Source organism: Coturnix japonica, unplaced genomic scaffold, assembly GCF_054131305.1.
Source record: "Coturnix japonica strain WE unplaced genomic scaffold, WE-NBRP24 Scf049, whole genome shotgun sequence".
In the NCBI taxonomy this organism is placed as follows: domain Eukaryota; kingdom Metazoa; phylum Chordata; class Aves; order Galliformes; family Phasianidae; genus Coturnix; species Coturnix japonica.
In genome coordinates this window covers 25,681-161,289 of record NW_028188952.1, presented here as the reverse complement: position 1 = coordinate 161,289, position 135,609 = coordinate 25,681, and the positions used below count along the sequence as shown (strand labels likewise).

The following is a 135,609-nucleotide window of genomic DNA, read 5'->3' as shown; positions in this document are numbered from 1 at the left end:
TTGGTGGGCACTGTGAGATGGGACATGGTTGGTGGGCACTATGAGATGGGACGAGGTTGGTGGGCACCATGGGGTGGGTTGGGGTTGGATCTGGGGTCTATTCCAACCTTTAGGTTTTATGTGGTTCCATGAGTGGGCACCTTGATGATGGGCTGTTGGATAGACTTGGTAGGGCCCAGCCTGGGAGGGAGATGTGTTTGTTCTATGGTTGATAGCTCCTTTCGGCCCCATTGAAGCTCAGTTTCCACACATGCTCCATGCAATTTTTTCCCAGCCCCAGCACCGTTCTGGGCAAGGATTGCTGGCATCTGTGTGGTAGCAGAGATGGCATTCCTAAAACCCCAAAGCCTGGGGCAGGTTTCCTGTGCCTCCGTTCCTGGCAGGGAATGCAACGAGCTGCCAGCAAAACTCTGATAAAGACTTTGCTCAAAGGGGTTGTTCAATGAATAAATGAAAAGGAAACAGCAGAGGAGATGGGGAGGAGGTAAATTCTCTGCCCTTATCGCACCTTGATTAACTGAGACCTCAGCCAGAGAGGAGCATACAATGAAGCAATCACATGTGTTTATTAAGTTTATGCATATCGTTAGGGCGTTTTTCTTGGAGTCAAGTCATTCCTCTGACACATTCCCTGCAGGATATCAGGCACGGCATCTCTCCTCCCGGACCCCTTTGTTCATCCTGTCTGTTTTGACTGAGGAACTCTTTGGATGAGGGCTGTCTCCAGAGCCTTGGCAAGGTGTGCAGAGCACTTCTGAAGCAAGGGAAGGAGCTTTGAGCTGGAACAGCTTCTATCTTCCACCCAAAGGACTCTCAGAGCTTTTAAGCCCCCCAGCAGCTCAGTGTGGCAGATCCTGCCCCTGATTCCTGCAATGGGGAAACTGAGGCACAGAGCAGCACTGCGGGGCCGTATGCTGATCCTGTGGCTGAGCAGGGAATGCAGACGAGGTCTCTTGCCTGCTGGGCCCGTGCTTTAGCCACAACCCATCTCCCTGCCCAAGGCCCTTTCTGCGTTCAAAGTGTTCCACAAACAATTGAGGTCTTTGAACTCCTCCTCATCCTGGTTAGTTTGAAAGCAAAGCAGGGAAGGAAACACCTTCCCAAACTTAGCCCCCAGCCAGCCAATACTTGCGAGAGCTGCGTTTGATTAAGCCTGGGGAGCAGTAATTTGGGCTGAGGTTTGTACAAAATCCTTTCCTCCCCAGTTAGAAGGCTGCTCCCAAACCATGCAAGGAGCGGTGCCAAGCTTGCTCGTGGTTCCTCAGCTATTCATGCTTGCTCCATCGCAGCCCCTCCTGCACTCATGTTGGTTTTCTGCTCTCTCCTCTCAGCAGCAGACATGCACATGACTGGGACGAGCTCTGCTGCTGGTTATTATCAGCTGATGCCCCACTCTCATGTCTTCCCAATAGCAATAATGACTGGGATGTTCTGGAGGTGCCCTCGGGCCCCCGAGTGTGATTTCTCTTTTCATCTGCATTGACACAGAGCTCAGAACCATGGAATCTTTATTCTGAAATGGGATTTTGGACTCTGTGAGAGCAGTTGTAAATAACACCAGGTGATGGGGAGGGAAAGGCTGGGATACATAGGAGAGCTCCTGGTGCCTTTTTGTTAGTTTCAAAGCTGATAACGTTAAGGAATCTTCAGTTTTTTAGTGTACAAAGTCACAACAGACTCACAAAGATGCCTCCTTCCACCTGATCAGGCTGCTGCTATCCGGGTCACAGTGATGCCAATGGGACCAGAGGCAACGAACGCACCCCATCGTGCTATTGAAAACTTCATCACCCATCCAACTCCAGCTGCTGGGGATTTATTATTAGATGGACATATTTAGGGTCTGGCATCTTAGTATTTCTTGCCAATATCTTGCTGGGGTGGCTGTGATTCTTAGCATTGGATGTGTGTGTAAGAAAGGAAGACACGCGGTGCCTTGCTGCTATCCCAATGGACTCTGGATGCTGAGCCCCCTTCATAGCCCCCTCCCGTCTGTTCCCCACTGACCCTTCAGACGGTTTCGCTTCCACCTCCAGTGTCCCGGGGAAGGTTTTCCGATCCCATAGCGATGTCGGGACGCGGTTCACCGCCAGATGGCCCCGTCCCTCCGCTCTGAGAACCGGGACACGGCCGTGTTCAGCGGGGATGGATGGGGTGGGGGGGAAGGGGGTGGGGGATGGGATGAAGTGAGGCTGGGGGGAAAGGGGGATGAGGGGGGATAGGATGGGATGGGATACGGTTGGTTGCAATGGGGTGCAATGGGGCACAATGGGATGCAATGGAATGCAATGGGATGCAATGGAATGCAGTGGGATACAATGGGACACAACAGGATGCCATGGGGTGCGTAGGATGTAATGGGATGCAATGGGATACAGTAGGACACAGTGGAATGCAATGGAATGTAATGGGATACAGTGGGGTGCAATGGGATGCAGCAGGATGCAATGGGACAAAAGAAGCTTCATCCAGGTGAGGGAGATCTTGTTTGGTGTACATGGAATTAGGGTCAAAAACCTCAATAGCTTCCCAAAGATCTCTCCAGCCTCCTCCTCCTTCAGCTGCTGCTGAGCCTCATGATGGGCTGCAGCCTTCTCCAGTGCTGTGCACCCATTGGCACCAGCATGAGGTTCCTTCCAGAAGTCTCTCCCAAGGCCTCAGAACAATTGCTTTGCTGGAGGATCCCACTGCTCTGGGTACCTTTGCATCTCCTCCTGTGCCCAAGAGGCTGCAGAAGATCCCACCCAGCCTGAAATCATTCTTCAGGAGGGTCTCAGTGAGCAGCAATTTAGTGCTGTGATATTGGGGGCCCTGAGGTCTGAGGGTCCCTGTCCTATCCCCAAGGAGGTTACACTGCAGCAGGTGGCTCCATTGCCTGTAGTTCTGCAATCCCAGGGGCAAGAACCAGAACAGGGGATGGTGATGGCTGTCCATGAGCAAAACCAAACCTTTCTCATCAACACTGCAAGCCAAATAAAGCCATGAGCGTGGAGTTTTGGGTCAACCCCCTGGCAAAGCAGCGCCCACCCTTCGACTTTGCTGTGCAGCCCTAAAGCAACACCTGCAGCGTTCCCATTTGTCAGCACTGTACACAACACTCAGACCCCAGAGCTGCCCAAGGGACAGAGCCTGGCTGGGTGAAAAGGACACGGGGCATCCTGCCATGCTGCTGTGTCATCCGCCTGGCTCCAGCCGTGCTCATGTGGGTGGGTGGCAGAAGGAGGAGGCGTGCAGCTGGCAATGGGGGGGCCCAAGGGGAGCATCAGTTTGGATCTCACTAATTAAGTCCTTGGGGAACATGGAGAGCATAACGTTATCTGGCAGGAGGCAGAGGTGGGTTCGGCAGGTGCCACCCTGCTGGGAGTGCCTGTAAGTGAGGAAAGTGACTTTGGTTTTGCTGCTCCTCTCCCAGCAACCAGAGGGACCAGGTCCATGTCAGTTCTGTGCCCATTTATGAGCTGTGCGTCAAAGAATGTGACCAGAGTGATCCTGACGTGTGTGGATGGGATGTGGACGTGGGCCCTCATGTCTCAGGGTTTCTGGCCATCCTTGTTTCAGGAGAGGGCTGCAAGCAAACAGTGTTTGTTTCTGTTCTTTCACCTTGGCCTTGAGCCTCTCCATGGAGAAGAGCCATAGATAAATAAATACAGAACTGGAGATGATGGTCTTTGCAATCCTGGTTCGGATGCCTGCCCTTGCTTTGCAGCACTCAGATGGGGATGGGTGCTCAGAGAAGCTTTCTGGCTTAGAGGTTTTGCTGCCCATAAGGGCTGCATCCCATAGGAATGCTCATCCCAACCGCACTGACCTCCTCTGCAGGTTGCAGCTGTTGGGGTGGGGGATCTGTTTTGCTCTTTTTCCCCTTTCTCTGAGGGATGATTTCCTGCTTTCTCTTTGGGATAAGGGCTTGCACATCGTCCCCTTGCAGACTCTGCCTGAGCAGCTGTGTTCCTGTGACAGTACATGGAGATGGCAGTAAGAGGGGACACAGGGATGGTGAGCATCCCAGGACTGAACCCTTCTCAGACCTGTGACAGCTGAGCTGCTGCTGCCTGTCACTGCTGCATGGTGGAGATCCACGGACGCAAGAGCAATGTCAGAATTAACTTCTGTGGGTGGCTGTGAATACACACAGTGACATTTCTGCTTCATCCCTGAAGGCCCCAGGGCTGTGCCAGATGCTTTGGGAGGCTGTGGATGAGCCCAGGCTCCATAGTTCCCCTCTGGATGGAAGCTACCCAAGCTGACACTTTCCTATGCCCATCCGGAGCAGTATTTCTCTATTGATTACAAGGGAGCTCCAGTGTTTCTTCCCCCACGTGCCTCAGTTTCCCCTTGTGTTACAGACCCATTGGAGGGATATCCTTTAGGAACAGCACCTCCCAGCCTCTGAGACAAAAGGGATGCAGGCAGAGGATGCAGCTCTATTTGGAGCCACATTTCCATTCCTGCATGGTGGGAGAACCTCTATAGGTGGCCCCATTGGGGTGGAGCAGTGCTGGAGAGGTGCGAGGTGCTGAGAGCTCCCAGCAGCTGAGAGAGGCAGAGTGAGCAAACACTGCTGGGGAGAGGAGCCAGGGAAAACGCTCTGATCGCTGCGCATTAAAGCCGTGTGGTGCCGAAACCCTTATTAGCACATACAATCCTAATTGTGTTGTTTGCATGTGCTGTTCTGTACTTGCCTTTCTAACAACAAGGGAACTGACAGGAAAAGCAATAGGGATGCCCACGGCAGTCTGGGCTTGGATCAGCTGCAGAGATTTTGATTTCTGATAAAGTGGAGCCGGGTTGATTTATACCCCCTCCACTTCCTTCCTTGTGGGATGAAGACATCCCGGAGGAGCCCTCTTCTTCCCAGGACATTCTTGGGTGATCTCATCTCGCTCTGCCCGTGCCTGTGCCGGCACCAGCAGAACTGATGTGTGTGTGCTTTGCACGTGTGCCCAGCTCAGTGGTGGCAGGGAAACCATGAGGATGGGCACAAGGGATACCCAGGGTATATCCAAGGGACCCGAGCCACTGTGAGCTCCATGGAAGCCAAGCTTGGTGACTTCAGGTGGGATATTTGGGCAATCCTTCTGCTCCACATTGTGCAGCAGGAGGTGAAGGACCTCCCTTCAGTTTGTGGCATCCATTCAGCTCAGTGCGGTCACGACACTTGGGATCTGAGCACTTGGTTGGAGCCCTCCGTGACCCTGGGCACTTCCCTGCTCCTTTCTGCTCTGCTCCTCGAAGTGGGGGTGAAGGGGATAATAATATTCCCTTTGTGTAGCGAGGCTGGAAGCCCTGCAGGGCTGGGCTCTCTCCGAGCATGTCTGTGCAGTGCTGAGCACAGTGGGGCTTGGAGCTGGGTGAAGGCCCCCCAGGCACTACCCTCATATAAATAATAATGAAGCATGGCGAGAGATAAAGCTGAACCGAGAACACCGGGGTGAAAACAATGCAGAGGGCTCATTAAGAGGCAACAGAGCCCCGGAGAAGATGAGATTGAGAACAATCTTCTTGATTTCTGACTCATCTGAAAATAGAGAGGGCTTCTTCAGCTTCACAAAACACTGAGATCTCGGCTTCGCATCACTGCTTGAATGTTGTTCCTGGGGTATATCACTCCAACGTTGTCTTCCCATCTTTGCCAAATTCCTTCTAAGTGCTTCTCTGTTGGATGCGCCTCTGTCTGGAGATAGGCAGGATCAAAACCCGCCATCAAACTCCTCCAAAAGACCTTACATCATGTGTTTTCTTACAGATTTCAATCATCCCAACCTTACATCTGCACCACAGTTTGGGGATCTTGTGTTACACTGTCCCTATAAGAGCCACCCTGGTGCTCTAAACAACATTGGGACATTAGAGCACTGAAGGCATTCCCAATTGGACTTGGTGCCATAGTAACTTGGTATTGTGGTGTCATTGCATCCAGTGCATGGAATCAGCTGCTTTGCTGAGTTTATGTGGTCTTCTATCAATGTCAGCAGTGCTGAAGCAGCTAACAGAGCTTTGGGCTGGATGCAGGGATGCACGGCCTGTTATTTGCCATGGCTATCTGGCTGTAGGGCTCAATGGTCCCCACCAGCTCCTTGTGTCAGAGCAGGTTGTGCACAAGGAGATGCTGTTGGTAACACTGGGATCACTGGAACAGGCAGAGAGAACCAAACAGAGCCTTTGTGGTGAAAGCAAATGCACTCAAAATGAAGTTGCAGGGCACGATGGTCAAAAAAGAGACTCAAATTGCCCAAGGCTCCGAGCCTGCCAGCCACAAAGCCACCTCCATCCTAAAGCCTTGCAAGCTGGATAGCGTGATCTCAAGATGCAATAAATGCAACCAGGTAGGTTAACCTGGGTTTAGTCCTGCACTGACATCTCAAAGCACACGTGTCCTGCAACAAACCCTTCACGTCTCACATCCTTGGTGTATCCCAACCCTCTGTTGCTTTGGGAAGGGCTGTGCTTAGGGCTCCTCCACCGTGTCCCATGCTCCTCTCTCCTCCTCTCTCACATCCTCTCCTCTTTCCCAATCTCTGGGCCGGCTGTTCCATTCTCCTCACCCCAGCAATCCGTCCCCATGCTCCCATTCCGGCAGCCCCGACCTGTTCTTCCAACCCACATCTCTCTGGCACCTTTGGGATTTAGGAGTGGTCTGGCCCGAGGCCTTCCCACTTCACAGGGCATCTCATGCCCTGGAATGTGGCTCAGCTGGCTCTCAGCTCCCTGCGAGCTCAGGGCTGCACTCCCATCCCTGCTCAACTGCAGCGGCTGCAAGAGACACCGAGCCCCGAGCTGGGAGCCGGGGGCACCCAGTTGGTCTCCCCATCCCATTTACAGGGGGGTGATGCCCAGAGGTTGGGACTCAATGGGAGTCTCAGGCTCAGGCTGAGCACTGGGTGCTGCTCTAAGCCTGTCCTTGTTGTGCTGCCGTGCTCCTTTAGGGCTGGTTTGTGTGCAAGGGAAAGGCAGTTTCTGCATGACAACATCAGCAGAGCACCGGCAGTGCTTGTAGATAGAAAGGTCTGAGCTATGGGGTGGATCAGGTCAACATGTGGGGTTGATTTAATGCTCCCAGCAAGGTGCTGCAGAGAAATTCCCCGATGGTGATGCAAGGTCAGGTCATGGAAACCTGCAAGACTTTTCATCCTGCTGGAATGAAGAGCAGCGTGTCAGCTGCCCCAGGGCCAGGGTGGACACCAGGGACTGCGGACATGGGGTGCTGTGGGTATGGGGTGCTGTGGGTATGGGGTGATGTGGGCATGGGGTGATATGGGCATGGGCTTGGAGCAGGGTGAAGGCTTATGGAGGTCCCTACAAGGACATGGCGGTGGCACTGCTGGGATGGATGCTGAATGGCTATTGCAGTCTGGAGGGTGTTTTGGGTGGTTGAGGGCTGGAGGGCCTGAGGGCTGCTGTCCTGCAAAGCATCAGAGCAATGAATAATGGCACAGCCCAACCCTTACGTGTGGTTTCCATTGGGGAAACCAGGACACAATGAGGCACGGTGTTTCCGTCACGAACATCCACCTGCTAACAGAGGGATGTTGGCATGTTGGATGTGAGGAGGAAATTCTTTGCACTGAGAGCAGTGAGGTTGTGGCACTGCTGCCCAGAGCTGGGGGTGCCCATCCCTGGAGGTGCCCATGGCCATGGATGGGACCGTGGGCAGCCTGAGCTGCTGGGGGGCACCCAGCCCATGGCAGAGGGTTGGTGCTTGGTGATGTTTAAGGTCCCTTCCAACCCAGCCCTTCTGTGATTCTATGATCAGCACATTCAGCTGCAAATCCTGGCTGTCAGCAGTGACAGGGTCTGCAGGGATCAGACCAGTTTTTCCCTCTGCTCTCTCTCACCCTTCAGCACTTTGCCACCATATCAGCAGCAGGAACTGCCAGATCCTGGCTGATAAAGATCTCCTCTCCTAATTACTCAGCAGACCACAAATCCAGCCTCTGCTAAGCCCCTGAGAAGTACCCTGGGCTACTTCTTCTGCCTGCCCTCCATCCTCCTCCTCCTTGCCTGGGTGGGCAGATGGGGCTGAGCTCAGAGCTTTGGGTCAGTAACACCATGGTTCTACAATCTGTGAGTCTGGAGTGCAGCCAAGGGAAAACCTCCTTGTTCCTTATGGGCTGGACAGGGCAGAGATGCTTGGGAAGGAAGGTTTGGGCTCCTGAGGTGGAACATTGCATTCCTGGCTGGGGATTTGCATATACTGATATTAAAGGTGTGCAAAGCAGCGACACCAGTGGCTGCCATTCCCCTCCTGGGATTCCTTCTCTGCAGCCTGAAAGGGAAAGGTAATGTGAGGGCAATTAATGGCATTAACTGCTGAATGTGGAGCTGTTATTTGTGTGTGGGGTTAAGTACACACCAGCACAAAATCACCACGAATCTCTGTGCATAGAAAGCAGTTTGGTGCTGCTCCCGGGTTGGATGCGTGAAGGACTCAGCCCTGGCCTTTACTTTCCTGCTCTGATGGAGAAGGGATCCATAGGGGGGCTGAGGGGGTCCAGAGGGATCCAGGGGGTTAGGGGGGGTTCCCCACTCCATTGTTCCCATGCCTTGCTTGCACAGACTGGCTCTGTGAGTCACCCATTGGAACAAACCACAGCAGAGGTTCCTGCAGCAGGAATGGCCCTCGCGTGGCTCCCAGCTCAGCTGTGGGTCCTATGGGATGGGCCTTGGTTTTGAAAGGACTGCAGCACGCTGGGGAAACATCCCAAGAGAAGATTTTTCATCTTAGGTTTTCATCTTGTGCAAGGTCTGTTTGACACTGTCGACCCACCCTTGGTGCAGGGCTGATGTCCTTGCAGGTGACAGCAAAACCCATTGGTCCCATGGGCTGCAGCTTCCCCCAGGTCCTTTAGTTTTGCAGCCCACCATGATGTGCAACTGCAGAGGTGCAACCAGAGCTGGAAATGCAACATGGACATACCTGAGAGAGAGCAGCCCATGAGGGCTTGGTCCCCATCCATATAAAAACTCCCCATTGGTTTTGTTGGTGGACTCCAATTCCACCTTTGTTTCCTATCACAGGGTTTGCCTACCTGGGGACATTGGGGAAGGTTTCATCTGCCTTCACTTTGAAAGTGGATAAATTAAACCACATTAAACGCGCTTACGGGGAATTAAAACCGCTTTAATGTGGTTTCGTTTAATTTACTTTGAGAGCGCGCTGAACTAGATTAAATTAAAACCATTTTAATTCCGAAATCTGAATCATGAGTTTAACGGGCTTTAACTGATCGACTTCAAATTCATCCTTTTAATTAATTTGAGTTAATTTTCCCCGAGCGGCTCCAGGTCGCCAAGGCTGGATAGCAATGAGGAAACCACAAAGACACTGCTGGGCGCAATGGAACCGCAGTCCTTGTTGGAGAGGACTAATGGAGAAGCACCACTGGTGGTCTTCTACCACTTGCTTCCCATTTTCCCCATCATCATCTTGATCATGGAGACTTCTGGCTGAACCTGAGGTGGATTTTTTCCCCCATTTAGGCAGATTTCCATTGCTTGTTAGGCCGCCGTAAGCAGCTATCTATCTTCATGCGCTCTAATCCAAAGCAACGCATGAGAACCGCCTGCATCACCTGGAGGAGCATGAAGACAATGATTTGATGGCCACTGTAAGAATTAATTGATGCCTGATTGGTTCTTCGGGGTGATAAAACAACTGGATAACAATTAAGAATGATGATAACCCAGTTTGCCTTCATGTTGGTTATCTCTCTGTGCAGTTTCTCAGTGTTATGGTAGGATTTAACACTGGAACAAAGGGCAGAAAACCAAAGATTATTCTCTGCTCCTCTCAGTTTTTCCCACATGGATGGAAACCTCTGGGGTAGGAAAAGTGAGGCCGGGAAAACCCCTTACCCCTGGGAATTAGTCACAAGGGCCCTGTTTGTGTTGATGGCAGAGTTAACAAGGGCACATACATGTAGCATGGATTGCATTCCTGGGACTGGGAAGCAGCACGCAGAGGAGCAGGGCTGTTATATCCTAGTTTAGAAGAAGGGGACGTGGGTTCCACCAATATCAGTGTGAGACCAATGAGAGAACACAAAGAGGAAACTGACTCCTCCATTGCTCATACCCATTCCCTTCTTAGCACTGTTTGCTCTCATGTAACCTCATAACTTGTAATGAGGAGCTGCCCATATGAGGGTCCCCATCTTTGGAGGTGTTCCAGAACCACATGGCACTGAGGCATGGTGGTCAGTGGGATGGGTTGGGGTTGGACACAGGGATCTGAGGGGGCTTTTCCCAGCTTGAGGATTCATCCTCCTGCTTGGAGGTAATATCTCAACTCATGGCTCACAGTAACCTTTGTTTAGGTGCTCTAATCCTCCCCATCTGGGTCCTTTTGTCAATCTCCACATTCTCCTTCTGCCTAATTTGGATGACAAGGCCCTCCAGGCATGAACAGCATCCTCCTTAATCTCTCCAAAACAGCCAGCCACTAGTTACAATGCTAGATAAATATTTAATGATAATAATTGAACTCGGCAGGAACAATACTCAGCCACACTTGCGTTTTCTAAGCCCTTTCAGACACGGGCTAATTAATTAATTGCAAATTTACAAACAAGATAATTAGAGGATGCCCCGGCTGAGCAAGAAAACATGCTGAAAGCAGCACAGGGCTGTTGGAGGGATCACTATAAATCATGGAAGGGAACATTGCAAAGGGTGCACCCTGCTCCCAGAGCTGCAAGAAGAGGAGGTCTGAGGGTATTTGGTTCACAGAACAGAACCCAGTTCACCATCCTACCCCTCTCCTGCGTGTAATTGCATCACTCCTCCTCCCTCCCCTAAGGGAGAGTCAATTAAAATAGTTGGGTTTGATCTTCTCTTTTTTTCTTTCCATTTCCTTCTTTGAAAGGCGGTTCGTGCTCTTGATTTGACGTGAAAGTTGTACGATTTGGAACAGCAGAAATAAGCTCCTTTCATCAGAGCAGCTCCTGGAGCCGCATCCAGATCTGCCATGGAGGAGGATCATGTGGATGGTGGGGAGCAGCTACAACCCAGCCACAAATCTCATCTTCTCATTGCAATGCTTTTCCTTCTCCCATTCAATGCTTTCCTCCTTCTTTCTCAGACTTTTCCAATGGGAAAGCCTGGGTTGGATGCTCCCATATTAGATGGGAATCACTCTGCTTCGGGAGCAGCCATGCCCATCCCATTTCCACAGCTTCCCCAATAGAACTGTGTTGAAAATTCAGCCCCCAGCAATTGCTGCACCATTTAAACCAAACCCTCTCCGCCAATCTGTTAGCAAATAAAAGAAACAAAAGCAGCTCTGGCTGAGCTTTGGGATCATTGTGTTGTTGTTTCTCGGTCGGATTTGGATGTCGATCAGGTATTTATGCAGATGTTCATCATTCTGTGTCGTTTTACCCCTCATTTCAATGCTAGAGTCGGTTCATTTCAAAATGTATTTCTGGAAAGTAATGGGGGAAAGTGAGTTGCCCAGGGCCACGCTCAGAGTCAGCAGCAGAGCCAGGAACATATCGCTCCCTTCCTTCTCCTGTGTTTTAACCACAAGATAATCTCAATGAATAATAATAATTCATGTAAACATTCGTCCAGCTCCAAACCAGGAGCAATTGGCGTTGTATCAGCAGAGCCGGTGCGTTGACGCTCACCCCCCTCCTACACAAGAGGAAGGAGCTGAGTGTTTGTGGTGGATTTCCTCCTCTGTCCTCCTCCCTCTGTCCCAGTTCATGGGGATGAATGAGGGTGGATGGGACGGTGCTCCCAGCCAAGCCACTCCCACGTCAGCTGCTCTGAACCTGCTCTAATTATTATTTATCGTTTGTGTTGGGGCAGCACCAGGAAGGATCAGCCACAGAGCAGGGTCACGTTGCTCCCATCACCGTGTGGGTCTGGTGTGAGCATCCCAGAGAGATCCCAATGGGAGATGGAGGTGATGATGATGGGTGATGGGAGCACTGATGATGAGTGGGTGATGGGTGGTGGGAGCCAACCACATCTCTGTCCCCATGTCACCAAGTGCTACCAAAGGGGTGTTGGTATCGCCATCCCTGGAGGTGTTCCTGAACTGAGGAGATGTAGCATTGAGGGACATGGTTACTAGGCATGGATGGATTGGGGTTAGACCTGGGGGTCTGAGAGGGCTTTTCCCACCCTAAGGATTCTGTGATTCCATGGCACTGAGATGGTGCTCGAAGGAAGGTTTACTCAAATGATGCCTGTTGCAACTGCTCACTGAATTTAGTGGCCCAAGAGGTCCATTCTCATGTGCCCTCCCCCCCTGCAGCTCACTCATGGGACACTTGCCTCCACCCCCATAGGGGTGAATCTAAATTACAGATAACCAGGAAGGCAAGATTCACAATGGCACCAATGCGTGTGTCTCCCTCTCCTTATTAAAATCCTGGGGGACACACAGGAGGTTGAGCAGCCCTGCACCTGGTAAGGTTGTGTAAGCCTCTTGCAGAACACGTTTCCTGGCTCCTCCTTTGCCCACCCCAACACTCCAGTTCCCTCCCCATAGAACAGCTCTGCATCTCTGCAGTCACTGTGTTCACTGTGTTGGTGTTGGTGGCATCTCCAGGTTCCAACCCAGCTGTTCTACCGTGGTCTGCATGTAAACAGAAGCAAAGTTCAATGGAGAATGCCATTGCATAAGTGGGGAAATAGCCCCTGGGGGCCTCCGTGGTGGGCTGGTCCATGTACCAGCCATGGGGAGCTGCAGGACCGTGCTGTGCATGGCCGCACTGAGCTTCTCCCTTCAATCCACGCTTACACGTTGTGTGCTCACATGTGCTCCATGCAAGCAGCAAGAGATGCTATAGGGCTTCTCTGCTTTCCTCCAAGACCCATGCAACTCTAGGGCCATGTGCTTTTGCTAGAGGGCCCAGCACAATGGAGATGGGGTGGGAGCAGTGCCTGCCTGCAGCCTGCAAGCAGCACCAGGAGCCCTGCAAACCCTTTCCCACTGCAGCAATCAGGCACAAAGCCGGCTCTTCAGCTGTCTGTTTCATCCCAACCTCCTCTTACCTCTTTGCCATGCCTGGGTGAACACCTGGACTGCAGGATCCGGCCCTGGGGCAGCACAGCAGGTGCTTGGTGCAGCCCAGCCCAGAGCTGCTATCAGGGCACCAAGCTGGGATCCAAAGAGCTGCTCATGGGGTGGGACAGCCTCAGTGATGTTGTACAGGGCAGAGCTTTGCAGACCTAATGGAAAAAGCAGGGCAGTGTATGGGAGTCTTTCCATGAGCCTTGATGCACTCTGGGCCAGGCCTTTGATTCTGGAGCTAGCTCCAGACTTTTCCAGCTTTTTCAGGTGTTCGCAGCTGGTATTTGGTTTCAGCTCCACTTTCCAGCCTGATTCATTTGGGTAGACACCTCAGTGTGTGCAATGCTGAGTTCAGGCTTTCACCCTCTGCAGCAAGCACTCAGCACCTGCAGGGGATCAAGCAGCATCCCCTGCTTCCTCCATGGCCTTATTCATCCTGGGCTGTCCAGCACTGAGCATTTTTGAGTGAAAAAGGGAATTGCAGGCGTGTTGGGACACACATTTACGCATCAACTCGCCTCCTGAGGATGCGCATGAGCTGAGCGCTGCTGCTGAACAACAATGATTAAGGGCTCAGAGGAAAAGCTGAGTCACCCCAAGGGCATGCTGCTACTCCTTACCAGCCAGGGAGCTGCGTGGGGATTTTGCCTGGCACCAGTGCACAGAACACATGAACTTCCATCCTCATGTGACACCACATGGCAAGCAGTGCGCTGCTTCCTACATCCCTCGCCCAGACTAATGGAGATGGGAAGAGACCCTGAGATCCCCTCTGTCCAAACACTGTTGGATCCCCTGTGCACAGGTTGGAATGGACACCCACTTGCTGCATGGTGCCCAGCTGTGCTCCTCGTGATGGAGCTGAGGCTCCATCCTGGAAATGGGAATTGCAATGGCAGCTCCCTTAGTGTTGCATGCCCTGCTCCATTGCAGCACCACGAAGCAGCAAACAGAGGTGGAGAAAAGGGGGGCAGGGAGGCAGAATTTATGTAATTACCTGCAGGAACCTTTCTGCCTATGCACTGAATGGAGAAACCAGAACTCAGCCAAGGTTTCTGCAAGCTGGGCAAACATCCCGACCAGAGAAGGCTTTCTTGAAACTCCACTCTTCCAGGCGGTGCCTTTCTTGGCTGTTGCTTTGGCAGCACTCGGCCAGAATGTCTGGAGGCTGTTACAGGGCAGGACTGCTGCCTCCTCTGTTTTCTTATGAAATACACCCACAAAGCAACCTGCAGAGGCTCCAGTCTGCCAAATCAAAGGGATCGCAGTTGTCCCAGGGCTACACACTCAGCAGCATTCCAAGCAAAGCTACGTTTCTAAAACCTGGGCTGCAGAAATTAAAGGCACAGGCAGCCTTTCCTTCCCCCATCGCCACTGACTGCATCCTGTCCCACCTTCCCTTTGCTTTCCCCTTCCCCCCACATTGACAACTGATGAACTTTCCCAGCCTATATGGATGTCCTGGATCCTGAACCATGGTGGCTATCCATCCCTTGGCACCAGCTCCTTTCTGACTGAGCTCTCCCACACCATGTCATTTGTTCTGGCTCTTCTCCACTTCCAGGCTGATTAATGTGAATGTTCATTTATTTACACATTTATGCATCTCTCTCTTCCCCTTGAGGTTGTCCCATATTGCATCTGTTGGCCACGGGACACGAGGTTGTCTCCTCTGTCAACAAAGGGATTCCCAGCAGAGATGGGGATGTCCCTGAGTCCCACTGTAACACAGGAGGGGACCTTTCCCTGAGCCAAAGAGGCAGGAGAGAGCAGGGAAATACCCTTAAAGTGGGATCTGTGTGCAGGCTGGACTCATCGCCCTCTGCTTCTATTTGTGCATATGCACAATCTTCACTTCCCTTCACCTCTGCAACAACAGCACATTTCAGCCTGGCTGCCCAAGGCCAGCTGGCAGTTTCTGGCACGAGGACACATAGAAATCTTTCCTCGTACACCGTGCTCTCTTAATCCTCTTTGTTGTTTGTGTTGTCTTTTCAGCTTCACTTATACAGCCTCTTAAATTGCAGTGCCCAGAAGTGGAGGCAATGGGATTTAGGCGAGCATTCTCTATCTTTGAAATGAATATTTTCTCTTGAAATCGGAGTTTGTTGGGGAAAAAAGACCAATTTTGAAGGAAACAAACCATCTGGAGAGGCTTTACCAGTACAAAAAGATGACTTTTTGTTGCTTTAATATCTGACACAGTGAGAGATGTCTCCATGAGTTCCCCTGCACTACAATGGCTGTTGCGGAGTGACTGCAATGGTGCTGCAATGGGCAGACCTTAAGGTGCAGCAGATACAACCATGTTGAGAAGATCCGAGCTGGTAATGGCTTGAGTTTAATGCAGAGGGTGATACAGCAGCAGGAAGATCAGAGCATTGCCAAAAAGAGCCCAAAGGACGCGGGGTATTTGCCCTCTATTGACCCAGTGGCCATCAGTGCTGTTCCATCTCTCCTGTTTGGAGTGGCACTGGTGGAGTCTCCAACCATTTGATAGTTAAAAGAAAGTTTAACCAAGAAAAAAAGCCCAAGAGAGAAACCTTTCAGTGCCTTAAAGCAGCCACAAGTGCTGCATATCCCAGGAGAGCTGGGCTGTAATTCCTGCCTGCTTAGCATCAAAGGATGCTCCGAAACTTTACCTTCCTGGTGACGTCTCTTCTTCCCAATGAAAGATGACCCAGGTGACCTCTGATTGAATGTCTCGATAGTCCAGAAGGCAGGGAGCAAGATAATTAGAGCCACTGCTCTGATCACAGGAGGGAGGTGAAGCCCAGGTAGGGGCTGAACAAAGCTCCTTTCAATAGCGGGTGTGACGGCGGGGATGGTCACAGAGGGGCTGGGGAGGGGGCAGGAGAGGGCTTTAAAGGGGGGTTAAGGAGCTTATTTTTGAATAAAGGGTGCAGGAAGCTGGTTGTTATCTTCCCAGTGCCATTCAGGTTGCAGGTGTGACTTAATCTCCTGGCTGTGGGCGTCAGCATCATCCAGAGCGACTTGCAAAGGAGCGACCACGCTTCTCACACCACTATGGCAAAGCTATACGTCCTTTATTTCTCTCTTAAATGACAAGGTATTTTAAAAGTCCACATCTTTGGGGTTCTTTGTACCTTCACAGCATGAAGACATCACATCTCCAAGCTTTGGAGATCCTCCTCTCAATACGATGGCAAGAGATTCATGGCTCAATGTCAAGAGATAGCAGCAATCTGCCTTGCACATCACTGTCCCAGCTCAGGTTTCTCATAGACACCCTTGCACCCTTAAAGCTCATCGTCTTCTACCATAGCTCCTCTTACAGCTCCCACTTCTCCACCTCCTCTCATGGGCAGCACAGTGTATTTCCAGTGCTGGATCAAGGCTGCTATTAGCCCTCACCTGGACCCTCACTGTCTCATTCACTCATATCCAATCTTTTTAGATCCTTGTCTCGTTTCCCTCCCCCAGACAAGGAGCATTAAGGAAAATAATGGTGAAAAGCCACAGCCATGCAACTGAAAGCTCCCGCTTCCTCTTTGCTGCTTCTTTTCTGCCCATTTTTGCTGGAGCCCCAGGAAGCACCCACACAAGTGTAAAATTGTTTCCATGCTGGGCTCTGCTCACGTTAAAGCCCTATGACTGCTGGTGCACAAGTCCCTACACAGCTCTCCTACAAATTGGACCAATTTGGAGCGATTAGTGAAGAATTCACATATGGTGCCCAGCCAGCACCGTGGACTGATCGCCTCCTGCAGCCCATTAAGGGCCATTTATTGTGATGGGCCCATTTGTCTTTGTTGTTAGTTCTGGCATGGCTGGTGACAGCTCTTTGGCTGGCCACTGGGCCAACCTCTCCCTGACATCATCTCGGGGGTACGAGGGTAAAGCTGAGACACACATTGAGGCTGACGCTGGCTGATGGATGTCCCCAGGAGCCATGCCAGGCAGGAGCAGAGGGAGGAACTACCAGTTGGGGTTGTGCACTGGGTCCAGTGGCCATGCAGGGGTTGAAGCTGTGTCTACATATAGTGGTTGAGTTGAGATGGTACCAGTGAAGTGATGTGGATGGAGCACCGCCCTTCCCAATGCTTATGGGCTTCCAGTAGAAAGCTTGCATAGAATGCTTTACATCCTCCAACCATTGTTCAGCCAAAGCTGAAGCCCATGGGATTCAAAGGCCAAAGGGTGGATGCTGAAGGCCAACCAAAGCAGGCAGGAACACAGGAACACAGCTCCATGCTTCCTGCAGCTCCAGAAGGAATGAGAAAAGAAAGAAGCATCAAAGAACTCACTGAGGAGCGCCCTTGAAACACATCTTACCATGGCTGGAGTTGAGCAGTGCCCTTGAAATGTATTTCATCTTGGCTGGGGTTGAATTGTCGTCCAGGTGAATGTGAGTTTACTTCCAGTAGCAAAAAGATGCTTTCTGCTGCCATCGTTCTTCTGGCAAAGCAAGGTGAATAGGCTGAGGTCTGTTTACACCTGTGTAATGATAACCAGACTGGTGATTATGTGTACATGACTACAGAGCAAAAAAATTCATACCCAGTCACTGACACAGGTGTCACGGCTCAGAACTGTCAGCAGGGCTGGGGAGCACGTCCAGCTCCAGGTTAAACATGGGTGCATTTAAAGGTCTGGCTTTGGAGACATAGGATAAGTGATGTCCAACGTGGAGATGCTGCTCGTAATTAGAGCTTTGCAAATGAGTGGTATTTTGGTATTTCAGCTCTGTTTGAGGACTTGTTCCATTCAGGTTGACCCAAAGAGTAATTTTAGAGGGACTAAAATGGAAAGCAAATGGTGCCACGTGGTGCTTTTCTTCCGAAAATGAAGGTTTTGAGGAGCTCAGATTTTGGAATCTCTCTTAAAATCAATCCTTTCATGGCACGAGAGTCGAGATGGGAAGCAAACAACCAAAGGGCTTTAAGATCATAAATGAAATATTTCCATTCTTTGAACTATTGTATTGACCAAAGCGTTCACCCACAATTACCATCAAAGCCCTCAATTGAGCAGAATTTACAGTTATTGGTCAAAAAAAAAGGAGGGGGAAAGTAAAAACCCAATTTCAGAGCAATCTTTTTGCCTCCTTTTGGCCCAGCTCCTCTTTGAAATGGCATTTATGAAGGCTGACCTGTTTTTAACCTTCCTATAAAGGAAAAAACAGATCAACACAACCCCCCCCCTCCCCAGCAGTCAACTTTCTCTGGCAGAGCTGAGAGGTATTTTAACACCTTGGTCCCTTTGACAGCACCATCCTATGGGCTGCCATGCGCTGACAGCCCCCATTGTGTCAGTCCAGGGTAATTAAGAATTTGATCCAGAGCTTTTAAACCTCTTGGGTTGACGGATACTCTCTGAAGCAATGCAGTGTCACTCTTTGGGGTGCTAAAAGGTTTCTGTCCCAGGCCAAGGGGCACTGGGACACCTGGGTCCGTTTCAGAGCTATTTAGCCATCTCCTTGTCAACTGGGGCTATTTGGGGAATTGGGGTCAATTATAACCAGCCCTCACCTGTCTTGCTTCTATGGAGAACTGGAGCCAGATGGTAACACGTAGGGTTGGCCTCTCCTTTTGTGCAGTGCTCAACTCATCTCGTTCCCACCGGGAAGATGAACATGGAGCTGTAAACCACCCCACAGCATTGATTGAAGAATGGTGGAACAGAGTGGAATGGAGTGGAATGAATGGCAAAGGGATGTTCCTTCTGCTCTAAGTCCACCAGTCGGACAGTGATCTCATTGGAGACTGGGAGGCTGAAACCAAGCATCCTCAAATCCACTCTCCCCAACCCCAAAGTTGCCATTTTTTGCCATCCAGGCAGGAATTTCATGACCACTTTGAGATTAAATCTGCTGTAATTCCAGGCATGTCCAACCTGCAGCTTATCAAATGGATTTAGGAGCTTGGAGATGGGATTTAGCATCTGAAATAGCTTTTCTGCCTTCTCTGATCCGCCTGGAAGACTTCATCAATGCAGTTGTGTCTTGCCCACCAGATTTCCATGACGTGATGTCATCTTTTTCCTCGTTGTTACTCTGATTAATAATACTTTTTGCATTGCATGAGAGGGCACGATGAGACCCTTTCACTTCAGTCCCCTCTGTTTATTCATATGGTGTTCTTGGGTGATGTTTGCCCAGTATTACTGCACTAGAGGCTATTTTTGGTCAGAAAAGCCAACATTTCAACCACGTTTCTGTTTTTCTCCTGCCCTCTTGTGCTGTCTTTGCACTCTTTGCAAATCTCCTTAACCAGAGAAATGTTTGAAGCCTCCCGTCCACTTTTTCCCTGCTGCCAGGAGTGACGTGAGATGCAGAAGCCTTTGATGAATCCTCTGGGACTCATCATTTGCTGGGGTGATTCAGCAGCAGATCACAAACTCGTGGTGCCCTTCCAGAGTGATGCTCACAACAAATCAGCAAAGCAAGAGAAACCAGCCATGCAAATCAAGACGTGCTTCCAGATGAGGACCCGTCCTACTCTTCCATCATGAGCGTGCAATTCACCTTCCCCATGTCACCCAGCCCAGGCCCTCCAACAGCCATTCTCTGTTGCTCAAGAAGGGTGGAAGAGGTGAAATGAGTGTCTTCTTCCTCATTTGATGTCCCAGTTGCACTATTTGGACCCAGAGAAACTGCCTCTAATTTTTTGCTCCAAAAATTGCACAATTTTTGTCAGCTGATGGTTATAAATGTGTATAAAAACAGCTTTTCCATGCCCTTCAGTATATGGTTGCCCTTCTCCAGCCCTTCGGTAACCCCACATCTTGAAACACAATGTCCAGAATGACACATGGTACCCAAACACCAGCACACCAAGCTTCTATGGGGCACCACAGCAGCCCCTTCTGCGTTCTCCTTAGTGCCCTTTGTGGAGATATCCCATTCTGTTGGTTGCTTTGGCTGTCACCACACATCAAGACAATGACTTTATAAGATTGCAACGGCCCAGTATCATCCTCAAGCCCTCTGAACAAAGCACTGTGTTAAGCAAGCACCAGTTTGCCATTTTATTCCACGTTGTTATAAATTCTGAAGGTTTCTTGCAATCATTCCCTTTAGGAGGACTATTTATTTATCCTCCTTTTCTTTTGTATCTCTGGTTTGCATTAAACCAGGGGCAAAAACAAACCAACCCACCAAACCCATTGAGCGGTCGTGCTGTGCTCTCCTTATAACATCGGGTCTTGACATGATTCAACAGAACCAGATCTGGGGGTGAAGTTTTGTTTTGGAATGTTTCCATTTTTCTTGTCATGTCCACACTGATCAGGAATGGGTAATGGAGGCATAAAAGGGAAAGGCTCGTGCTCTTTGGGCTGCTTCCCAGCAAACGATGTAATTTATGAGCACAAAGGCCAGCCTTGCTCTCCTTGACAGTGTCCAGACCTCACCAGGAATCACAGGTGTAGTTAAAAAGTAATTGGATAAAACTACTCCCCTGAGAGCCCCTATGGCAAGGCTTTTTTTGCCTTGAATGTGAATGAACTGAGGTCTGAAAGGGGAAAGGAAGCCAAAGGGGGATACATGCCACGGGAACAGCCATCTGGGATGGGATCCCATTCGTCTGCCTGGGCTGTGGCACTGGGATGAATCTGGTTGGGACTGTTGTTGGATGGAGGGTCCCAGTGTTGGGGAAGGGCCAGAGTTCAACACCCCCACAGCCAGGACCAGATGGTTTCAACCACAACTGAACCAAATGCATCTAGAAAGCCCACTGATGGGCCCACGAGTGCACTAATTGGCCTTAATGACTCCAGGCAGCTGTGCATGGAGTCCCCACCCCTCTGCCCACAGGCCCAGAAGCTCCATTTAAGCTCAAGATCTTGGGCTGTGATCTACCTGCTCTTCTTCCCCAACATCTCCTTTGCAGTGAATAGCATTCAAGGAAGACATATGCTGCTACAGAGAGTGGAGCTGCATTGCCAGAAAGCCTGGACCCATCAGGTGAGAATAGTGACCTGGATGGATACCAGCAGGTGGGATGTCCATCACTCCCAGGGCTGATGGAAACCATTCAGGTGCTGTCTGTGGTTGCCCCAGAGCTGGTACCCACCATGTTCTTCTGATGCTCGCACCATCTGAGCTGCCTTCCTAACCATGGGATCATGAGCCCATGTCTGTGAGCTGCTCTGGGCTCCAGCAGCAGTGGTCCCTGCTGTCCTCTTGGACCCTGGCTTTTAACCTGGTCAAGTGGCATGAGAGCAGCGACTCTCCCACTTGGCTTCTCTTTACAAACAGCACCAGAAATGCTTTTGCTAAGCAAAAGTGAGGACTGATGTCATCCCAAGGCCCTGCAAGCCAGGGATCTGAGCAAAGGCCCTGGGTGCCTGTATCTTAATCCAGCTGCGGTTGTTCCTGCTTTCAAGCCCTTATTACCCTCCTAATTCTGAGCTAGGATATTGCTCAGACATCTAAAGAGATGCAAGCTGGCAATTTCAACGCGCTCCTAAACATCTCCAGCAAAACACCTGCTGGTGCCAAGCCCTCAATGGCTCCTCAGCCCATTTCTCCTAAGTAAGGAGATTTCCAGGGTGAGTCTGCCCTGGCCCTGCAGGAGGCACCTTTTTGCTGCCAGGGCTCTCCTGCTGTCGCTCAGGGTGCAGGAATGCAGGCGAGGCTGCCCTGTGGTTAGGAGGGCTCCACCCCATAGACAGAGGCAGGCGCCCAGGTACCAGCACGGAGACTTGGGGCTCATCCAGGGCTGCTGATGACAGGAGCTGATCTGTGCTTTAACTCTTTGTGTGCCTTTCTGGGTGCTGCTCCCACTTCCTTGGCTGTTGGGTGGGGGATTTGTGATGGAGAGCTGGTGGTAAGGAGGGATCCAACCTCTCTCATCTGTTTTCTTATGCTGGTCAAAGAGCAACAGCTGGAGGTTTATGTGAAGAGGAAGAAGTCCCTCTTCTGTCGTCCTCTTGGAAGGCTTCATGGTGGTCATGAGCTCCTTTTTTACTTGGGCTGTATATCACCTATGGTTGTCCTGCTGATGTCTCCTTGGAAGGCTGGAGCTGAGGCAGATGGTTATCCTTGGAGCGCAGCACTTTAGCACTTTATCATTCTCATATCAAACCCCACGTGTGCCTTCCTCCTCAATGAGAGTTCTGGCCAAGGAGTGTTGGTTAGTCTGACCATGTGAAGGCTTCTGTAGCTCAGTAATCTCAGCTGCACTGTTCTTATTAGGGCAGCATCCCACTGGTTCTTAGTCACTGTGACCCCACGCTGCTGTTTCTGAGTCTCAGCTCTCCATCTGCAATTGCTTCTGACTGCCCATGCAGTGCCAGGTACCAATTCTAATCTTCATCTAGGCCCTGGGGTTTCAGCTGCTATCTGTGTCCCACCAGTTGTGCTTTATCAATTTTGAAGCTTCTATATGAAGGACAGACTACATCTCTCTCCTCTCTATGAAGCAAAGCAGGTCAGGTTTCCAGCTTGGTTCTGCCCCTGAGTGCCAGCAGTTTTGCTGTTATTCTCTTTATGTGTTTGCTTAAGATACCTATACCTGCAAGACTGGAATCCTTGCAGGTGCCACTGAGGACCATTTCCTTGTGGTTGGTGTGGCTGGAGCAGTGTAAGATGAGGTTGGAGCTGGACTCGATGACCCTCAGGGGTCCCCTCCAACTCTATACTATGACTCTATGAGATGTGGCAGCAGTTCTCCTGCATCTCTTCCCTTCTGTTAGATTGCTGCCTTCTGGAGGGTTCCTCTATGCCCAGTGTGGTAAGAAGTGTGTTGTCAGCCTGTTTGTGTGTGAGGATCCATATTGCAAAGGAAAAGGAGGAAAGAAACCAACAGACAGACCACCAACACAACAGACTAAATCCTGGCCATTAGAAATAACAAAAGTCTCCGGGGAGGTTCCAGTCCATGGGAATGTTGTTAGGAGCTTTATCTTGGCTTTCTACTGCTACCTCCTGCTGTGTGTTGAGGAGGAACAAGAGTTATGGGCAAGAAGAGTCAACAGGCACGAGCCATTGGATGCAGGCTTTGGGCTGTAGGCATGAAGCTCCCCATGGAAGCAGTTTGTGTGGGGCAGGAGATGTTGGCTGCATTCAGATGGGTGCTGAGCCATCCTCCTCCTCCCACCACACACTGTCGTGGTGCTGACCTGTGCCCAGGGCTGCGTGGACCAGTTCTGGTGCCTACGTTGCAACTTCCATCCCTTACAGCATGACCTGCAACGTGGGTCTGGGTGATGCCATGGAGGCCGTTGCGATGTCGCCTCGTGCTGCAACACGCTTGTGCTGACACAGCCCGACGTCATGCGGGCACACAGGGATGAGTGCTCTGCCCTCAGCTGTGAGTGTGATGTCAGCCAGGCTCTGCTAATGCCATTGGGGCAGCAGAGCTGTGCTCGCTCCAGCAGCACCTTCCAGCACCATCCAGCTTGCTCTGTGCTGACACGCCGGTTTGAGAGCTGCCCTGTGGGTTGTGATGCTGCTGTTGGGGTTTCTGGTTCATCCTCAGTACATGGAACTGCTGTGAGGGGCTTAGTGTTGAGTTTGGCAAGGGGATGGAGCAAGGGCAGCTGAGTTTGGTACACAAACCTCTGGGCAGCATTGCTAGAGCATCACTGCCTCTGGGTAAAGGTTGTTCTCTTCACATCTGATCTAAATCTCCCCTCTTTTAGCTTAAAGCCATCCTCCCTTCTCCTGTCACTATCTGCTCATCACAGGCAATTATCTCCCAATAATTACTATGTTGAACAATTCCAGAAAGAGTTTATTTAACATAAACATTTAGGAAAGGAATTACTATGGATAAAATGCAGCCCAAGGGCTGAAGACTGCTGGGCTATATTACCAGCCTTGACATTAGTCTATGTAGCTATGGCATGGAACAGAGGTGGCTTCTGTAGCTTGACTTTAGGGGAAGGAACCTTGTTCTCTTCCATCAAATTAGCCAAAATTACATCCATAAATGAGCATGGTAAAGCACAACTGTAATTCACTTATTGCTTCAGAATCAGCCTGGTGGCACCTCTTCTCTTTCCAGCTCCAAGCAGAGTAATATCCAACCTGAGCTCTGGGAGCAGCAAAGCAAAACCCTGAATCCCATATCACAGAGACAAGCTGGGATGGGGTGTAGGAGCATGTAGGGCAGCAGGAGTGACAGCAGCACGAGTTGTCTCCATGTGTGATGCTACTTTGGCATCCTTGCACCCCAGCTCCTTTGCTCCATAAGAACACTAGATCCCATCACATCCATGAGCTGTTATGCAGCAAATCCTCTCTATTTGGGACCAAGGAGAGGAGCAGGCTCAGAGCAGAGCAGCTCCCTTGCAGTGGCCTCTGGGGTGGGGCAGGTTCCAGCAGCGTGCCAGGAGATGCTGCTGTCCTTGGGCACGTTGAGCTTCCCCTCTTTCTCAGCACTGAGAGCTCTTGAATCGCCCTTCAGCAGTTGGGCACAGAAGGAGAAAGATCATTAACATACAAAGGGCTCCTCTTTCAACACCAGCCTTGCAAACTTTCGTGATGTTTCTGCCTCATCGCATTCATTCTGTTTTGTGCTTTGGTTCTTTATATATATATATACACACACATGCATATTTAAAGTGTCAGTTCTTGGAATTGGGTGAGCACACCAAAATCTGGATTTGTTAGAGGTTCCTGGTGGCTGCAGAGGAAAACAAAGGCTTCTAAAGGCACCAGAAGCAGTGGACCAGCACAAGGGCTGCACCCTCTTTCTTTATTTCTGACTCTTGCAGTATTCAAACTGATTATTTTAAAGGGGAAGGAAGAGATCAGAGGAAAGTCTCACCTCTGGATGCTTGGCATAGGTACATGGAATGGTGCTGGGGCTGCTCTGATTGTTATAGAAGAGAATGCCCACCTCAGCAGCATGGGGGGGAATGGGAAGTGCTTCATCCCAAGGCCCAGTGGTTGGATATTGCTGTTGAAAGCACTGATTGGGGGCAGTTTGGGGAGCCACTGCCCCTCTTGGTTTGCACAGGGCAGATACTTGTGGGGTGTGTGATGATTCCCCTGCTCATATCCTGGTTTTGCAGGTGGGATCTGCTCGTTGCAGTGGCAAATGGTGGCAGTTTGAATCTCGTGCTGGAATTGAGGCAGTGAAGTTGAAGGTCCTGATGTGGGTCTGAGTCTTTCTGGATATGACCCACTTGCAATGGGGTGCGCTGTGGGTACAGCCAAAGCTATTCAGGTTAAAGACCTCTGTTGGTTCTCTGGGCTATTCTGACTATGGGCCTTGGGGGGAAATAGGTCAGGTGCTTTGTGATCTGTGTCACTGTGTTGGCTCCAAGCATTCCTCAGCGCCGTCTGCAAGGAGATGCCATAGCACTGACCCATGGGCTGCTGCTGCAGCCTTCTCCTTTGGGTTCTTTGTGTTCTTCCTCCCCAAGCAGAGCTGGAGCTCATCTACAGCACAGCAGCACCTCCCCCTTCTATTTCCCTTACATAAACTGTAGTTTTCATGGGGTGGGGTGAAGGGATGGTTGTCATGCTCTTCTCTTTAATGCCATCTCTGATACACTCCTTGCACCTCGAAATGCCTTTGGTTATCTACTGAAAATGGCACTTTCCTTCAAGACATGTGATTTCTGTTTGAAAATACACACTTAGCCAAAAGCATGTCTTCTGTTTTACCTGAACTCAAACATTTTAGCACTGATATTCATCTCTTTTCTCCTTCCTCCTGTGGTTACCCACCATCTTAGTGATAACCAGTCTAAAATACAACAGCAACAACTTGAAAATGGAGGGGTGAGAGTTCTGCTCTTTTCTGAGCAGAAATTGAGAGCAAATGTGCTCACATTCGGCTCTGCTCTTTTAACCTGGGGGCTGGAACCACAGGTTCCATGCAGGCAGGGAGCGCAGGTGAGTCCCATGGATCTCCTCCCACATGGACCTGCCTGGTGTGCTGCTCCCTGTCTCCACACAGGGTCTCCCTCTCCTTGGACAAGGCAGTGACTGGGAGATGTGAGTTAATGTCAGTTCAGACCTGGTGCTTTGGCTTTAGTGGGTGGGAATGGGATAGAACCACGCAGGAATCCAATGGTGTGTGGGCTTCATTCTATAGCAATGGAACTGAAGAATCATGAACTGGAATAGAATCACCAAAGTTGGGAAAGACCTCCAAGATCGCCCAGTCCAACCATCCACCCATCACCAATATTTCCCACTAAACCATAAACCTCAGCACACATTAGGGGGTCGCAGATGTCTCAGCCATCTTTAGGCTGGATGGGGCTGTGAGCATCTAGTGGAGCTGTGGGTGTCTCTATTCATTGCAGGGTGTTGGACCAGATGGCCTCTAAGGGTCCCTTCCAACTCGAACCATTCTATGATAAATCAGGAGACTGATGGGTGCTGCCAATGGGATCCTATAGGGTCCCTTGACCTCCCATGAGGTTCTATAGGGTCTGTACAGGAGCCTACCAACCCAGCTCTCCAGGAGTGCTTGGGATCCACATAGGAACAGCTCTCCAGGGGATATGGCCAAGGTGGGGATGTGAGTTGGAGCTGAGCTGACTCTGTGCTCATGGGGAGATGGGGAGGGAGATCAGGGAGAGCAATGGAGTTGCAAAGTCATTCCTGAAGGACTCTGCCATTCCTTCACTGGGAGGCATGAAGGAAACCAACTCTTATAGGGGATCAGTGCCACGTGTGCCTCTTGGGGAGTGGGAAACATGTGCTTCTCATTTTTCTTGTTAGTTCCAAAGGGATCTGTTTCCCATTGACTCCTGACCCATGAAAATTGGGGGGGAGACCAACAGAAATATCTGACCAACCTTGTCCATGGTGTAAGTCCCACCAGCTTCAATGTGACCATGGTCCAACCTAAAGAAAGAATGAATGAATTTTAAGCTAGAACATGAAAAATCCCATCTTCTTTTGGGGCACTGATGCTACTGGGAGTCATTGCTTCCCCAGTTAACGCAGCACTGGATCAGACCCATTGCTGTTAGGCAACGGGATAAACTCCTTTCTGAATAATGCTCCCGGATTTAAAAATAAATAAGTTAATTAATTAATGAAGATCTTTTGTCTGATGCAGGATAGGATTTACCTCCTTCAATGGGGTTTTCTGAGACATGGGTTGCAATCTGAACGCTGCTTCCATCTCCATACAGCCCCTCACATCTTTCCCTTGGCAGTGTTAATTTAGCATTGTCCTTACTGCTGTGAATTATAGACTTTTAATAGGAATAACCCCCAAATTTGGAACCTCTGCTCCTCCTCATGCTGTGATCCCCATCCTTCCCCCACCTCCTGAGCAGAATTTCCTCCCAGCAATGTGTAGAACTCTACTTATCCCCCAAACACTCCTTTGGGATGGCTGGGCAGGGTCATCCAAACCTCTCAAAGCCTTTTCCCTACTCATTTCATACCCTTTCCCATAAGGAAATCTGAGCTCCATCCCTTTAGAGCACACAATAGTGATGACCTGGGAAAGGAGACCTTCCCCAAATACCAACTGGGATGGCTGTATCCATAGCAGTCTCCTTCCCCCCATCACTCTGCTGGGTGAGTGGGTGCGTGCCGGTGTCGGACGGACCACGTGCTGCCCTATGCCTGGTTCTGCTGATGTGACTCAATGCCTCAAGGCTCGCGAGGCAGCCAGCGAGAATCTGATGAAAGAGCCCAGCAGAGAGAGGTGCGAGGGGAGAGAGAAGAGGAGAAACCTTGCGGGATGCGATGGAAGTGAGTCATCTGACAGGTACTGCCACCGGGCCAGCCTGTAATTAAATCCAACCTACCCCAGTGTCTCCACTGGAGCATATGCCAATCATTCCCCGTGGCATTTTCACACTTCTTATCTGTCAGACCCGAACTTACTTTTTTAGATCAACTTTGAAGGCTTAATTCTGGCAGGGAGACGCAGGGGGCCAGACAGTCTGTGCTGCCTCAGTGCACTGTGAGGGGGGGGGGGAAGCTGAGCTGCTTTGTGGGGACCAGATTTTCAGGAGATGGGAGCTGGTTTTTCAAGATGGGGCCAGGTTTTCCAAAGAGCTTCGGTCCTGGCAACTCCCAGCGTGTTTTTCAACATGTAGCTGATGGATTGCTGCTGCTGCTTCAGAAACTCAGCAGGAGACACTCGTGCTAAAAACACTGGGACCCTATGAGCGCATGGAAAGAAATAATGGCGAGCGCATGAGTGTTGGTGTTGAGTCTTCCAACCCAGTTAGATCTCGTGTTTCCTGGTAAGCCAAGCTCTGCAGATGGCTTTGCCCATTGGCACAGGGGTCACAACGTGTGCCATTGTGAACAAATGCAATCAGTGAGGCTTGGAATTGATCAGGAAAGAAATGGACGGGTTGGGTTCCTCTCCAAGGGATGCACCTTTGGCATTGGGAACCCTGGGGTGAGTTAGGGTTTAAACTGAGATTGTTATTACTCTGAAACTGGGACTAAGTGACCATCACCTACATCTCCAACACCCTCCTGGCTACAGTTAACTTTATGAAATGGGAGTTTTCTTTGATTTCCCAGAGGAACAACTTGAGCTGCTTGTAGGATCCGCCACATATTCTGGAACAGAGCAGGATGTGAGGTGTTCTTTTCCAGCTCATCCTGCAGTTTCCCCATCCACCACCTTGCAGGCAGGTGGGAGGGCACAGTGCATCCCACGGAGCTGCAGACAGCACACGCACACCCTGTGCTCGCTGCCATGTGCCCCACACCAACGTGTGGGGCTCTGCTCTGGCACCCAGCGCTCACCCACACGGAGTGCCCTCTTCCAGATCCTTACATGAGCCACCCATGACTCCATACCCAGGAATGCTGCTGCCGGCCGGCAGCCTGCTGGGGATTGCATCAAGCCCATAAACTCGTTCAGCACAGGATGGGGCGGCTTGGTGACACCTGCTTGTGTGCAATGTGGCACTTCTGGGGACGCCCGCTCACCGTGGGCTCAGGAAGAGGGAGGGGAGGGTTGGTGCATCATCCTGGCGCCAGGTGGCACAGGGTGCCCATGGCCCCAATGTGGCTTTCAGGACCTCTTCCGCTCCAATACAAGCTCCCCCAAGTCTCAATTTTGTGCTCAATTCTCCAAATCTGTCATTTTTCCAGCTCCCCAGCCAGGAAGAATACAGCTGGAAAGAAGGCAGTTCTGATGCATTAATGGCAACCTGCATCCTTCAGGTTTCTTGTCCTTACAACTCCAAGCCCTTATTTTTTGCCTTAAAAACCAATGGGAGCTCTCCCGGTTCTGCTCAGCATCACCAGGGCCGTGTTCCCACCTGGTTTGTGCCGCTGGCCTTTTCTCCCTAGAGGCAATGAATGGATAGGGCTGTGCCTCCCTCCCTGCTGTTCCCCTATCCTCCCTGGGATAGCAGGACTCACCTCTCCCTGCATGGCGCCTGCATTAGGCATTACTGGAGCCATCTCTGCCTGGACTGTAGACAGAGCCTCAGGTGCTCTGCTCTCAGATGCAGATGTCCTCGCTCTGAACATCTGAAGCTGGGTGAAACAAACACCTCCCTTGACGTTTCTCACATACATTAAAGGCTAAGTGGCTGATAAGGAACCTGCTGGTTTCTAGCCTAAATTTATTAATGTCCAATGTATACAAAATCATCCTCGTCGTCACATTGTCTGTCCTTCAAGTCCACGTTGCTTTTCCACCTCGTGAGTGTTTAGGCAGAGCCTCTCCTCCTGCACAACCATTCCCATCCACCTGTGAGAGCCTTGCTGCCTCCCCCAGGGCTCTCAGTTACCCTCGAGGTGCTGCTTTTTGATGGGAATAATGCACTGTATTCCAGGTGAGATTCCTCAAAGCCATAAACAAGGAAAATCCAATTTCTGCTGGAAACAGGAAAACGATCTCAGGATTGTATAACCCACACCTATGCATTCTGCTGCATCCCACTGGCAACTCGTGGTCATCCCAGGGCTCTGTAATGCACTCAGGTGCTTCTTTCTGCTGGAGGCAATTGCTTTCTGACCCAACCTGAAATGTTCAGTCATTCTGGCCCAAGCTGTGTGCCTGGGTAACTTCTCTCTTCAGGTGGAAAGACTTAACTCAAGAGTTACCCAACAAGGCAAGGGGAATTGATAGGATTCATCCAGTTCCAGGTCTTTCTTTAAGAACCTCATGATGCATTTGCACTAAGAAGCTGGAAATAAAGCTTTTGGGAAGAAATCATCCAAGAAAAGAAAATGGGACAGTGAACAAGGAGGCAGGCAGTGAATTGGGACCAACTTTGAACCAAAGTATTTGGACAGCCCTTGAGTTTCTGGGTTTCTGCTTGGGGTTGGGAGCGAAACCATTTCATCCAGCTTTCGGATGGTGGGAAACGTCAACATCATTTTTGTTTTGTTTGTTGTTTTCTTCCCTTTCTGAAAGAGCTGGAAATTTCAAAATCCTGAAACTCATCCCAAAATGAAACAGCTGGAGGTTGCTCAACGCTCTCCTTTCCTACCTCCGCCCTCCCGATGAGTTACACGGAGGGTGTGACAACTGGGATCACGCTGATCCCCAGGTGCTGGAAGGAGCCACTTCCAGCAGCTTCTCCCTAAGTAGGGCTCAGTCCCTGTCAGCTGCTAAACCCATCCCAGCCGTGGGGAACAGCCCATTCCCTTGGCTCACCTCTATCCCAGCACCACTCGGGGCAGCATCGCGGGATGCCACAGCTTCTCCTCATCCCACGTTGTTTGTCTCCGTGGGGAAATCCATTGCTTCTCGTTTAAATAAGAGCCGGATCGAGCTGTCAGCGTCTCACACTTCAAGCATCAGGGCTTTTCTCTGTATTCATGGCAAAGGTTGGGGTTATTACTGGAGAGGTGAAAATTAGATAATAGCGATGTCTCAGGGGTGCCAGCAGTCCTGGACCGGAGCGATTCTTTGTTTTGAGTGCATCATAATTCCCCAGTGACTGCTGGCTGGAGCCTGGTGCCTTACTTGCATTTATGGGCTGCGAGTGGATGATTATAGAAAATGCAAGTAATTAAAGAAGTACTTTGACTGAATAGGTTTGGCCTGGGAAAGAGTAAAATTAGACAAGGCAGCGTGAGCTGTTCCAAATCTTGAGCTCTGAATTCATTTCACTTTCTTTCCTTGTAATGTGTCCAGTAACGTGCAGGAGGAGGAGCTGTCACCCATGGAACTCTTTGGCTGGTGAATTAGAGCCAATAATCTCAAACACCCCCACGTTATCACAAGAGGTGGCATTCCCATCCTGCAAGGGGCAATACAAGGAAACCTGTGAGCTTCAGGTCAGTGGGAAAGTTGCAAGGAGAGCTCAGCTCTCCAGGTGCCATCAGTTGGGTGATGCTGCCTTTTCTGTTGCCTGATTTCTTGGCTAGGCATCTGCATGGGCTGGAGGGGGAAGGTGTTTTTGGGGCCCATTTGCTCATGATATTTTCATGATAGCATCTCTGGTGGAAGCTCACAGCTCTTCCCCCTGTGCTTTGCATTCAGCACTCCTCTCCAGCACAACAGAGCTGAGGCAGGGGTTGAACTGGCTCCAACCAGGCAGCAACCTACAATTAACCAAGCATCTCCGGGATGCCATCAACACAGGATTCCCTTTGATGAAGCGTCGTATCCAGGTAACCTGTTCCTAATCAAACAAGACACCTGGGTGCACAGGAAAGGGCACTGCCGGCCATTCCGGGAGCGCTGTGGGCAGAGCAAACAGGAAGCAAAGGGCCGGAGCATGGCAGGCACTCCACCTTGGCCCAGGGGTGTTGGGTAGGTGACGAGTCACATAGAGCTGGTCCCTCTCCTGCTCTGGGAGTGACGCATTGTTTTGAACTTGAAATTCCAGGAGCGTTGATAGTCCTTTTGCTTTAAGGATGGAAGCATAGCTTGAGGTTTTTGGGGTTAAATCCACAAAGGTGCTGACCTTCCTTGCACTCTCCAGAGCCCTGTGGGATCTGAGGACAGGGCTCAAGCGAAGAGCTTGGAGGTGACAAAGGAAGGATGGTCACCTCTTGAGGGTGAGTTTGGAGTGTTGGATGTGCCAAGGGGAGGATGGTCAACACTTGAGCAAATGGAGAGCCCAGCCATTGCAAGCCATAACTCACTGTGCTCCTCTCTGAAGCACGCTCCTTGGTGGAGGTCACCTATCTCTCTCTTCCCGCATCCTGCAGAGGGAGCTGGTGGTGCTTTGAACTGTTTGCCATAAAATCTGGTCCTGGTGCTTGCAAAAGAATGAGAAGCCAAAATACCTGCATGGCTTGGGCTGTTGGAGCCACCCATGGGGCCTTTGGCCTTTCTGTGCCTCTTGCAGCATCTCCTGGTGCTGAAGGTGGGGGTTGGATAAGGTAACTCAAAAAGGTGTTAAAGAGCATTTCCAGCATCTATTCAGACCCTCCCCTCCAGAGTTCCCTTCTCTCTTTGCATTTCCTTCCTCTTCTCCCTCACCAGAACAAAAGATGAACTCTTGACTGAACCTTTTGGAGAGCTGGATCTAAGGAGAATAGATATAGATCCTGTGAGTGGAAAGATGAATCCCATCACTGATATCTTGGTATCTGAATCCCATCACTGCAGGAGTGTGGCTAGATTCCCTTCAGACATATAGCCACTGAAACCACTCAGGTTGAAGGTTGATGTTGCAATCCTAGGAGCACTTCCAGCAGATCTCTTAGGACAACACTCAGGGAGCAAAGCTGGGGCTGCATGGGATGAGCTGAGCAGCCACGGCCACTTCTAGAGACTGATGTGCTCTGCAACACCAGCAGCCACCATGGTCTTCCATGGTCTCCTTGGGGAATGCTGCTCTGGGCCTCTCTCTCATCAATGCTTTGCTGTTCTCAGCGACTTGTGAGGGAAGGGCAGACATCAAAAGCTGGATGGGAGCATCCAAAAGTTCATCTGAAGCACGCAGACCTTTAGCATTTGTAACGGGAAGTTGGAGTGATTTCAAGCACTCTCATCCCACCTCCTGGCGCTTCTGTTTCTGGTTAGGGCCAGACATAACCACAAGAACAAGCTTTCTCACGGTGTTTCAGCACATTTCCTATTGGTCCTGGAGGAAAAACTGGAAGAACGTTTGAAATTAAGAGGACATCCAGCCTTTGTAGGACCACAGGCTGTTTTGGAAACAGGCACGGGCTCTGAGTGTTGATGGGTTGAGCAAATTCACTCTCTTGAACTGGTTTGCACCATCCCAGCTCATAAGTATCCCCCCAGACAAGGAGAGCTGACTTTTTTGCCTTGAGAAATGACTTATGGCTCTGCAGTGGGACCCCGGGGTACTCCAGGTATCTGGGAAGGACTGGTCCATCCCTTGGCCTCAACAGCCCATGGAGATTAGTTCCAATGGGAAGAGACCAAGAACTCACTGTGCCTTCCTGCCAGCATGGGAGATGAACCTTTGTCCATGTAGATATTCAGCCATACATTTCTGATTGCATTGAGTGCATGCTGTGCCATTAGGATTTAGCTGGGGATCGCAAAGAGTCTATAGCCATTTTCCATGTATTTTGCTTGGGATTTGAGTCCTCTAACAGTTTTCTATTTGTTTTGAAGATCCAAAAGCATCACACTGGGAAGAGGCAGCTGGCTGGAGAGTGATGGGGCACATTATGGGGCTGGAAACCACAGAGCTGCACCTGCGTATGGCATTGGCTCCCTGTGAAGTGCAGGTAGAGTTTACTTTCCCTGTTTTATCTTCGCTAAGCCTTAATCACGGAGTTGCTGCAACTCCTTCCACAAAGTTAACTCAGAGGAAATCCCCAGATCAGGTCATCCTCTGCACTCAGGCCCTGATCGTCCAACCTGAGGTCCCTCCGACCTTTTTAATCCATCATTCTGTGTTTTAATGTGGCTAAATCCAGAAATAAGTGCATTAGACCCAGTTATCTACCAAGACAGGGGGACAAGTGAACCGACCAAGACCACACAGCACCCTTGCTTGGAGCAAATCCGAAATCCCCTTTCCAAAGCTTCCTGGGACAACCCTTTCTTCTCATAGGCCCTTTTTTATTTTTCTTTAATTAAATTTTGGTAGCACCTTTATTCTATGATCCTTCCCCTGTTCCTCAGGCATCGCTCTGAGTCCATTGGGGCGCGTTTCACACCCGCTCCTCCCCTCTTCTCCTCGGCCACCCTACAGCTACGCTGCCGTCAACGTGCCTTGGTTTCATCCATCCCCCAAGCTGTACATCAAAGGCTGCATTTGCTTAGCTGCTCGCTTCCCTGGCAGGCTTCAGGGATTAATCACACCCAGCCCTGCGTGAAAAGCGTGACCGTGTCACAGTTGTTTGCGTCGGATGGGAGCTCTCCTGGTTTATCGTGCCGCCTTTGGCCTCCATGGATGCTCCATTTCTGTTGTTATTTCTTTAGGTGCTCAATGGAAGGTACCAGCACGTGTAGTTCATGGACAGGTTGGGTATTAGGAGCAGTTTCTTCTTAGAAAGTGTGATCAGACATTGACAAAGGGAGGTGGGGTGTCACCATCCCAGAACCACCCACCTGGGGACATGGCATGGTGGGATGGATTGGGGTTGGATCTGAGGGGTCTATTCCAGCCTTCAGGATTTGATAACATCCTTGATTTATTCAGCTTGCTGGTGCAGTCAGGAGTCCCTGGTGCACAGTTGCATCTTGCTATGGTAGGTGCTATGCAAGCAGCAATCGTTTCTGCCCCTAGAGCTTTGTAGTCTGGTAGAAAATGAGGAAAATTAGTGAATAACTCCTGGGGAGCCTGAAAAAAAAGAACCATGGGACAATGCCATGATTGCTGTCTGTCTCCATCCAGCCCCATTTGGGAGCTGCCAGCTTTGGAGGCCACAACAAGAAGGTTCAAAGCAGCCTCGGGAGGAGAGGACAGGCTCTGCTGGCACCCACAGTGGGCAATGGGGAATTGCTGGTGAGCTGGTGACAGCTCTGCATGGGCTGTGCTGGTACACTCAGAGAATGAGGGTTGGGAGCCAAATCTGAAGCTGGATGTGAGTGGGGATTGTTCATGGGCTTCAGCTGCTGCTTGGGTGTCCACCAAGCTCCAGGAGCTGGGCGTCCAGGGGTCTTTCACAGCTTAATGGGATAGAAGATGTGAAGTTATGGGGTGGGGAAAGCTCGGCTTCACCCAGCCATTAGGTCAGAGCTTTCCTGGAGATCGATTCCACACCAGCAGAAATACTCAAGGATCAGCAAAGGGATCCTGGCTGGAGTGGGATTGCAACCCAGATTCTGGAATTCTGGGCACTATCACCAGCAAAAGCATCAGCTCACAGTGGCAGAAAGAAGCCGCAGGAGAGAGCAGCGCTATTGAGAAACAGGCCCTGCCCCGAGGAGCTTGCAAAAAAAGCTGGGAGGGGAAGTAAACAGAGCAGGACAGGATTGCAGCACCCTGCCCTGGCTTTGTCCAGCAGCCTACATGCCCTGCGCTCTGCTGGCATCAAACCCAGCCCTGCTCTACTGCACTGCAGCCCAGGGATGCAGCGTGGGATGGGAAGAGATGCCACGATGCACTACAGTGAGCAGGGGGTCTGATGAACATGGGGGACACTTGGCACATTCATATGGAGAGCTGCAGGACACCCAGGGCTTGGGGAGGGTGCTGCTGGGGCAGAGCAGCTGCAGGGCCCCCAGGAGGGTCCCCATTCATGCAGGCAAGGGATATCTGCAGCAGATAATGCAATACCGAAGGCTGTGCAGGGATGATCTTGTTCTCCCACTAACTTTAAGATCTCAGCTTCAACCTTTTGCATTTGCCTTCCTCTTTCCCTTGGCAAGATAAGGATCCTGGGCAGTCAGGGGTGAACACCCTGCGTTGCATCCTCTTCCACAATCAGTGTCACCACCCGCTGTATGCTGAGGGAATGGGGAGCTGGCATGGGACAGGGGAGGAGGCTGCCTTCCTGTGGGTGTGTTTTCCAGAGCAGGAGAGAAACCCAGAGGATCCTACAGCAGCCAAACAAGGTGACTCCGTGATGAGGAATGCAGGCACAGGCTCCATGCATGTGAGATGCAGAGAGCAGATAGAAAGGCAGATGCAAAAGGCCTTTGCTTAGGAGCTTTTGCCAGCACAGCCACAATTGGCAGCTGGGGGAGGAAGGGTCGGTCCCAGCATCTCCATCCAGGGTGGAATGGTGTGGAAGTGATGCCCAGTTAATAGGCAAAGCTCATTGCTATGAGATTATTGCTGCTGGTGTCTTGGCAGGACCAAGAAAGCTCATAGAGAAGCACTGAGAGAGCGAGAGGTTTAACATAGGTAGTTTTAAAGTGATATAGGAGGTTAAATACAAAGAAAATTTTAATGCTAGTGAGTGTAAGAGGATGAAAGGACAGACAGGAGCTCAGTGCAGGGACAGGCCGTCCCCAGACCACTTCCTTTGGGGTTTACAGTGCAGGAAATGGAGGAATCCCAACCCTAAGCCCCCATGCCCGCAGTGAGCAGAGCTGGTAGGGTGGTGGTGGCCCTGCATAATGCAGAGCTTTCCTTCTGGGCACCAGGCAGGCCCTGCTTCTCCCCTCTCATACTTCTGAGATGGGGATGGCACGGGAAGAGCCATAGGTGATGCCATGTGGAGAGGTGATGGAAACAGGGGGTGGTTCTACCCTGACACTGTGGCTCCATGGGACACTGTGCTGGAAAAACAGGGAAGGATCTGTGCCCCTTTGGGATGAAGATGCTGGGAAAGCTCACTGTATGAACGCAGCACAGTGTGGGTATTTCTGCCCCTGTGCATGCTGCCACGCTCAGCCTCTGGCTGGGACTTGCTGGGACCCTCCTGCACTGACTTCCAACCCAACACAGGGCTGAGCTGCACATGTACTCAGCCTCATCTGCCTTTGATCTTAAGCCCTGTCAAGAAGGATGCTGCGCAGGAATCTCGCCCATCAGGTACCATCCAGAGGCAGCTGCTATGTCACTGCTGTGACCAATGCCTGACAGCTCCGGGAGCGCAGCCTCCACCTTCTGCCCTGGGGCTGGAGGCAGCATGTGAGAGCTCAGGGCTCCCTGCTCCATATCCATCAGCTGGCAGAGCAGCCCCAGATCCCCAGCTGCTTGTTGGAGCTGCTGTGTGTTCCATATTGATGGGCTGCTGCCCAGCAGGGAGGCTGGAGGTTGTCCATCGCATCCTATGGTGATGCCCAGGGTGTGGGTACCGCGGGGGTGTCTCTGGGTGCCACCCAGTGCCAGCACAGCTGCTTCTCCTCCTCCATCCTCCTCTGTCCGAATATCCGGAGTGCTTTCTCCCGGCTCAGGGTGGGGAAGCCACTAGATGGCAACGTTACCTGCCGCGTTGATGGGGACGGAGCCGCTGGGACCCCGGCGGGGTGCGAGAGAAGGCGGAGAGCTGCGGTATAAAGCAGCGGCATCATCACGATGCTTGAGAAGTGACGGCACACGGGCTCACACAGCAGCGCTCGTGTGCTCACGTTTGGTGGCCTGAGATGCTCTAAAAGGGTTTCTCAGGTGATGCCCGAAGTGACGCATCCTCGTGGTGCTGCTTCTTCCCGCAGCCCCCAGGGGTGGCTGAGACCCTTCTCTGCTCATCGCAGCTTTCTGCACATCTCCATCTGTGCTGCATCTCATTGAGGCCCCCCAACAGACCTGGAACACACTGGGAAACACACATGCCTTCATCTCAGCCTTTGGTTATCAATGCTGCCCATAACCCTGTAGCATGAAATGCTAAACCATATGCAGACCCCATGTGGTGATGTTGGCCCTAAAATAAGGAAGGGGATGCAGGAATATGGCAGGAGGCTTTACCAAGGCATGGAGGTGTCAATGGATTCACCATCACGCTGGGGACATGGTGTGCAAGGAAGTGAAGCTACAGCAGAGATGAGATGAGCTTGCAGCAATGCAACCAGTGAAAGAACAAAGAGAGGACAGTGCAGAGCCTGGGTTTGATGGACTGTGGTGGGGAGGTGCTGCCCTGCTGATGGCTCTGCCCTCAAATCCTCCCATCCCCGGTGCCTCCAGGTGCTCGGTGTTATTTTTCTTCCTGTTTTTAGGGCTTTTGTTCCTCCCCACCCACAGCCCTTTGAGCTCTGTAGAAGCTGTGTGCTCGGAAAGCAGCTTTTGTCCCCACACCACCCTCATGGTGCCGGCCACAAACTTCTGCTCTGCCTGCCCCAAAGCTGAAGGCACCCACAGGGGTCCCCAGGGTGGGATGGCAACACACTGAGTGATGCCACTGACACACTGCAGGCAGGGGGGGATCAGTGGGAAAGGCATAGAGACCAACAAGAGACCCTCCAGGAGGTGAGGGTGAGGCTGGAGACCCCAAGTCCCATCTCCCCCCTTCCTTGTGTCTCCTTAGTGGCACATGAACATGACAGCTCCAGGCCAAGGCATGCTGCCTGCCCTGGCAGTGGGGCTGCAGGTCTTTCCAGCCTTCCCACCTCCCTACATGACTAATGGGGCTGGCTGGCTCCCAGCCCTGTGAGGACGGGACCCTGAACCACAACGGGTGGCCAAGAGGAACCAGAGAGCCCAGCGTTGCCTTCCTCATCCTCCTCCTCCTTCTCCTCATTGCTTTCCAGGGCCAAGGATGGCCGTGGTGGCCCCGTCCCCGTTGGCCCGGACAGGACGGCCGCTCCCTATTACTCATGGGGATGATGTGGGGGGATGCAGGGGCGGAAAGTTGGAGCGAATGGAAAGTGGGCATTGGCCGTCAGCCTCGCTGTCCTATGGCTGCAGCTGGGCTGAGCTCAGCCCCACATCACGGCCACCCTGGATGTAGCTCTTTGCTTTGACATCCAGGACAGGCTGCTGGATAATTGTGCATGTCCTGTGTGTGCTCCTTTACCCCCCTGCCCAGGTGCTTTGCAGCCCAGTTCTCATCAGCTGGAGGAATTCACCCTCCCCACTCAAGGTTCCCTTTGGAGCACCCAGAGCTGACATTAATGTTCAATACTCCTTTCCCACAAGGCAGATTGCCCTACCCAACCCCAGGACTCCCACAGGGCCATCAATGCAGAGCATGGCTGGCTCCTTAGTGCTATATTTTCTATGGGTATTTCAAGAAAAACCTTCCAGCATGAAGGATCTGTGCTGGTTACAACCCTTAGAGCACACAGCATGTGAACCCTCACCCATTTCCAGACTCATTTTCTGCATCATCTCCATTCAAATCTCTCTCAACAACCCAACACCATCCACAGGGCCGCCCCTTCTCCCATGCCCCGCATCCATTCAGACCCGTGTCCTTCCCTCCCCACCACTCTGAGCTCATGGAAAGAAGGTGTGGGCGAGCACTGGGAGCTCTGGCACTGGACGATGCTTCCCCATCCCACGTGGCCATGAGGTCATCTCCATCAGCATTGGGATGCGGCCCATAGGGGCAATAGGGCAAGGATGGATGCAAAGCGAGGCCGCTGCTCCATCACCCTCCCAAATGAAGTTGGATGAGAAGCAAACCCCAAACTGATGGTTATTATGGGACGAATGGATGCATCTCTGTAATGTTTTAATGAGAAATTCAGCCCGGGTCAAAGTGAGAAAAGATGTTGCCAGTGAAAAAAAAAATAAATCATTCTTTCCAATGAATCAACATTTTCCTCTAAAATCAAAACCCACCACATTTCCAAAGCCTCCCTCGGTGCCTTTTATTGCTTAGTGTTGAGCAGCTCCGACCTGCCAGCACTTCTGGGCTCCCAAATGGGACTTTGGGAACATCCAACCAGAACCAGGTGGGATTTCCCAAACAAAGGCTCCTCTGGGAGCAGCGGACGGTGAGAGCTCAGCTGTGCTGTATGGGGTGATGCCTGGCTTTGTGTGGGGTGGGATTGGGTTACAGGGCTCAGGCTGGGAAAGCTCATCCGTGGGGCACAGGTGGATTAAGGAATTCCAGTCCCCATTCAGTGCCCAGTGAAGCACGACTAATGGGGTGATGCAAAGAGCTGGGGCGGCTCAGGATGGGAGGGTGGTGTGAGCGCTGTGGGGTTTCCCATCAGGACTGGCCTCAAACTGTGTGCTCCCACCTTTGGATTAGGGTCAAGTTGGTTTTATGGGGCAATGCAGGTACAGGCTGAGGGCAGGGGAATGTTGTGTGTCACCTCTGGAATGGGGACACTTCCATTGGGAGAGGAAATAATCCTCCTGGATTGCTGAGCTGGGTCAAAGCCTGAGGATGGGGATGGGATGGGATGGGATGGGATGGGATGGGATGGGATGGGATGGGATGGGATGGAAATGGGATGGGATGGGATGGGATGGGATGGGATGGGATGGGATATGGGATGGGATGGGATGGGATGGGATATGGGATGGCATATGGGATGGCATATGGGATGGCATATGGGATGGGATGGGATGGGATGGGATGGGATGGGATGCCATGCCATGCAATGCAATGCAATGCAATGCAATGCAATGGGATGGAACATGTGGGACAGTCCTCCCACACCAGAGCCCTGCTTGGGAGCACGCAGCATCACAGAGACCCCAGCAGTTCTACATTCCCCCTGGCTATTCCTGGGGACACTTTTGCACCTGAAAGCCATTGGGGTGGCAGTGATCCCGTCCACCCTGCTCCCTCAGAGACTCATAGGCGCCTCTTAATGGGACTTTAATTATACATCTACTGTCACCATTTTTTTCTTCTCCTTCTGTCTCCGTAGCTCAGCTCCCCAGTGATGTAAATACTCCATGTGTGCCGTGGGGACTGTCAGCTCCACTAATGACCACCTGTGAGGCTGCTGGTGGCGTGGGGACACGCGGGTGACACCACCCCGTCTGGCTCAGCAGTGTCCCCAAGCCTAAGGCAGCAGCTTTGCCTCCAGCCCCCAGGGAGATGCTGTCAGACGAGCAGAGCCCGTGTCCTGCATGAGGACCATGATGCTGGGCTGGTCCTGAGCAGCAGGATGATGACATGAAGTGGCTGGTAGCCTGAAGCACGCAGCAGCCATCCCCAATAGAGCATCACACATGCCCAAAGTGATGCCTGATGCACTGTTTAGCATCACTCCATCCACGAGTGCTGCAGGCACAGCTGGGGGGCAGCCCCCCACCCACTGCTGGGGATGACCCCAAGCAGACTAGAAGCAGCCATATGAGATAAACCATCCCCATGACCACTCATTTTCTCTCTGTTAATTAGGAAGGATACAGGGTCACCTATTGTAATGCCCCCAGTGCCTCCATCCGTCCTTGCATCCATGGGTCCATGTCCCCGTGTTCCTGTGTCATCCTGTCCCCATGTCTCAGTGTCCTTGTGCCCTTTGTCCCTATGTTGCCATGTCCCCATGTCCCTGTGTTACCCTATCAGAGTCACCATGTCCCCATGCCCCCATATCCCCATGCCCCCATGTCCCTGTGTTACTGTGTCCCCATGTCCCCATGTCTCTATATCCGTACTCCATCCCTGTGTCCCCGTGTCCCCATATCTCAGTGTCTTTGTGTCCTGTGTCCCTTTATTGTCCCCGTGTCCCCATATCTCAGTGTCCTTGTGTCCTGTGCTCCTATATCATCCCCATGTCCCTGTGTTACTGTGTCCCCATGTCTCTATGTCCATGTTACCCCATCCCTGTGTCCCCATGTCCCCATATCTCAATGTCCTTGTGTCCTGTGTCCCTATATTGTCCCCGTGTCCCTTTGTTACTGTGTCCCCATGTCTCTATGTCCGTGTTACCCCATCCCTGTGTCCCCATGTCCCCATATCTCAGTGTCCTTGTATCCTGTGTCCCTGTATTATCCCTTGTCCCTGTGTTTCCCCATCCCTGTGTCCCCCTGTCCCCACGTCCTCGTGTCCCCACGTCCCAGCCAGGTGTGACATCCCCAACACTGTGCATCCCCCCCCAGCAAACCCCACCATATCCCCACCCACCCCAACGACCACCAAACACCTCCCATCCCCATAAGCTTCCTATTACAACCCCCATATCCCCCCTCAAAGATAAAAACACCCAAATGAAGACCCGGGCCAAGCCGGGATCATCCCAGCGCTGCTTTCGGAGGGCTCAGGGCCGGAGGTTCATTAGCGCTGCGTTCGTTAACGAGGCGGCAGGGCAGCATGGAGTGTGGGAGGGCAGACGCCAGGCTGTCTGCTCCCACTCGGTTCGGAGTGTTATTAACTTCTCCCCGGGCTGCCGCTCACCCGCAGCTCCTGCGCTTGGCTTCGGGCTTTCCTCGCTCCGTTCCATCTGCAGCGCCGTAATTACAGCTGCTGGGATCTCCCTTTATCTCGGGCGATCTCAGAGGTTTGTTACCTGGCACATGCTCTTCCCCCCCCCCCCTCCCTTCCCTCCTTCCTTGCACTCCTCCCTCCCTGCACCCCTTTAATCCTTCCTGCTTTCATCAGCAGCCGGCAGCTACAAACCCCAACTCCGCTCTTCTCCTTTGCAGGATATTCTGGGTTGGGGGGGGGGGGGATTTATCCCCTTGTCCCCCATCCCGTGGGGCAGCAGAGCCGCTGGCAGAGCAATGGGGGCATCTATGTGCTCCCCACCAGCACCACGCGGGTCCTGACGTGTGTCAGCACTTCCCAACGCCGACACCGAGGTTTGGAATTGGCCCCGAGCGCGGCTGTGATTTATTTTCTTTAATTGAATCTGAGTTGATTTGATGTATTTGCCTTGGCACCGGCTGCTCCTAAAACCCCAAACCCCGCTCAGGAGGTTTGAGATGCACCTCGATGTCCCGGTACCGAAATTGGGGCCGCCCAATGTGCCCCCTGCAGGTGTCGGAACCATCGGGGATTGTGGGGGTTTGGGGACGTCGGTCTCCGCCCCCAGGGGGTTGGGGCAGGTAAGAAACCGAGCGAGGGAAAGTGGAGCAGAGTCCAATCCGGATGGACAGACAGACTGCAGGGTGCGGGGATGCTCCATTGCGCAGCTGTGGGTGCCCGACCCCAAATCCTGTTTGTGTGAGGGCAGGTCCTGCAGGGGAAGGGAGGGTGGTCTCATGCCCGCTGTCCCTTGGTGCTGCCCAATGGGAGACCCCCACCTGGGGGGACCCATCTGCTCTCCATAGGGTTCAGTTGGACCCTCATATGGCATCCCTGCCCAAGTGGGGACTTGGCTCTCCTTCCATCCTAAGCCATATAAAGTTCCAAAACAGAGATGCCAGCACCCAGCACAGGGTGCAGCAGTGCCAGGTTGATGGGGTGTGAGGCTCTTCTTGTCACCCAAGGGGTAAAAATGCCACCAAGGTCCCCTTGGCCCAACCTGGCCCTAAAACATCTGAGCAGAGAGGTGGGCACGGCCTATGGGTGTCCTTAATCCTTTGGAGCCCCCACCCACCCAAGGAGCCCACCCTGAGGGCTCAAGTATGGGCCTGGGCACTGGATCCAAGGCCAAACACTCCATATAGGGACCCCAGAACCTGTGCTAATGGGGCTGTTCTATGGGTCCAGCTGCATTAGGCACGATCCTGAGGTCAGGATGGGGGCGGATGGCAGAAGGCCATTGGGGAATGGGAGGGGAACAGGAGTTGTTTGGTTCAGAGCCTGGGGCAGCAGCGGGGTCCCAGCCTGGGGGTTAGTGAGGAGCTCAGCTATTTATATCGGAGCTGCCGGGTGACTCAGAGCCGTCGCGATGGCGAGATGGAAACATGTTTTGGAGATGGTCTAATGGGAGGGTGGGGATGGGGGACCCTCCCTGCCAGCATCCCCGGCCTCTGCCTGCCACCTCCTCCCAGGCAAAACCCTCGTGGGGCGGCTCTGAGACCGGTTGCACTCGTGGCTGATGTGAGCCATCCAGCCACAATGTCCCCAAACTCATCGCAGTGGGGCAGCTGGGTGTCCCCCTGAAACCAGAACTGAGGCATGAAGACTCATATCCAACCCTCCGTCCACCTCTGCACCATCTCCCATCCCTGCTGTGTCCCCATGTCCCCACACCAGTGACCCCAGCTGTTCTTTGTCCCTCCGTGCCCAAAGCCAATGGGCAGCATCCCCTCCCGTGCTGCCAATTCACCTTTTGTCCCCTCTAAGGAGGGGGTCCCCGTGCAAAGCAACGCCCTGCACTGAAGACAAGACCCCCACCCCGGGGAGGTCCAGGACCCAGAGGGAGATCGCGGTGTCCTCCCATCTCCCCTCCTGGCCGCAGCCGGCTTAGGGGACCCTGCATTGGGAGATGGCACAGAGGGGATACCCCCGAGGGGGGGGCTGCCCCTGGAGGGTGGGGGGTGGGAGTGACGTCCCGGGGCGGGGCTCAGGGTGCGGGGCGGGGCGGGCAGGGGATCCCCCGGGCTCGGGGCCGCGTTGCGGCAGCGCGGAGCCCGGCGGGGGGGGCTGCGGGGCCGCGGCGTTGCCGGCTCCGAGGGCTGCCCGGCCCGGCCCGGCCCGGTTCGGCCCGGCCATGACCATGAGCTCCGTCACCGAGAGTTTATTGGGCTCCGACCCATCCAAAACTTCTTTCCTGGAGCTCGGCCACCCCTCTCCTCCGCACTACCCGCTGCACGGCCTCCACCCCGCCGGTCACCCCCAGCACGACCCGTCGCCCTTCTCCTCCTACAGCCGGCCCGGTTCTTATCCTTACCCCGGCGGTCCCCCCCCGCCGCCCCACGGCAGCCCCTACCTGTCCTACCCGCCCCAGCATCCCCAGGCCGGGCTGGCCCACGGCGCCGGGCTGCAGGACGCAGGTAAGGCGGCAGCGGGGGTTCCGATCCCGGTTCTGATTCCGGATCCGATCTCGGTTCCGATTCCCATCCCGGTTCCTATCGCTGTCCCGTCCCTCCCCGTCGAGGCACCGCGGCGCTGCCGCTCCTCGCCCCGCAGCCGTCGGAAGCCGGGATCACCTGTGGGCAGCGCGGCCGGGCGGGGGGCTCGGACCTCTGCTGGGGGGGGGTTGTGCCCTATGGGGGGAAGACACAGCAATGGGTGGGTGTGGGGCTGCGGGGAGCCCACGGGGGGCTGCAGAGCCCCGGCTGCACCGATCCCGCAGCTCCTCCCCTCGGCCCTGCAGCACGCATCCCAATTGCCGTCTGTTTTCCCCCAAAGCTGAGAGGAAACCCCCACCCCAGGGCTCACAGCAGAGGGGTCCCACTCTTCCCCATGGCTGTAGAGTGGGGGGTGCACACTCCTGATTCCCAGCGTGTCTCTGAGAGCACAGACTGCGCTGTCATCACCACCTGCCCCCTGTGTGCCCCATGTACCCAAAAGACCCGCAGATACTCAGAGCCACCACCGGGGTACGAGGTGAACCCACAGAGCAGGGCTGCTCTCAGCCACCCCCCATCACCCTGTCCCCCCCCCATCCCCACCCCTTCACAGCGTGCGTGTCTATCACCTTCCTACAGCGGGGACTGAGCAGCACTGAATGAACGGCCCCAATTTCTTCATTCACTTCTATTCTGAATGAAGCAGAGAATCAGAGGCAAATCCCTTCACGGAGCAACCTCCACAGCAGAGCCCAGCACAGCCCCAGCGATGGGGCACCCATAGGGGCAATGCAGCCCCAGAGATGGGGCACCCATAGGGCAGTGCAGCCCCAGCGATGGGGCACAGCAGGGGCAGCACAGCCCCCATTAACAGAATGACCCCAAAGAACAACGCAGCCCCCAGTGATGGGGCAGGGCAGCCCCCAGGGACATCACAGCCCCTACAACAACAGCACAGCTCCCAACTATGGGGCAGCCCCTGCTGACAGCACAACCCTAAGTGACCACACGGCCCCTAAAGACAGCACAGCCCCCAGTGCCATTGCAGCCCCCAGTGGCAGCGCAGACCCCATTAACAGCTCAGCTCCCATTGACAACGCAGACCCCATTAACAGCTCAGCTCCCATTGACAACGCAGACCCCATTAACAGCTCAGCTCCCATTGACAGCGCAGCCCCCAGGGGCAGCGCATCCCCAGCGCTGCGGTTCCCATCCTGACTCTCCTCTCTTCTCCCTTCCTAAGAGCCCAACAAGGTTTTACCGGTGTCCAACGGGGAGCTGCGCCTCAATGGCAAAGGGAAGAAGCTGCGTAAACCACGCACCATCTACTCCAGCCTGCAGCTTCAGGCTCTCAACCAGCGCTTCCAACAGACCCAATACCTGGCACTGCCCGAGAGAGCCGAGCTGGCGGCACAGCTGGGGCTCACCCAGACCCAGGTAGGGCTGAACCCCCCGACCCCATCACCCACAGCCCCCCATAGGGTAAGTGTGTGGTTCATGCATGGCTTGAATCCGGATCGGGGCTCGTTGGATCCGTGCCTTACAACCGGCGCCATTGGGGCCCTGCGGGTGGGATTTGGGGTGCCCCTACTCGCACCTCCCAAAGGCACTGGGACTTTCCCAGCCCTGGAGCCTGGCTTCTGGCCCAGCCGTGCCCGGTGTTGGGCGGCCCAGAGCCGCGGGACGGGGTGAGTGGGTTTTTGAAGGCGATGGGGAGAGACAGGCAGGCGGCAGCGGTGCAGCCCGGAGCCAGGGGCGAAGCGAGCTCATAAAGACGGGGAAGAAAAGGAGACAAGTGGGAACCTGCCGGCAGAGCGGGGGGGACCGTGGGGAGGAATGAGTGGGGCCACCACCCCGAGCACAGCACTGAGCTGAGCCCCACCGCGCCCCGGCAGCGCTGCAGTGCCCAGGGTGGGCTGGAGGGGGCACAGATGGGGGGATATATGGGGACTCACAGAGCTGGAGGCTGTTGACTTGCTGTCTGCTCTCCCCTTATCTTCTTCTCCTCCAGCTCCCTGTAGTGGATTCTCTAGTGGCTTGTATAGGGTTGGGTTCATCTCATGGACCCTGGTGTACCAGCTGGGGGGTGGGATGCTGTCAACCTGTGCCACCCTCCCCACATCCCTTCTCACCCCCGCTCTCACCCGCAGGTCAAGATCTGGTTCCAGAACAAACGTTCCAAGTACAAGAAGATCATGAAGCAGGGCTCGAGTGCACCCGATGGGGAGCAGCACCTACACACCTCCTCCTCCTCGCTGTCCCCCTGCTCCCCCAGCATCCCCCCGCTCTGGGACATCCCTGTACCTGGTAAAGGGCCCCCGCTGCCCCCCAACAACTACATCAGCAGCTTTGGAGCCTGGTACCAGCCTCACCAGCAGGACTCCATGTCTCGTGGGCCCATGATGTGACACCGCTACGGCTGCAGCTCCAGGAGGGTCAGCAAGGGGGGGGGATGTGCCGCTGAGCCCTGAGGGGTGATGCCATGGGGGACCCCAAGGATGAAGAAGAGGAGGAGGAAGGTGACTGCTGTCTGCAGGGACCCCCGTTGAGGGTTGAAGTGAGATGCCCCCAGCACAGAGCCCTGGTACGGGCAGGACAGGACCAGCCGCAGCCCCCGGGCCATGGGCACAGAGGGGTTGGAGGGGTCCACAGACCCACAGCCCCCCGGACTTGGCTTTATTTATAAGCACTGTCTGTGAAGCTGTGTGCCCCCTGTTATAAACAGGCTGTACAATTGTAAAGTAAAGACTGCTCCTCGGTACCTGCTGCCATTTGCTGAGGGTCCCCATGGGCTGGGGTGGATGCTCTTGTGGGGTGGGGGCATCCAACAGGGGCCGGGTACCCCCAGACCCCCCCCAACCCAACATCTGCGCAGGACCCACCACTATTTTCAGACCCACTGCTCCCAAATGGAGGCACAATTACAGTAATTGTGGAGCCGGGCTCCTCAGTGAGGGGCTTCTCACCAGCTCCTCGGGGTAATTAGGGGCAATTTGTGGCTATTGAAGATGTCTTCCTTAATAAGGGTGGGATGGGGGTGGGTTGGGGACCCCTGGTCTCAGCAATGAGGGCACTTGGGGAGCAGGTTTCCCATCCATCACAGCCTTTGCTGCACAGCACCAATGCTCTGTGTGCCCCCACCTTCATGCAGACCAGCAGTGCTGCATTCCCTTTGCTGCAACGTGTTGTGCTCAGGTCGTGGTGCTGCACAGAAGGGATCCCCTTCCATCCCATATCCCAACCCAATGGCCAATGCCACCTCCACCCCACACCTGTGGGCTCAGCCCAGTGCCAGCCCTGTGCTGGGTGGGGGCAGCGGGTGATGCAACACGAGCGGCTGCAGCGGTGTGTTGCAATGGGGCAGGGAGCACCTGGGGGGGGGGTTTGGGGGGGCTGCATGCTGGGGCTTGTGAAGGGACATCAATGGATGCATGACAGCTTGTATCTGTGGGGGGTGGGAGTTGTGTTCCCACCCTACATGTGCCCCTGTGTGGGGTTGTGATGGGTGGAAGGGGGGAAAGCAGCCCACAGCCCCCCAACCCAGCCCCACAGGGCAGAGCAGTGGGGCAGGAGGGAGCACAGCAGCTCTGTGTGCACCCACCAGTCCAGGGAGGGGGGAGCAGGGATACAGCCAGCATTTCTATAACCTACACAGATCCCATCTTTCTTCTTACTTTCTTTTCTTCTCAATTCAACCAAACACCAACAAAACACCCCAAAGCACCCACAGCTCCCAGCACGCTGCTCCCTCCCCCCACAACCCCCCTCCTTGCCCCACTCCTGGCAGCCTCCCCCCCCCCTCCTTCCCCATCCCCCCCCTCCTCCCATTGCAGCTCTATGTCTCCAGCATGTCTGCCCGCTGCGGTGCACACACAGCCCCAACCCAACCCCAACCCCAACCCAACCCCAAGCGCTGGGGGCCGGGAGCTGGCAGCTCCCCTTAACCCTTGGGGTGCTGTTTGGGGATGGATGTGGGGCGGGGGGGGGGGGGTGTTTGGGGTGTCCCCATTGGCCCCATGTGTATCACTGGGACAGTGATGTGTGGTGGCCCACAGGCAGAGTAGTGCTGGGGTGTGGGTGTGGGGACCCCATTATGGGGAGGAGGGTCCCAGAATGTATTTGGGGTTTGTTCCCTAAAGCAGAATAGGGCACAGCTGGGTTGGAATGCACTCACACTGAGCAGCAATTCAATTCAACCCCCCCCCCCCCTCCTTCCCATATCCAGTCCCCTCCCCATAAACCAACACTGTCAGAGACATTTCCATCCCCATCCCCATCCCATCCCCATCCCATCCCATCCCATCCCATCCCCATCCCATCCCCATCCCATCCCATCCCCATCCCCATCCCCATCCCCATCCCATCCCCATCTCCATCCCATCCCATCCCATCTCCATCCCCATCCCCATCCCATCCCCATCTCCACCTCCATCCCATCCCATCCCATCCCATCTCATCCCATCCCCATCTCCATCCCATCCCCATCCCATCCCATCCCCATCCCATCCCATCCCATCCCATCCCATCCCATCCCATCCCATCCCATCCCATCCCATCCCATCCCCATCCCCATCCCCATCCCATCCCATCCCATCTCCATCCCCATCCCATCCCATCCCATCCCATCCCATCCCATCCCATCCCATCCCATCCCATCCCCATCCCCATCCCCATCCCCATCCCCATCCCATCCCATCTCCATCCCCATCCCCACCCCATAAAGCATCAGCAGACCCCATACCCACATGGAAGGAGCACAGCGGAGCACTTTGGGTTCGATCAGCTTTATACAAATGAACCTTATATACACTCTGACCCCCCCACCCCACCCCGCACACCCCTATATATATATAAGGCAACATAAATAAGGTCCTGGGGGCTGTACAACGCAGAGGGACACATCTTTAAAATGGCACTTTGTCCTACAAAAATAGCCTCGCTCTCTTAAAAAATAGTCAAAGTTTGGGGTTTTTTTAGGGATTTTGGGGGGTCTTTTTATGTGTGTTGAATGCCTGGTGGGGTTTAACCTATAAAACACCTTCGTCTTCACTGTTAGCTTCAATGACACCCGCTGGAGGCACAGACTATCTCCCAACAATAACTTAAGCTGTTCCCAAACTGGTTTTAAATATTAAAACTTTTTTTCCCGTTTTTTATCCCCCCTTTTTTATTCTCCTCCCCCCTCCCCCCCCCCCTTTTTTTTTTTTCATTTTTAATCATTATTTATTATTATTTTTTTAACTGTTAAATAACCACCTCGTCATCTGAGCGTCGTCCCCAGGGTTGGGGTCTCTGTGAGGCTGCCTGTGGCCCATTGGAGCATCCACAGCCCCATAGAGTTCCCACAGCCCCATAGAGCATCCACAGCCCCATAGAGCATCCACAGCCCCATAGAGTTCCCACAGCCCTGTGGAGAACCCATGGAGAGCCCATGATCCAATAGAGCTCCCATGGCCCCATGGAGAGCTCAAGACCCCATGGAGAACCCACAGCCCCATGAAGGACCCATGGAGAACCCATGGTCCAATGGAGTACCCACAGCTCCATGGAGAACCCACAGCCCCATGGACAACCCATGGCTCCATGGAGAATCTGTGGTCCCATGGAGCACCCACAGCCCCATTGAGAACCCACAGGGAGCCCACGGCCTCACAGAGACCCCATGGAAGACCCATGGTCCCATAGAGCTCCTACAGCCTCATGAAGAACCCATTGTACCATGGAAAAACCTATGGAAAACCCACAACCCCACGGAGAACCCATGGAGCACCCAAAGCCCCACAGAGGACCCACGGCACCATGGAATACCCACAGCCCTACGGCGCACCCACACCCCACAGAGAACCCACACCCCACAGAGCACCCATAGTCCACAGTCCCATATGGTCCCTGCATGGCACTGGATTTGATGTGCCATGAGGGTGAGGGGTGTCCCCTGCTCCAGGTGGGGATGGCACCCTGCTTTGGTCCTCATGTCTCCATCCCATACAGCGTCCCACAGGCTCCACAGGGACCCCGAGGTGGGGTGACAGTCACCCAAATGTCTCTCCTATGGGGACACAGCTGTTGTGGGGAGGGGGGGGATGCAGCTGTTGGGGGGCTGGTGGTGCCCCCTGGGTGTAGGCTCATAGTTCAACCCTTTGCAGTCCTGTTGTTCCTGAGATGAGCTGGGAGAGGATATAGAAGTGGATATATAGGGGTGTGTGTATCGGAAGACTTGAAAATAATAATAATAATAATCGATTTTAGGGGCAGGGAGGGGGGGGTAGAAAGGGAAGAGGAGAAGTCCTGCACTGTCTCTGCTGCCCCATATAGTTAGTAGACGGCACCCGGGTTGGGGGGCGGCCCCGGCGAGGTGTGATGCATAGTGGTGGGCGGCTGGTGGGGGGCAGTGAGGCTCTGCGGGTGGTACCAGGGGCTGTGCTCCTCCAGGAAGGCGGGTGAGGGGCTGTAGGGCAGTGGTTGTGGGATGGGGGTCCGTCCCGGCGCGCTGCCATGCGATGCACTGTCCCAAACAGCGGGTGATGGAGGGGAGTTGCAGGCCATGGAGTCGCTGTTGTTGGGGCTGTGCTCCAATGGCACCTCGCCGTTCTTGTAGAGCTTCTTGAACTTGGAACGGCGGTTCTGGAACCAGATCTTCACCTGGAGGGGGAGGAATAGGGTGAGGGGTGAGGGGATGGAGCAATGGGGGGGTGGGACGAAGGGATGGGGGATGGTGGGAACCCAGCACACAGCACTGGGGGTCACACACATTATGGGTGTCATGGGGGACCCCAAACACCGTATGAAGCCACCTTTGATGTGGGCACCATGTGGATCCTGGGTGTGCCATGTGCTGTAGGAAGGCACCTGTGATATGGGAGTCATGGGGACCCCAGACCCTATGGGAAGCCACCTATGATATGGGACTCATAGGGACCCCAGACCCTATGGGAAGACACCTATGATATGGGACTCATAGGGACCCCAGACCCTATGGGAAGACACCTATGATATGGGACTCATAGGGACCCCAGACCCTATGGGAAGCCACCTATGATGTGGGTGCCATGAGGACCCAGCTGACACCATGAACCATTAAGGAGGTCACTCCTGCTGTTTGTATCATGGGGACACATTGATGGAAGCCCCCCATGATCCGGGTGCAGTGAATGGGAATTCACATGGGAATTGTGTTTTGGACACCCCAAACACACCATACATGGTGTTGTAGGGACCCCAAAGGCACCAGGGAAGTCAACACAGAGGGGAATTCAGCTGTATAATGGGTATTTTGGGGATATACAATGCACTGCACGCTGGAGAGCCCACACTAAGGGTGTTATGGGGACCCTGGGTGCTATGGGGCCAGCACCGAATGTCAGCCACCCTATGTGTTCCATAGGGTGTTCCATGAAGCCACCACACCACGCATCACGGGACACCAACCCAGCACGTCGGGAGCGTCCCAATGTTGGGTGAGGCTGTTGAAGCCTTTGGGGCCGGGGCGCTGGGAGTGGCGGTGTCACCCAAACAGGATGTCCCTTCTGGGTGACGCGCTCCGTCAGCCCTTTGCAGAGCTGTCCCCGATTGCTTCATCGTTGCCCAAGGGAGGAGGAGGAAGGTGGTGGTGTTGTTGGGGAGCGCCAGCCAAGGGCGGCACAAGGGCGCCGGCGCCGGGCCTGCAGGCAGGGAGGGCACAGGGATGGGATGGGGCGGGTTGTGGGGCGGCTGTCACGCCAACGAGGTCGGGTTTGTCCCCGTGATAGGAAAGAACTGAAAGCAAAGGTTTGGGTCCTAAAAACTGGGAGGAAGAACTAGAAGCATGGGGAAGGAGAAAGGCATCTTTATGGAGACCGCGGCAGCCCCTCAATGAGATCCTGAATGTGCCTGATTTGTATTGCTGGGAATGGGAAACCCAGTGAGGGGAAATGGGGCTGGGGGAGATGGGGTGGGGGAGAGCACCATCCACAGCCCCCAGCCCACACACAGCACTCGGTCCATGTGGGTGCTGAGAGGGAGGGGGTAAAGCCCCGCATCCCCACACTGCTTAGGGGCACAGCCTGCCCCCTCCCTCAGCACAGGGTCCCCCTGCACTCTACAAGTGGGGGTCACCCACCCCAGGGCTCCCCTGAACTCTCCCATCTCCCACCCAAAGGACACACACCCCAAACTGAGCCGCGCTGACCCCAACATGGATTCAGGTCTCACAACGCAGCCCCAACCCCAACCCCGCTGCCCCCCAAGTGGGATCGGGGAGGGGGTTCAGCCCTACCTGGGTCTGGGTGAGCCCCAGTTGTGCCGCCAGCTCGGCTCTCTCGGGCAGTGCCAGGTATTGGGCTTTCTGGAAGCGGCGCTGCAGGGCGGCCAGTTGGTAACTGGAGTAGATGGTTCGGGGTTTGCGGATCTTCTTGGGTTTCCCATTGACCATCCGCACCTCGGGCTCCGGTTCTTCCTTCACTGACACTGAACACAGAGCAGGAGGGTGAGGATGGGGCCAACAAAGGGCCCCCACGCAGCCCCCAACCCCACAGCAGGTCGGGTCACCCCACTGAACAGCAACAAAGTGGGGCAGATTCGGCCCTAAACCCTTCCTGGGGAGAGATAGTTTGGGATCCCTATGGAAACACATTGGGATTTGCTACAGAAATACACTGGGATCCCTATGACAATACATTGGGGTTCCTATAGCAGTACATTGGGGTTTCTATAGCAATACATTGGGGTTTCCTATAGCAATGCATTGGGATTCCTAAAGGAATATATTGGGGTTTCCTATAGCAATACATTGGGATTCCTAAAGGAATATATTGGGGTTTCCTATAGCAATACATTGGGATTCCTAAAGGAATATATTGATGTTTCCTATAGCAATACATTGGGATTCCTAAAGGAATATATTGAGATTCCCTATGAGGATGCATTGGGAACCCTACAAAGATACACTGGGATCCGTATGAACACGTATTGGGATCCCTATGGAAATACACTGGGATCCCTATGGAAATACACTGAGATCCCTATGGAAATACACTGGGATCCCTATGGAAATACATTGGGATCCCTACAAAAACACATTGGGATCACCACAATACACTGAGAACCCTACAACGACAACAAGTTGGGATCTCTACCCTGTAAGAATACATTGGGATTCCCTACAGAAACATAGAGCAAGAAGTTAGGATCCCTATAGTAATACATTGGGATCCCTACGACAGCGAATCGGGGTCTCTATGATCCAATGAGCCCCCAACCACCATCCCTAAGTTCTTAAAGGGAATTTGAAGGGGGGGGGGTCCCAGCTTTCCCCCCCTGCATTGGGGACCCACCAGAGCCCCATACCTGCATCCTGCGCCGGGAGCTGCTGGTCCCTGAAGTGTCCATACTGCCGATAGGACGGGCTGTAGGAATAGTCGGATTTGGGGGAGTAAGTTCCTCCTGCACCGATGGCGTTGAGGTTGAATTGAGGGTACGGATAGTGAGCGACGGGCTGCCCGTAGGATTGACCGGGGTAATAGTCGTGTTGGCCGCTGTAATAACCCAAATCGGTGACGGATGATTCGGGCAACGTCGGGGAGTCCTTGGAGGAAGCATGGCAGCTTAAGGAGCCCGACAGGTCGGTGAGGATGCTGGTGAGCTTCTTGTCGAAGGAGCCGCTCATCGCTGCCGCTCGGGGGGGCTTCAGCCCACCCGGGACCCCCCGTTACCCACAACGTCCCTCGATCTGCTCCTGTTGAGAGGCGACTCAAGAGTGTGTGCCCAGAGCTGCGGGCGGCCTTGCTCCAAAGCCTTTAATTAGGGAGCGGGGCAGGGTGGGTGCGCATTCCTATTGGCTCCAGAAATATTGCCTGGGAGGCAAAACAGGCTCCTGCCTCCTGCTTTGGGGTTTGGCTTCTCTTCTTTTGCTGCTGCTTTTTTTTTTTTCCCCTCTCTGCCTTCCTTCCCTCCTTCCCTCCCTCAAGAAACAACAAAGAGTGGGTGAAGGGGAGACGGAAGGGATGGGAGCTGGAGGAGGGGGGTGGGGGGGGGGTTGCTGGGGCTCTTTGCACTGGGGTTGGGGGTCCCAAGGGTCACAGTGGGACAAGGGTTGGGGGCAGGGATGGGGTGTCCTCCCCCCCTCTCCCATTAGTTCCCAATGTTCTACACCATCCACAGAGCTCAGGGTGAACCCCCCCCCCATACTCCACAACTTGTCACCCCTCCCCTCAGCACTCCCAGCCCTGAACTCCTCACTGCCCTAAGACCCCCCCCCCCCCCTTATCCCAGGCCCCAACACAGCACTGAGATAGAGGAGGATATGGGGAGGGGGCTGTATTTTGGTGGGGAGGGGGGGGGTTCTCCCCCATGCTGGCAGGACCTTGACCCTGAGAGGTGCTGGGGGGGCTCGAGGGTGGGTGGGCAGATGTGTGAGCCGGGCTGCGGCTTTTTGGGGGTTAAAAGAAACATTGGCGTGTATGACCCCCCCCCGTGTCCCCCAACCCCCCACCCTGTCATCCCACCATAGGGCGGCGTGGTGCAATGGCGCCACCTGGTGGCCGTTGTAGGGTACTGCAAAGGTAGAGATACGAGGGTTCGAATCCCGGGATGGGATGGGATGGGATGGGATGGGATGGGATGGGATGGGATGGGGATGGGGATGGGGATGGGGATGGGGATGGGATGGGATGGGATGGGATGGGATGGGATGGGGATGGGGATGGGGATGAATGGGGATGGGATAGGACGGGGACGGGGATGGGGATGGAGATGGGGATGGGGATGGGATGGGATGGGATGGGATGGGATGGGATGGGATGGGATGGGATGGGGATGGGATGGGATGGGATGGGATGGGATGGGATGGGATGGGATGGGATGGGATGGGATGGGAAGGGGATGGGATGGGATGGGATGGGATGGGATGGGATGGGATGGGATGGGGTGGGATGGGATGGGATGGGATGGGATGGGATGGGGATGGGGATGGGGATGGGGATGGGATGGGATGGGATGGGATGGGATGGGATGGGATGGGATGGGATGGGATGGGATGGGATGGGATGGGATGGGATGGGGATGGGGATGGGGATGGGATGGGAGTCCCATGGCTCCGTTTCAGAGGGCACAGCCACCCATAGAGGTTACAGGTGTGACCCAGACACTGCACGAAGCCCGGGCTCATCTCCCCACACGGGCACTGCAATTGGAGCTGGGAGCATTAATTCAATGAGGACAGAGGTACCTGGGTGCGGCCCAGCCCCGCCGTCTGCCCTCCCCGGGGGGTTCCCAAGGACCTGAGGAGCCGCTGGGACACCCCCAGGTCCGGTCCTGTCCGTCGGTCCGGCCGGTGGGGCTGGGTGCTGGAAAAGCCGGTCCAGGTGCTGCGTGTATGTGCAGTGCTGAACCAGTTTGGGACTGGGACGTACTGGTGCTTGTGGACCGGGCTGAAGCCCCTTAGTGAGGATCCCAGGGGGGCGGGTCGTCCCCATCTAACCCTAACATCCCCCCCACCCCAAAACGGGAGCATCCTTTATCACATAGCGCCATCTAGTGGCCATTCAAGGAATTACATCCCCAAACACCCCCTACCCCAATTAACCCCCCCTGGAGGTGGGGGGCGATAATAGCAGCCCTGGGGGGTAACGCTCCCTTTAACCCGGCTGTTAAATCCCTTTCCCTGTGTTTGGGGGGGGGGGGGTGCATTTCCTGGGGTGCCCCCCCTTCATTTGGGGGTCCCAAGGGAATCAGGGGGGCTCCCCAACCCAGAGAGGGGGTGCGTTGTGCCGGGGAGGGGTGGGAGGGCTGAGGGTCCCTTTCACCCCCCCCCCCTTTCATGCAGATCCTTCCACGGGGTCTGTATCTGGTCACCCCGTCCCGTGCCCCCCCTATAGACCCCCCCCTCCATCACGCAGCCCCCACGCGGGGCTCTGGGAGGTTCCGAGCGACTCCCAGGGCTGGAATTTGGCTCCAGCAACACAAACAAACCTCGGGGCCTCGAGCAGCCTCTGTATGGGGGGGGGGGGCTACAGAGTGGGGGGTGGTACCAAGCAACCCAGGACCCCAATGGAAACAACGGGGATGGGGATATAGAGGGGAGTGGGGGTGGGGGTTGTACAGGGGGCTGCCCCCCCACACAGGTTGGGGGGTCTCCGGGGGGGGCCGCTGTCGGGCTGGGAGCCCATGGGATGGGATGGGAGCGGGCACAGAGCCGGCACATTCCCCACGTTCCGCCGTGGGAGGCCGGGGATTTTCTGCCCCCCCCCCCGCAGCGTCCGAGCTTCGCTTCCTCCTGCCTCAATGCCCCACAGCATGAGACCCCCCCACACTCATTGTGCCATATGGGGGGGTCCCGTTGATGGGGGAGGGGGGGGAATGGGCAACGCGGGTGGTCCTATCCCAGCCTGGATGGGTTATGGGGGGGGGGGGGGCTATAACCCTGGAGGGGTTATTGGGGGGGGGGGGCTGTGTGTCTGCCCGGGGGTCCCACTATGTGGGGGGGGGGGGCACGGCTGAGTCTGCGGCTCTTATCACTGCAGTGTGCACACACCTGGGCGTGTTGCACATGAGCGTGCACGCACAACTATGCAACCTATATACAAACCTTGTTACCCCCCCAGGTGCACACTCACCCCCCCCCCCCCCCCATCCACCCCCTACCCAAGCGCATGCGCGGACCGCCCCCTTCCACAGGTACGGGCGGGGGGGTGCGCGGCCCCTTTAAGGGGAGCGCCCGGAAGGGCGCGCTCCCCCCCTCTTGGCCACGCCCCCTTTCCATTCCACGCGCGCCCCGTGGAGGGGAGGGGGGTGGTCGGGGTTGGGGGGGGGGTTCGGTTCGGTTCGGTTCGGTTCGGTCATGGAGCGGCTGTTGTTGGTGCTGCTGTTGTATGCGGGGCTGGGCTGCTCTGCTGCCTTTAACCTGGACACCGCCTTCCCCGTGTTAAAGGAGGGCAGCGCGCAGGGGGGATTCTTCGGCTTCTCCGTAGCGCTGCATCGGCAGAGCGAGAGGGGGGAGCGGTACCTGTGAGTGGGGGGGGTACTGTATTGGGGGGGGTCCTTGGAGGGGGGGTTGGGGGTATGTCTATGGGGAGGGGGTGAAGGAGTGAGGTTTGGGGTGTATGGGGTGGGGGGGTGATGGTGGGGTGGGGGTCGTGGGGGGGTCCTTGGGATGGGGAGGTCGGGGGGGGTCGTGGGGTGGGATGTTGTATTGGGGGGGGTCCTTGGAGGGGAGGTGGGGGGTTATGTCTATGGGGGGAGGTCTGAAGGGGTGAGGTTTGGGGTGTATGGGAGGGGAGGGGGAGTGATGGGGGGGAGCGTGGGGTGGGATATTGTATTGGGGGGGGGTCCTTGGAGGGAGGGGGGGTGTTATGTCTATGGGGGGGGTCTGAAGGAGTGAGGTTTGGGGTGTATGGGGTGGGGGGAGGTGATGGGGAGGGGGTCATGGGGGGGGGGGATGGTGCGTGGGTCCTTGGGATGGGGGGGTCTTGAGGTGTGATATTGTATTGCGGGGGGGGTCTTTGGAGGGGGGGTGGGGGGTGTGCATATGGGGAGGGACTGAAAGAGTGAGGTTTGGGGTGTATGGAGTGGGAGGGGGATGGGGGGGGGGATGATGGGGGGGGTCCTTGGCATGGGGGGGCTGGGGGGTTATGTCTATGGGGAGGGGCTGAAGGGGTGAGGGGTTGGGGTGTGTGTGGGGGGGGGGGTCCTTGGGATGGGGGGGTTGGGGGGGTCTTGAAGTGTGATATTGTATTGTGGGGGGGTCCTTGGAGGGGGGGTGGGGGTTATGTCTGTGGGGGGGGGTCTGAAGGGGTGAGGTTTGGGGTGTATAGGGTGGGGGGGGTCCTGTGCCCCCCAGCTGTGTCCCAGCACAGTGTAGATATGGGGTGGTGGGTGTCCCCTCCTCGCTCTTCCCTATGGCTGCACCCCAGGACCCCCCCCCATCAATTCCCACCCCCTTTCCCCATTGTACCCTACAAATCATCCCCAAATCTGTTCTTTTTCTATCCTTGGGGGCACTGGGTGTCCCTATGGAGACACAGCAGCTCATACAGTGACAGCAGCTGTCACTGTGTCCCAATGGGCTCTGTTCTCTGCTGGGGGGGGGGGGGGTTGGCTTTGTGCTCTGCCACCTTTGGGATGTAAGGACCCCAGGACCCCCCCCACACCCCACCTGGGACCCCCCTCACTCTGCTCATCCCATTGGCTGCATGTCTATTCTTCCCTATGGTGTTTGTGTGGGGGCGGTGATGCTATGGGGCAGGATGGGGGGGGGGGGGGAGGAGGAAATGGGGCGAGTGCAGACAGGTTTGGGGAGGAATCCTTGATTTGAGCTGAATCCTCAAACACTGAGCACCTCCCCCACACTTATCCCCAATGGGGGGGGGGGGGCTTCCCCTCTGTCTCCCTGTAGGTACCCCCTCCTTCTTATGGGGGTGGGCATGTAGTGCAATGGGACCCCCGCATATACACCCAATGCTGCAGCCCCCATAGCAGGGATGGGGGGGGGGAAGGAAGGGGGGGGTCCATCCCTGCAGCCCCCATCTCTGAGCATCTCCGGGGTGTGGGTTCCTGTCCCGTGTGCCCTTTGCTCACTGCAAGGCTCCAAAGTGCAGGTGTAAAGGGTGGGGACAGCAAGGGAAAAGCTTCCTGCCCCCACCCTCCCCATTCAATGGGGTATTTCACTGCACCATCCCCCCCCCCACCACCAGGTGAGGGTACACAGAGCCCCCCCACCCCCACCCCACAACTCCCCATCCTTCCTATGGGGCTGCATCCCTATGGCCAGGTGTCCCTATGGGCTGTTCCCATTCCAGCTCTGTTTGCTCTGCGTTCCTTATCAGGGTTAGACAGGAGATTAAGGAGCTGCTTTGGCCAGACAGTGACGTGGGTGCCCCCCCCCATTTCCACCCCCCCCCCCCCCCCAGTTTCTCTGCCTCAGTTTCCCCTTTTTAAGTCCCATTTCACTCCAGTTCTGTGCTTCCTGTGCCCCCCCCCCCTTTACTCAGTGCCAGATGGTTCCTCTCATTTGGGAGCTGCTGTTGTTGGGGGGGGGGGGCATTGCTTGGCAGAGCTGCAATGCTTCTGGTGGGGGCTGTGCCCAGGGATGATGCTCTGGGAATGCCCCCCCCCCCTCCTCTTTTCATGCCTGCATCAGCACACTCAGCTGCTGGGGGCTGAATGGAGGGGGGGGGGTTAAGAGCTCATTGTGAGTTTGAAGTGCTATAGGGTTAAAGGGGGGGGTTGAAGCCAAACCTCCCCCCCCCCCACATTGACCCAGGCAGATTAGTTTGGGGCACAGCTCTTGCATTCCTTCCCTTTCCCAGCCTCCCCCTCCTTGGCCATCCCTGCTCCTTCAGCTGGAAAGGCTGAACACGAGGCCTTGGCTCAGCCCCATCGCAGCCCCCGCCTGCACTGAGACCCCCCCCCCCATCTCCCCATGGAGCAGAGCCACAACTGTCTGTGTGCCCCCCCCCCCCATACATCCCTTTGGGCAGCCCCCATCCCTCAGTGCCCCCTTCCCAAGTGGGGCTGCAGCCATAGAGGCAGCACAGTGGGGTGGGTGCTTTGTCCCCATTCCCCCCCCACCATCAGCTTCACAATGTGGGGGGGGGGGGGGAATATCAATGCCCCCCCCCTGCAGGACACAGCCATGGCAGCAGCTTCCTGCCCCCTGGAGTCACCACCCAACACACTGAGTCACTTCCGTGGAGGTGCCCTGTGCCCCCCCAAAATAACCTTCCCCATAGATCGGGGGGGGGGGGGTTGAAATTAGGTTCCCCCCCCCACCTGGATGCTGAGCATCCCCATGTGCCCTAAGGTGATGTAACCCCCCCCCCCCAGCCCCCAGCCCTCATTTGGGGGGTGTCCTGCTTTGCTTTCATATCCCCCCCCCCATTTCATATCCCCCCCCCCCAGCATCCTGCTGGCCTGCTGCCTGTCCCAGCACGCCGGGGCTGCCTGGGGCCCCACATTCCTCCTGTGTTTGGGCTTTGAGTCAGCACAGCCTGGGTGCGCCCGGGCTGCACTGCCAGGTTGGTTGGGGGGGGGGGGGGGGGGCAGCTTTATGTCCCCTCTGCTATCTCTATGGGACCCAATGGGGGCAGCTGAGGACGGCCCAACTCATTGCACCTGGGCGCTGCTGTCACCCCACACCATCCCCACCCATAGGGACTCCCATTTCCTGCCCTGGCACTACGTGGTTCTGTCTCCTCCTCACCCCATTGTCCTCTGCACTTCCCTACGGAAGGGCTGCCCTTCCGCACCCCCCCCCCCTACCCATACACACCCCCCCCCCCTTCCACCCCCTCCCCAATATTAGGGCCCACCCAACCCATCCTTACCTTGGTGTCGGGGGGGGGGGCTTTAGTTCTGCTTTATGGCACCTGGGGATGTGCATTGCATAGCAATGTGCCCCCCACCCCTGCATTGCATACCAATGTGCCCCCCCCCCAGTGTGGCACTGCTGTGACTCAGCTGTGATGCTTGTCAGCTGGGGGGGGGGTCTGACTCACCCCAAAGTGCCCTTCAGGAGCTGTCTATGGGGTGGGGGGGGGGTGGTATGGGTTATAGGATGAGGCAGAGCTGGGGCTGCTGCTCAGAGCTTTGTGGGGGGGGGTAGGTGGTGTGACCCCATCACCTGTTTGCTTTTGGGGGGGGGGAGGATTTATGTCAATGGGATCAGATCTCAGCACACCTAAAGCAAAGCAATGAGCATCAGGGTGAGATGAACCCCCCCCCCAAATCACATCCTTCTCTCTTTCTGCCCCCCCCATAAGGCTGCTGGTTGGAGCCCCCCAGGATGAGGAGCCCCAGAATGGCACAAGGACGGGGGCTGTCTATGCCTGTCCCCTCTCTGCCTCCAAAAGCGACTGTGAACGGCTGGACATCGAGCTGAGAAGTATGTGAGACCCCCCCCCAAACCCCCCCACCACCCACATCAACCTGCCCTGCCATGGGAGGGGGGAGATGGAGGTTTGGGGGGGTGGATGGGGGTCCCTCACCTTCACATCTTGTTCTTTCAGGTGAGCCCGACAAGTACATCATTGAGGACATGTGGCTGGGGGTGACAGTGGCCAGTCAACGGCAGCCAGCTGGGAGGGTGCTGGTGAGTGCCCCCCCCCCCATGGGGGGAAATGGGGTGTGAGATGGGGAGGATCTGACCCATTGCTGATGGGGGGAAAAAAGGGGGAGAGCTGTGAGCTGGGGGGGCTGGGGGTCCCTGGGCCTAAGGGTTGGGGGTTATTGTGCACCCCCACCCTGTTGCACTGAGGGGGATGGGGGGAGAAATGGGCTCAACCTACAACCCTCAGCCCCCAGGGCCGCCCCCTGCCTGCCCTATGGGGTCACCCCCTGTCTTCCCTATGGGATCGCCCTGTCTGCCCTATGGGGTCTCTTCCTGTCTGCTCTATGGGATCGCCCCCTGTCTGCCCTATGGGGTCGCCCCCTGTCTGCCCTATGGGGTCGCCCCCTGTCTGCCCTATGGGGTCACCCCCTGTCTGCCCTATGGGGTCACTCCCTGTCTGCCCTATGGGGTCTCTTCCTGTCTGCCCTATGGGGTCTCTTTCTGTCTGCCCTATGGGGCTGCCCCCTGTCTGCCCTATGGGGCTGCCCCCTGTCTGCCCTATGGGGCTGCCCCCTGTCTGCCCTATGGGGTCGCCCCCTGTCTTCCCTATGGCGTCACTCCCTGTCTTCCCTATGGGATCACCCTGTCTGCTCTATGGTATCACCCCATATCTGCCCTATGGGGTCTCTTCCTATCTGCCCTATGGGGTCACCCTGTATGAGGTTGAGGTTAGGGGTTCTCCCTTCACCCCAGGCTCATCCCTACAGGCCTGTGCTCACCGTTACACCAAAGTTCTGTGGTCGGGCACTGAGGACCAGCGGCGCATGGTGGGTCGCTGCTACGTGAGGGGCAACGACCTGAGCCTGGACCTGAGCGATGAATGGCAGACGTACCACAACGAGATGTGCAACTCCAACATGGACGCTGAGGAGACGGGCATGTGCCAGATGGGAGCCAGCGCTGGATTCACTGCTGATAGCATCTATTTTGGGGCACCCGGAGCTTACAATTGGCAGGGTATGTTTGTATGGGGGTCTGTGCATGCATGCAGGTTGGGCTGGTGCTGCAGTCATTGCATGGGTTGTGGTCAGGCATGCAGCTGTGCAAATGCATGTGCTTTGCTGCATGCATGTGCATGCTTGCACATTGCAAGTTGCTGGTCTCCATTGCAGGCACCAGTTACATGCTGCAGAGGGATTCGTGGGACCTGCACGACTTCTACTTCGGCAAAGGGGAGAGTGGAAACACATACATAGGTGGGGGCAGCCCTGGTTTTGAGGGGCACAAAGAGGGGCTGGGAGACCCCCAGGGCTGGAGGGTTCAATGTTGGGCTCTGGGGGATGTAGCAGCACTGCTTTGGCTGCAGGGTATGCAGCAGAGGTGGGCAGCGGGGTCCTGCAGAAGGAGGCGGTGACGGTGGTGGCCGGAGCCCCCCGATATCAACACATTGGGGCTGTGTATCTGCTGAGCGCCGGCCAGCAGCAGCCCCTGCAGAAGAGTGGGCTGCTGCGAGGCCACCAGGTGGGCTCCTACTTCGGCAGCGCTGTGGCCTTGGTGGATCTCAACAATGATGAGTAAGAGTGGGGTTGGGGGATGGTTTGGGGGGGGTGGCTTGGGGTACCCCCATAGTGAAAGGGAGTCTCTGTGGGTCACAGCATGGGGGGTTTGGGGAGTGGTTGTGGGGTATTCTGCAGTGGGAAGGGGCCTCTGTGGGTCTCAGTGTGGGGGGAGATCTATTGGCGTTGGTCCTGGGGTACCCTATAGTACAAAGGAGTCTCTGTGGGTCACAGCATGGGGGGTTGGTCCTGGGTCCCCCCCATGGTACAGAGTGGTCTCTGTGGGTCACAGTGTGGGGGTTTAGGGGGGTGGTTGTGGGGTATTCTGCAGTGGGAAGGGGTCTCTGTGGGTCACAGTGTGGGGGATGATCTGGGGGGGTTGGTCCTGGGGCATCCCATGGTACAGAGGGGTCTCTGTGGGTCACAGTGTGGGGGTTTAGGGGGGTGGTTATGGGGTATTCTGCAGTGGGAAGGGGTCTCTGTGGGTCACAGTGTGGGGGGAGATCTATTGGGGTTGGTCCTGGGGTACCCTGTAGTACAAAGGAGTCTCTGTGGGTCACAGCATGGGGGGTGATCTGGGGGGGTTGGTCCTGGGGCACCCCATAGTACAGAGGGGTTACTGTGGGTCACAGCATGGGGGTTTGATCCTGGGTCCCCCCCATGGTACAGAGTGGTCTCTGTGGGTCACAGTGTGGGGAGCTGGAGGGTTGGTCTTGGGGTATCCCACAGTGCAGAGGGGTCTCTGTAGGTTATAGTGTGGGGGTCAGTCCTGGGGAGCCCCCAGCTCAGTGGGGTCTCTATGAGCCATAGCTCTGGGGTTGATCTGGGTGGGTTGGTCCTGGGACACCCCATAGCACAGAGGGGTCTCTGTGGGTCACAGGGGGTTGTTGGGGGCCATCCTGGGGTACCCACAGCTCAGAGGGGTCACAGCATGGGGGGCTGTGCAGCTTTGGGCACTGGGGGTCTTCCATCCTGCTTTGTTTTGGGGGGGGGGGTGGGTCTTTTGATGGCTATGGGGAGGCTCTCAGCTCTTTTGGGGAGGGGTCCTCTTCCCATAGGGGTGCATGGGATGCCAACCTGTGTCACAGCCCTTTGTCCCTGCAGGTGGAAGGACCTGGTGGTGGGAGCCCCCTACTACTTCAAGAGGAAGCAGGAGGTGGGGGGGGCTGTGTATGTGTACATGAATGAGGCTGGGGGCTTCCAGCCCGAGCCCAGCCTGGAGCTCACCGGGCCCAGCTACTCTGGCTTTGGCTTTGCCATTGCCAGCATAGGGGACATCAACCAGGACGGCTTCCAGGGTGAGGGGGATGAGGGGCAGGGGGGGCTGAGATTGTGTTTGAATGGGGGGTGGGCAGTGCAGGGAGATGGGGGGCTGTGGAGAGGCTTGGGGGGTGCAGAAGGGTTGGGGGGGCACTGTGGATTGGGGGCAGCTCAGGTGGGGGTCAGCTGGGTCTGGGGGCACTTTGGGTTGGGGGTATAACTTGGGTTGGGGGGGTGGTTTGGTTTGGGGGGCACTGTGGTTGGGGGCACCTTGGTTGGGGTGTTGGGGGGGTATTTGAGGTGGGTCTGGGTGAAGATTGGATGGGGTGGGGGCTTTGGGGTTAGATGGGGCATTGTGTTGGGGTTAAGGAGGGGGTGAGGACATGGAACAGCCCCTCCCCATATCTGTGGGGCTGAACCCCCCCTGTATACCCATAGACATCGCCGTGGGGGCTCCCTTTGAGGGTCCAGGCAAAGTGTACATCTACCACAGCAGCGCCGAAGGACTGCGACGTACCCCCAGCCAGGTATGGAGCCCCCACCCCAATAACAAAGGGTATGGGGGGCTGCAGCCCCACTTCCACAGGGCTGACAGTGCCCCCCCACCCCTATAGGTGATCAGTGGGGCAGACCTGGGCCCTGCCAGCATGCAGACCTTTGGCTACGCACTCAGCGGAGGGCTGGACGTGGATGGCAACTCCTACCCTGACCTGCTGGTGGGCAGCCTGGCTGAGCGCGTGGTGCTGCTCCGGTATGGGGACACGGGGTGCTGCCACCCCATAGGGGCAGCTCTGCTGATATACAAAGCTCAGCACCCCCCTTAACACCCCCACCCCCCTTTTATCCTGCAGTGCTCGCCCCGTCATCAACATCCTGGACAAAACCTTCACCGTCACCCCCAGCAAAGTGGACCCTGCACGTTGCACACCCGACTCGTGGTGAGCATTGTGCATGGGGGGGTGTGGGGGGGTGTGTGTGGTGCTATGGGTCCGCTCAGTGCCCCCCACCACCCCATTATCCCCCCCCATAGCATCACAGTGACCGTCTGCTTCGCCTACAACCAGAGCGCTGGTGACCCCGCGTACAAGGAGAGGATCAGTGAGTGCACATGGGGGTGCATTGCATTAAGGGCACGTGTGCATTAATGCATGGATGGATAGGAGGGTTCTATGCTCGTGTAAGGGGTATGTGCATGCAGGGGGGCATACGAGCGTGCTGCAGCCCCATTGCTGTGCCCCCCCCCAGCCCTGGAGTACACCCTGGAGGCAGACAAGGAGCGCCACCCCCCCAGGGTGAGGTTCTTGGGGACACACTCGGCCACGTTCCGAGGCACCTTCCCCATGCCTGACAAACGCTGCGAGAGCAAAGAGCTGCTGCTGCTGGTGAGCGCACAAAGAGACATATAGGGTGGTTGTGCATCAATGCATTGGGGGGGGTTGGGGCTGCAGTTTATCCCTCCCTGTTGCAGGATAACATCCGTGACAAGCTGCACCCCATCGTGCTCTCCATGAACTACTCGCTGGTGGAGCAGCCCCGCAGCTTCCAGCTCGGCCCCCATTCACTCAATGCATTCCCTGTCCTCAACCAGGACCAGTCACATCAGAACGAGACCAAGGTGCTATAGGGGTGTATAGGGGAGGTAGGAAAAGGGGGGACGGGGATGTGACCAAGGTTGTCTCCATCCCAGGTGGAGTTCCAGAAGGAGTGCGGCTCTGACAACAAGTGCTACAGCAACCTGCAAATGCAGAGTGCATTCGTCAGCGAGCAGAACCAGCCCCTGCCCAGGTGCTGTGTGCTCTGCTCCCCCATCACATCCCACATCCCATATCTGTGTCCCCCCCATCCCATATCTGTGTCCCCCCATCCCTTATCTGTGTCCCCCCCATCCCTTATCTGTGTCCCCCCCCATCCCTTATCAGTGTCCCCCCCATCCCTTATCTGTGTCCCCCCCCCATCCCTTATCTGTGTCCCCCCATCCCTTATCTGTGACCCCCCCCATCCCTTATCTGTGACCCCCCCCATCCCTTATCTGTGTCCCCCCCATCCCTTATCTGTGTCCCCCCATCCCATATCTGTGTCCCCCCATCCCTTATCAGTGTCCCCCCATCCCTTATCTGTGTCCCCCCCCCCATCCCTTATCTGTGTCCCCCCCATCCCATATCTGTGTCCCCCCATCCCATATCTGTGTCCCCCCATCCCTTATCAGTGTCCCCCCCCATCCCATATCTGTGTCCCCCCATCCCATATCTGTGCCACCCTGTGCCTGCGCTACACTGTGAGTTGGGCTCAGGGGTCCCTAAGAGGGTCCTTTCCAACTTGGGTTGTTGTATGATTCCATGACGTTGGGGCCGTGCTGTGCCATCCCATACACACACTGTGCCATCCCATACCCATGCTGTGTCCCATACACATGCCCATGCTGTGCTGTACCATCCCACATCTGTGCCATCCCATCCCATATCTGTTCTGTGCCACCCTGTGCTGTGCCAGGAGCTGGTCCTTATAAGTCTATTCCAGCTTGGGGGATTTGAAGTTTATACAATGCCAAGCTTATGCTTTGCCACCCCATACCCGTACCTACACTGCCCTGTCCTATCTTCATCCCATACTGCATCCCACCCCATTCCCTGCTTCATCCACATCCCATCCCCTGCCCCATCCCATCCCAATCCTCATCCCACCCTACTGCCTTACCCCATCCCACCCCATTCCCCATCCCATCCTCTTTCCCTGCCCCATCCCACCCCATCCTTGCCCACCCTCTGCAGTTCTACCCCATACCCACACTGTACCACCTCATGGCTGCAGCATTCCAATCCTGACCCCCCTTTGGGTTCTCTATCCCCTAACGATGTCCCTGCAGCATTGGGTGTCCCCATGGGTGGGTGACCCTATAAGCCCCCACCCCCCTTGCTGAGCATCCCCCCCCCTTGCAGGCTGAATGGCACTCAGGTGCTGCACTACAGCCGGGACACACGCAAGCTTCATCTGAGCATCAATATCACCAACGCACCCACCTCTGCCTTCAATGGGGAGGACGCCCACGAGGCTCTGCTCAACATCACGGTGCCCAGCAGCCTCCTGCCCTCCTCTGTCCGCCCTGTGAGTGCCATCTGCCCACCCTGTTTAGGGGTAGGGGGTCCAGAGGGGGGGCATTGAGCCCAATTCCTCATGCCCCCCCCTCCCAACCTTTGCAGAGCGGTGCATGCACCTTTGCAGAGACAGTGCTGTGTGAGTTGGGCAACCCCTTCAAACGGAACCAGAGGGTGAGTGCTGCCCTGGTGTAAGGTGGGGGCTTTGGGGGGGTCCCACACTGCCCCACACCCATAGATGGGGGGGGATGTTGTTGTAGGCAGAGCTGATCATCACCTTTGAGGCCATCGGCATCACATTGGACACAAGGGAGGTGGCGGTGTGGCTGGACCTGTCCACGTGAGTGGCCCCATTTAGGGGTGTTGGGGGGGGAGAACATGGGGCAGATGGTGCTGGGGGGGACTTTGGGGGTCTCCTGTGCTTGGTGGGGGGTGTTGGTGTTGCATCCCTCTGTGCTGGTGCTCTGGGAGGGGCTGGAGGGGGGGGGTGTGGGCAGGATGGAGGGGCTCAGGGTGGGGGGCACTGCAGGGTGTCAGTGGGGATGGAGGGGAGGGATGTTGGCATCTCCTCTGCTTGAATGGGAATGCATCCAGCATGCACACAGCTGCATTGGTGCGCTGTAAAGGGTGGGGGGCACAATGCACACCAAGCAGACACTGACATGGTGCTGTGTGTGCAGGCAGAGCACACAGGACGACCTGCAGCCCACGCTGGCCCTGCTGCTGGTGGACTACACCCTTCAGTCCTCACTGAGCGTGTGAGTGCAGCCCCCAGCCCCAGCACTGCCCCCATCTCACAGCACTGCCTCACACCCCCCCCCCATATTGTCCCCAGGGCCCCTGCACACGTGCAGTCCCACTTCAGTGGGGCAGTGATGGGTGAGTCAGCCATGCGCAGTGAGCAGGACGTGGGCAGCCCACTCACCTTCGACTTCCAGGTGAGATTGGGGACATTGGGGTTGGGGGGGGGGACACAAGGGGGCTGCATCCCCTATTACCACCACTGTGCCCTATAGGTGACGACCAAAGGGGAGGCGCTGGGCACGCTGGGCAGCATCGTGCTGGGCTTTGAGTGGCCCTATGAGATCCCCAATGGTAAATGGCTGCTGTACCCCACTGAGATCCTAATCAACAGCAACGGTACCTGCAGCCCCCCCGGGGGGGTCATCAACCCCCTCAACCTCACGGTGAGTGGTTACCAGGTGGGGGGGTGCCCATGTTCTGTGCTGGCTTTGGGGTCTTATTTTGCTCACCCTGTGCTATGGGGCCTAATTGTATAACCCCCCCCCCCCCCCCCCCCCACCAGCTGCTGGAGGATGGGACCCCTGCCCGGCACCGACGAGAGCTGGGGGGGGCTGAGCCTGGAGAGCCCCCCATCACCTTGGCTACGGGCAAGAAGGCAAAGTCAGAAGTGCTGCTGGTAAGTGAAGGGGGCTGCAGGGGGGTCTGGGGGCTATGGGGGGGTTGCAGGGGATGCAGGCACGCTGCATGCTCAGGGATGCTGCTGGGTGAATGCACGCTGCTGGCTGCAGCCACTGGGAGGCAGCTGTCTGCTGTGTGTACATGTGGTGCAGGAGGCAGCTGTTTGCATGCACTGCAGGGCGTGCATGCAGCAAGTTGGGGTTGGCAAATGCAGCTGTGCAACCCACACACAGCACACCCCCAGCTGCATTCACACACACACCTCCCCCCCATCCCTATATGGGGCTCTGTGGGGTGATGCCCCCCATGGACACTAACCTTAAGGACCCCTCCTGCCCCCTCAGAGCTGCTCCCAAGGTACAGCACGTTGCATTTGGTTTGAGTGCCCGGTCCCTGCAGCTCAGCACCCTGCAACCTTCCGCATCCGAGCTCGGGTGTGGAACAGCACCTTCATTGAGGTCAGTGCTGTGAGGGGGGGGGTATTGGGTCGGGGGGGGGATGCTGATGGAGGGGGGGTGGTATCAGCCCCATCCCTGTATCCCCACGGTGCTGCCATCCCCAGGAGTTCCGCAGCTACGACCGGGTGAAGGTGGACGGCACCGCCACGTTGTTCCTCCGCACCCACATCCCCACCATCAACATGAGGAACCACACGGTGCGGGTAAGCAATGGGGAAGGGTCTCAGTGGGGTGAGGAGGGGGTGGGGGCGCTACACCAGGAGCTGCCCCCCATCCCCTATTGCTGCCCCCCCAGTTCTCGGTGGATGTGGACTCGGAGCTGACGGAGGAGCAGCCGCAGCAGGTCGCGCTGTGGTTGGTGTTGGTGGCGGCGGCTGCGGGGCTGCTGCTGCTGGGGCTGATCATCGTGTTGTTGTGGAAGGTGAGATGGGGGGTGAGGGGGGGGTTGGAGGGGACCCCCCCCTTGATCTCCTCCTGCAGAAGGAAGGGGCACAGAGCTGACAGCCACACCAAGGGATGCTCGGGGATGGCGAGCGGTGGGAGCATCCCCTCCCCAACCCCTTTAAACAGCACCAATGTGGCACCTCCAGGGGGGGTTTGGGGGGGTCCACGAGGTGCCTTGAACCACGCTGCCCCCCCCTCGCAGTGCGGTTTCTTCCGACGGGCCAGCACGCGTGCAATGTACGAGGCCAAGGGGCAGAAGGCCGAGATGCGGATCCAGCCGTCGGAAACCGAGCGGCTGACGGACGACTACTAACGAGGGGGGGGGGAAAAAGGGGAAACGCAGCCCTACTGTGCTCCCACCCAACCCCCCCCCCCCGACGGCGACCGCGCTGCCCGCCCGGTAAAGCCCCGCACCCCCACGGGTGGGACGCGACGGCCGCCTCCTCTTCTTCCTCCTCTTCTTCTTCTTCAGCCTCTGAACTTGGGCACGGGGGGGGGATCTGGTTCTTCTCTCCCCCCCCCCCCGGCTCTGCTATTCACTACGGAGCCTCTCTCTGCCGTCTCCCACCTCCGGCCCCGCTCTCACCCATTATCCCCCCCCCAACCCCTCCATCCACCACCACCGCTTTATATTGACGTTCTTTCCTCTTCCCCCCCCCCCCCCGCAGTGTGACTTCTTCCAGCGGACCCGCTATTACCGGGTGATGCCCAAATACCACGCGGTTCGGATCCGGCAGGAGCAGCGTTATCCGCCCCCCGGCCCCAGGCGCAAGAAACACTGGGTGACGAGCTGGCAGCAGCCAGACAAGTACTACTGACACCCCCCCCCCCAACCTTGCACCGCCCCCTCCACGCCCCCCACCCCGATATGGGGCTGTGGGGTGACTTTGCACAAGCACAGCAGCATCGTTGCTCCATCCCTGTGCTCCTTGCACACCCTTGTGCCTCTTGCACGCTTGGAATGGGGAGGGGTCCTCATGTGTTGCCCCCCCCCCCGTTGTGTCCTCCTGAGTGCCTTCCTGCTCCTGTGCTGCCGCTCCCCCCCCCATTCTATGGTGGGTCCACCGCACTGTTGCACATGGGGACACACTCATTGCCACCCCCCCCCCCTTCAGTGCGCCCCCCAACCTTTGTCTGTGCTCTGGGTTTGGGGTCCCCCCCCCCCAGCTTTACTCGTGCCTTCCTCCCTGCCCTCCTCATCCTGCACCTTCAGCCCTTGCTGGGGGGGGGGGTAGGTGCACATAGGTGCACAATGGGAGCTTGCCCCCCCACTCAGCAGCTGCAGCCACTATTGGGGGGGGGCTTTGGGGGCTTCACCCCCCCCCCCCCTCCCCCCATCCCTCACAGCTCTGGGGGTTAAATTATTCCATGTCTCTGTGTGTTCTCGTGTCAAGCCCCAGAGTGGGGTCGGTACTGGGGTTTGAGGGGGGGGGGAGGTGTCTATGAGCCCCCCCCCCTTCGGCCCATGCTCACGCCCTCTGCTGGGGGCCAATAAAGCCTCGCTCTGGGATTTCTAACCTCTCATCTGCCCCGTGTTTTGCTATGGGATGGAATAGGGGGGGTAGGGGGTAAAAAGGAGGGGTGGGAAGGGTAGAGGATGCCCCAAAAGGGAGGGGTGGGGGGTGATGGTCCAGGGGGGGGTGATACCCTGAAAGGGGAAGATGCTGCAGTTGGCAGTGATAACAGAGGAGCTGCCCCCGTAGGATGGAGGGGAATCATGCGGTGTGTGCGGGACCGGGCGGCTTATACAGTGGGAAAAAGGCGATGGGAGCGCCACGGGCACGAAGGGGTTAATGAGCGCTGGGCTCCGGGCACGAAGGGGTTAATAAAAAGGGGGCGGGGTTTAAACGTCGGGGGGCGTGTCTAATATCAAGGGGCGGGTCCGACGGCAGAACGAGCGCTGATTGGTCGGAAGGGCGGTGATTGACAGGGCCGGTTGTTTGCGCCCCGACGGGGACCGTGGGGCTTTGGGGGGAGCAGAGCGGGGTCGGGGGGCGACGAGGGGTCGTGGGGGGGGCTGGGGGCGGCCATGAGGCTGCTGAGGTGCCTGGGGAAGCGGGCGGCCCTGGCCGGGGTGCCCACATACATCGAGCACTTCAGTAAGTTCTCGCCATCGCCGCTTTCCATGAAGCAGTTCCTGGATTTCGGTGAGTGAAGACCCCCAAAATCTGCCCACGACCCCCCCCTAAAGTCACCGTGTCCGTATGTCCTTATGTATGTCCGTCTGTCTGTCTGTCCCCTTGTGCCTGTAAACAGCTGCTCCGGGGTGGGGCTGGACGCTCATTTACACGCCCCCCCCCCCCCCGGAATGGACACGCCCCCCCCCACCATAGGGGGTGTCCCCATGTTGGACCCCCCCCTCTCAGTGGCTGTCCATATATATACCCGTATTGCTATGGCTGGCAGCAGGGGGTCCTCCCCTCTTTATGCTCATATGCCCCCCCAGGTCCCCATTCCCTGGGGTCTGTGTGTCCCCCCCCCCCCCAGGACCCCATTCCTTGGGTCTATGTCGCCCCCCCCCCCCCAGTTCCCCATTCCCTGGGGTCTATGTCCCCCCCCCCCCCAGTTCCCCATTCTTTGGGGTCTATGTCGCCCCCCCCCCCCAGGTCCCCATTCCTTGGGGTCTATGTCGCCCCCCCATGGGTTGAACCCCACTCTGATGGCACCCAGCCTTCTCATCCCCTATAATCAGGGGCACACTGGTTATACTGGGATATACTGGGCTGTGCTGGTCCCCTCCTACCCCCCCCCCCCAATCCCCAAGCCCTCAGTGCTCCCAGTCCTATAAAGGATAGTGGGGGGGGGCTCAGCTTGGTTCATGGCTGGCTCTGACCCCCATATCCCCCATATCCCCCCCAGGCTCCAGCAATGCCTGTGAGAAGACCTCCTTTGCCTTCCTGCGGCAGGAGCTGCCCGTTCGCCTCTCCAACATCATGAAGGAGATTAATCTGCTGCCCGACCGAGTGCTGCACACCCCGTCCGTGCAGCTGGTGCAGAGCTGGTGAGTATGGGGACATCACCCCCCTGCCTCCTATAGGGGTCCGGTCCCATTGCCACCACCTACTGTGTGCCCCCATGGGTCACAGTGCTGGCCCCTATAGGGGTCCGATCCCATTGCCACCACCTACTGTGTGCCCCCATAGGTCACAGTGCTGTCCCCTATAGGGGTCCGGTCCCATTGCTACCACCTGCTGTGTGCCCCCATAGGTCACAGTGCTGTCCCTTATAGGGATCCGGTCCCATTGCTACCACCTATGTGCCCCCATGGGTCACAGTGCTGTCCCCTATAAGGATCCGATCCCATTGCTATCACCTATGTGCCCCCATAGGTCACACTGCTGTCCCCTATAGGGGTCCGGTCCCATTGCCACCACCTGCTGTGTGCCCCCATAGGTCACAGTGCTGTCCCCTATAGGAGTCCGGTCCCATTGCTACCACTTATGTGCCCCCATAGGTCACAGTGCTGTCCCCTATAGGGGTCCAGTCCCATTGCTACCACCTATGTGCCCCCATAGGTCACAGTGCTGTCCCCTATAGGGGTCCAGTCCCATTGCTACCACCTGCTGTGTGCCCCCATAGGTCACAGTGCTGTCCCTTATAGGGGTCCAATCCCATTGCCACCACCTATGTGCCCCCATAGGTCACAGTGCTGTCCCCTATAAGGTCCGACCATTGTCACTTACTAAACGCCCCTATGGGTCCCACCCCTGTCACCAGGTGCCCCCATGGATCCCATTGCTGTCCCTGATGGGGTCCAATCCTATTGCCACCACCTGCCTGGTGCCCCCCTGGGTCCCACCTTTATGGCCTACATTGATCCCACTGTGACTTCTGTCCCCCCCCAGCAGGTCCATGGGGTGCTGGTGGGGGGGGTTGACACAGGGACAGGACATAGGAATCCCATAGAGCAGCACCCATCTCTTAACCTGGGCTGACAATGGCTGCATGGGGACGTGCAGGGGGGTCCTCAACCAAAGGGTGCTGCCCCATTGTCCTGTCCCTGCTGTCCCCTATGGCTGGGGGGGCTGTGTGGTTGGGGGGGGGGTGTCCCTTTAAGGTCGGTGCTGGCAGCCTGGCCCCACTCCCAGCTGCCATGTGACGAGTTGTTTGTGTCCTCAGGTCTGTGCCAGCACTGCCAGTGTAATGGGGGGGGGACGGGGGGGACAGCAGGGCCTGGCAGTGCCCTTCTATCAATGCTTATGTATGGGGGGGGTGGGCACATTGCTGGGGCTGTGGGGTGACCATCTCCTCCCCCAGGTACGTGCAGAGCCTGCTGGACATCATGGAGTTCCTGGATAAGGACCCTGAGGACCAGGCCACGCTGGGGCAGTGAGTGTGGGGTGACCCCCCCCAAAACCCCCATAGCATCAGCACAACCCCACTCTGGATTCTCCCCTATGGGATAACCCAGCCCACATCCCAACCCAGCCACCCACACTGGCTGCCCTATGCTTCATATCACCCCCCCCCCACAACATCCCCCCCCTCCAGGTTCACCAACGCTTTGGTCACCATCCGTAACCGTCACAACGACGTGGTGCCCACCATGGCACAGGGTGTCATTGAATACAAGGATGCTTATGGGGACGACCCGGTGTCCAACCAGAACATCCAATACTTCCTCGACCGCTTCTACCTGAGCCGTATCTCCATCCGCATGCTCATCAACCAGCACAGTGAGCATCCCTGTGTCCCCCCCCCTATATTGTGTGTCCCCCCCCCTGGTGTCACCCCCACCAGCACTGGGCACCCCCCGTGCATCCCTATAATCCCCCAATGGTCCTGAGCATCCCATTCCCACCCTTGCTGTCCCCATTGGTTCTGGATGGCCCAGTCCTGCTCTGGGTAGCATCTCTTGTTACCCCCAATGTCCCCCCCCCCCCACAAGCCCTTATGACCTGAGTGCCCCCACCAACCCTGGACACCCCCTATTTCCTGACCCCATAATCCCCCTACCCCAGGGGTCCCTATCACTCCCAAGCATCCTGCTGCACCCCCCCCTTCCCCCAACCCCCATGTCCCCCCCCCAGGTGTCCATACCCCCTTAGATGTCTACCCCCCCACCCCTATGTGTCCCCTACCCATGCCCCATCCCTATATCTTACCCCATATCCATCCCCTGTACATATCCCTACCCCCCACCCTTAGGCATGGATGGGTGCACACACCAGTGGGTGTTGGGGGGGGGTAGGGGGTGAATCTAGAGATCCCATAGGGATGATATATGGGCTCTGCCCCCCATCCCTCTCCCTGTGCCCCCCCCCCCCAGCACTGCTCTTTGACGGCAGCACCAACCCAGCACACCCCAAACACATCGGGAGCATCGACCCCCATTGCAGCGTGGCCAATGTGGTGAGAGGTATGTAGGGCTATGGGGTGTGAGGGTATGGGGTGAGGAGGGGGGGGGGGTGCTAAAAAGGAGCCCCCAAACCTCATGGGAGCACCAACCCTTCTTCATTACCCTCTACAGATGCCTACAACATGGCCAAGCTGCTGTGTGATAAATACTACATGGCTTCTCCCGACCTGGAGATCGAGGAGGTGAATGGTGAGGGCCTATAGGGGGTCCCTATAGGGTAATTGGGGAGGGATGTGGGGGAGGGGGGGGGTTCTGGGGTATGTTGTATGGGGTTGGGGTGGATGGTGAGGCCGCTCTGTGCCCTGCAGCCAGCGATGCCCAGCAGCCCATCAGCATCGTCTACGTCCCCTCGCACCTCTACCATATGTTGTTTGAGCTCTTCAAGGTGAGGCTGCACCCAGGGGGGGTCTAATAGGTCTCTGGGGGGGGATTGGGGTAGGGGTTGTGGGGGGAAGGGGCTGTAGGGATATCCAGGGGGTCCCATAGGTGTCATAGGTAGGGGGTTGGGGTGGAGTAGGGCGGGCTGCAGGGATGTCTGGGGGGGTGTATGGGAGGGGGTGTCCAATAGGTGTGTGGGGGGTGTCCTGGGGGGTGTCTGATGGGATTATGGGGGTCCACAGGGGTGTCTGGGGGCATCCAATGGGTGTCCAGGGGTATGTGATGGGGGTCCAGGGGGTGTCCCATGGGGTGTCTGGTGGGTATTTGGTGGGGCGGGGGGGGGTGTCTGGTGGGATGTCCAGTGTGGTCTCCAGGGGGTCCCTAAAGCCCCCTGCCCATAGAATGCCATGAGAGCCACCGTGGAGAGCCACGAGAACAGCCCACAGCTGCCGGCCATCCGCGTGTTGGTGGCCCTGGGTCAGGAGGACCTGTCCATCAAGGTATGTCCCCCCCCACCCCCCATATCCCACCCCCCATATCCCACCCTCCATCCCACCTTGTCACAAGGGGCTCGTTGTCACCACGTGTGTCACCACTTACAGATGAGTGACCGGGGTATGGGGGTCCCCCTGCGTAAGATCGAGCGTCTCTTCAGCTACATGTATTCCACTGCACCCACCCCACAGCTGGGGGCTGGGGGGGCCCCCATGATCGGTGCCCCCCTGGTAAGTGGGGGGGGAGGGACATTGGGGACATGGGAGGTGGCAGTGGGGACATTTGGGGTCACTTGGGGTGGTGTGGGGGCATTTAGGGACACAAGAGGTGGTATTGGGGATGTTTGGGGTCACTTGGAAGGTGGCATGGGGGCATTTAGGGGTGTCTGGAGCTGTGTGGGCAGGTTCATTTTGGGGTGTTTTGGTGGGGTTTGGGGTTGGAACTCCAATATTTTGGGGTTGCGTGGGGGCATTTTGGGGCCAGCACAGTGAGGTTTTGGGGTTATATGGGGGTATTTTGGGGCCAACACCATGAGGATTTGGGGTTATGTGGGGATATTTGGGGGTGGCATGGTGAGGTTTGGGGGTGGCACTGGGATATCTTGGGGTTACAGGGGGATTTTGGGGTTGGCATGGTAAGTTTTTGGGGTTATAGGGGGGTATTTGGGGTCACCACAGTGAGGTTTTGCAGTTCTTTGGGGACACGTGGGGTCAGTTGGAGCTGCCATGGGGGGTGTCATGTTTATCTTTAGGGCTGATGTGGGGTACATGGGGTGGCGTGTTGAGCTTTAGGGTTGTGTAGGGACTTCAGGGATGTGCCACCTGCAGGGTTAGGGGCTGGTTTGGGTGCTGACCCCATTGCCTTCACCCTACAGGCCGGCTTTGGGTACGGGCTGCCCATCTCCCGCCTGTACGCCAAGTACTTCCAGGGGGACCTGCAGCTCTTCTCTATGGAGGGCTTTGGCACTGATGCTGTCATCTACCTGAAGGTGGGAGCTGCTCCCCCCACACCCCTCCCCTCATTGGGACCCCCTTTGTGCCCCCTTTGTGCCCACCTCTCCCCTCTGCCCCATAGGCTCTATCCACGGACTCAGTGGAGCGGCTGCCTGTGTACAACAAGTCAGCATGGCGGCACTACCAGGCCAGCCAGGAGGCAGGGGATTGGTGTGTGCCCAGCACTGAACCCAAGAACACCTCCACCTACCGTGTGCCATAGGGTGGGGGGCACCGCCGGGACCCCCACTGCAGTGGCATTTGGGTATGGGAGCTGGGAATGGTGGTGGGGTATTACAGAAGGGAGGGGGAAGCCCCCAACCCACTGGCCTCGGTGCCCACCCCATGGGCAGTGAGGGTTACCCCCCCCCACAACCAGTTTGAGCAGTAGCACTTTGTGCCCCCCCCTTCAGCCCTGGCTGTGGGAGGGGACTCCTCTCCCCCCCCACCCCACCCCATAAACTCCTTGCATTGCACTACTGAGCTGTCCTCACCCACGTGTGCCCCCTCCCCTCCATCGTGCCCCCCAAGGGGTTGACCCCCCCCCACAGCATGCCCTGAACTGTTAGGGAATCTGCCCCCCCCCTTAATGCTGACAGTAAATTGGGTGTTGACTGAGCACCTGGTGTGGCTTTTTGGGACCTCACCCCCCCCCCTCCCCATGGCAAGGCCCTTCCTCCTGCTCCATGCCTCAATTTCCCCACCCTGGGGTCCCATTGGGATTGGGGGTGTCATATGGTGGCACCTGGGGGCAGTGGTGACAAGGGGAGGGTACAGCCAGGTTTGGGGGCAGGAGCCCCTTTCCACCCCCCCAACTCCAGCACAGAGCCCCCCCCCCAATCCCTCTGCACCCCACCAGTCAGGCTCTCTCTGGTCGCACTGCTTTGCACTGGCCCTTGAGACCCTTTTATTTCCTGGGGGTGTCCCGTGCCGCCAGCGGGCTGGGGGTTGAAGTGGGGGGTGTGTGTGTGGGGAGGGGGGGGGGTCAGCATTTGCTTACTGCACCCCAAATGGGGATGTTTGTCTGGGGGGGGTCAGGCCATGCACTGTCCTCGGTCGGTGCTGCACCACACCAGGGGCTGAGGGGTGGACGAGGGGTGGCAGTGACCCCCCCAGACCCCTTGGGGTGGGGAGGGGTAGCTGGGGTTGAGGGGGGAAAATGAGATGGGGGGGGGTGGGGGGTGGGGAGGGGGTCCAACGTGCTGTTTGCATCCGGAATAAGGGCCCACGGGGGGGTCCGCTCTGTGCCTGTGGGGTGCAGGGGTGCAGGTGGGGGGGACACCCGTGTCGCTCCGTGCCCATCTCAGCCTGGCACCGCGGTCCCTTGGCCATGGCGTGTGCCATGATGGGGCCGGATGTCCCCTGGGTGGGGGTGGCTGTGGGCAAGGGAAGGGGTCTGGGGGCTTTCCTGCCCACCCCCCCCCTAACTCCGCCGCTGTTCCTGGTCCTTTTTCTTCTGCTTCTCCCGTTGTTTCTCTGCCTTCTCCTGGGCTTTGCGCTCCTTCTCCACTGCCAGGCTCAGCTCCTTCAGCTTGCGCTTCAGCACGGCGCGGTCCTGAGAGCTCCCCACACCCAGAGCCTGCCAGCACACCAGGCACTGTCATAGGGGGCACACAGCCCCCCCAGCCCAGCCTTGGGGTCTGAGCCCCCTGCCCTATACACCAGCCCTGTGAGGGGTCTAGAAGCCGGTCTGTTGGGCTGCCCAAAGCCCGTCCTGCATTCTGCCCCATGGAGCAGCTCATTGGGGTATGTAGGACCAGCTGTCCTTTGAGCATAGCATTGTACCTAGAGCCTACCTACAGCTGTCCCATGGAGCGGGCTGTTGGGGTGCCTAGAACCTGCTGGCCTTTGATGAGCCTCTTGGTGAACCTAGAACCTACCCATCTCTGCCTGTTGTCATCTAGAACCTGGTGTCCCCTGCATCCATTGGGTTACCTAGAACCCACCTAGATCTCCTACCCCATAGAGCTGCCTGTTGTGTTACTTAGACCCCAACTAAACCTGTCTCATTGAATAAGTCCATTAAGGGATCTAGAACCCACTCAGACATCCCATCCCATAGACTTGTTGGGGTACCTAGAACCCTCACAGACCTCCTTCCCTGTGGAGCACCTTGTTGATATGCCTAGAAGCTCTTGTCTCATTCCTGAGCCCCCAGAGGTGTAGGAACCCACTCAATTCCCTACCTTGAGCTTGGCCCCATCGAGATGCAGGAGCCGGGGTCCATCGATGCCATGGGCTGAGAACTCCTCCACGTACTGCTCCAGGCTGAGGCTCTCCAACCACTGCCCAACCTGGTGGCACGTCCAGCCCATGGCTGCGCCGAGGGGCTCATCCAGGAACTGGGTGTGGGATCCAGGTGTTAGTAAGGGACATGTGGCACCTCGTGCCCCCCACCCCTGGGGTCTCACCTCGTCCGAGGACTGTGACAGTGTGTGGTAGGGGTAGGAGCACTTGGTGGCAGCAGGGCCGGGTAGACGCGGGCTGGAGCTGGGTGGTGGGGAGTCCTCACTCAGCGTGGAGTCCTATAGCAGCAGGAGGAGCAAGGGCTGGACCCCCAGAGCAGCATGCGGCCCCCCCAGCCCCATTCCTGCAGCCATCCTCCCTGATAACCCAGGCTTTGGGGACCCCAGTAGCTATTGTTACCCTATGAGCTCTGATTCCCTCCCCTACAGCTACCCAGTCCTATGCTGCTCCCATCCTTCCCCCAAAGGTGTCCTGACTCTATAGGGCTTTGATCCCCTCCCCTAGAATCACCTTTGATCCCCTCCCCTAGAGTTAGCTTGATCCTATAGGTCATTAATTCCTCCCTTTGCTACAGCTATCTTGACCCCCACCTTTGATCCCCACTTTTCCCATAACTTTCTTCACTCTATAAGGATTTGAAGTTCTCCCCCGTAGCTATTTTAGCCATATGGGTCTTTGTCCCTATAGTGAACCAAACCCTAGGGACACTGACCTCTTCCCCTATAACTACTTCACCCATAGGGGCCCTGAGATCCTTCTCTGCAGGATCCTGGCCTTGTAATGCTCCCTACAACCACCCACCCCAATGGAGATTAGAGACCACTGACCTGGGATGCAGATTTGGCAGGGCTGAGCCCCTCGTGCCGGGGGGAGCTGGTGGGTGATGCAGAGCCAGGGGAGGCTGAACCCCGGGCACCATCTGAGAACCAGGAGAAGGGCAGGAAGGGTGACCCCGAGGGGCGGCCGGGACCTTCTGATACTTCCCTGGGGACAGAGCTGTGTTAGGGTCCCATGGCCACCCCCTGTGCTGCACGGGGCCTGGCAGCCCCCAGTGTGGGGTGGGGGTCCCAACCTGCTGCCCATGGACAGGCGGTTGCTGCCCTTCTCCTTGCGGCTCTTGCTGGAGGATGCCCGGCGGAGGGTGACCCTGTGTGGGATTGGAGGGGCTGCTTTGGTGGGCAGCTGGGTTCCCAGGGGCTGTGCTCTATACAGCCCCCAGTCTGACCTCCCACCATCCATCCCTCCATCCATCCATCCATCCATCCATCCATCCATCCATCCATCCATCCATCCACACAGACCTTCCCTGTCCATCCATCCATCCCTCCATCCATCCATCCATCCATCCATCCATCCATCCATCCATCCCTCCCTCCCTCCCTCCATCCATCCCTCCATCCCTCCATCTATCCCTCCATCCCTCCATCCATCCCTCCATCCATCCATCCATCCATCCATCCATCCATCCCTCCCTCCCTCCATCCATCTATCCCTCCATCCCTCCATCCATCCCTCCATCCCTCCATCCATCCCTCCATCCCTCCATCCATCCCTCCATCCATCCATCCCTCCATCCATCCATCCCTCCATCCATCCCTCCATCCATCCATCCATCCATCCATCCATCCATCCATCCATCCATCCATCCATCCATCCATCCATCCATCCATCCATCCATCCATCCCTCCATCCATCCCTCCCTCCCTCCATCCATCCATCCATCCATCCATCCATCCATCCATCCATCCATCCATCCATCCATCCATCCATCCATCCATCTATCCCTCCATCCATCCCCCCACCTCTATGGACACCCCTCCTCCCCATTCCCACTGCCCCCCACCACCCATCCATCATCCCCTCCCCACTTCTGTGTCTCACCCCAAATCCAGGAACTTTCTCCTCGTCTTCTTATCCAGCCCCACAGTGGGGCTGGCCGGCTCAGGGGGGCTCATGTCCCTGCTATCATCTATAGGATGAGAATGGGGTGTCACCCCACATCCCCCCCATACCAGGGTGTGGACAGGGGGCTATGGGGGGGGGGGTGCTCACCTTCGCTGTGCCGCTGGAGCCAGGCATCGCGGCGGGCGAAGCCGGGTGAGCTGTCAGAGCTGGGGCAGGACTTGGGGGAGGGGGTGCCCGCCAGCCCCTCCTGGGACGAGGTGTTGGTGAGGGGTCGGTAGCGGCCGAGGGGCGGCGAGGGGGCCGGGGGGGTGTCCCCCAACACCCTGCACACCGCCCCCGCCTCGAAGGAGAACTCCGAGCGGGAGGAGGGCGAGGGGGCCAGGAGCAGCGGCGCGGCGGGGGGCGAGCGGCCGGGGGCTGTGGGGCTGCCCTCGGCTCCCTGCGTGGGGGCACAGGGCAGGGTGGGGGGGAAGGGGGGGGGTCAATCCCCCCATCGGTCCCTTCTGGGGGTCTCCAACCCCTGTCGGTTCCCCCCTCCCACAGGTGTCTCCTTCCTCCCGTTCTCCCCATCCCCAGCTCCTCCCTGGGCACTGCTGCGACCCCCCACCCCCCACCCCCGGCTCTCACCGCCGCCTCCAGCCCCTCCTCGCCCTCGGTGGAGCTGGCGCTGTCTCGCAGGCGGGAGCGGGACGGCCGGTGCCGCCGGCTCTTGGCTAACAACCGGGCTCGAGCCTTCTGTAAGCTGCTGTCCAGGCGAGGAGTCTCTGGAACCACAGCGGTAAAATCTGGGGGTGAAAGAGAGACCGGGGCAGAGAGAGAGAGATGGACAGACAGACGGACAGGAGGGGACAGGGGGACGGGGGGGGTGGGATGGATGGATGGGGATGGAGGGATGGATGGATGGATGGATGGATGGATGGATGGATGGATGGATGGATGGATGGATGGATGGATGAAGGAATGGATGAATGGGTGAAGGAATGGATGGATGGAGGGAGGGAGGGAGGGAGGGAGGGATGGAGGGATGGATGGATGGAGGGATGGATGGAGGGATGGAGGGAGGGATGGATGGATGGAGGGATGGATGGAGGGATGGAGGGAGGGAGGGAGGGAGGGAGGGATGGATGGATGGATGGAGGGATGGATGTAGGGATGTAGGGATGGATGGATGGATGGAGGGAGGGAGGGAGGGATGGATGGATGGATGTAGGGATGGATGGATGGATGGATGGATGGATGGATGGATGGATGGATGGATGGATGGAGGGACGGACGGACGGACGGACGGACGGATGGATGGATGGATGGATGGATGGAGGGATGGAGGGATGGATGGATGGATGGATGGATGGATGGATGGATGGATGGATGGATGGATGGGAATGGGTGGAGATGGATGGTTATATGGATGGGAATTAGAGACAGGGATAGATGGGGAGGGACAGAGGGATGGATGGATGGGTAAGGTCAGGTTAGGACATGGGATGGGACAGCAGTGGAGGGACAGATGGACAGGCAGTCAGGAGAACAGCCAGGTGCAGAAGGGACAGAGGGGCAGCAGGTCATGGGGGCAGGGCAGGAATCAGAGGATAAACGGGATCCCAATGGGAAGAGCAAAGGGGAGGGGGGCGTTGGGGACATGGGTGGGTCGGGCACCGCAGTGGGGTGGGATGGGGGAAGGAGGGACAGAGAGAAGTGTTCAAAGAAGCGCCCGGTGTGTGCAGCACAGGGAGCGGAGCTGCAGGCAGCCCCAATGGTGGGGTGTCCCCATCAGCTCTGTGACACCAGCACACACGTGTGCCCAGTGCTCTGTATGGGGTCACCCCTTGGAGAGGGGCTGCGTGTCACTCTGCTGTGCCCCAACCCCACGTGTGGCCCTGTGCCACGTCCCCTGCTGTGTCCCCATGTCATTGTGGTCCTGAGTCCATCCCTATGCCCATAAAAGTGTCTTTGTGCCTCATTATTCCCTTACATCCCCACAAGCCCTATAAGTGTTCCCATCTCTGTCCTGTGTGCATTCTTACAGCCATCCCAATGTGTCCCTCTGCCCCACACACCTCTCCACACCCCACTGCCCTGTGTGCCCCATGCACAGCCCCCCATCCCAATACCCACATGCAGGTGACCCCCCTCACATCACCACTGGCAGGCAGGAGGACATCGAGGGGATCCTGGGGGAGGCCGTGGGGGGACAGACCCCATTACCGGGGTCCTGCACCCCACAGCCCCCAGGGAACTCACCGAAAACCTCATCTGCATCCTGCAGCTTGGAGACCGACATGGTGGGACCGGGCTGGGGGAACAGGCAGGGACCAGAAGGGGGAGGGGGGGGGGTGAGGGGATAATGATGTCAGTATTTATGTACTGGTCAGGAAGGGGTTAAATCCCCCAATGATTTGGGGGATGTCTCAGCTGGGGGGAGCTCCGAATGGTGGCATTGGGGCTGGGAGGGGCGGGGGGGGGGGGGATGTGAACCCGGCTCCTCCCTACCCCAGGGGAGGCCAATGCTGGGAGGGGGCGGCGGTACCGGGATGTTGGGGGGGGGGGGCTGGGTGAGGATGCTGTGTGGAGGGGGGGGGTTGTACCGAGGGTAGGGTGTATGAGGGATGCTCTATGGGGTGGGGGTGTACGAGGGATGCTCTATGGGGTGGGGGTGTACCGGGGATGCTCTATGGGGTGGGGGTGTACCGGGGATGCTCTATGGGTTCTATGGGGATGGGCCCGCCCGGGGGTTACGCCCTGCTCCCCTCCCCACTCACCCGCGCTCTTCGGGCATCCTGGGCGCCTCCCCCCCCCCCCGATCGGGTCGGGGCCGAACCGGACCGAGCTGAGCCGGGCCGGGGGGCGTTGGGAATCGACAGAACCGGGCCGAGCAGAGCGTAGGGCGCTGCGGAGCGGGGCCACCCCACCGGGCCGGGGGCCGCGGGGGGGGGGGGATGTAGCGGGGGGGGGGACAGGAACCCGGAAGCTGCCGTGGGGGTGGGAGGGTGGGGGGGGGGGGGAGGGGAAAGGTGGGGGCAGGGATCCGCCGCCCCGCCCAGCCCAGCCCAGCCCGGTGCGGGGCTCGTGGTGCTGAACGGACAGCGCCCGGCAGCGCCGCGGGCACGCGCATGGCTTGCACGCCCCTTGCACACGCAGCCCCCTCCCCTCAATGCTGCCGTGCCCCCCGTGAATACACGGACCCCCCAGTGCCCCCAGTGCCCCTCATTCCTCCCAGCCCTCCCTGTACCCCCCCTCAGCCTCCCACTCCTCCCAGCGACCCTCCCCAGTCCTCCCAGTATCCCCCAGCCCCTTCCAATATCCCAGTTACCCCCCCCCAAATCCTTCCTTGTCTTCCCCATCCCTTCCAGCCCACCCAGTGCCCCCTCCCCATAATGTTCCCATTGAGCCCCACTTTTCCCCCCCCACCCCGCTCCCCATCCTTCCTACTGTTCCCATTGACCCCCACTTCTCCCCCTCCATTCATCCCAGTGCCCCCCCCCCACTCCCCCCAGTGCCTTCATCCCACCCAGTCCCCCCATTGTCCCCCCCACCCCATCCATCCCAGTCCTCCCAGTGACCCCAACCCCCCCCCCCCCCCCCCACCCTTCCCACTTCCCCTCCGGCGGGGCAATGAGGAGATGGGGGGGGGACAATGAGGTGCGTTTATCGGCGGGGGGGGGGGTGTATTTGGGGTTGGGGGGGGGGGAAGGAGGAAGATGCGAGGACGTTGCGTTACAAAACGAGGACCGGTACATACATACGTACATATATATATAGTATATACACCCACAGGTATACGTGTGAGATTAAATAACCCCAGCACCCCCCCCCCGGGGCTCGCGTTCCCCGACCCCCCCCCTTAAATACTTCCCCCCCCCACCCCTCCCACCTCCCCCAAGTGGCTCCAATCCAGTCGGACCCCCCCCCCCCATTCCCTCCCCACCGCCCCGCTGCCCCCCCCTCCCCCAACACTCCGCCCCCTCCCAGTATAAACGTCGCTGGCTCCCAGTTGCCCCCACATCCAGTTACTGTCGGAGACTCAGTACTTTGGGGGGGGGGGGGGGGGCAGAGGAAGGAGGGGGGGGTCGCAAATAGAAACGAAAACTAAAGGGGTTCCCCACCAGCACCACCCCCCCCCCCTGGATGAGGGGAGGGGGCTGCCGGTGGGGGGGTGCCCCAGAGAAATACTGTGATTTACTGGGGGTGTATTTACAATTGGGGGGGGGGTCACCACCTCCTGGCATTGCTCCCCCCACCGGAGGGGGGATCCCCGTTCCCCCTCATCAGCCAGGGAAGGCAAAGCCCTGGGCTGGGGGGGGATGTGGCAGCACTGGGGGTGCCCCCCCCCCCCACCCCGTGTCTGCTGCACCGGTTGGCAAAGGGCAGAGCTTGGCAAAGGCTCTGTGCCCCCCCCCCAGCACCTCAGTGGTGGCTGTGGGTGTCTATGGGGTGGGGGGGCAGTGGGACCCCCCCAGTATCTATAGGCTGAGGGGTCCCAGCACTGAGCCCAGTGCATGGGGGGGTGGGGGGGCAAGTCCATGTGGGGGCACACAAAGGCAACCAGCCCCCCCCGGACAGTGCTCCAATTGAGTCCCAAGAGGAGGAGATGAAAAGATAGGGATGGGGGGTGGGGGGCTTCCAGCGTACCCCCCTTTTGTTCCCCAATACGGTTCACATTTTTGGGGGAGGGAGATGATTTCTGTTTGCCCCCCCCTCAACAATGTCTGGGGTGGGGGGTGGTGGAGGGGTCACATCAATAGCAGGGCGCATTGGGGGGGAGGGGGAGGCCTGTAGGAGTCGTGCCCCCCCACCCTCCCCCCATCAGTCCATCACGTTACCACGAGACTCACACTGGACAGACACGAATGTGGGGTGTCCGCCCCCCCCCAAAATAAAACCCTGTTTGTATCCCCCCCCCCATCTCTTCTCTTTGTGCCCCAATGGGAGATGGGGGGCACCAGGAGGCCATGGTGGGATCTCACCTTCCCCCCCCCCCCCACCAAGGGAAGGGGTGGGAATGGGGGGGGGGAGAGGGGCTGGGGGGAGAGGGGCAGAGCCCCCCCCGCCCCCCCAAATCGCTGCGGTTTGAGGGTGGTTTAAGTCGGGTTGGAATTTTTCAAGGTCTGCAGCTTGGCCTCCAGTTCAGAGATCTGAAAAACAGCAAAGGGGAGAGGTCTCAGAGGGAGGGGGGTGGGGGGGGGCACAATAGGGGGGTGTGGGGATATGGGGTGGAAACGTGGGGGGGACAAAGAGGATGGGGACACCGGGGGTTGAAGACGTGGGATGGGGACGTGGGGATGGGGGGGACAGAACCCAGAGGACGCAATGGGGGGGGGACATGGGGGGGAACAAAGGGGATGGGGACACGACTTGGGGGGAACAGCACGGATAAGGGAATGGGGTGTTGGGGTGACAGTGTGGGGCTGGGGGACGGGGATGGGGGGCTGCAGCCAGCTGGTGGGTGAGAGGCTGTGTGTCATCTGAGGTGGGTATCATGGAAGGGAGGGGCACGTGGAGGGTCCCCTGGTGCCCCCCGGCCCCACACTGCGACCCATGGCACTTCCCAGGTGCTCCGGGCTCCCGGGGGATGCAGTTGATCCCATATGGGATCTGCTATGATCCAGCACAGCTCTCTGATCCCTGCTTGGGATCTAGTGGAGCCAGCATGGAATCCAATGTGACCAGCGGTGGGATCCAACATGACCAGCATGGGACCCGGCTCCAGGTTGAGGATCAGGCGTGACCCAGAGCCTCACACGCATCTGCCAGGACCCACTGCGGGATCCCACAAACACAGCCCAGGATCTGGCACCCAAAACAATCCCTTTTGGTCCATGAGGGGCACATCAGACCCTGCAGCAGGATCCAGCACAGCCCAACATCTGTGCAGATCCACCACCATCCCGTGCAGCATCCAACACCAGGAGGAGGATCGGGAGCACCCCCCCAAAAGGATCCCCTCCATCCGGGCCAATGGGAGCAGAATCCGGTGTGTGGGGCAGATCCATTGCTGCCCGAGGTGGGATGCAGAGCAGAGCAGAATTCCTGTGATCCATCAAGGAACGACGCGGTGGGAGCAGCGGCGGAGCAGGACCAGGCGGTGATGGGGCCATGGCCGTGCCCATGGTGGCCCCAGGGCTCAGGGGCAGCCCGCATCCCGGCGCCCGGTGCCCACCTTCTCCTGCAGCTTCTCCATCTCCTCCTTGTGTGCCAGCTCTGACTCTTCCAGTACCCTCCGTTGAGCCGTCTCCTTCTTCAGGAACTCGATTTCCCTGTGGGGAGATGGAGTGTGGGTGTAAGGCAATGGGATGGGTATCCGTGCCCCCTCCTTGGGGACGGGGATGCTGGGGTTTGGGCTTTGCCAGCTGGTGGTGGTGCCCTCCCAGGGGGTGGTTTCCCCTCAGGGTTTGTCTGCAGGGTTAAGGGGTGCCCATAGGGGGTTTGGTGCCCTGAAGAGGAATTGATGAGCCATGAATAGGGGATGGATGGTCCGTGCCCATTGGATGGTCGATGCCCAAGACATACTCCATGCCCAAGGGGTGGTTCATGCTCAGGATGAAGGGGTACCAAGAAAGGGTTTGGTGACCTGAAAAGGGATTGATGCCCAGGGAATGATCCATGTGTAGGGGATGCATGATCCATGCCCAGGGGATGGTCCATGTGTAGGGGTTGGATAGTCCATGCCCAGAGTACAGCCCATGTCCAAGGGATGCTCCATGCCCAGGATAAAAAAGGATGCCCAGGAAGGGTTTGGTGCCCTGGAGAGGAATTGATGCCCAAGGGATGAGACATGAATAGGGGATGGATAGTCCATGCCCAAGGGATGCTCCATGCCCAAGGAATAATTCATGCCAAAGAGAAATGGATGCCCTGGAAAGGTTTGGTGCCCTGAAGAGGGACCAGTGCCCAGGGGATGATACCCAGGGGATGCTCCATGCCCAAGGGTTCATCCCTGCCCAGGAACAAGGGGCACCCAGGAAGGGTTTGGTGCCCTGAGGAGAAGTCAGTGCCCAAGGGCTGCTCCATGCACTGGGGATGGATGGTCCATGGCCAGGGGATGGTCCATGCCCTACAGATACTCTGTGCCCAGGGACAAAGGGCACAGAGTGTGTGTATCCAGAGTGAGGGGTGCCCGGGAGGGGGGTGGGTGCCTTGGGATAGGATCAGCACCCAGAGCCCTGCCCTCACTTTTGCTGGTACTCCTTGATGAGCCGCTTGGCCTTGCTGTACTTGCGCTCCAGGGTCTGGTACTGGGCCTGTGTCTCCTTGAGATGCTCATCCACCGCCTGGCACAGGTTCTGTGCCTCCATCCAGTATCCCTCCAGCTTCTCCATGCGCTCCTTGTTCTCCTCCACGCTCTGCTCCAGCTGGGCTTTCTCAGCCCGCCATCGTGCCTTCTCCTGCTCGAGGCACTGCAGCTAAAGGGACAGCAGGGTTAGGGCATGGCACGGCACAGCATGGCACAGCATTGCATGGGATGGCTCAACACAGCATGGCATGGAATAGCACAGCATGGGATGGCTTGGCTTGGCTGAAGAGGAGGTATGGCATGGGATGGGATGGGATGGGATGGCATGGCATGGCATGGCATGGCATGGCATGGCATGGCATGGCATGGCATGGCATGGGATGGGATGGGATGGGATGGGATGGGATGGGATGGGATGGGATGGGATGGAATGGAATGGCATGGCCAAATAGCAGATATGGCATAGCATGAAATGGCATGGCATGGAATGGCTTGGCATGGGATGGAATGGCTTGGCCAAAGAGCAGGTATGGCACAGAATGGAATGGCACAGCATGGAATAGCTTGGCATGGAATGGAATGGCATGGCATGGCATGGCATGGCATGGCATGGCATGGCATGGCATGGCATGGAATGGAATGGAGTGGAATGGAATGGAATGGAACGGAATGGGATGGAACGGGATGGAATGGAACGGGATGGGATGGAATGGGATGGAATGGAATGGAATGGAATGGGATGGAATGGGATGGAATGGGATGGAATGGCATGGCCAAATAGCAGATATGACATAGCATGGTATGACTTGGCATGGAATGGCATGGCATGGGATGGAATGGCTTGGCCAAAGAGCTGGTATGGCACGGAATGGGATGATATAGCATGGGATAGCATGACATGGCCAAATAGCAGACATGGCATAGCATGAAATGGCATGGGATAGGATAGAATGGTACAGCCAAATAGCAGATATGGCATGGGATGGAATGGCATGGCCAAAGAGCAGCTATGGCACAGCATGGAATGGAATGGAATAGAATAGCATGGAATGGGATGGCATGGGATGGAATGGCATGGCCAAAGAGCAGGTATGGCACAGCATGGAATGGAATAGCATGGAATGGGATGGCATGGGATGGAATGGGATGGGATGGAATGGCATGGCCAAAGAGCAGGTATGGCACAGCATGGCACAGCATGGTACAGCATCTCTGGGTGGGCTGATGTGTGGGGGTCTATGGGGATATGGGGAGATGGAGGAACTTGCTCACCTTCCTCTTCAGCTGCTGGATCTCCGCCTCAGTGACAGCATGCTTGATCTGGAGCTGCAAGAGGAGCCGGGCATTTGGAGGGCACGGTGACACTGTGGGACACCCCCACCCCATTCCCATGTGCCCCCTGGACCCCCCCCTCACCTCCTTGAATTTGTGAACCAGCTTCTCAGGGTCCATCTCAACTGGGGAGAGCGTGTCCTCGTTCTCAGCCAGTTCAAACACCTCGATGGCCATCTCGCTGCTGGGGAACATGGGGCTCATCTCCTCCTCCTCATCAGTGGCGTATTCCCCTGTCTGCAGTGGGCACAGAGCAACGTTGGCACACAGCAGCCCCCCCACCCAGGGATACTGAGTCTGTGCTCCCTCTCTGGGTGCTGCCCTCACCTCCTCATCATCCTCAGTGTACTGAGTGTAGCGCTGCTCGATCATCTCCCGCTGCCACCGTTCCTGCTCCAGCGTCTGCTGGATCAGCTGGGCCACCTCACTCTGCTCACCCGGCTTCTCCCTCCCGATGAGGAACCTGTGGGGACGGCAGGTGCTTACATGGGGACAGCTGAGGGTATGGGTGGCAGGGAGATGAGGGTGGGGGGCAGCCAAGTGGCACAGCTGGGGGGCAATGGGGGGACTTAGATGGGGGATGCTCAGATAGTGACAGATCTGGGAGGACATCATAAGACCTGTGTGTGAGATAGAGGGGCATCCTGCACTGTTCTGGGGGGATCTGTGGGAGCAAGGTGGCACAGGGCAAGCAATGGGCATGGGGACAAGGGGGAGCAGGGAGTGCTATGGGGCAGGGAGTGCTGTAGGGGCTGCTGACCCACATCCCCAGCCCTACCGGACTCGGCCCTTGGTGTTCCTGAGCACGGAGGCAGCGAAGCTCTGAGTCACCCCCACCAGGCTGGTGCCATCCACCTCCACGATGAGGTCGTTCACCTGGATCCTGAGGACAAGGGGACCATCACAGCACGACCATCCCCTGCCCACCCCACAGACACCTCCCAGCCTCCCCAACCAGCTCCTCCATCACCACAAAGCCCAACAGCAGGAGCCTGGGGGGGGGTTGGGGGTGAGCATCCCATACCTGCCATCCCGGTGGGCTGCCCCTCCCTCAGTCACTGTCTTGACGAAGATGCCCAGCTTCTCCAGGCCCATGTCTGCCCCTGCGCCCATGCCAATGATGCTGATCCCCAGCCCTGCAGCATCTGTGGAGACAGAGATCAGTGCCTCAATGGGGCAGCACCAATGGGGTAACATTAGGGTCCATCTGAAGGCACCAAGTGAGCCCCAAAGCAGGGGATGGGGGTGAGACCCACCTTTCTCCAGCTCCACAGGGAAGAGGTCGAGCCTCTCCACCCTCTTCTCCAGCTCATACTCTGCTGACGCAGCCATGGGGTCAACATCTTCATTGCGGCGGTCGTAGTCCTCGTTGGAGTAAGTGCTGAAGACCTGAAGGTGGGAAGGGAGATGGTGAAAGGGATGGTGGGGGATCCTAGGAGACATGGGGGAACATGGGATGAGGAGGAGTCTGAGGAAGAGTGGAGGGTCTGGGATGTGGTGGGAGATGGGGGTGGCTCTGTGCTCTGCATCCAGAGTGGATGGGATGGATGGATGGAGGGATGGATGGATGGATGGATGGATGGATGGATGGATGGATGGATGGATGGATGGATGGATGGACGGATGGATGGATGGACGGACAGATGGACCAAGCATAGATGGACATGGATGGATGGATGGGCAGAGGGAGGGATGGATGTACAGGCAGGTGGGGTGTTCAAGCAGTGGCTGCTCCAAGTCACACAGTCTGGGGGTGCAGGCCCAACCATTCCCCTGCTCCAACCTCATCCTCCTCCCTTCCCCACTGAGGGACTCCAGCTCCCAGCCCTGCACCTCCTCAAGGGCCAAAGCACCGCAGCAGCCGGGAAGGGGACAGCTCTGCCCTTCCCTGCACCCCACAAGTGCTAGGCACTCCCATGCAATCCTATGCTCCAGACTGGGGGGGTCACCCAGGCACCGAGTGTGGCAGATGTCCCCAGAGGGGCCGTGGTGCTCCAGGGCGAGTGGATTAGGGCTAACACCATGCTGCTAAAGCCTTGCACAAAGGGTATTAGGGATGAGTGTCAAGGGCCATAGCACAAAGCCTGGTGACACCGAGACAGGCAGGACCCACCCGTGTGGCACCCCTAGGGACAAGCTGGACACCTGCCCCCCATCTGCACAGGGTACCTAGAGGGGTCCAGGCATGGCCCAGCTTGTCCCACTGTGCCCCTCAGTGCTGTCCCCAAGTCTTTGGGGTGTTGGAGACTTGCAGGGGACCCAGAGCAGCTCCCAAAGGAGACACAGCAGGAGGGAGCAGATTTGTCAAGGGAGGGGGCTGGCAACAGGGACCCCCATCCCTGGGCACAGCAGGGTGCTGTCTATGGGTGCTCTCTATGGGTGCTCTCTATGGGTGCTCTCTATGGGTGCTCTCTATGGGTGCTCTCTATGGGTGCTGGGGGTGTCCCTATGTGCCCATTCTGGGGGCTCACGATGCTGACATGCGCTGTGACAGGTGGGAGCCCACAGCACCCCAACAGAGGGGCAGAGCAGGGGACAAACATCAGGGGGAGCAGAGCATCCCTCCAAGCACATCCACAGCTCTACGAAGGGGGGGGTTCCTTCTCAGGGCTGGCATGGCTGATCCATGCAGTGTAGAACCCCCAGCAGTGTATGGCCACCATGGGACCCCATCCCCACGCGGTGCCACCGCGGTGCCCGTGTCCCATCCCAGGTGGGGCCACCCACCCGCCGCTGACTCAGAGCCAGAATATAGGCCGTGCTGCTATAAATAACCCAGCGAGGCACAAAGCAATTTCTGTTCCTCCAGCCGGGGAGATACGAGCATCAGAGAAAGCCCTGAATTAACGGCATGGCCTCATCGCCCTCCGTGCCATGGCTGGCAATGGGTGGGGGGACCCCAAATCCCACAGCTGTCCCCATATGGGGACAAGGAGGGGGATGAGCAGCTCCTGCTGCTGCCATGAGGCACTTCCCCTTCCTCCACTTCCTGAAATGGTCCCCATGCTGAGCACAGCGGGGTGGGCATCAACCTTCCCTGCTCCGGGGGGAGTCCCAGCACTGACAGCACATGGGGACCAGGGCTGGGCTGGTGGAACCTGGCAGCAAATGAGGCCTGGATGAATATTATGGGCTTCCACCCCCAAGACGTGTGGTTATGGGGCACTGGGTTGGCAGTGTGTGCCATCCCCATCCTCCACGTGCCACCAACACAACAGCTCACAGCCCCAAGGTCTCCACCCCATACCGTGTCCCTTTCCCCTCCCCACGTGGCCATGTGTCCCCAGCAGTGGATGCTCACTATTGGGGTACAATGGCACATTGCAGACCCTCTGCCCTTCTCCACTCTGTGCCATCAGCGCTGCATGGAGGCTGCCCAAGCTTGGCCATGGCCAATGGGGCAGGAGGTTGCCCACCTCTATGTCTTCCAACCCCATCGCTGGATGATTGAGGACCCCCAAAACTCCCCTCTTCTCCCTTCTTTGGGCCCCCCAAAGCACCCCGGCGGGACTCACCTGGATGGGCGCCGTGCTGAACTGGATCTTGCGGTTGGGGACGGGCTCCTCTTCCTCGGACAGCCCAGGGATCTCCATGCAGCTGGATTCGGGCTCGTACAGCCCATCCGCCTCCTCATCCTCATCCAACCCGCTGCCCCCCGAGTCCTCCCCGAGCCCACTGTAGGCACTTATGTCCACCAGGTCCGCCTCGGAGAAGTCCTCCTTCTTGGACTCATCATACAGCTCGCTCTCCTCCACCCTCTCACCCTTTCCTCCCTCCTTGGTGTCGGGGGGCTCCTCGCCCCCATCCAGGCACGGTTCGGGGGCCACCAGCCCTTCAGCCCCTTTGGCCACCTCACTTACAGCCGTGGGCTCCTTCACCTCCACCTCCGCCTCCGACTCTCCGCTCTCCTCCACCTCCACGGGTTTGATCTTGCAGACCTCCTGCACCCGCGGGACGCTCCCATCCTTCTCCCCCGACCTCGGGGCTTTGCCCATCACCTTCTCCTCCTCTGCAGGTCGTGGCCGTGCGGTCCCAGCGCTTCCTTCTGCACCACCATCAGCTTTGCCACCCTCTCCTTGCAAGAAGACGCGGGACCTTTTGCTCACCAGCTTGGAGTTGAGCGGCCCCGTGCGCCCCGGGGTCTTATGCAGGTTGTTCCTCAGGTCAGCCTTCTCAAACACAGCGCTCAGCTGGCTGACAGTGGGCGACACGGCCTCGGTGTCCAGCTTATCCAAAGACTCGGTGCTGCCATTGAACTTCACCACCACGTCCAGCTTACGGTCCTGGAAGCCGGCGCGTTCTTTGCGCAGCAGCAGTTTGGTGGTGGTCTCCTTCTCCTGCGGGCTCCTCTCGAAGATCTTCCTTGTCTCCTGCAGCTTGGAGAAGGGTTTGTCGGGCTTGGAGTCGAAGCGACTCACCCTCTCGGACACGCTGGTGCCCAGCTTTAGGGTGCTGCCCTGCTCCATGCCATCGCTCAGGCTGCCGGTGCGGGGCAGGGAGAGTCGGACCGGCTTCTCCTTGCCCTTGGCCAAGTCGCACGCTCCCTCGGGGCCCGGCGCCGTCCCCATCTGCAGGAACATGTTCTTGATGCGATGGACGTTGGAGCCATACTTCTTGCTGCGGGCTTTCTTGCCGTCCTCACCCTCGGCATCCTTTGTAGGTTTCAGGGCCTGGATGGTCGCCTCGTACGCGTTGCGGTGCGGGGATGCGCTCCTCAACCCCCCGCTGCCCGCCCCGCCGCCCGGGGTCCCCCCGCTGCCCCCCGGGGCTGCGGCCCCGCTCGCTGCCTCCGTCCTCAGCATCCTGCCCCGAAACCTCCGTCACCGCCGAGCCGCATCGCCCGCCGCCCGCTGGGCACGGGGAAGGGGCCGTGCTGGGGGGCTGCGGGGACCCGGTCAGGCCATCGTCAGCCTGGGGGGGCCCAGCGCGCCCCCCCCCCCCCCCTTCCTCCACCCCGGCCCTCCTTCCTTCCTTCCTCCTTTTCTCCTCCTCCTCTTCCCCTTTCTCTCTCTGCGCTGCTGATGGAGCGCTGCCGCCCGCGATCCGCCCGCCCCGCTGCCCGCAGAGCCCTCTGGGTCTTAGCGACGCTCTCTTGCTCTTCCTCTTCCTCACCGCTAAGCTTCGGGCTCTCTGCTGGATGATGCCCCCCCCAGCTCTATGTGCGTCCCCCCACCCACCCACAGAACGCTGCTGCCACCGCCGCCCCCTCCCCTCAGCCCCCCTCCATCCCCTGCACATGGTTGGGACCGCGTTTCCCCCCCTTCCCTGGCACTGTGCATTGTCCCTACAGCCCAGCTCTGTCCCCATATCTATCCCCCCTCCCCATAGCCCCCCACCCCGGGTTTGCTCCCCCTCTGTCCCCTATAACAGCCCTTGGGACCCCCAGCCCTGCCCCTCTGCATCCTCACTTCCATCCCCACAGCCCCCACGATGGTCCCTGGGTCCCCCCACTTCTGGCCAGTTGCCCCCCACCTTTGTACACCCCCCCATCCCCATGCCCCCCCCCCAAATCCCTTAGTCCCTCCAGTGTTGTTCCCTTGTGCCCCATCCCATATCCTCCCTGTATTAACCCCATATCCCCCATTCTTACCCCCATGCCCCCCCCCGTCCCTGTGTCCCCATGTCCCCCTCTACCCCCCCAGATTTGCCCACACATTCCTTGCTCTGATCCCTTTGATCCCCCACGTACCCAGAACTCCCCCAGCCCCTGTTTCTATGATGCCCCCATAGGATCCCCATTGACTTTCTGTCCCCATCAACCCACCCCTCTCCCCTCCCCACAAGGCACTGCCAACCCACCCACCCACACCTTGACCAGGAGGTCAACCTGGAGGGGGGGGGGGGGGGTATATCTTAGGGGTGTTATTGGGGTCCCACTCCCCTCCCAGAGCATACAGACCCCACAGGGACCAGAGCACACAGCACAGCACCACATTGGGGCTCTTCAATGACCAAAACAACCACACATTATGCACCCTGGGGTCCAGGATGGGGGCACCATCCCTTCCTCCCCCCCCTCCCCATTAACCACAGCCCCCCACACAGTGCAGATACGGGCAGCAGGACCCAGCAGCGGTTGCAGCACCCGACAGCCCTTTGTGCGTGACGTGGCGTGACGCAGAGCAGAGCGACAGCCCCCCCTGCCCCCCCTTCCCCTTCCGCTGCAGGGCCTGCTCACCCCCCCCAGCCTTACTGCATAACCCCCCCCTCCAGTCCTACTCAATACCAGGGGGGCTTTGGACCCCCACCCCATGCATGAATGCACATAAATATACACCCCATCCCCCCCCCCATGCACACGCGTGTGCAATGCACCATTTCTGGCCTGTCAGCTGTCCCCAAGTGTCCCCAAACCTCGAGGTGACACGTCGTGCTGTTGTGCCCCCAATCGTGTCCCATTGTGCCCCATTGCTCCCCATCCTGCCCCATCGTGTCATATTGTGCCCCATCGAGTCCCTTCATCCCCATTGCACTCTGCTGGGCCCCATTGTGCCCCATTGTGCCCTGCTGTGCCCACTTATGTGCCCCACTATGCTGCACTGTGCCCCATAGTGCCCCATAGTGCCCCATTATGCCCTCTTGTGCCCAATGATATCCCACTGCGCCCCACCATGCCCCGCTGTGCCCACTTGTATCCTATTGTGCAATACTGGGCCTTATTGTGCCCCACTGCATCCCATTATGTCCTGTTGTGCTCCATTGCACCCAGTTATACCCCCTTGCACCCCCGTTGTGCACCATCGTGCCCTATTGTGCCCAATGATATCCCACTGCACCATGCCATGTCCCACTGCGCCCCATTGTGCCCCACTGCGCCCTGTCATGCCCTCCTGTTCCCCACTTCAGCCCCATTGTGCACAATCCCACACCCTGGTGCCCCACTGTGCCCCCCATTGGTGCCCTGGGTCCCCTCCAATCCCCCCACTCATCCCACAGCCCAGCTGCCATCCCACCCCCCATTAGCGGTGGCACAGGGCTGGGTTGGCAGGGGGTGGTCCCACCCATTCCCAGTGTTGTCCCCCCCCCCCCCATTGGGGCCCCCCTCCAGGTCACCCTGCTGTCACTGTCACTCAGACCCTGGCAGTGCTCCCGGTGAAGATGGAGGCGGCTGCTTTGCTGCAGCTCTGGGCTCTGGCAGGCGAGTGGCACCAGCACGGGGACATGGCCGGGGGTACCCCCATGGGGAGGGGGCTGGGGGGACCCTCGTGGGTAGGGGTTGTTAATGGGGGAGCTGGGTAAATCCATTCTGTCCTTGGGGATGGGGGGTTGGGGACATGGGGACAGGGGGACCCCTATGGTTGGTGGGAGCAGGGTGAGGGGAAGGGGCTGTCCCTGTGTGTGTCCCCGTCCCTATTCCTGTCCCCCTCCCCACACCTAAATGTAGCTGGCACTGTTGGGACACGTGTCCTGGGGGCGGCCATGTGTGTTGTAATGGGGAAACTGAGGCAGGGAGGAGCTGTGCCCCCATTGTGGCTCCAGCCCCATTCCTGACCGCAGCCCTGGCCCTGGGGGGCACCCAAACCGTCCTGGGGGGCTCCCAGCCCACCCTCCCTGACCACCGCGTCTCCCTTGAGACTGGAGCCATCTTTGTCCATGAGCTGGAGCAGGAGCTGTTCCAGGCGGCCTTCAGTGAGAGCGAGGAGGAGGATGGTGAGGATGGGGCTGAGGGGAGGGGGGCAGGGGGTGTCCTGCAGGGCTGGGCTTGGGGGGGGGGGGGTCCAGGACTGATGCTGGGGGTCACTGGGTTGTACTTGTCCCTGGCAGGCATAACCTGGGTGTGCTGTATGGCCATCCCTCCTAGCTGTTAAATGCCCATCCATCTGTCCATCCATCTGTCCATCCATCCATCCAGCCTTATGTGCCCCCACCCTGGGACCTCCATCCTGTGAGCACCACACCATCCCAGCACACACACTGGGACATTACCCCATTTTAGGGCCATTTCACCCCAAAATAGGAGCAGGGTGCTCCATGGGCTCACACCAATGGGACACATGGGTTGGGGGAGGCCTTGTTCTATGGGGTCCTGCCCCATGTCCCTGTGTCCCCATGTCCGTCCATTCATCCCGACACCCAGGATCCTCCCCCATCACCTTCCATGCCCATCTCCGGGATCACCCCGACCTGCCCCGCTGGCTGCGCTGTGCCCAACGTGGGCCCCATAGCTCAGCATTCCTCTATGGCAGCCCCACGGCGGCGGAGGTGGGCACACATATCATCGAGGTAAGTGCAAAAAAGTGCATGGCCTCGTGCAGAAAGTGCATGGCCTCGTGCAAGGCCTTGGTGCAACCAACCCCCCATGCAGGTGCTGGCATCCAACCGACTCACCTACGAGACAGCAGCGCAGCGGCTCATCATCTCCATCACCCCCTCTCTAGGTGAGGGTTCCTCCCACCCCATATCTCAGCCCCTGAGCCCCATAGGGGGACACGCAGCAGCCCCCCATTAACACCCCACATACTGCAGAGGGGGATCCGCCGTATCAAGGTGAGTTCCTGGTGGGGAACCGCAACGTGGAGGAGCTGCTGCCTGATGCGGTGCAGGAGCAGTTTGTGCAGGCGGCGTCTGCTGTATGGGATCATCACGACGTCCACATCATCAACATCACCTCTGCGCTGGACAGGGGGGGCCGCGTCCCGCTGCCCATTGAGGGGCGCAAAGAGGGGTAGGGGGCCATGCTGTGTATGTGGGGGGGGTGATGGTGGTCTCAGGGGGTCACCCTGTGCTGTCCATGCTATATAGGGTGTATGTGAAGGTGGGCTCCCACGCTGCCTTCTCCCCCTGCCTGGAGGCTGCCAGCTCCCCGCAGAGCCGCTTCCTTTGCCATCTGGGCCAGCAGCCCCTCGCGTCCTGCTATGACACCTTCGCACCCCACTTTGCCATCCTATGGTGTAACCTCACCCTGGTAAGACCCCCCTCCATAACCCCCCCCATAACCCCCCCATAACCCCCACACTCAGGCCATGCCTGACATTGACCTCCCTCTCCTTCCCAGCTCCAAGTGCTGCCCACCCCCACGGCACCAGGACCCGTGTGGGGTCCCGGGGTGTTGGAAGGGAGTGGAGATTTCCAGCCCCCCACCACGTCCCCCCCCCAGGATTTGCTGCCTTCTTTCCTGCTGACGTTGCTGGTGCCGTTGGCGGTGGCTGCGTTGCTCTGCGTGGTGCTGGGACATCTCATGTGCTGCCGTCGGGAGGGAGTGTGAGTTGGGCACCCAAATGGGGGGGTCCATCTCAGTCCCCCCCCCCCCTTGGTGCCATTGTGGTGCCCCTTTGCCTTGGGGGCAGTGTGTGGTTGATGGCTTCTCACTGCTGGCTTTGTTGGTTGATTCTTTTCCCCCATGTCTCATCCATTTCATAGGGCAAAGAGGGACTTGGAGACGTCTGAGTAAGTCCTTGGGGTGAGCTGGGGGTGGGTGGGGGGGTTATGGGGAGGGGGCTGAGCCGGGGGGAGCAGTAGGATGAGAACCAGAACCACAGAACAACAGAACCAAAGGATGATGGATCCATTGCCATTGAGTGACATCAGTTGGGGGGACCCTTAAGACCCTCCAGGATGGGCAGCCCAGGAGCAGTGGGGTTGGAGGTGGAGATGATGGTGGAGCCTGGAGATGCCCTCACCCCAAAGGGACCCCTCCACTCCAACACCCCATAAGCCCTATAGACAGGGCTCGGAGCTCAGCAGCTATTTAACATCTCTGCCATCACACGGGGGCTTTTCTGCTAAGAAAGACCCCCAGAACCCCCCCCTTTACACCCCTTTACACCCCTTTATACCCCTCATGGCAGCATCCAGCTGGTGCACCACACCACCATCCACGGGGACACCGAGGAGCTGAGGAGCATGGCCCACAGCCGCGACGTCCCCCGGCCCCTCTCCACCCTCCCCATGTTCAACGTGCGCACAGGGCAGCGCATCAACCCCATGGTGGGACCCCCCGATGGGGCACGGGACCCCCTGATCCCACAGCAGCGGTGAGCTGAAGGGGGGGGGGGCAGCTGAATGCCATTGGGGTGCTGTGGGGGGGGTTATATGGGCACCCAGCTGTGCCAATGGGGCAGAGCTCCCACCTAATCCAACCCCCCCCCCCAGCTCATTATGGGGGGGTTCAAACCCTTCCACAGCAGCTATGGGGGAAGCCCCTCTGTTTGTTATTGGTTTTTTAATGGGAATGATCATTTTCTCCCCATTTCCAGGTAACAGGCAGCGTGGCTCTGCCCCCCACCCCAAAAGAAGAGGTTGCTGTGAGTTGCTGTTGGGGTTGGGGGGGGTTGAATTTTGCTGGTAAAGTTTGGCTGTTTGCAATGAGATTCGATTCCTCAGCTTTATTTCCAAGCCTGGCAGCTCTGAAAGGGGGGGAGAGAGGGGAAGGATTTGGGGGTACAACCCTATACATCACAGTGACCCTGAACCCCTCACCCCCCTCCCCATCCCTTTACCCCCACCTCCCCCTTTTGGTATGGATCTGATCGGGGACTGGGGGCTCCCAAAAGGCAGATTTGGGGGTGGGAGGTGTCCCCATGTGTGGGTGCACCCCGACACCCCCAGCTCTCACCTCTGCTCCTTCTGATTGTGGGCACCATCCCGAAGCTCCTTCTGCTCTCTGATGCTGCTCCGCTCTCTCCCGGGTATCCCTCTCACCCCCCCCCAGGGGCACCGCAGCCCCCAACCCCAGCCAAAGAAAGGGCCTCATTCAGAGCAGCGGGGCAGGCACCGAGGGGGGGGGTGTTAGGAAAACACAGGGGCGTGTTCGGGGGGGGGGAACAAGGGGAGGCATTGATGGGATGGGATGGAGAGGAGAAAGGGCCCTTTCAGCCCTGCACAGCGTGAAGGTGGCCGTGCTGAGCCTCGTGGCACACGCGTGTGCTGCTGCTCCCGTTGCACACCTGAGCATACACCCAGTGGTTGCTTATAAAGTGGGGGGAGGTTGGGGGCACCCCTTGCTGCCCCTCACTGTGTGCATGCAAATATTTGCACGGTGGCAACCCAGAGCGCTGTGGTTCATTTGCACATCGTGGCACGATTGTGCACAAGTGACTGCACACATCCCATGCCCCATTTCCATCCCTTTCCATGCACCCCCTCACCCAGCATCTGTGCCCCCCCCCAGCTCCTTTAGCACCCCATGTGTCTGTGTGTATCTGTCTGTGTCTGTGTCTGTGTGTGTGCCCCCACCCTGTGCCAACTGCTCCCTGCTCTCCCCCTCATCACCCCCTCCCCATCCTTCCCCCCCTCACCCCCTTGGCCTCCCAGCCCCAACCCACTCCCCCCACCCTCTGGGGGTGGCTCCTTGGCCCCCTCCCCTCTCTCTCTCTCTCTCAGCCTATGGGCTGACCGAAGAGGAGGAGGAGGAGGAAGGTTTGGGGGGAGGAGGGGAGGTGGGCAGCGCTAAGCGCAGTAGCGTGGCAGGAGGAGAGCGGGGAGGACAGAGCAGGGGCTGAGTCCCCCCAACCCCATTCCCGACCCCCATTTTCCCCAGCGACGAGGGAAGAGACGAGGGTTCAAAGAGCAGCAGGTGGGTCGGATCATTTCACATGCTTTTATTCCAGCGGTCGACAGAATGAGGGGAAAAAAAGAAAAGAAAGAAAGAGAGAAAGAAAGCCATCATCTCAAATCCTTCCTCATACACGGATTAAAAAGGAAAACCCCCTTTAGTTACAGATGTGAGGAGATGGGCCGGGAGGTGGGCTGGCGAGCGGGTGGGTTTGGGGTGGAAAGCAGGAGTGGGTGGAAGGATGGATGGGGAGTGGGTTGTTGGTTGGGTTGTTGGTTGATTGAGTGGATGGTTGGGTGGTTGGGTTGGTGTTTGGGTTGTTGATTGGGTGGTTGGGTGGTTGGTTGGGTGGTTGGGTGGTTGGTTGAGTGGTTGAGTGGGTGCTTGGGTGCTTGGGTGCTTGGGTGGGTGATTGAGGAGATGGGTGGTTGGGTGGATGGAAGGTTGGGTGGGTTGATGGATGGATGGATGGATGGATGGATGGATGGATGGATGGATGGATGGATGGATGGATGGATGGCAGGGTGGATGGATGAGTAGATGGATGGATGGATGAGTAGATGGATGGATGGATGGATGGGTGGATGGATGAAGAAGCTGCTGGGAGATGCGTGCAGAAATGAGCCACCTGCTGAGCCTGGGAGCTCAACGCCTGTGCTTTGCTTTCCTTCCCCTTCCAAAGCTGCTAAGCTCAGCCCGGCGTTTCTTTCCTCTGGGGTATATATGGGGTGAAATAGCACCTTTAGGAAAATCCTGAGTGGATTCAGTCAGCAAAAAAAAAGGTGAATTAAAAATAATAATGATAATAAGAAGAACAGAAAGTCTGAAATGAACGCAGGCCGTGTCCGGTCACAGCGCTGTGTCTATAGCACCAAAGATCCCAGCATAAAGATGGGACCAATAGGAAAGAGAGTGAATATTGGGACAGGAGGCCTGGGGTGGTGGGGGGAGGCCTTGAATAGGGGAAAAAATAGCAAAAATATATATATAAAATAAATGGAGAGGGGTAAATAATAGTGGAGAACGTAGCACCTTTGGTCTGAACCTGGCAGGAAAGTCCCGGCATGGCTGAAAAAAAAAGGTCAAAAATATCCACAATAAACCCTAAAAGTACTTGAAAAAAAAATAGAATTAAAAGGATTAGGTAAAAAACAAAAACAAAAAAAAACAATTAAAAGCCCTCAATGAAGCAAAAAACCACAGCGGTGAGGTAGCCTTCCAGATAAGAGGAAATGAGTCGATGGGTCGCGGCCGCTCCGCTCCAAGGTTGGGGTTGTTGGGTTCGCTGGGGTGGTTGGGGGTCCGCAGGCTGCTCAGGCTGTGCTGTGTGTGAGAAAAAGAGAGGGGGGAAAAAGAGGGGAGGGGGGAAAGGAGGACCCCCCCCTACCTCCCCCCTAAAGGAAAATGGAAACCCAATGCATGGATAGGAAGAGTGACAACGGTAGGCAATGGAAAGGTCCTGGCAGGTGCAAGAAGCAAAGAGCCCAGCAGGGAAAGGGTGGTGGGGGGAGGTAGGGGGGTGCTCCCCACAGCCCACTATGGGGCAGCAGTGGGGGTGAGCATTGGGATACGGCCATGGGGGCTTCAGGGAGGGCAAGCAAGCGAGCCCACTTCCTGGCGGTATGGTTTGAAAAAGCCATTTATTTTGTGGTTCTCATCTCTATTCGTTCGATCTCCGTTTGGTTTAAAGCCTTTTTGCTTTGATGATGATGATTTTTGAGGGGGAGCTGGTTGGTTTTTGGGGGGTGGGGGTTCATTAATGGGGAAGGGGGGGGTGTTTGGTTTTGGATGGCGCAGAAAACCGACGCGGATTGAAAAAGTCCATGTGAAATGTATTATTATTTGTTTTTTTTTTTTCTCCTTTTTTTTTTTTTGGCTTTTTTTTTTTTTTTATTAATTATTATAATTATTACTCTCTCCTGTCACACGTCGGGCCCTTTTTTTTGTTGTTTTTTTGTTTTGTTTTGGGTTTTTTGGTTCTTTTTTTTTTCCTGTTTACAAAAAGCAGACGGGGCCGATATCGATGCCAAATTCCTGGTCTGGAGCACCAACGTCCATAGGAGCCAAGTCAATGATGGGCAGACGTGAGGTCTTCGTCGTCTTGTACTCGATGACTGTTTTGCCCCATGCTCCAGTGTGACTCTGTGGGGACAAGGCTGTCAGGTACCTCTGTGCCCACCCCAACCCCCTTCCCTATCTCCCCATCCGCTCCACGTCTCCATCTTCCCATATCCCCACATCCCCATATCCCCCCTCTGTGTGTCTCCCACCCCCATGTCCCCATGCTGCTTCTTACACTCCCAACCCCACATCCCACTTCTTCCATCCCCAAGTCCCCCCCATGTCCCCCATCCTCATGTCCCCCTCCTGAGCATCCCCCATCCCCTTGTTCCCATACCCCTAAATCCCCCATCCCCACTTTCACCCATGCCCCCAATAGGGGGGGATATTTTCCATCCCGATGTCTCCCATTCCTGTGTCCCTATGTCCCCTATCCCCACATCCTTATGTCCCCTAATCCCGTGTCCCCCATCCATGTGCCTCCCATCCCAAATTCCCCACATCCTCCATCCCCTTGTGTCCTACCCAAATGTTTCCCAACCCCATATACCCATGTCCTCATGTCCCTAGGTCTCCAATCCCATACCCACCTACCCCACCCATGTCCCCCATCCCCATACACCTCACATCCCCCATCCCCAGGTCCCCCATCTCCATGTCCCCACATCCCTCTGTCCTCCATTCCCACATCCCCTATCTCGATGCCCTCATGTCCCCCAACCCCACATCCCGATGCCCCCATCCCCACGTCCCCCTCCCAAAAGTTTCCCATCCCCGTATCCCCACATCCCTATGCCCCCATCTCCTTGTCCCCCATCCCCACGGCCGCTCACCGTGCAGCCATCCTCGGTGACCCCATAGGTGAAGCGGCTGTTTCCTTCGGCCCTGATCTCAATCTCGTTGGCTCCCTGGAGCAGCAGAGCCTTCTTCAGGTTGCCAGTCTCCTGGTCCATGTAGGCAACGCTGTTCTTGCAGTGGTAGGTGACGTTCTGAGTGGCCTCGGTGGACATCAGGCGCAGGAAGGTCAGTTGGATGGCGACGTCAGCGGGGTTGGAGCCCTCACCGCCGTACTCAAACTGCAGGAGAAAAGGTGTTAGGGACCCTATAGTGCTGCATCACTCCGCCCCACATCTCCCCCCAACCACCCCCACACACACCTGGAAGCCGTCGCTCATTGTCTCGCCGAACCAGACGTGCTTCTTCTCCTTGGGGTTCTTGCTGACGTACCAGTTCTTCTGGGCAATGGTGGCTTGTGTTGGGTAGACGCATGTCTCGCCTGTCTCCATGTTGCAGTAGACCTTGATGGCATCCAGGTTGCAGCCTTGGTTGGGGTCAATCCAGTACTCGCCTGTGGGGCAATAGATGGGGTCAGGGGGGCAGCAAAGGGCTGTGGGGTGAGGAGGGGTAATGGGGGAGGTGAGGATTGGAGGCAGGATATGGGGAGGGGTGTGAGGAATGGCCAGGAGGGTTGAGGTGAGGAGTGGCCATGAGGTTGGAGGTGGGGAGGAGGAATAAGGGATGGGGATGGTGAGGAGCAACCACGGGAGATGAGGATGGAGGTGAGGATTGGCCAAAAGGGATGGGAGGGGAGGAGGAGCTGGGGATGGGGATGGAGGTAAAGGGGAAGAACATGGGATGGGGATGGAGGTAAAGGGGAGGAACACGGGAGGGGGATGGAGGTGAGGAGCGGCCACCAGACACAGAGTTGGGGGTGAGGAATAGTCCATGAGGATGGAAGTGAGGCAGCCACAAGGAACAGAGGATGGAGAAATAAGAAGTGAGAAGCCCTGAGAAGTAGAAGATGGGAGGAAGAGCCGTGAGAGATGGAGAATGGAGGTGAGAAACAGCCGTGGGAGATGGAATACAGAGGGATAAATAAGGAACAGCCAAGAGAGGGGGAGGGTGGGAGGATGAAGGTGAGGAAGAGCTGTGAGAGACAGAGGGGGAGGGTGAGAGCATCCAGTGGGTGGGAAGGATGGAAGGAAGGACCCATGGGTGATAAGGATGGAGGTGAGAAGCTGATAGGAGGGATGGAGGTTGGAGCATCCAGGAGGGATGGAGCTGAGGAGGACCCTGCAGGCACTGGGTGCTGCTGGGGGGCACTGGGGAGCACTGACCGCTCTTCCAGTCGCCGTGGCACATCTTCAGGTCCCGGCAGGTGCGTGCTGGGTTCTTGCGGGTGCCTTCAGGGCTACGGATGTTCTCGATCTGTTGGCTGAGGCTCTTCAGGGTGGTGTCCACCTCCAGGTCGCGGTCGCGCATCACGTTGGCGTCGTCAGCTCGGTAGTAGCGGCCGCCGTCGTGAGCTTTCTCTTGGGGTGGCTGAGGCAGGAAGCTGAAGTCGAAGCCGCCGCTGGGGGGGCCGGGAGGACCTGGGGGGCCAGGAGGGCCGGGGGGACCCTGAGGGTGGAGGAGGAGGAAGGTGAGCGTGGGGTGAAGGCAGCAGATCCAGGTGGAGAGGTGGCAGCGATGGGGTGGGTACGTACAACAGGGCCGACTTCACCAGTGCGACCACGGGGGCCGGGGGGGCCAATGGGGCCGGGCAGCCCATTGAGACCATCTTTGCCAGCAGCACCAGCGGAGCCAGGAGGACCCTATGGGAGAGGAGAGGTGGTGAGCACAGGTGGGACCCCAATGCTGTGTGTCCCCCATGTAGCCCCGCGATGCTCAGCCCTGGATGGGTGTCTGTGTTGGGCACTTACCCGTGGACCAGCAGGACCAGAAGCACCAGAAGGACCTTGTTCACCAGGAGCGCCCTGTGCAAAGCGGGGCACAAGAGAAAGCCCTGTGAGCATGTCAGGATGTGGGGCAGGACCCGCTGCTGCCATCCCCACACCTGGGGGCACTTACAGGAGGACCAGGTGGGCCCTGGAGACCGGAGAAGCCTCTGTGGCCCTTCATGCCTCTGTCACCCTGTTCACCGGTTTCACCTTTGTCACCACGAGGACCTTGGGGACCCTATGGGAGGAGATGGGCTGAGTGCCACCTGAGCAGCACGTTGCCCCCATATCCATGGGGATAAGGAAGGATAAAGGACGCAGGAAGGGGACACCAACTTACAGCAGGACCACGAGCACCAGCGGGACCAGGGGGGCCAGCGGGACCAGCAGGGCCCTGGGACAGGAGAGAAGGGAACAGTCAGAGCATCATCCCATAACAACGACTATGGGGCATCACCCTACGTCAGAGCATCATCCCATAACAACGACTATGGGGCATCACCCTACATGGGACATGGGGTCACATCCCCCTGCTGGGCAGCCCTCCCCTGTGCCAGGACAGCTCTGAACCCAAACCTCAGTCGGGTCAGTGCTCAGATGGGGCTGGGGTCTCCAGGAGCAGAGCAGCACTTACAGTCTCACCACGATCTCCATTTTTGCCAGCAGGACCGACAGGGCCGGGGGCACCGGGGGCACCAGGAGCACCAGGGGGGCCAGCAGGGCCGGTCTCACCACGGTCACCCTGAGAGGAGGAGGAGGAAGATTAGATATAAGCACGGATCAGCACAGCCCCACCACCCCATCACCCCACCCCTGGGTGCTCACCTTGGGACCAGCAGCACCATCACGACCGGGGGCACCTTCAGCACCGGGAGCGCCCTATAGGACAGCGAGACCCCAAAGCCACTCGTTAGGATGGGGGATGCTAACAACGCTCAGCCCAGCACCCATGGGTGCCACGAGCACATCCAACCTCCACCCTACCTCACGTCCAGCTTCACCAGGGGGGCCAGCAAGGCCAGGGGGGCCCATGGGGCCGGGAGGACCACGTTCACCAGGGGAACCTGAGGGACCCTGCTTGCCGGGTTCACCCTATGGAGCAGAGAGCGCAGAGGATCAGACACCAGGAGCATCCATCAGCCCAGGGGGGGCTATATGGTGAGCTGAGGGGTCTGGGGGTCCTATGGGGTACTCACAGAGGGGCCGGGCAGGCCGGGGAAGCCTCTCTCGCCTCGTTGACCAGGGAGACCGACCACACCACGTTGTCCAGCAATACCTTGGGGTCCGGGGGTACCGGGAGCGCCCTGGGGGGGACGAGCAGCACCTCAATGTGGGCACGTCCCAATGGAGGGCAGAACCACGGGGGGACACGGTGTGGGGTGACTTACAATGGGGCCGTCAGCACCGGGGGAGCCTTTCTCTCCGGGGGGTCCGGGGGGACCAGCAGGGCCGGGTTCACCGGGGCGGCCAGCGGGGCCGGTCTCACCGCGGGGTCCTTTGCCACCTTCCTTACCGCTGGGACCGGGGGGGCCGGGAAGGCCGATGTTACCCTGAGTAAGGGGGGGGTGATGAAATCAGACCACGGTGCCAGGGGAGTTCGGTGCCAAATGGGCCACGGTGGTCACGTGGAGCTGGATGGATCCATGCCCGGCATCCACGGTGCTATTAACACCCCCCACCCCACATCCCGCCCCTGCTGGGGGGCTCAGCACTCACGGAGGGGCCGGGAGGACCAACTCTTCCAGCAGCACCAGGGAAACCAGTAGCACCCTGCGAGGGAGAAACACTGCGGTCAGGGGGGGCTGCGTCCCACATGGGGGCACCTCGTGCTGCCCTATGGACCAACAGCCAGGAGGGAAGTGCTCACCCTATGGGGGGGGGGGGGTACAGCTTTGAGTCTGGGGGGGAGAAATGAGCAGCCCCCATGGGACCAATGGAGGAATGAACCACCCCATGGGATCAAGCCCCCTCCCCCCATATGATGTCACCCACCCAAATGGCTTTAGGATAAGCTCCTATCGTTTAGGGGTGGAACACAAGAGGGGGCTGAGCCACCCATGGGTGCACGTGCCCACCTCCCCATAACCCATGGGGCCATGCAATACCTCTATAAGACCCATATACTTACAGGAGGTCCAGCGCTTCCGCGAGCGCCTTTGGGACCGGGAGCACCAACAGCACCCTATAGAGGGAAGGGAGGGAGGAAGAGAAGGGTGAGCCACTCTATGGGGTCACCTCCATGGGGGGCAGCTGGGGGGTGACTTACGGCAGGGCCGGGAGCACCAGTGGGGCCAGCAGGGCCAGGGGGGCCAGCATCACCTTTGGCTCCAGCATCCCCAGTTTCACCTTTAGCACCAGGCTGGCCGTCGGCACCCTATGGGGCAGAGCACGGGGGTGAGCGGGGGTGAAGTGTGGGGTGGGTGGGGGGAGGACATCTATAGGGATACTTACAGGAGGGCCAGCAAATCCAGCAGGACCGGGAGGGCCGGGCTCACCACGGTCACCCTATAAGGAGGGAGTGGGGAAAAGGGGGGGTAACCATCACATCGGGTATGGGGTGGTCAGCTGTGCCATGCTGTGCCATGCAGGGTGGGGGCACTTACAGGAGCACCACGGGCACCAGTGGGGCCAGCAGGGCCGGGGGGGCCAGCTTCACCCTATAAGGGGGGGGAGGAAGAGGAAGAAAGGCCGTGAGGTCAGGGAGGTGATATAGGGGTATGTATGGGGGGAATGGGGACACGTCCCCATAGCATCCAGATGTCCCCACCTTGTCACCGGGAGCACCAGCGGGGCCGGGGGGGCCAATGGGGCCGGTCAGCCCACGGAGACCATCTTTGCCAGGAGCACCGTCAGCACCTTTGGGACCGGGGTCACCCTATAGGGGATGGGGGGCAGAGAGAAGGCACAGAGGGTCACTTGTGGGGCACAGCCAGGAGTGACCCATAGGGACCATCACCCCAGCACCCCCGCCTTGGCTCTGCTCCCAGCCAGGGGGGGGGACACGAGTGGGTGTGGGAGGGGGCTGAAGGTAGAAGGAGGATAATGGGATAAAGGGGGGGGGACACACGTACTCTGTCCCCCTTGGCGCCTGGCAGGCCGGCAGCACCGCGTTCTCCGGGCATCCCCTGCAGCCCGGGGGGTCCCTGGTTTCCGGGGGCACCGGGAGCACCAGCATCACCCTGGGGGGGGAGAAACAGCAACAGGGGGTTAGAGGGAACACGGAGCCCAGATCCCGATCTACCCCCATAAAACAAAGCAAAGCCCCCAGACCCACCTTAGCACCATCGTTTCCAGGAGCACCGTTAGCACCACGAGGACCCTGAGGGCCGGGGGGGCCCTGGACACCGCGTTCACCGGGGAAACCCCTCTCACCCTATGGGAGAAGGAGGGGAGATGAGCGAGACCCCATTGAGAATGGGGAGGGGGATAATAAGGGGAGGGGGATAATAAGGGGAGGGGGATAATAAGGGGAGGGGGGGATTCAACTCACCCTGGCACCAGCGGGACCGGGAGCACCAGCATCTCCAGGGACACCCTGTGGATGGGATGGAGGTTATGGGGTGGGGGTTATGGGGTGGAGGTTGTGGGGTGGGGGTTGTGGGGTGGAGGTTGTGGGGTGGAGGTTATGGGGTGGAGGTTATGGGGTGGAGGTTGTGGGGTGGAGGTGATGGGGTGGAGCTCATTGAGGTGCTGCCCCAATGGTGATGGCCATAGGGATGGATGTGGGGCACTCACCTGCTCGCCGGGTTTTCCAGCCTCTCCGGGGGGGCCAGCGGGACCAGGCAGACCCTGAGGGGGAGAAGGAGGAGAAGTGAGGGGGGGGATGTGGGGCACAAAGGGAGGGTGGCAGAGGGTGGCACCGCTGTCAGCTGGCGGCGATGGACCCTCACCTGGAAGCCGGGGGCTCCAGCGGGACCTTGTTCACCTCTCTCTCCAGCGGGACCCTGCGGGAGGGGGGGGAAGAGTGAGGGGGGGGTTGGGGGGCGGCGGAGCAGCCAGTGAATCAATGGGGTGGGATTGGGGGGGGGGGGGGATACTTACAGTGGGGCCGGGGGGACCCTGGGCACCGGCTTCACCATCTTTACCAGCAGCACCCTGCGGGGGGAGGAGGGGCTCAGAGCAAGGCAGGCACCCATGGGTGCTGGGAGAGCGTGGGGCAGAGGGATGGGAGCCTATGGGGCTGGGAGCTTATGGGGCTGGGCTGTGACCCTATGGGGCTGTGAGCTTATGGGGCTGTGAGCTTATGGGGCTGGGCTGTGAGTCTATGGGGCTGTGAGCTTATGGGGCTGAGCTGTGAGTCTATGGGGCTGGGAGCCTATGGGGCTGAGCTGTGAGTCTATGGGGCTGTGAGTCTATGGGGCTGAGCTGTGAGTCTATGGGGCTGTGAGCTTATGGGGCTGTGAGCATATGGGGCTGAACTGTGACCCTATGGGGCTGTGTTGAGAGTCTATGGGGCTGTGAGCTTATGGGGCTGAGCTTTGAGTCTATGGGGCTGTGAGTCTGTGGGGCTGTGAGCATATGGGGCTGTGCACAGTGAATCTATGGGGCTGTGAACCTATGGGACTGTTCTGTGAGCCTATGGGGTTATTCATTATAAACTTATGGAGCTGTGCTGTGAGATTATGGGGCCGTGCACTGTGAACCTATAGGGCTATAGTGTGAGCCTATAGGCTGTGCTATGAGCCTATAGGGCCATGCACTGTAAGTCTTATAGGGCAATGTGCTGTGAACCTATAGGGCTATAGTGTGAGCCTATGGGGCTGTGCTGTAAGCCTATGGGACTGTGCTGTGAGCCTATGGGGCTGTGCTGTGAATCTATAGGGCTGTGCTGTGAGCTTATGGGACTGTACTGTGTGTCTATAGGGCTGTGCTATGAGCTTATGGGGCCAAATGCTGTGAGACTATGGGGCTGTGCTATAAACCCATAAGGCCATGTACTGAGAGTCTATAGGGCTGTGCTGAGTGTATGGGGCCAAACACTGTGAGCCTATGGGGCTGTGCTATAAGCTCATAAGGCCATGCACTGTGTCTATAGGGCTGTGCTATGAGCTTATGGGGCTGTGCTGTTAGTAAGGTGTGGGATGGGATGGGACTGTGGCATGGGATGGATCCTGCTGCCACGTCACCTGGATCAATGGCCATTAGAGCTGCTGTTCCCAAACCCTATAAGGTTTCCTGACCCTATAGAGCCACCCCTGGCAATACTCACAACAGCACCGGGGGGGCCGGGGGCTCCTCTCTCACCAGGTTTGCCAGGTTCACCCTGAAAGCAAAAGAAAAGGGGTGAGATATGTGCCAAATATATATACTATGGGATGGATCCCCCCCCCATAAACACTATGGGATGGATCCCCCCCCCATAAACACTATGGGATGGATCCCCCCCCATAAACACTATGGGATGGATCCCCACCCCCATAAACATTATGGGATGGATCCCCACCCCAATAAACACTATGGGATGGATCCCCCCCCTATAAACACTATGGGATGGATCCCCCCCCCATAAACACTATGGGATGGATCCCCCCTCTTCCCCCATAAACACTATGGGATGGATCCCCACCCCCAATAAACACTATGGGATGGATCCCCCCCCATAAACACTATGGGATGGATCCCCCCCCCCCCCCCCATAAACACTATGGGATGGATCCCCCCCCCACCCCCATAAACACACATATATAGGGACATATGAACCTCCCCCCCCCTCAATGGGGCTCTGTGAGAGCCTCAGATCTGACATGAAGTCCTAATGGATTTATGGACCTCACGCAGCCCTGCACCTATAGGACCCCCCCCAAAAGACCCCCCCTATAGGACCCCCCCCTCTTTGAGCACCCCACCCATGTCTACTCACCGCAGCACCTTTAGGACCAGGGAAACCCATCACTCCAGCTTGACCTCTGGCTCCGGGGGGGCCGGGGGGGCCGGGGCGGCCATCTTGACCAGCGGGACCCTGCAATGGGGGGGGGGGGGCGCAAAGAGACCATCAGTGAATAGCACGGTAAGGGAGTGAGGGGGGGGGGGGGGCGGCCATTGGGGGTTACTTACCGGGGGTCCGGTTTTACCGTCGGGGCCGGGGCTGCCGGGGCTGCCAGTCAGACCCTGGGAGGAGCGATAGGGCCGGGTTAGGGCTCGGGCTGGGCTCGGGGTGGGTTTTGGGGTTGGATGTGGGCAGGACCCGGAGCTGGTTCTGCCCATCTCACCGTGCCCCCATAGCTCTCACCTTGGCACCGGGGAGACCGGGTTCACCGGGGCGTCCGGCTTCACCGGGGGATCCTTTGGGACCGACGGCACCGGGGGCACCGCGCTCACCGGGGGGACCCTGAGAACGAACGGAGGTTTATCGCCATCCGGGATGGGGAGGGGGCGGCACAGCGCTGGGTACCGGGGGGAAACCCACCTTGGGACCGGCGATACCGTCAGCACCGGGGAAACCGCGGCTACCGGGAGCGCCCTGAGAGGGAAAGGAGAGAGGTTAGAGCGGGGTGGGGGGGTTCTATGGGGCACAGCTGTGGGGCTGAGCCCACAATGGGGGCTTCAAGATGCTTCAGGTCAAGGTGCGATGCCCACCGGGCAGAGCTGGGGGGGTCAATGTGGACTCACCCGTTCACCCGCAGGACCGGGCAGCCCAGCGGGGCCGGGCTCTCCACGGGCTCCTCTCTTTCCTTCCTCACCGGCGGGGCCGGGGGGGCCTTGAACACCAGCGGGACCCTGAGGGGGGAGAGTGGGGTGAGCGGCCGGTCGGAGCGGCTGAACCGGGGCTGAGCTGAGCGACGGTGGCTCCGGGGGGAACTTACGGGTTCGCCTTTAGCGCCGGTGTCGCCTTTGTTGCCTGGAGCGCCGGGTTCACCCTGGGGAGGAGGAGGGGGGGATGCTTAGAACCGTGTTGATGAGACCCCCCCCTCCGGTACCGGCAGCTCATAGCGATGAGCCCCGATGGGGCGATGCACCGACGGACCGAAGGATGGAGCCGTCCCAGAGCCGGTAACTCGGTGCCCTATCCCGGAGATGGAGCCCCCACTATGGGGATATGGGGGGGATGAGGAGCAACTCACGCTGTTTCCTTTGGGTCCGGGGGCACCGCTGGGACCTTGGGGTCCGGAGGGACCGCGAGCACCGGGGAAGCCGGGGGCACCGGCAATGCCAGGAGCGCCCTATGGGACAGGTAATGGGGCGGTGAGGGCACAGGGAGCCCCACACCGGGGGTCCCGTGCGGTAAAGCGGGAGCGAGCACTCACCGTAGCACCTTTGGCACCGGGCTGACCGTCGGCACCGGGGTTACCCTGGGGGAGAGAAAGGGGAGGAAGAGGAGGGTTACGTGGGAACCCGGGGGTCGTGAGGCTGAAGGGCGAAGGGGGGGGGGGGACTCACAGCGGGACCGGCAGCACCAGCGGGACCGGGGGGACCGGGTTCACCACGAGCACCTTGGGGACCTTCGCTGCCTCGAGCTCCTTGGGGACCTGTTTCACCCTGGGGAGGAAGAGGAGGAGGAGGAAGAGTCACGGCCGGGCCGCCCCGCTCCTCGTTTGGCAGCTCCTGCTCTGTGCCACCGACACCTTTTTGGGGGCCACGGGGGAGGAAAGACCCCAACCCACAGCACCCAGAGCCCCCATATGGGCGGTGGGGCCGAGCCCGAGGTCCTACCTTAGCGCCAGCAGCGCCGGGGAAGCCGGGGGGACCCGCGGGACCGGTTGGACCCTATAAAGGGGTAAAGGATGGATGGGTCAGAGCAGAACCGGGCGGAGCATCGGGCTCACCGGGATCTGGGATGGGGACCCTGAGCAGGAGACCCCTCCAGGCCGGGTCGGGGGGGGGGGGGACACTCACGGGGGGACCGGCAGCACCGGGAGCACCGTCGTTACCGCGAGCGCCCTGCGGGAAAGAGGCGGCCGTGAGATGAGACCGTGATGGGGGGCTGGGGGGGGGGGACCGGGGTGGGCCGAGCCCCGGGGTCCCCAATACTCACAGCGGGACCGGATGGACCGGGGCGGCCTCGCTCGCCGGGAAGACCGCGAGGACCCTGCAGAGGACAAGAGGGTGGGGTCAGGGTGGGTTGCTTTCCCCTTAGCATCTCTGTGCCCCTCCCTCATTGCTAAGCCCCCCTCCCACCTGCACCCCTAAGGATGCAGCCCCTCAGGGGGCACCTCGCCCCCCCCCCCCCCATAGCACCCACCCAGCACTCACCATCTGCCCAGGAGCTCCGTTCTCTCCAGGGCTGCCAGGCTCACCCTAAGACAACAAACAATAATCAGAACAATCCCCAAAAATGGCTTTTTCTGCCCCAAAGTGGGACCCTAAAGTGGGACCAGCATCATTGCTCACCTTGGGACCAGCGGGGCCAGGCTCACCCTTAGCACCATCCAAACCACTGAAGCCCTGTGGGGCAGAGGGGGGGGGTCAGCAGTGCCATAGGCTGGTGTTGGTGTTGGGGTACCATGGGGGTGTCCCCAACATGGGGGTGTCCCCAGCTCTCCCCACATTATGTGGGTCCATGGGGGGGGTGCAGCACTCACTCTGTGTCCCTTCATGCCTGGCAGACCAGCAGTTCCGGGGAGACCACGTGCGCCCTACAAGGAAAGGCCATAGGGTGACACAGAGCCACATTGGGGGGGGGGTCTCTGTACCCCATCCCCTGTGTGCTGGGCACACTGTGGGTCCCCCCACCTTGGGGAGGGTCTCACCTGGGGGCCAGGGGGGCCGCGCTCGCCGGGACGGCCAGGTTTACCAGCTTCACCCTATGGATAAGGACACGGTTGGTGGCTCAGCCCCACAGCATCGAGCCCTCAGGGGGGGCAGTGCCACCAGATGGGGGGGGGGGTCCGACCCATTGCTGCTTACATCATCGCCGTTCTTGCCAGGGGGGCCAGCGGGGCCACGGGGTCCCATGGGTCCCTAGGAGATAGGAAAGGAGTGTGGGGGGCTGTGGGGGTGCAGAGCTCCCCATTCCCCTCTGCCCCCTCCCAGCATTGCTGTGGGTTGGGGGTACAGCTGCAGCCCCTGCACTTACAGAGGCACCGGGCTCGCCGGGTTCACCAGGGGGACCTTGGAAACCTTGAGGGCCCTGCAGTTCAATGGGGGGAAAAAGGGAGAAAAATGGGTTAGAAAAGGAGAAAGATGGGTCTGAAGATCCCAATGTTGAGTTCAGACCCCCCCACACACACCCCATATGGATTCCCATCACTGTGGGTTTCCTTACACATACGGGGGGATGCTGCGTCCTGCCCTCACCCAACCTGTGCCCACCCCCATCCCCAAGGGCACCCACATAAAGGGTCCTTGGGGGGGATTGGCCCCAAAAATGAGCAGTGGAGGAACAGGAGATACTTACAGGAGCACCAGGGGGGCCAGGGAGACCACGGGGTCCAGCAGGGCCCTGGGGGGGGGGGGCAAGGAGACAGAGTTGAATGTGTGCCACCCCCTTCCCCTCCTTGTCCCCATCAGCCCATCCCCACCCCATTCCTGCCCCACTGATGTCTCCTGTCACCCTATTTCTGTCCCCAGCACCAATTTCAGTCCCCACTGTCTCTGTTTTATTGCTGCCTTATTGACATCCCCATCACCAGCCCATCCCTCTTTCCACCCCATCCCTGTCCCCATTGCTAACCCTCTGTTGTCCTTATTGCCACCCATTACCCATCCCATCATCCTTGTCCTACTGGCACCCATCTCTGTCCCCATCACCACCCCTTTTTGTCCCCATTGCCACCCTATCCCTGTCTGCAATCCCACCCTATTGATGTCTGCACTGCTACCCAACCCCTTTCCTCATCACCATCCCATTGCTGTCCCCATCACTACTCCATGTTGTCCCCATTGCCATCCCATCCCTGCCCCCATTCCCACCTTATTGATGCCCCCATTGTTACCCAATCCCTATAACCACCCCTCACTGTCCCCATTGCCACCTTATCCCAGTCCTGATTGGCACCCATATACCCATAACACTGTCCCTATCACCACCCCATGGCTGTCCCCATTACCACCCTTTATTGCCTCCTTTGCCACCCAGTCCCTCTTTCACTGCCACCCTATTGACATCCCCATCCCATTCCCTGTCCCCATCACCACCCTTATTGACCCCACTGACACCCCATCCCTGCTCCCAATGTCTCCTCATCACTGTCCATATTGCCACCCCATCCCTGTCCCCATTAACATCCCACCCCTGTTCCCCTTATCACCCCCATCCCTGACCCCATTAACACCCCATCCCTTCCCCCTTTCCATTCCACCTGTTCCCATTGCCACCCCATTCTTATTCTATTGCCACCCCAACACTGTCCCCACTGCCACCCCATCCCTACCCCATCGCCACCCCACACCTGTCCCCATCCCCACCCCACACCCCAAACCCCACCCGGACCCCCAGCCCCCCACTCACCATGGGGCCGGGCACCGCCATACCACCCGATTTCTCATCGTATCCATAAGACATTTGAGGAGCGAAGTTCTGTGGGGCAGAGGGAGAGAAGGGGTTGAGTTGGGAAGGGGGGACAAGGGGGACCCCAGCAATGGGGTGTGTGGATGGGGACCCCCCCCATACTCACTCCGCCGAGGCCTGGAGGTCCTGGAGGGCCTGGGGGTCCTGCGGGGCCAGGCTGCCCAGGGATGCCATCTCTGCCAGGGGGGCCGGGGAGTCCCTATTATGGGAGGGGGGAGGAGAAGGGGTGAGCAGCAGTGGGGCACCCTGTGGGTGTGTGTAGGGCTGGGTGCCCAGGTACCCACCCTCTCTCCTCTGGGGCCGGTGTCTCCTTTAGGACCCTGTGGGGGGAGAGATGAGGAGGGTGGTTATGGGATGGTCCCAAAGGGGGACATGGGGGGGAGGTTTAGGGCAGCCAAAGGGTTTTGGGGGCAGCGGCGGTTACCTCTGCTCCAGCACTCTCTGGGTAGACAGGGGAGGCTGCGGGAGGAAGGAGCGGTGTTTAGATGGGGGGCACAGCCCCACAACCACCCCGGGGGGGGGCAGGGGGAGGATTTGGGGTGTGGGGGGGGAGATGTACCGTCGACATCGGGGCAGATGGGGCAGCATTCTCCGAATGGGATTTCGGCGTTGGGACAGTCCGAGGTGTCCTCGCAGATCACCTCGTCGCAAAGGATGTTGCCGCTGTCGCAGACGCAGATCTGGCACGGTTCGGGTTTCCAAACATCCTTATCGTTGTACGTCAGCCCGTCCTGGACGCAGCTCCCGGTCTGGACTATGGGGAAGGGGGGGGGTGGATTAGGGTCAATAGGGAAAAGCTGAGCCCCCCCCCCCCTCTCCCCGCAGCGCTCCCGCTCGGCAGCTCCGCTCTCCCTTCATCTGGTTCTCATCAACCCGGCTCTATGACACGGGAAAAGTTCGGCCGCCATCGGCTCCTTCCCACTTAGTCTGGAATTTAAACAAAACCCCCGTCCGGCAACAGCGGCCCGAACCCGGGGGCCAAGGAAAATAGCGATGGGGAGGGGGGGGATATAGGGAGAGAGGGGGGGGGGGTGCGGGGCGGTGCCGGGATCGGGGGATCCCCCCCTTGTCTGGGTTGAAATTAGAGCCGGGATGGGGAGGGACGGGGCCAGATGTGGGAGCTGCCGAGTGTGGGGCGGCTGCCAGGGAATGGGGCGGCCCCATAGTGGAGCCGGGGGACCGGAGATGGAGGAGAAGGAGAAGGAGAAGGAAAGGGGGGGGGGTTGTGGGGGTTGTGGGGCCGCAGTGCTGAGCGATGGCAAAGGGGAGAAGTGCCTTAACAAAGTGCTTTAAGGGGGTCCGAAGGCCGAGAATTGAAACGAAATGCAATGGGATGAAATGCAATGGGATGAAATGCAATGGGACGAAATGCAATGAGACGAAATGCAATGAGACAAAATGCAATGAGACGAAATGCAATGAGACGAAATGCAATGAAAGCAGGACGTCGGGTCGTCCACCCCTACACACACACACACACCAAAAGTAAATGCAAAAGCAAAATGCAAAGAGAAAGGCAAAAATCCACACCCCAAAATACTGCAGCATCGCCAACCCCGAGTTGCAAAGCAGAGCCCAAAGAGCGCAAAACGCCATTGCAAAATGCACAACGTCACCCCCTAAAAAGGCAGAATCAGCCCCAAGAAATGCAGGATTGACCCCAAAATGTGGCACGCCGACATGCAAAGCAGCCCGTGGTGCTGCGGGCGTTGCCGGGCGCGTTGCACAACGTGGGGCTCTCGGTGCCAAAGGAGAAGCTGCACAGCGGGTGGGAATGGGCCCAGGAGGGGAAACTGCCCCCAAAAAGAGCCACAAAACCCATAAATTCAACCCAAAATGGAACCCCTGGGAATGGTCAATGCTCGGAGCAACGCGGCGCGGCGCAGCCTGGCACCATCCCAGTGCCATCCCAGTGCCCCCCGTCTCCTTGTACTGGCATCAGTGCAGCTCTCAGGGTACAGAATGACCCCCCCACCCACCCCACACTTCACCCCACAGACAGACAGGACGCTCCTCTCCCCCCGCCCCGATGTCTGGGCAGCGCTATGGGGCGGCCAGAACGTTTTCCTTATGAATCATCTGAGACTTTTCTAATTCTTTCCTGATGGCTTTCGCAGAGCCGGGGGCCGGGCCCCATCTCCCCTCTCCTCCCTCTCTCTTCCCCCTCTCCTCACTTTCCCCATCTCCCACCTCCTCTCCCTTCTCCCTCCACCCTTCTGCCCCCCTCCTGTTGTCCTCAGCCCCACAACACCCCACACACCCCACTCCCTTCCTCTTCCAGCCCCATTCACCCCTATTTAACTCCATTTTCCTTCTCTTCTTTCCCATAGGATCCAACCCTCTTTCCTTCCACCCCATCCCGCCGCCCTCTACTTACTGTCCTCTTCTCCTTGCCCGCGGGTGAGTAGTACAGTCGCTGCTATCAACAGCAGTAACCGAGAATCCACAAAGCTGAACATGTCTAAATATTAGACATGTAGACTCTTTGGGGCTCTTTGTCTTAAGGTCGGGTCATTCAGGGCCGATCTCACTCCGCAGCTCCAATCCAGACCCCAGCAGAAACTTCCTACTGCTTTCCCAGCCCTCCGCCTGCCCTTATATACGGTCCGAGGGCGCCGAGAGGTGGGACCCATCGTAGCCTGAGAGGGAGAACACGGGGGATTTTGGACGGCCCCTCAGCCAATAGGAGACAACCCGCCATCCCCCCATTCCCCCCCCCAAAGTCTGCACACGCATACATGGCACCCCCAGAGCAGGGAGAGCGGGGTGGGATGGGGACCATGAAGAAGTTGGGATGGGGATCCTAAAGAGGATTGGATCCTGAATGGGGAACGCAAAGAGTTCTGGATGGGGATACTGAAGTATCAGGAATGAGGACCCCGAAAGAGTTGAGATGAGGACCCCAAATGTCTGGATTAGGGATAGCGAAGTGGTTGAGTTGGGGACCCCAAAGCACCTGGATCGGGGACCCCAAAGTGGTTGAGTTGGGGACCCCAAAGCACCTGGATCGGGGACCCCAATGTGGATGAGTTGGGGACCCCAAAGCACCTGGATCGGGGACCCCAATGTGGATGAGTTGGGGACCCCAAAGCACTTGGATTGGGGACCCCAATGTGGATGAGTTGGGGACCCAAAACTGTCTGAGACAGGGACCCCAAAGTAGCTGAGTTGGGGACACAAAATGATTTGAGATGGGGAGCCCAAAGCACATGGAATGGGGACCCCAAAGAAGTTGAGTTGGGGACATAAAACTATCTGAGATGGGGAGCCCAAGGTAGTTGGGTTGGGGACCCCAAAGTAGTTGATTTGGGGACTCCAGAACACCTGGAATGAGGACCCCAAAGCACTTGTGATGGGGATGCCAAAGTGGTTGGGATGGAGACCCCAAAGAGGTTGATTTGGGGAACTCCAAAGTTCTTGGGGTGAGGACCCCAAAATCTTTGGGATGGAAACACCGAAGTGTTTGGGATGGGGACCCTGAAGTGGTTGAATCCAATGCGGTTGGGATGGGGACCCGAAAGATTTGGGATGGGGACCCTGAAGTGATCAGTGTGGGGACACCAAAGCTGGAACGGGAGCCCTGAATGGAACACCAGGGTGCCTGGAATGGGGACCCCAAAGCATTTGGGATGGGGACCCCGCAGTGGTTGGGGTGTGGGGGATCCAGGTGTTTTTTAGGGCTTTTCTCAAGGCTGTGCTCTGTGGATGTGGCCAGACGGGGTGGGGACGGTGCTCAGTGGGTCCAGGTGCCACGCAGCCCTATCCAGATGCGTGCCCCCATTTGGGGCTGTGAGACCCCCCTCCCATTGTGCCCCACACTGTGTCCCCACCCACGGCCCAGAGCTGCCCCTGCTGCCCCATGGGGTCCCTCAGCGCCCCCCATCCCTGCAGGCCAAGCTGCCTCCAACTGCCCCCACAGCCCCAAATTACAGTGGGGAGCCCCATATTTAGGGTGGGGTTTTTTTTGCCCTTTTCCCCCTTATTTCCCCCCATTCTTTCAACCCATTCTTTCTCCCTTTCTCTCCCTCTCCTTCTCTTCCTTTCCCCTTGGCTCGCCTCCACCTCTGTTTCCACATTTGCAGAGCCACGTTGGTTGGAAAAAGAAAAAGCTCGCTGACAATAATCCGCAGCACACCGTGCAATTTGGGGAGGCTGTAATTACCCACCCAAAAAAAAACCCAGAGGGGACGTCCTCAGGGCCGCCCTTGGGGTTGTAGGGTGGGATTGGAGCCCTAGGAGAGCCATGTGGCACCTAGCAATAGGGGTGACCCCATAGGAAACGAGGGGGCAATGGGGTGACCCCATAGGATATAAGGGGGCAATGGGGTGACCCCATAGGAAACGAGGGGGAAATTGAGTGATCCCATAGGATACAAGGGCACAATGGGGTGACCCCATAGGATAAAGGGAGCAATGGGGTGACCCCATAGGATACAAGGGGGTAATGGGGTGACCCCATAGGATACAAGGGGGCAATGGGGTGACCCCATAGGATACAAGGGGGCAATGGGGTGACCCCATAGGATAAAGAGAGCAATGGGGTGACCCCATAGGAAACGAGGGGGAAATGGGGTGACCCCATAGGAAACGAGGAGGAAATTGAGTGATCCCATAGGATACAAGGGGGCAATGGGGTGAGCCCATAGGATACAAGGGGGCAATGGGGTGACCCCATAGGATACAAGGGGGCAATGGGGTGAGCCCATAGGAAACGAGGGGTGGGTGAGCAGTGGGGGTTTGTATGGTGAAGCAGAGCCCCGCAGTGGGGATGGATGGATGGAGTGAACCTTCAATGCAATGACTGGGAGCAGAGTGTGGGGGTTGTTGGAATGGGGGGGTGTTGTATGGGGGGAAAGACAAAATGAATGCGCGAGGTAAAAGAAAAATCCACTTTAACTAAACGCTGCCGACTTCCACAGGGCTTTAATTCCGGGCTGCAACCAAAGGAGAAGAGGAGAAAGAAAGCAAAGATGGAATAAACCCCCAAAGTCGCAATGGGCGCTCATTGCGCTGCGGAGCTGTTGCTGGCCGCCGTTCAGCGCTGAATCCGCGCATCCGAGACACGTTGCAGCTCTAAGGCTCCTCCAATCCGACCCCGGCGGCTCGCAAAGGGTCTGGCCCATCTCCAGCCCCGAGATGTGTCTTTAATTTTTGCAGCATGACAGAAAAGAAAAGAATGCCATTCGCTTCTCTTGCTTTTTTTTTGTGTGCTTTAAGCGGGGGGAGGCTGTTTTTCGTTCGCGTGGATGGGAGGGAAAAAGGGAAAACGGGGAGTGGGGAGGTTGGAGGATAAAGGGAGAAAAAGGGGGGGGGGGGGGGGATGGTGCCACCTCATCAGCCGCCCGCCCCAGGAATGTGAGCTTTGGTGCAGGGAGGGAGGGAAGAAATGCCCCCCCCTTCAAATAAATATATAAGAATATGTTAAAAAAAATGGGATAAGGAGAAGAAAAGGCTGGAAAAGCCATTAGGATGTGCGGGGAGCTGCAGGCCGGCTGCTGTGGGCGGCCATTCAATACAACGGCAGCTATGGGGGTCCCGAGCCCCCCCCCAACAAACCCACAGCACCCACCCTGTCCCAATGGGCAGAGCCATCCCCGCAGCTCCCCTATAAACAAAACCACCCCTAAAAAGTTCTTTTTTCCACCCCAAAACTTCGACGGCCGCAGCTTCGCCCCGCAGACGAAGCAATAGGGGACGGGGGGGGGGACACACACAACCCGCCCCACCGCAGGGCGCTGAGTTTTGGGGTCGGACCTACAGTAACACAGCGCGGATGGGGCGGGGGGCTCCGGGCTTTGTGTGTCGGAGCCGCATCTGGAGCGCGTTAACTCCGCACACATGGAGCGGATTAAAGCCCTTCTCGCTTTACTCCCCGCCCCCCCCCACCCCCCACCCCAACCAACACACAGTGCTCTCAGCCCCCCCCCCCCCCCCCCAAATACAGAGCACTGAGCTGCCCTGGACCCCAAACCCAGATGGAACGGGGGGGCCTCAATGTGGGGTTATGGGGGTGCAGGTGTGTGACCCCAATGCTGTTCCATGGCATGAAAGGTGCTGCTGGGGGGGGATATTGCCCCCATAAGGTGTTGGTGGCCCCATAAAATACCGGGGGGTCCTCAAAAGTAATGCTGAGCAGGGGGTGTTTCTATCATAAAGATCCTAAGGATGGGGGATTTTTACCCCCAGTATATGTTGGAGGGGGGTGTTCCTCCATTAGGACGCTGAGGGGGGGGATTTTTACCCTAAAATGATGGTGGGGGGTGGGATATTCCCCCATAAAGGTCCTGAGGGTGGGGGGTTGTTCCCCCAGAAGGATGTTGAGGTGGGAGGGGAGGGGGCATCCCCCCATAAAGATGCTGACAGGGGTCATTTCCTCCATATGGGCGCTGAGAGGGGGATATATCCCCCCAAATTTACTAGGGAGGGTGGGGGGATATAAAGATACCGAGGGGGATTTACCTCCATACAGATGCTGAGGGATATTCCCCCATAGAAGTGCCTGGGGGTCTTTCCCCACATCCCACCATGGTCTGACCCCAAAGCTCTGCCCTATAGGGAGGGTGGGGGTCTGCGTGCCTCAGTTTCCCCCCCTACGGCCGCAGCCCGCAGCCCGCCCCACCCCGGCTATTCCTGAACCCCGGGCAGCCTCCAATTGTGGCCGGTAGGGCAGAACCCCGTAATCACGGCACCGACTGCTCCGCTATTTCCAGCCGTGCTCAAAGCAGCCATGGGCGTAATTGGCCTTTGGGCAGCCAGAGAGACGTGGCTCCTCGCCCCAAAATAGGACCCGTGTGTCCCATAGGGGACCCCCGGCCATGGGGGATGCAGGTGGATGGGGTGGGGGTGGGGGTGGCCCCCTCTCTGTGTCCCCCATTTGGGATGGGGTTGTGGGGTTGGGGTTATGGAGGGGGTGGGGGCAATGCTAACCCCAAAAATGGGGGTGGGGGTCTTTAGGATGGGAGCACTACAAGGGTGGGGGGTCCTAAGGACGTGGGGATCCCCAACACGGGGGTCTGTCAATGGTGGGGGAACCCCAAAGGCAGCTGTATCCACAACATGGGCAGGTCCCAAAGGTGGGGGGACCCCAAGGGTGGGGGGGTCCCAAGGATGTGGGGATCCCCAACATGGGGGTATCTCAAGGGTGAGGGCACCCTAAGAATGGGGGCACCCCTATGTCTGCGGTATCCCCAGTGCAGGCAGATCCCAAAGGTGGGGACACCCCAAGGGTGGGGGCACCCCAAGGGTGAGGGGGTCCCCAAAATAAAGGGGGTCCCAAGGATGGGGGTGATCCCAAGGATTGGGAGGTCCCAAGAATGAAGGTTTCCCAACAAGGGTGAGGGCATCCCAATAGTGGGGGGATCCCAAAGTTGGGGCTCTCCAAGGGAGGGGGATCCCAAGGACAAAGGGATCCTCGATATGGGGTATCTACCTCAAGTGTGGGGGCACCCTAAAGATGGGGGCATCCCTAAAACAGCTGTAACCCCATTATGGGCAAATGGCAAACATAGGGGTATCCCAAGGGTGGGGGTGTCCCCAAGATAGAGAGGGTCCCAAGGATTGGGGGATCCCAAGAATGAGGGTGAGGGCATCCCAAGAGTGGAGGGATCCCAAGGACAAAGGGATCCCCAATATGGGGGCACCCCTAAGGTAGAAGAATCCCCAACACAGGGAGGTTCCGAGGGTGGGGGGATCCCAAAGATGGAGGGACCCCAAGGATGGGGGTGTCCCTGTCATAGAGAAGGTCCCAAGGATGGGGGGGATCCCAAGAACTGGGGGGGTCCTAAGAATGGGGGTCCCCCATTGAGGGCTTCCCAAGAGTGGGGGGACCCCAAAGGTTGGAGTATCCCCAACATGGGGAGATCCTGAAGTTGGGGGCACCTCAAGAGTGGGAGGGGGGGGCTCCCAAGGACACCGGGGGGATCCTCAATGTGGGGACATCCCAAGGATGGGGGGGGTCTCGAGGATGGGGGGGGGAACCCAAGGACTGGGGGGTCCCATGTTGGGGGCAGCCCCATGTTGGGGGCAGAGCTGTGCACCCCCCAATTGAGCAGCAGCAGCAGCCCAGCCCGGGCCCCCGCCGTCTCATCTTGCAGAGTCTGAGATGGAAACTGTGAGGGCCGAGGTAACGCCGAATATTTTCCATTGCCCGTTTTCTTTTCTTCTCTTTCTCTTTTTTTTTTAAGCTTCTTTCTGTTTTTTGGGTTTTTTTTCCCTTTTCTCTTTTTTCCTCCTCTTCTGTTCCATGGATGAATCCCCCCCTCCCAGCCGTGGCCCCACACACCCCTATGGCCACAGGGATGCCCCCAACCCCATCCAAGTGGGACCATGGGGCTGGGAGGGATGCAGGGGGACCCCTTCCCCCCCCCATCCAAACCCTATGGGTCCCTGCATTGGGGTTCTCACCCCACATCTCCTGCAAGGGGTTGGGATGGGGTGGGAATGAGTTTAGGGATGGGGTGGGGAAGGGGAGTGGGATGGGATTGGATGGGGGTTGGGGTGGGAAGGGATGGGATGGGGATGGAAGGGGATGGGAATTGGAATGCGGATAGGGAAGGGGATGGGAAAGGGGATGGGGTAGGAAGGGGATGGGGAAGGGTAAGGGGATGGGGATGGAGATAGGGATGAGATGGGATGGGATGGAGAAGAGGATGGGGTAGAAAGGGGATGGAGAAGGAGATGGGGGGGATGGGGATGAGAATGAGGATAGGGGTGGGGATGGGATGGGAGTGGGGATGGGATGGGTTAGAAAGGGGATTGAGAAGGGAATGGGGTAGTAAAGGGACAGGGAAGGGGAAGGAGATGGGGTGGGGATGGGGATAGGAATGAGGTGGAAAGGGGATGGGGATGGGATGGGGACGGAGCTGCAGACAAGGGCGAGGACTCCTCACTCGGCTCCAGAGCCTGGCTGGGATTTCTCTGTGAGCTCATCCCAGGGCTGGGATGGATGATGGAGATCCCGCTGCCACGTGGCCGAGGTGTGGGGCAGCCAGTGCCTCGCACCCTCCTCATCCTCAGTGTGTGAGATGGGGGTCGTGGAGCCGCTGAGCCCCACACCCCAGAGGGGCTGCAGGGACCCCCAGTGCTTGTGTGGGGGCAGAGCTATAGGGTCCCTAATAGCAGAAGGGATGACAGCCTTTGGTTTCTAAAGGGCACTGAGTGCACTCAGCACCACACCGGGCCCTGTTATGGGGTTTCTCAGTGCTGTGGGGGGGTTGAAGCTGGATGGGGTCATTGGTGGAAGCAGCTGTAGGGAAATAGGGGAAATGGGGGGCAGGGGAATGGAGAGCAGAGCAGTGTGTGCTCAGAGGGGGTCCTGGATGGCCATGGGTTGGGTTAGGGCTGCTGGAATGGGGGGTGGTGGGGATTGGGGTGGTGGGATAGAGTTAATGGTATTTGGGGTGGGTGGGTTGGGGTTGGAGGTGGTTGGGTTGGGGTTTCTGGGTTGGTTGGGGTTATTGGGGTGGGGTAGTTGGTGGGTTGGGGTTCGTGGTATTTGGGGTGGTTGGGTTGGGGTCTTCAGGTTGGGGGTTCTGGGTGGGGGTGGTTGGGTTGGAGTAGAGTTAGGGGTATATGGGGTGGTTGGGGGTTGTGATGGTTGGGGTGGTTGGGGTGGTTGGGGTGGTTGGGTTGGGGTTGGTGATTTCGATGGCTGGTGCTGGTGGTGGGTTGGGATTCGTGGTATTTGGGGTTTTTGGGTTGGGGGGTTTAGGTGGGGTCTGGTGGTGAGATGGAGTTAGTGGTGATTGGGGTGGGTGGGCGTGTTGGTGTTTGGGGTGGTTTGGGCTGTTGGGTTGGGGGTTTGGGTGGTGAGGCTTGTTGGCTGTTTAGGGTTCGTGGTGTTGGGGTGGTTGGGTTGGGGTCAGTGGCATTTGGGGCTGTTGTGTTGGGGGGTTGGGCTGAGGCTGACACTGCTGGGTGCTGGACTTGGGGTCTCTGAGCTGTGGTTGGGTGTCTGCCCTCCCTGCGGGTGCTTCACTTCCACGTAGGGGCCCTCCAAGCACACAGAGCTGGGTGGGGGGAAGGACAGACAGGGGGGTCCCTGGGTAAGGGGTCTGCAAAGCAGGGACCGGGGCTGCAAGGGCAGATCCCCCCCAGCCCGGCCCCACAGAGCCCCACTCTGCAGTGCCCAAACCCGGCCTCTGCTCTTCCTCCTCCTCCCTCTCCTCCTCCTCCTCCTTTTCTCTCCAGCTGCTTCCCACCGCTCCCAGCCCCACGTCAGCACCGCTCCCCCCAGTTCATCCCAGTTCCCTGCCTGACAGACCAGCATGGACGGGGGGGGGGGGGGGTTTAACTCTTCCCTCTCAGGCTCCTGTTCCCCTTCCATCCCCATCCCCCCTCAATTCACACAACCTCCCCTTTTCCCTGGGGTCCCCAGTTCCCACATTGTCTCCCCCTCCTCCCTCCTGTCCCTACAAACCCACCCCAAACTGCCCCTATTCCCGTGGGTCCCCCCTATTTCCATGGGGTCCCTTCCCCGCTGTATCCCCCGACCCCACTGGCTCCCCCCACCCTCTCCGCATCCCCCCATTGCCATAGAACCACTGTGTCCCCCCCATCCCCACGTTACCCCCCCATCCCTCCCGCACGCCCCCCATTGCCGGGGGGTTCCCTATTTCCCCATACACTGCCCCTATTCCCACGGAGTGCCCCCACCCCCACTGTTTTACCCCCCCCCCGCCCCCCCCCGGCCCCGCCACGTCCCGTCCCCAGCTGCCGGGCCCTGCCGCTTTGGCAGCGGGATTTGGCCATCGTGGAAATGCGGGGGGGGGGGTTATGAGGAGGGGGGGGGGGGAGGGAATATTTGGGACGGGGGGGGGGGGGGGTGTTGGGAGGAGCGGCCTCGCGTAGGGGCGCGTCCCGTTGTGCAGCGGGCGGGGCCGCCCGACAAAAGGGTTTCAAAAGGATGGAGACGGAGCAAAGGGAGCTCGAATCCTCCCCCCCCCCCCCATACAAAAACAATAACAACAACAACAGCCCCCCCCAAACAACAGAAAGGAAAGTCCAACCCCGGCCATGCAGGACCCCCCCCCTCAGTGCTCAGCTGTGCTCAGAGAGAGGGAAACTGAGGCACCGGGGGGGGGGGGGGGTGGATGGGAGCGCTATGGGGCGTTGCTCTGAGCACGGAGCTCCTCCCACGGCGGCCCCCCCCGGCGTGGGACACGCGGCCCATCCGACCCCCCCGCCCGGACACGTCCCCGCTGCATCCACGTCGGCAGCACAGGGGGAGGGGGGACCCCCGGGCTGCGCTGGGGGCAGCATTTGGGTGTGGGGGGGGGGGGGGACACGGATAGAGCAGCGCTGCGGCCGTACTGACACCCACAGAGCGGCTACGGGTCGGGCTGTGCGGGAGCTGCACTGCGATGGGGCAATATTGGGGTTAAAGCGTGGGGACCTTTGGGGTACAACATGGGCAGTAGTGGGGTTAAACCGTGGGCAGCATTGGGGTTAAATCATGGGCACTATTGGGGTACAATATGGGCAGCATTGGGGTTAAACCATGGGCACTATTGGGGTACACCATGGGCTGTAGTGGGGTAATAATGTGGGCACTATTGGGGTTAATCCATGGGCACTATTGGGGTCAAATCATGGGCACTATTGGGGTACACCATGGGCTGCAGTGGGGTTAAACCATGGGCATCATTGGGGTTACATCATGGGCACTATTGGGGTACAATATGAGCAGCATTGGGGTTAAACCATGGGCACTATTGGGGTACAATATGGGCAATAGTGGGGTTAAACCATGGGTACTATTGGGGTTATTGCATGGGCATTATTGAGGTACACCATAGGCACCACAGGGGTTAAACCATGGGCAGCATTGGGGTTAAACCGTGAGCACTATTGGGGTACACCATGGGCAGTAGTGGGGTAACACTGTGGGCACTATTGGGGTTAATCCATGGGCAGCATTGGGGTTAAACCGTGGGCACCTTTGGGGTACAACATGGGCAGCACTGGGGTTAAACCATGGGCACTATTGGGGTTACACCATGGGCACCATTAAGGTTACAATATGGGCACTATTGGGGTTATAGCATGGGCACCATTGGGGTACACCATCAGCCATATTGGGGTTACACCCTGGGCACAATTAGGGTTACACTATGGGCACCATTGGACCTATACCATGGGCACCATTGGGGCTATAACATGGGCACTATTGGGGTTATAACATGGGCACTACTGGGGTTACCCCATGGGTAGTAGTGGGGTTACATCATGGGCACCATTGGGGCTGCACTGTTGGGGTTGCACCATTGGGGTTAAATGGGCATTATTGGGGTTAAATGGGCATTATTGGGGTCATAGCATGGATACCATTGGGGTTACACCATGGTCAGTAGCACGGTTACACCACTGGCACCATTGGGGTTGCAGCATTGGTGGTTGCATGGTGCAGGGTGCATGCACAGCATTGCTGGTTGCACGGTGCAGGATGCATGCACAGCATTGCTGGTCGCACGGTGCAGGATGCATGCACAGCATTCCTTGTTGCACGGTGCAGGATGCACGCACAGCATTGCTGGTTGCACAGCATTGCTGGGTGCACGGTGCAGGATGCATGCACAGCATTGCTGGTTGCACAGCATTGCTGGTTGCACAGTGCAGGATGCATGCACAGCATTGCTGGTTGCACAGCATTGCTGGTTGCACGGTGCAGGATGCATGCACAGCATTGCTGGCTGCACAGCATTGCTGGTTGCACGGTGCAGGATGCATGCACAGCATTACTGGTTGCACAGCATTGCTGGTTGCACGGTGCAGGATGCATGCACAGCATTACTGGTTGCACAGCATTGCTGGTTGCACAGTGCAGGATGCATGCACAGCATTGCTGGTTGCACAGCATTGCTGGTTGCACAGCATTGCTGGTTGCACAGTGCAGGACACATGCACAGCATTGCTTGTTGCACGGTGCAGATGCATGCACAGCATTGCTGGTTGCACAGCATTGCTGGTTGCACGGTGCAGGATGCATGCACAGCATTGCTGGTTGCACAGCATTGCTGGTTGCACAGTGCAGGACACATGCACAGCATTGCTTGTTGCACGGTGCAGATGCACGCACAGCATTGCTGGTTGCACAGCATTGCTGGTTGCACGGTGCAGGATGCATGCACAGCATTGCTGGTTGCACAGCATTGCTGGTTGCACGGTGTTGCTGGTTGCACAGCATTGCTGGTTGCACGGTGCAGATGCATGCACAGCATTGCTGGTTGCACAGCGTTGCTGGTTGCACGGTGTTGCTGGTTGCACGGTGCCGGGCGTTGCACATCGGCTGCTCCATCCCCAGGTCCCGGTGCCAAATTCCGCCGCCCACACAGGAAGCCGTCGGCGCTGTCGGAGCGTTGCAAAGGGCCGGGCCGGGCCGAGGGATGCGAGCAAAGGCTGGAGCACAAAAAGCGGGTCAGCAACCAGCAGCCAGCGTCACCCTGGCACGGAGCAGCCGGACTTCGAGGAAGCAAAGCGAGGGATCGGCCGTGACGTCCCCGGGCGCGCAGCGTGCAGCTGGACGGGCTGAGAGAGCTCGAGGAACGGCCCCATTAGGAACGATGTGCTGGTGTTAATGGGGGGGATGGGGGGTGAGGAGGGCAGGGATGGATGGGGGGGGGTGTGGGGAGGGGGGAGGGGATGGAGGGAGAGGATGGGGGAGGGTGTGAGCTGTGGGGGGTGGTTTGGAGCGGTGGTGGGGCTCCATCCCTGCAGGGCTCCATCCATGGGTAATGGGTTTATCCATGGTATCACCCCATCTATGGGTACGGCTCCATCCCTGATATCACCCCATCTATGGGTACAGATCCATCAATAGGAATGGCTCCATCCCTACACAGCTCCATCCCTGCAGGGCTCCATCCATGGGTAATGAGTCTGTCCATGGTATCACCCCATCTATGGGTACAGATCCATCAATAGGACGGCTCCATCCATGGGTACAGCTCCATCCATGGGTACAGCTCCATCCATGGGTACAGCTCCATCCATGGGTAGGGCTCCATCCATGGGTAGGGCTCCATCCCTGGTCTCACCCCATCTGTGGGTATAGCTCCATCAATAGGAATGGCTCCATCCCTTAAGGGCTCCATCCATGGGTACAGCTCCATCCCATGTATCACCCCATCTATGGGTACGGCTCCATCAATAGGAACAGCTCCAACCCTGCACAGCTCCATCCTGCAGGGCTCCATCCATGGGTACAGCTCCATCCATGGGTAATGGCTCCATCCCTGCTATCACCCCATCTATGGGTACATCTCCACCCCTGTGCTCCCCCCCCTCTCTGTTATCACCCCTCAGAGTGAAGCTCCAGCTCTCAGCACAGCTCCCACTCCCACCCCACGCCCCCACCCCACAACCCACCCCACTCCATCTCCAGGCATTGCTCACCCTGCTCCATATCCCACCACCATAAACACCCCACAACCCCCTTCACCCCCACCCCAGCCCCACAGCTCTCTCTGCTTTATCCTCCATACACTCTTCCCCAGACCTTGAGAGCACAAACACGGAGCAGTGGAAAATGTGAGCGCAGTGGAGCTGCAGAGATGAGAGGCTGAGCAGCGCCAGCTGGAGCAGCACGGCCCAGCTGAGGGGCAGTGGGACCCCACGGGGGGAGGGGGCAAATCCTCTCACCCTGCACTCCCAAACCTTCCACTGCCCCATGGGGCACCATCCTATGGGGGGACCCAGCCACCCTATGGGGGACCCAGTCATCCTATGGGGGGACCCAGTCATTCTATGAGGGAACCCAGCCATGCCATGGGGGACCCCAGCCACCCTATGGGGGACCCAGCCATCCCTTGGGGGGACCAAGCCATCCCACAGGGGGACACAGCTGTCCCATGAGGGCCCCAACCATCCCATGGGGGACCCAGCCATCCTATGGGGGGACCCAGCCATCCTATGGGGGGACCCAGCCATTCTATGAGGGGACCCAGCCATCCTATGGGGGGACCCAACCATCCCATGGGGGGACCCAGCCATCCTGTGAGGGGACCCAGTCATCCTATGGGGGGACCCAGCCATCCTATGAGGGAACCCATCCATCCTATGGGGGGACTCAGCCATCCCATGGGGGGACCTAGTCATCCTATGGGGGGACCCAGCCATGCCATGGGGGACCCAGTCATCCCATGGGGGGACCCAGCCATCCCATGGGGGACCCAGTCATCCTATGAGGGGACCCAGCCATCCTATGGGGGACCTAGTCATCCTATGGGGGGACCCAGCCATGCCATGGGGGACCCAGCCATCCTATGAGGGGCCCCAGCCATCCTATGGGGGACCCAGCCATCCTATGGGGGGCCCCAGCCATCCTATGGGGGGACCCAATCATCCTATGGGGGACCCAGCCATCCCATGGGGGGACCAAGCCATCCCACAGGGGGACACAGCCGTCCCATGAGGGCCCCAACCATCCCATGGGGGACCCAGCCATCCTATGAGGGGACCCAGTCATCCTATGGGGGGACCCAGCCATTCTATGAGGGGGCCCAGCCATCCTATGAGGGAACCCATCCATTCTAAGGGGGGACTCAGCCATCCCATGGGGGGACCTAGTCATCCTATGGGGGGACCCAGCCATCTCATGGGGGACCCCAGCCATCCTATGGGGGGACCCAGCCATCCCACAGGGGGACACAGCCATCCCATGAGGGCCCCAACCATCCCATGGGGGACCCAGCCATCCTATGAGGGGACCCAGCCATCCTATGGCTGGAGATGATATGGGGTGATGACACATTGATCAATAGAATGGAGATGCTATGGGGTTGGAGGCACAGGGATGGGATGGAGACGTTATGGGGCGATGAATGGGGCTGGGATGTTGTTGTGACGCCGGGAGGTGGCGCAGTGCGGGGCGGTGCGGGGCTGCTGCGTTGGGAGCGTTTGTTTCTCATTACGGGCCGCTGGCAACGGCGGTGGAAAAAATAGCAGCGAGTGCAGAGCTGGGATGGAAAGGGGCCGTGGAGGGGGGGGCTGCAGTGTGCAATGCCAGTGTGTGCAACGGGTGTGCTCGGCATGCACATAAAGGATGCAACGGGTGTGCTCTGCATGCACATAAAGGATGCAACGTGTGTGCTCTGCATGCACATAAAGGATGCAATGTGTGCTCTGCATGCACATAAAGGATGCAGCGTGTGTTCTCTGCATGCACATAAAGGATGCAACGTGTGTGCTCGGCATGCACATAAAGGATGCAACGTGTGTGCTCTGCATGCACATAAAGGATGCAACGGGTGTGCTCTGCATGCACATAAAGGATGCAATGTGTGCTCTGCATGCACATAAAGGATGCAATGTGTGCTCTGCATGCACATAAAGGATGCAACGTGTGTGCTCTGCATGCACATAAAGGATGCAGCGTGTGTGCTCTGCATGCACATAAAGGATGCAGCGTGTGTGCTCTGCATGCACATAAAGGATGCAACGTGTGTGCTCTGCATGCACATAAAGGATGCAGCGTGTGTGCTCTGCATGCACATAAAGGATGCAACGTGTGTGCTCGGCATGCACATAAAGGATGCAACGTGTGTGCTCTGCATGCACATAAAGGATGCAGCGTGTGTGCGCGGTGTGCAACGTGCAAATGAAGCATGCAATGTGTGTGACATCCTGTGCATGCGGTGTGCAGCACGCATGCTGGGTGTGCAACCTGCAGCTGAGTGCACCGTGCAACATGCAAGGCATGCATTGGTGCTGCTGCAGGCTGCAGCCGTGGTTCTGCCCCCCCTCTTTGGTGCTGGCTGGGGGCACCGGAGGCCACGCAGCATCGCAGCCCTCATTAAGGAGCTGAGCCAATTAACGGCGGCTCCAAGTGCTGATAATCCCATAATGGGATCATCCCGCTTAGCGGCAGCGCTGCGGCACCCATGGGTGGCACCTCCACCCCAAAGCCCCTTCATATTGTGTGCCCCATTGCGACCCCTATGTGCACCCCGTGGAATCCCCTATATCCATCCCATGGCACCCCCTATGTGTACCCCGCCCCCTCATCAACCCTATATCCAACCCAAGGCAACCCCTATATCCACCCCATGGAATCCCCTATGTGCACCCCTCTGTGCACCCTATGTGCATCCCATGGAATCCCCTATATCCACCCCATGGAATCCCCTATATACACCCCACAGCATCCCCTATATACGCCCCCCATATACACCCTCTGTGTACACCCCATGCACACCCCATGGCATTGCACACACAGTGGGACAGGGATGGGATGGGATGGGATGGGATGGGATGGGATGGGATGGGATGGGATGGGATGGGATGGGATGGGATGGGGATGGGATGGGGATGTTCATAGGGACAGGGATAGGAAATGGGATGGGGTGGAAATAGGGACAGGAACTGGGAGTGGATGGGGACAGGGATAGGGACGGGGAAAAGGATGGGGTGGGGATGGGGACAGGGAATAAGATGGGATGAAATGGGATGGGGATGGGGTTAGATACATGGGAGCAGGGATGGGAGCCCCCCCCCCCGCCCCTGCTGCACCCAATGCCCGCCCTGTCCGGCCTGCCCGGGGGGGGGTCGTGACGTTGTGGAGCCCCCCGCCCCATAGCGAGCTGTGCTGCCAGCGGAGCTCAGTGCAGGGATCTCAGTTTATTGTGGCAATGGAACAGGAGGAGCCGCACTGCACTGCTCTGCTGAGCCGGGGGGTGGGGGCACAGCTGTGTGTTAGCCCCCATCCCATCCTATATCCTGTATCCTATATCCTACATCCCATCCCATCCTACATCCTGTATCCTATATCCCACATCCCATCCCATCCTACATCCTATTCTATCTCATCCCATCCCATCCCACTCTATCCCATCCCATCTTATCCTCTCATATTCCATCCTATCCCATCCAGTTGTATCCCATCCACATCCCCATCCTATCCCTGTTCTTATCCCATCCTACATCCTATCCTATCCCATCCCCATCCCATCCCATCCTATATCCTTTTTAATCCCATCCTATTCAAGACCATCCCATCCCATCCCATCCCATCCCATCCCATCCCATCCCATCCCATCCCATCCCATCCTATATCCTATTCTGTCCCCATCCCATTACATCCCATTACATCCAATTGTATCCCATCCCATCCCATCCCCATCTCATCCCATCCCATCCCATCCCATCCCATCCCATCCCATCCCATCCCATCCCATCCTATCCTATCCCATCTGATCCCCATCCCCCCTCTCCTCTTTACCCCTCTCCCCCCATCACTCTCAGCTCCCCCTATCACTGTGCTGCACCCCCTGCTCTCACCCCACGCATTGCTGCCTTCTCCCTCCTCTTGAGCCGCAGCAGATCCACGTACAGCACACGGCCCAGCACGGCAGAGGTGCACAGCACAGCCCCATGGACAGCCCCTGCCAGCCCACAGCTGAACACGTCCTGCCCTGGGGACGAGAGCTGGATGTGACATGGCCACTGCCATGGGGATATGGGGACACAGCCACTGCTATGGGGATATGGGGATACAGTCACTGCCATGGGGATATGGCCACTGCTATGGGGATATGGCCACTGCTATGGGGATATGGCCACTGCTATGGGGATATGGGGACACAGACACTCCTATGGGGATATGGCCACTGCGATAGGGATATGGCCTCTGCTCTGGGGACACAGCCACTGCTATAGGGATATGGTCACTGCTATGGGGATATGGCCTCTGCTACGGGGATATGGTCACTGCTATAGGGATATGGTCACTGCTATGGGTATATGGGGACACAGCCACTGCTATGGGGATATGGGGATATGGACACCCCATGGGGACACCCCAGGTGTAGGGAGAGCCCGGCTGGAGCTGAGCATGGAAAGATGGGGATGTGGGGACATGGAGAGAGGGGGCGTGGGGACACAGGGATGTGGGGGCACATAGACATTGGAGTGGTGGCATCATGGAGTCAGGGGGGGCACAGCGATGTGAGGATGGGACATGGAGACATGAGGGCATGGGAATGGAAGGTCATGGGGACATGGGGACATACAGACATGGGGACATGGGGATGCCGGGTCATGGGGACCCACGGACACACAGGAGGCGTCACGGCCTTATACCCGTCAGGTAGAGGTTCCTCACGGGGGTGTCCGCCCTCATGGCCGCCACCACGTCGGGGCTGAATCTCCGCAGGTCGTGCTCCGCTCCGTACATCTCCCCTCGAGGAGCCGCCAGGTAATGAGCGTTGCTGAGCGGTGAAGCCGCCTCC

At 57.8% G+C, this 135,609-nt stretch overlaps 9 protein-coding genes and 3 long non-coding RNA genes across 18 annotated transcripts in view; 6 read left to right on the top strand and 6 right to left on the bottom strand.

Annotated features, from left to right (window-relative positions):
• Positions 1–44,055: 44,055 nt before the first annotated feature.
• DLX4 (distal-less homeobox 4) lies at positions 44,056–47,234 on the top strand. The gene is made up of 3 exons (XM_015885632.3): positions 44,056–44,455; positions 45,717–45,910; positions 46,624–47,234. The coding sequence occupies exons 1-3, from the start codon at positions 44,173–44,175 to the stop codon at positions 46,879–46,881; spliced, it is 735 nt and encodes a 244-aa protein (XP_015741118.2). The 5' UTR covers positions 44,056–44,172; the 3' UTR covers positions 46,882–47,234.
• Positions 47,235–49,241: 2,007 nt separating this feature from the next.
• Positions 49,242–54,222, bottom strand: DLX3 (distal-less homeobox 3). Its single transcript, XM_015885630.3, has 3 exons — positions 53,798–54,222; positions 52,728–52,918; positions 49,242–51,115 (listed from the first exon to the last, which is right to left on the bottom strand). The coding sequence occupies exons 1-3, from the start codon at positions 54,114–54,116 to the stop codon at positions 50,789–50,791; spliced, it is 837 nt and encodes a 278-aa protein (XP_015741116.2). The 5' UTR covers positions 54,117–54,222; the 3' UTR covers positions 49,242–50,788.
• A 2,936-nt stretch (positions 54,223–57,158) lies between these two features.
• Positions 57,159–71,242, top strand: ITGA3 (integrin subunit alpha 3). 2 transcript variants are annotated; one of them, XR_014940736.1, is made up of 26 exons: positions 57,170–57,454; positions 61,207–61,328; positions 61,453–61,535; positions 62,261–62,510; positions 62,666–62,749; positions 62,860–63,067; positions 64,154–64,347; positions 64,748–64,836; positions 64,924–65,060; positions 65,161–65,247; positions 65,340–65,407; positions 65,555–65,691; positions 65,778–65,924; positions 65,997–66,094; positions 67,246–67,411; positions 67,507–67,575; positions 67,662–67,741; positions 68,082–68,159; positions 68,237–68,339; positions 68,418–68,588; positions 68,708–68,821; positions 69,168–69,281; positions 69,386–69,484; positions 69,577–69,702; positions 69,928–70,125; positions 70,394–71,242. XR_014940736.1 is itself a non-coding variant. In XM_085532224.1 (25 exons), exons 1-25 carry the CDS (start codon positions 57,288–57,290, stop codon positions 70,541–70,543), a joined length of 3,141 nt encoding a protein of 1,046 aa, XP_085388350.1. In that variant the 5' UTR covers positions 57,159–57,287; the 3' UTR covers positions 70,544–71,242. The 2 variants fall into 2 exon arrangements, 1 of the variants encoding a protein (XP_085388350.1); XM_085532224.1 differs by lacking the exon at positions 69,928–70,125 and having other exon boundaries at positions 57,159–57,454.
• A 365-nt stretch (positions 71,243–71,607) lies between these two features.
• On the top strand, positions 71,608–77,568 carry PDK2 (pyruvate dehydrogenase kinase 2). The gene is made up of 11 exons (XM_015885880.2): positions 71,608–71,872; positions 72,585–72,726; positions 73,983–74,054; positions 74,217–74,401; positions 74,995–75,084; positions 75,196–75,273; positions 75,393–75,469; positions 75,864–75,962; positions 76,065–76,187; positions 76,832–76,945; positions 77,032–77,568. The coding sequence occupies exons 1-11, from the start codon at positions 71,755–71,757 to the stop codon at positions 77,170–77,172; spliced, it is 1,239 nt and encodes a 412-aa protein (XP_015741366.2). The 5' UTR covers positions 71,608–71,754; the 3' UTR covers positions 77,173–77,568.
• Positions 77,569–77,829: 261 nt separating this feature from the next.
• SAMD14 (sterile alpha motif domain containing 14) lies at positions 77,830–84,201 on the bottom strand. 4 transcript variants are annotated; one of them, XM_085532227.1, is made up of 10 exons: positions 83,861–84,201; positions 83,343–83,394; positions 81,729–81,886; positions 81,249–81,540; positions 81,078–81,165; positions 80,269–80,343; positions 80,024–80,180; positions 79,361–79,474; positions 79,136–79,291; positions 77,830–78,528 (listed from the first exon to the last, which is right to left on the bottom strand). In XM_085532227.1, exons 2-10 carry the CDS (start codon positions 83,380–83,382, stop codon positions 78,373–78,375), a joined length of 1,236 nt encoding a protein of 411 aa, XP_085388353.1. In that variant the 5' UTR covers positions 83,383–83,394; positions 83,861–84,201; the 3' UTR covers positions 77,830–78,372. The 4 variants fall into 4 exon arrangements, with proteins under 4 accessions (XP_085388353.1, XP_085388354.1, XP_085388352.1 ...); XM_085532228.1 differs by having other exon boundaries at positions 81,249–81,348; positions 83,861–84,200; XM_085532226.1 differs by having other exon boundaries at positions 81,729–81,865; positions 83,861–84,200.
• Positions 84,202–85,992: 1,791 nt separating this feature from the next.
• PPP1R9B (protein phosphatase 1 regulatory subunit 9B) lies at positions 85,993–94,701 on the bottom strand. Its single transcript, XM_015885914.3, has 10 exons — positions 93,180–94,701; positions 90,921–91,053; positions 90,689–90,809; positions 90,443–90,547; positions 89,992–90,127; positions 89,749–89,901; positions 89,605–89,658; positions 88,272–88,501; positions 87,259–87,355; positions 85,993–86,233 (listed from the first exon to the last, which is right to left on the bottom strand). The coding sequence occupies exons 1-10, from the start codon at positions 94,464–94,466 to the stop codon at positions 86,180–86,182; spliced, it is 2,370 nt and encodes a 789-aa protein (XP_015741400.2). The 5' UTR covers positions 94,467–94,701; the 3' UTR covers positions 85,993–86,179.
• A 1,966-nt stretch (positions 94,702–96,667) lies between these two features.
• SGCA (sarcoglycan alpha) lies at positions 96,668–99,974 on the top strand. Of its 3 annotated transcripts, none has more exons than XM_085532230.1 (10): positions 96,668–96,802; positions 97,162–97,314; positions 97,742–97,887; positions 97,970–98,042; positions 98,131–98,329; positions 98,407–98,569; positions 98,762–98,865; positions 99,025–99,051; positions 99,453–99,638; positions 99,861–99,974. In XM_085532230.1, the coding sequence occupies exons 1-10, from the start codon at positions 96,763–96,765 to the stop codon at positions 99,862–99,864; spliced, it is 1,095 nt and encodes a 364-aa protein (XP_085388356.1). In that variant the 5' UTR covers positions 96,668–96,762; the 3' UTR covers positions 99,865–99,974. The 3 variants fall into 3 exon arrangements, with proteins under 3 accessions (XP_085388356.1, XP_015741044.1, XP_032296817.1); XM_015885558.3 differs by having other exon boundaries at positions 96,669–96,802; positions 98,660–98,865; XM_032440926.2 differs by lacking the exon at positions 99,861–99,974 and having other exon boundaries at positions 96,669–96,802; positions 98,660–98,865; positions 99,453–99,642.
• On the bottom strand, positions 99,810–100,354 carry LOC146752237 (uncharacterized). The gene is made up of 2 exons (XR_014940738.1): positions 100,220–100,354; positions 99,810–100,010 (listed from the first exon to the last, which is right to left on the bottom strand). It is a non-coding gene; the product is annotated as an uncharacterized LOC146752237 (long non-coding RNA).
• Positions 100,355–101,184: 830 nt separating this feature from the next.
• Positions 101,185–118,957, bottom strand: COL1A1 (collagen type I alpha 1 chain). Its single transcript, XM_015885868.3, has 51 exons — positions 118,764–118,957; positions 116,946–117,140; positions 116,811–116,845; positions 116,671–116,706; positions 116,493–116,585; positions 116,327–116,395; positions 115,274–115,318; positions 114,953–115,006; positions 114,784–114,837; positions 114,627–114,680; positions 114,459–114,512; positions 114,268–114,321; positions 114,130–114,174; positions 113,912–113,965; positions 113,773–113,817; positions 113,590–113,643; positions 113,317–113,415; positions 113,184–113,228; positions 113,001–113,099; positions 112,743–112,796; positions 112,549–112,656; positions 112,346–112,399; positions 112,169–112,267; positions 111,994–112,047; positions 111,800–111,898; positions 111,149–111,202; positions 109,981–110,034; positions 109,830–109,883; positions 109,675–109,728; positions 109,430–109,474; positions 109,214–109,312; positions 109,011–109,118; positions 108,707–108,814; positions 108,543–108,596; positions 108,391–108,444; positions 108,206–108,313; positions 108,068–108,121; positions 107,656–107,709; positions 107,328–107,489; positions 107,136–107,243; positions 106,924–107,031; positions 106,765–106,818; positions 106,574–106,681; positions 106,280–106,333; positions 106,070–106,177; positions 105,922–105,975; positions 105,706–105,813; positions 105,337–105,619; positions 104,377–104,567; positions 104,053–104,295; positions 101,185–103,300 (listed from the first exon to the last, which is right to left on the bottom strand). Exons 1-51 carry the CDS (start codon positions 118,843–118,845, stop codon positions 103,154–103,156), a joined length of 4,362 nt encoding a protein of 1,453 aa, XP_015741354.2. The 5' UTR covers positions 118,846–118,957; the 3' UTR covers positions 101,185–103,153.
• Positions 106,961–121,571, top strand: LOC107325219 (uncharacterized). The gene is made up of 2 exons (XR_014940737.1): positions 106,961–107,097; positions 121,306–121,571. It is a non-coding gene; the product is annotated as an uncharacterized LOC107325219 (long non-coding RNA).
• Positions 112,346–118,808, top strand: LOC146752236 (uncharacterized). Its single transcript, XR_014940739.1, has 2 exons — positions 112,346–112,419; positions 118,717–118,808. It is a non-coding gene; the product is annotated as an uncharacterized LOC146752236 (long non-coding RNA).
• Positions 121,572–134,622: 13,051 nt separating the features above from the next.
• Positions 134,623–135,609, bottom strand: part of LOC107325116 (all-trans-retinol 13,14-reductase-like) — a 6,368-nt gene continuing 5,381 nt past the window's right edge. Inside the window, exons 10-11 of the mRNA XM_085532223.1 lie at positions 135,461–135,609; positions 134,623–134,793 (exon numbers count right to left, since the gene is read on the bottom strand). The exon at positions 135,461–135,609 is cut by the window's right edge and continues 11 nt beyond it. Coding sequence (XP_085388349.1) covers positions 134,633–134,793; positions 135,461–135,609 — 310 coding nt within the window. The 3' untranslated portion in view covers positions 134,623–134,632. The remainder of the gene's footprint in view (positions 134,794–135,460) is intronic.

Excerpts from the sequence above, each read along its gene's own strand:
- DLX4 (XM_015885632.3), top strand. The coding sequence starts at position 44,173 with ATGACCATGAGCTCCGTCACCGAGAGTTTATTGGGCTCCGACCCATCC. Across the intron at positions 44,456-45,716 it reads CGCCGGGCTGCAGGACGCAG|AGCCCAACAAGGTTTTACCG; the intron begins GTAAGGCGGCAG and ends TCCCTTCCTAAG. Across the intron at positions 45,911-46,623 it reads TGGGGCTCACCCAGACCCAG|GTCAAGATCTGGTTCCAGAA; the intron begins GTAGGGCTGAAC and ends TCTCACCCGCAG.
- DLX3 (XM_015885630.3), bottom strand. The coding sequence starts at position 54,116 with ATGAGCGGCTCCTTCGACAAGAAGCTCACCAGCATCCTCACCGACCTG. Across the intron at positions 52,919-53,797 it reads GCTCCCGGCGCAGGATGCAG|TGTCAGTGAAGGAAGAACCG; the intron begins GTATGGGGCTCT and ends CTCTGTGTTCAG. Across the intron at positions 51,116-52,727 it reads TGGGGCTCACCCAGACCCAG|GTGAAGATCTGGTTCCAGAA; the intron begins GTAGGGCTGAAC and ends CTCCCCCTCCAG.
- ITGA3 (XM_085532224.1), top strand. The coding sequence starts at position 57,288 with ATGGAGCGGCTGTTGTTGGTGCTGCTGTTGTATGCGGGGCTGGGCTGC. Across the intron at positions 62,511-62,665 it reads CGGAGCTTACAATTGGCAGG|GCACCAGTTACATGCTGCAG; the intron begins GTATGTTTGTAT and ends TCTCCATTGCAG. Across the intron at positions 65,692-65,777 it reads GCAAAGAGCTGCTGCTGCTG|GATAACATCCGTGACAAGCT; the intron begins GTGAGCGCACAA and ends TCCCTGTTGCAG.
- PDK2 (XM_015885880.2), top strand. The coding sequence starts at position 71,755 with ATGAGGCTGCTGAGGTGCCTGGGGAAGCGGGCGGCCCTGGCCGGGGTG. Across the intron at positions 74,055-74,216 it reads GACCAGGCCACGCTGGGGCA|GTTCACCAACGCTTTGGTCA; the intron begins GTGAGTGTGGGG and ends CCCCCCCTCCAG. Across the intron at positions 76,188-76,831 it reads CCATGATCGGTGCCCCCCTG|GCCGGCTTTGGGTACGGGCT; the intron begins GTAAGTGGGGGG and ends TTCACCCTACAG.
- SAMD14 (XM_085532227.1), bottom strand. The coding sequence starts at position 83,382 with ATGTCGGTCTCCAAGCTGCAGGATGCAGATGAGGTTTTCG. Across the intron at positions 81,887-83,342 it reads GGATGCAGATGAGGTTTTCG|ATTTTACCGCTGTGGTTCCA; the intron begins GTGAGTTCCCTG and ends TTTCACCCCCAG. Across the intron at positions 79,475-80,023 it reads CTGCCAAATCTGCATCCCAG|GACTCCACGCTGAGTGAGGA; the intron begins GTCAGTGGTCTC and ends CTGCTGCTATAG.
- PPP1R9B (XM_015885914.3), bottom strand. The coding sequence starts at position 94,466 with ATGCTGAGGACGGAGGCAGCGAGCGGGGCCGCAGCCCCGGGGGGCAGC. Across the intron at positions 90,128-90,442 it reads AACACCAAGGGCCGAGTCCG|GTTCCTCATCGGGAGGGAGA; the intron begins GTAGGGCTGGGG and ends CCGTCCCCACAG. Across the intron at positions 87,356-88,271 it reads ATCAAGGAGTACCAGCAAAA|GGAAATCGAGTTCCTGAAGA; the intron begins GTGAGGGCAGGG and ends ATCTCCCCACAG.
- SGCA (XM_015885558.3), top strand. The coding sequence starts at position 96,763 with ATGGAGGCGGCTGCTTTGCTGCAGCTCTGGGCTCTGGCAG. Across the intron at positions 97,888-97,969 it reads TGGGCACACATATCATCGAG|GTGCTGGCATCCAACCGACT; the intron begins GTAAGTGCAAAA and ends CCCCCCATGCAG. Across the intron at positions 98,330-98,406 it reads ATTGAGGGGCGCAAAGAGGG|GGTGTATGTGAAGGTGGGCT; the intron begins GTAGGGGGCCAT and ends CATGCTATATAG.
- COL1A1 (XM_015885868.3), bottom strand. The coding sequence starts at position 118,845 with ATGTTCAGCTTTGTGGATTCTCGGTTACTGCTGTTGATAGCAGCGACT. Across the intron at positions 111,899-111,993 it reads ACGGTAAAACCGGACCCCCG|GGTCCCGCTGGTCAAGATGG; the intron begins GTAAGTAACCCC and ends CCCCCATTGCAG. Across the intron at positions 109,475-109,674 it reads CTGGAAAACCCGGCGAGCAG|GGTGTCCCTGGAGATGCTGG; the intron begins GTGAGTGCCCCA and ends TCCCATCCACAG.